This window comes from Lissotriton helveticus, chromosome 4_1 (genome assembly GCF_964261635.1).
Source record: "Lissotriton helveticus chromosome 4_1, aLisHel1.1, whole genome shotgun sequence".
Taxonomy (NCBI): domain Eukaryota; kingdom Metazoa; phylum Chordata; class Amphibia; order Caudata; family Salamandridae; genus Lissotriton; species Lissotriton helveticus.
This window is the reverse complement of record NC_136063.1, coordinates 67875781-68019959: the sequence shown is the minus strand read 5'-3', so window position 1 is coordinate 68019959 and position 144179 is coordinate 67875781. Positions and strand designations below refer to the sequence as shown.

General features: G+C 46.0%; 1 protein-coding gene across 1 annotated transcript; it reads right to left on the bottom strand.

Annotated features, from left to right (window-relative positions):
• Nucleotides 1–27939: 27939 nt before the first annotated feature.
• On the bottom strand, nucleotides 27940–92538 carry LOC144827870 (embryonic protein UVS.2-like). Its single transcript, XM_078686035.1, has 12 exons — nucleotides 92455–92538; nucleotides 70306–70330; nucleotides 60462–60527; nucleotides 57615–57755; nucleotides 57395–57512; nucleotides 45578–45753; nucleotides 42944–43025; nucleotides 40523–40650; nucleotides 35953–36068; nucleotides 34587–34812; nucleotides 33614–33732; nucleotides 27940–28245 (listed from the first exon to the last, which is right to left on the bottom strand). Exons 1-12 carry the CDS (start codon nucleotides 92521–92523, stop codon nucleotides 27940–27942), a joined length of 1572 nt encoding a protein of 523 aa, XP_078542161.1. The 5' UTR covers nucleotides 92524–92538.
• Between the last annotated feature and the right edge of the window lie 51641 nt (nucleotides 92539–144179).

Genomic DNA, 144179 nt, shown 5'->3' with positions numbered 1-144179 from the left:
ATTAATCCCCTGTCACGACAAAGATCCAGCAGGGTTCCATAGAGAATTAAAAGACATGCTCCGTATGGGAGAATACACTTACCCAGATATCATTAAAATGTTAAAGGTCCTGCTACCCGCAGGGGTGTATGAAAAGTTAAAGGAAAAAGAATGGGAGGTGGGAGAGAAAAAGATCGATTGGGCAGCTCTAGAAGCTGAAGACAAGGCACGAGTACCAGGTACCGGTCTTGGAGATAAATGTAAAGAATTACCAGAATTATTGATTCAAGTTTTACCCAGATTATTGACAACTAGGAAAGAAGACTGGGATGCAATCTCAGCCTGTAAACAGAAACAAGATGAGGATATTAGTGATTTTTATTCTAGATTTGAGAAATGTTTCAGTATTAACAGTGGTCTCAAGACAAGTAGTGAGTCATACCCTCATCTTTTCGTTACCAAATTAGTCGAGAATTCAAGTCCACAAATTAAAAACCGAGTTTTGAAAGTCGAAAGCACCTGGCAAGCAAATACTCCGTCCCAGATGCTCCAGATGCTCCAGTATCACCAGAATAGAATCAGGGAAGAGCAAGAACACGAGAGAAAACGTATGAAAGACACGAAAATGAAAGTGCTAGTTGCACAATCTGTTCCTCAAGACAGTCAGAAGAGGGGTCCGAATCAAGCCAGTCATCCTACAGCTCCCGTTAAAGGGAACTGCAATTATTGTAAACAGCCAGGTCATTTTATAAACGAGTGTGCAGTTCTGAAACACAACATAGCTACCGGTAAGACTAAAGAAAGACCACGTCCGCCGAGACAAGAACAAGTTTCACAGATTCCTCAGCCACAGAATGCACCACAGACAGTTACAGTACCGCAGCCCATTGCTGCAACACAGCACGTTACATCGCAGATGTACCAGTATGCACAGTCCGAGTATCCAGAGTACCAATCATATTCATGAAACAGCCTAGAGAGGGAGGTAGGCTTGCCTCTCATCGAGATACCTGTAGACCAAGAAGGTCCCTATGTTCATAGTCAAGTATTAGGGAAAGACAGAAAGTTTTTGATCGATACAGGGGCAAGTAGGACCACAATTAGTCACGCCGAAGTTCCAGGGGCTCCGCTCTCAGGCTCAAGAAATGTTTCCCTTGGATTTTCAGGAAAACCCATAGTTAATGAAATATCTAAGCCAGTTACTCTAGAAGTAGGTCCATTGTCCCGTACTACTGATCTGTTACTTACTAAGTCATGTCCAGAAAATCTATTAGGTATTAAGACACTGAAAGAATTAGGTGCAGTTATTTGCTGTTCCCCAGAGGGAATACGTCTGTTCCTACGTGACTTTAAGGGTCACTATGTATTACGAGATTTTGATTCAAGATTGTCTAATGTTCCGCAGCATTTATGGGCGCAAGGTCCAACTGATGTAGGTTACATGCAAATCACACCCTATCGTGTGACTCTCAAACCAGGTGTAGTGTTACCACGAATCAGGCAGTACAGATTGCCACCTGAGGCTGTAGCAGCCTTATCCAAAATTATTGACGAGCTCATGGCTCAAGGAGTAGTTGTAGAAACTGACTCCAACGTGTGTAATTCTCCGATCATTCCAGTCATGAAACGTACTGATCCAAATGCACCCCCAGTATATCGATTAGTGATTGATTTACGAGAGCTTAACAAATGTATTATTCCTCAGTACCCAGTTGTTCCAGACATTTCTTCCCTGTTAACAGCCATTGATTCCGAAGCCATGTTTTTCACTGTTATTGACCTCAAGAATGCATTTTTTAGTGTTCCAATTCATCCAGACAGCCAGTTTCTTTTCGGATTTTGTTTAAATGGAAGGAGCTATATGTTTACACGCGCTCCTCAAGGTTTCACAGAAAGCCCTAGTATTTACAGTCAAGCACTCAAGAGACAACTAGACAACATTCACATGCCAACTGACACTGCCCTGCTCCAGTATGTCGATGATCTACTGATCACAGCCCGTTCTGACCGTGCTTGCGAGCGAGCATCACTTACAGTTCTGTATTTTCTAGCCGAGATGGGGCACAAGGTGTCACCTTCGAAGCTTCAATTCTGTGTCCAGCAAGTGGTGTACTTAGGACACTTGCTGTCCAAGAGGGGTAGGCAGTTGACACCCGACCGTATCCAGTTAATAGCGAGTCTTCCCCAGCCAAGAACCCAGAAGGAGGTACGTGCCTTTATCGGCCTTACTTCTTATTGTAGACAATGGATTCCCCAGTATGCATTCCTAGCCAAGCCACTGATACAGTTAACGACACAGGAGGCAGCCGTATCGACTGTCCTCCCTTGGACATCTGACCATACACTTAGTTTCAACGAGTTAAAGAAAGCCCTATGTCAAGCTCCAGTTCTAGCTACACCGAACTACAGTAAGCCTTTTACACTTTTCGTTACTGAACGCGAAGGTACAGCATTATCTGTCCTCACACAAGATCAAGCAGGTCAATACAAGCCCTGTGCTTATTTTTCTAGCACATTAGATCCAGTCGCCCAAGCGTTGCCTGCGTGCCTCAAGTCAGTTGCAGCCACAGCACTAGCTATCAGACAAAGTGATTCTATAGTTTTAGGACATTCCTTGACAGTACAAGTTCCACATTCAGTAGAAGTTCTTTTAAACCGAACACAAACTCAGCACTTGACAATTGCACGTTTAACAGGTTATGAATTGACACTGTTCCAGCCGCACATAGAAATTAGACGCTGCAACGTCCTGAATCCTGCTACACTGTTACCATCAGTTAGTTCAAATCCAGACACACATGATTGTGTGGAAGTAGTTAACATTACGACAAAGCCAAGACAAGACCTGACAGACATTCCGTTACCAGATCCTGACCTGACACTTTATGTGGATGGTTCATGTATGAGAACTAGTACAGGAGAACTAGTCGCCGCGTATGCAGTGACTACTGACACTGAAGTTATTGAAACACACCGTATTGATACCCTGTCCGCTCAAGCAGCAGAGCTAGTCGCTCTGACACAAGCCTGTATACATGCCAAGAACCTGAAAGTTAATGTTTACACAGATTCACGTTACGCATTCGGAGTTGTACACGACTTCGGAGTGCTCTGGCAGGAGAGAGGTTTTATGACTTCTCATGGAACCAAGATTCAGCATGGTCTCCTTATTCAAGCCCTGTTAGATGCCATACATTTACCGACATCTATTGCTATCATGAAGTGCAAAGCACATACGAAAGTCACTGACATTATTTCCCAAGGTAATGATTTAGCAGACCGCACAGCCAAGCTTACAGCACAGACTCCAGACATTCCAGTTAATCTGACACATACTCCAGATCCGATTACATGCATGACAGTTAAGGACCCTACTCAAGATGTCATAGATATCCAGTCACATGCTACTCCTGATGAAATCAAGAAATGGTCTGTACAAGGAGGGGTCCAGACAGATCAAGGATGGTTAACGAAGGGTAGAGCCACATGGTTTCTCCCCGATTCTATGGTTCAAGTTATTATCAATACCGCACATAGTCCAGCACATTTAGGAGAAAAAGCTATGTTAGACAGTATCCAGAACATTTGGTTCAACAAGCATTTACGAGCTGCAGCCAAGCAGAAAGTCCGTACCTGTATGATATGTTGCCAGTTTAATCCAGGTAAAAGTGTCCCGGTGGAACAAGGTGGTTTCCAGCCCCCTGACCACCCTTTTGAGGTCCTCCAGATGGATTATATTCAGATGGAGCGATGTCGAGGTTTCAAGTATGTCCTTGTAGTTGTATGCGCTTTGTCCAGATGGACAGAAGCATATCCAGTCCCAGATTACACAGCCGCGACCACTGCCAAGCAGTTGGTTCGTGAATTCTTCCCTAGATGTGGACTCCCTAGAGTCGTATATTCTGATAACGGCCAGCCATTCTCATCTGAACTCATGAAACACGTTTCCCTTTTGTTAGGGTACCAGTGGAAGTTCCATTGTGTACGCCATCCAGAAGCAGCTGGACTAGTCGAAAGGCATAATCAGACTCTGAAAATCCGTATAGCAAAAGTCTGTAAAGACAAGGGTGTGGACTGGTTAGTAGCTTTGCCAGTCGCTCTGTTTTACATGCGTATGGTCGCACATTCCAGATCAGGTCTGTCCCCGTATGAGGTCGTTTTCGGCCGCCCCCCTAATATGTGGGGTACTCCTAGACCCCGAAGTATTACCGATGTTTCATGTAATATGCTGACAGATTACCTAGCTTCCTTGATGTCTGCCCTCAACTCATGTCGTTCACAGGTTGCCGCCGCATTTCCAGATAATACCGAGGTGGCACCGCACGAGATCGTTCCAGGCTCCCTAGTGATGATCAGAAATTTCGACAGATCAAGTCCGCTGGAACCACGTTGGAAGGAGCCACGTCAGGTCCTCTTGACCACCCGAACTGCCGTCAAGTTGGAAGGCAGGAAGGGGTGGGTCCACCTTTCTCATGTAAAACTTTTCAAAGGATCGAAACCAGTCTTCAAAAACATTTCCAAGAACATTTCCCAGGATTCGAAGGATTGCCAGAACATTGTTTTAAAGGATTGTCCCGCACAAGACATTATTACAACCCCTCCCTTGTTAGAGAAAACTCCGCAACAGGAGTATAAGTTAAAGCTCAGGTCTAATAAGTCAGCCAGTTTGATTGTATAAGTCCTCCCCTAGGTGAAACGGTTAGACTGTTTCTGACATGTATAAAATAGACCCCCATAGTGAGAGAGTCAGTCAAAGTTCAATCAAATGTATAGTTTTTCTGAGTTTCGTATTATTCATCAGCATAATGGCTTCCTGCACCAGCTATGCTTTCTATCTGTGTTTTTCAGTTCCTCATGTAAATATGTCTGCTCATGCTACAGTAGAGCACACGTTTAGTGATCTGCCTCCTCACGAATATGCATACCGCCTCGCTATGCGTAATAACACATTTATCCGTATGTTACATTATTCACACCAGACCAGCAATGCCACTAATTGTTGGGTGTGTGGTCGACTCCCCCCTTTCCAGACACCGAAGGGAGTTCTGCCACTCTTTCCTTATCCATTCTCACACAATGGTTCGTGTGGAGCATGGTCCACGTTAACGTCATCCTCAACAGATATGTCTTTTCTTAACAGTACATGTTTCCCAGACAAGCAAGGTTTCCCCCACAGAACAGGTTTAGATTTAGAAAATGAAGTATATAATTTAGGAAATTATTCGTCGAATTTCATGGTTCTGAATGTTCAGTCTGATACTACTCCAGACTCACCCGCTATTTCAGTACTACCAGTCAAAGGCGAATTATGTGTCCGTAGTTATGGTTCTGTACATATAGGTCATAGTGAATGTACTACTGTTATCCAGTATAGTGACAGTGGGAAATCTATTTTCAAAGCTTCACGTCATTCTTATTTTATTTGTGGTCAAACTGCATATGTCCGTCTGCCCCTCGATTGGGAGGGAACCTGTTACATTGCTTTCCTACTGCCACCTGTTTTTCTAGCCCCACCTGACTATCATAGGAATTCTTTCTTAGTACACACTAGACACAAGAGAAATCTCCCGATTGTCGATTATACTGAAACTGCCGCAGAGCAATTCATTGATATAGATAAAGGTGTTTTCCCTTATTTAGGTACAGTTGTAAATAGTAAGCTTATTCGTAGGTTAACAAGAACCCTTGAAGCAGTAGTAGATGAGACTGCCTCCGCTCTAGGTAACTTAACTGAAGAGCAATCCTTTATGAGAATTGTCGTTTTACAGAATCGTCTCGTCCTTGACGTCATACTGGCCGATAGGGGCGGGGCCTGTAGAATTCTCGGATCCAGTTGTTGTATTTTCATTCCTAATAACGCGCCGTCTGTTTATTCAGCTATAACCAGACTCCATAAAATTGCCCATCTGTTACACCAAGATCTAGGCACCTGGACATGGTCCGGTTGGTTCTGGAATATAATTTCCGCGTGGGGTTGGAAAGTCCTGTCCTTTTTAGGTATTGCAGTAGCGATCATATTTAGCTGCTGCCTCTGTATACAATGTGGCCCTGTGATTTGCAGCATGTGTGCTACCTCTTGTATTCCCAGTCCCAAGCCCCGTTCTAAATCTCGTTCCAAGACAATTCGAGACGAGCAAATGGTACTGTATGAAATGATAGACGGTATCATGAATATTGATGTTTCCTGATGGAAACGTAGTGACAAGGAGGGAATGTGGAAAAGTAAATTTTGCCATGTTCTGTGTCCCTACGCCTTATCCATCATATGTTATGTGTGCATGATCAATATGCATATGTTATTCCCCATTTCTGATTAAAGACGCAATTACAGTTGTGTCCACCTCTAGTATGTTAGTTTCCAGTCCTCGTAAATACTACGAATATCAGGCCTATGTAAGTAATGTTGCCACGTTTCTCAGTGTGCACGTTATTCAATTATAAAGTCTCCGTTTCCAGGCCTCAAAAGGGCCCGGACCACAGATTCAGCTCCTGTCTCCTGAAAGCCTCGCTAAGGAGCGATACAGCCCCCACCTGTATCCTCGACCCTTCACTTACTTCCTGCCTTGCAGTGCCCGGTGCACCCCGGCTCTGCCTCTGAGTCTGCCAAAAGTATGTTATAGTTCCTGCTATCAGTTCAGTCCTCCTCCTCTGCATTCCTAAGCTACTGAACTGCATCAATAGTTTCCGTCATTGTCTAGCCTTCTCGTCTCCATGTTAGAGAAATACTGTGTTTAATGGTCATTTAGTATTCTTCATCACGCACTACATGTAGAATAATGCATGGTCCAGTCTTAGAATCAAGTTAGCTTTTCCCCTCATGACTTCTAGTTTATATCAACATGTTCCCTAAACAGTAGATACCAGATAGGGTTTAGGTACATGTCGCTCCGACCCTCCAGACTCTAGTCTCTGCTCCTAGCACAGAGTTCGTAGCCCCCAGCTTCTCCTAGTAACACGTCATTGTCAGTTTTCGCGCACCATTAGGTTAGAGGTCCCGGCTCCTTAGGTAGCCCCCTCCAATGTTTCCGCCCATTCATGACATATTCTGTTACGTTTTGCATCACATGTCTAAGTAAACTCCTAGTTACACCTCTTATTTCTCTTATCTCTCGCGACTGCTACGCGTCACGCCTCCTACTCCACCTACTGTTACGCCTACTGCAATGTAATGCTATGTGTTTGCGCTATGTATATAAGTCAATGTTTTGTTATTAAATGTTAGCGCGCTCATCCCAGACCTAGCCCCAGCAGCTGCTGGGCCTCTTTTCCCCTGCTGGGCCCCAGTTGTCCTGCTGGGCCTTATTGTCCTATTCCCATGCAGGTTGTCCTGATCCTGTCCTTATGCTGTAATAAACCTGCAGAAACTCCTACTACCTCGAATCTTGACTCTTATTTATTGAGCTATCTGTTATGCTATAAGTCTAGTCAAAAATAGGGTATTATTTATTTATTTACCACAGAAGGAGTAGTGTTGTAATTAATCTCCCTAATGGTATGTTCCATCCACCCCTTCCCCTATGATCCCTGTTGGTTTGCCCCACCCTGAAGCTTGCCATGGTATGTTGAGGCACTCTCCAGTGAGGAGAGTGGATGGTTAATAAACAGACCTGCTTCCATCTTACTTGGTCTCTGGACATTTGTATTTCCAACAGTTACGCTGATGTGAAGTGAAATAAAGACATAAAATAAAGTGTTGACTCTTGCTGATCATGTAACAAAACCAGCTGTATATTGGAAGATTGGGCACTGCCCTTCTGACTGGGGTCTTCTATTTCTGGGAAAGAGAGGAGAGAGAAAGTGAGAGAGAGGGGAGAGAGAAAGTGAGAGAGAGAGAGGAGAGAGAAAGAGAGAGAGAATGTGTGTGCCTGTGTGTGTGTGTGTGCATGCATGTGTGTGTGTGTCTAGAGTTAGCACTTTTAAAATATTAGACTCTTTTTAGTGCTTAGAAACCAATAGTGCCACGTCTGGACATTTAGTCACCTCTGAACGGGACTATCACTTTTGTTTAGCGAAACAGACGAATTGAGTTGTTTTGTGCAAGTTACTAACCGATTTAGTCAAATATCTTGGAAATACGGCTTCTTGAAAAAAACCTTGTAAAGGTGGGGGTCAGTCGGCGCTGCAGCTGCCGGAGCACTGGTGACGTCAAAGGTGTCGCGCTGGGATTGGTCCACGTGACCAAGACAGGGCAAAGAGCTGATTGGTGCATCACGAAAAGCAGCAAAACTATTGGTTAAGCACTAAAGAGACGTATCTTCTTCTAATTGGTACGTTAGTGTAAACCGAGCTGTGATAGGTTGGTGTTACGGAACAGCAACAGGGAAGTGCGCAATCTTTTGAAAGACAGGGAATTTACAGAAAAATGGATTACTATTATGCAGAGGAAAGGAAGAAACCTTCATGGTTTAAGAAATTGAAAAGTGTGTTTGTAAAGGATAAGGCGATAGTCACAAGAGAGGGAAAATTACTTCCTCCGCCAAAAACGCCTGCTTCCCATATGTTGTCAAAATATGGTTACCATACGTGTGTTTGGTTAGAGAATTGGGTAAGATATACCAGAAACGATGGTGTACTAGCTTTTCCGGAAGGAGGATCTTTTGATGTGGCAGTTTTGAGAAATTTGAGAGAAAAGATGATGAATCTTGACCCAAGACCCAGACCGACTCAGTTTGAAGCTCTAGTTGAATGGGAGGATGAGATGCATGAATTGGAAAGCTAAAGGTTGAAAGGACATATCAGACCTAGAGGTAGATTTCGAAATCTATGGGGAGAGACACATGAGAGTAGAATGCGTAGATGGAGAAATGCTAATATGTGTGATGGCATGTTTCCGGTCAGATTAGTGGATGATTATGAAGGGCGGAAATGCACAGAGAAGAGAAAAAATGTAGAAGCAGGAAACCAAGGCTATGGTGAAAGTGAATCAGAGGATGCTGTACTAGAGGAAATATTAAATAGAAGACTACCACCGTATCAACCAGGTTCTTTATGGACTATAACTAATGCCCCACCCGTAGATGAAAGGATTAATGAAACCCGAAGACAATTTTCTAATTTTAAAGATGTACCTGAAAGAATGGAAGTGAGATATAAACCGAGTACTTCAATAACAGAACCAAGACTTACTGGTACCCCCAAGCAAAGTAATGAACGAGAAAATGTAAATAGGATAGAAAGACGAGTTGAAGAACAAGTCAGTACTGCTGAATATATATGATCTACAAATGCATTGACAGAACAGATACAGGAACTTACGAAAAATATGGAAGCAGTAACAGTTCCAGTAACGATTGGACCTGTAATTCCAGTGTTTGAGAATCAAAGAATAAAAGAGCCAAGTTTAACAATCACTTTGCAACAGAGTTTACAAAAAGTAAAAGAGAACATTCATCCTGATTTGTCAGAAATTAGACGAACCAATAATGTAAATCTGCCTGAATTGACTTTCAATCAGAGTTTACCCTATAAATATGCGACTGGAGTAGAATCTGACTCTGCTACACTTGAAAAGAGCCTAGAGAAAATAGATTTAACGCAGACACCTGTAGGACCATCAGAGCAGGAATTAAGTGATTGGATTAAAACTCTGAAATTAAAAGAGCATGAACCTAAAGTACTGGATGTAGCGAGATTAAAAGTGGATATGGAAGAATTAATTATTGGAACAATTGGAACAGATAGATTAAAAACGTACCAAGATGATGAACTTATGTTCATGTGTAAAAGCATAACATGGAAAGCGAAGTCAGTACATGTTCAGTTGGAAGATTTGGCAAATGAATTCGAAATAGAATTTGCAAAGAATAAAACATTGCAGAAATCCTATAGAGTGGACTTTTCAGAAAAAGACATTGAAATATGAATACTACAGGAAGGTTGACCCAAATAAAATAATTAATTGTGCTGTTACGCAGATGGGGGGATGTGAATAAATGGAGAGTGAAATTGGCAAAGAAGAAAGAAGAGACTAGTGATAAATCAACTTTAGCATTTCCAGCTGGGAAAAAGAGACAGTCGCAAATGAATTCCCTATGAGAGAAATACCAGGAGGAGGATATGTACATGTTCCATGGAGTAGACAGGATATATTATCATTTATGATTGATTTCCCCAGATTGAGAGAAAAGCCAGTAGAATGGTATCGACAGAAAGATTGGTTTGTGAAAGTTTCAAAAGTATTATGGGTTGATTTGGATGGATTATTTGACATAGTTGTGCCAGCAGATTTGTGGACTGAGTGTAAAATCACTGTGAATTGGCCAAAAGAGGAATATCCTCGAGACAAAGTAACAGGTGCTCCGTCATCTGAATTGATGAGAATATATGAACAAGTGATTGTATTCCTGAAGAATAAAATTCTACCAAAAGAGGCAGATTAGGTAAAAATAGACAGAACTACACAGGAATCTGTGCATTCATTTTATGAGAGATTGTTATTAGTATTTAAACAATACAGTGGGTATGGAGAGTTGAACGAAAAAGACATGAGTCATTTTATTTACCGATTTGTGTATGGATTGAGACCAGAAATTGGAGACATGATACGCCATAATATGATAGGTTGGCAATCAGGTACTATGGATGAAGTTTTGAGAAAATCAAAATACTGTAGTGAAGAGATTGATGCTAAACAAAAGAAGCTGAAAGAAAAAGCTATGGGGGCACAAGTGAAGGTAGCAGAACACCAAGTGGCACAAATGGAAAATAAAAATAGTAATGCAAATCAGGGAAAATCGAAAGGAAATTTCCCCAAAACAAAATTAGTAAGAAATATAGAAGAGCTCAAGAAAAAGTTCCCTTGTCATAATTGCGGCAGAATAGGGCATTGGAAGAAAGAGTGTAAGTATCCACCAAGAGATGATCCAGAAAATGCATCATTGAATTCACAGGTGCAGAATGAGGTAATTCAACAGCAACCGCAACAGCAGCAAATAGTTAATCAGCAAAGTCAGGTGCCACAACCGCCACTTCCACACAGTGTAAATCAACAGAGATACAGTGCAGAGACAGGATTCAGCGGAGTCGAGCAGGTAAACAGATCACCTAGAGTGAATGTGAGTCCTCAGTATTGGTTGCAAGAAGAAGGTGGGAGTGAGTCGGATGAAAGTTTCTGACAGTGCCTGAGAGAGGGAGAAGAGTGTGTACTTGGAGCCACTCTTGAGGTAGATCAGTCTGGTCCATTTGTAAGTGGAAAGGTGAATGATGTCGAAATAACTTTCCTGGTGGACACTGGTGCTACCCGTACTACTGTTAGATCAGTAGAAGTCCAAAATCTTCCTCTCTCAGGAAACTGCATCCAAGTTGTAGGTGTTGCCAATAGACATATTAAAACTTCCTTGACACAACCAGTTGAAGTATAAATTCAAAATTTCAAAGATATGCATCGATTTGTGGTGTGTGATAGTAGCCCCGTAAATTTGTTAGGATGAGATATTCTGTCTAAAATGAACTGTGCCATATACTGTTCACCAGATGGCATAGAATTGCAAACCCCAGATGAAGACAGTCTGTACAAAATGACTATGCTTATGATTGAGGCAGAACAAAACAAATTGTTTCCTGTGTTTGATCGAGAAAAGATACCGAATGAATTGAAAAGGGTAGTGACAGAAAAGGTGTGGGATTTCATAGGTGAATTAATGAAAGACGTAGATCCTGTAAAAGTCTCTATAAAAGAAGGTGCAAGTTACCCGAATATTCCTCAGTATAAAATGACTGCAGAAATAATTGAACGAATAACCCCAGTGATAAACAAAATGATTGAACAAGGCATACTGAGAGAGATAGAAAGTAGTCCTTGTAATTCACCGATAATGGGACTGAAACAGCCAAATGGAACCTTTAGAATAGTACAGGATTTGAGAAAGGTTAATAAAATAGTTGTCCCATGTTGTCCGATTGTACCAAATCCAGCAGTGATTTTATATCAAATTCCCCATGATGCAGAATGGTACACTGTGATCGATCTGTGTAATGCGTTCTTTAAAGTTCCATTGCACCCAGAAAGCCAGCCAATTTTTGAGTTCAGATTCGGAGACCGTATTTTGGCATGGTGCCGAATTCCTCAGGGGTATACTGAAAGTTCATCTATCTTTAATCAATTGCTAAAGAAATCATTAGAAAGTTTAAACATGCCTGGAGAGTCTGTATTGGTTCAATATATCGATGATCTCCTTGTGGCATCGAAGACAAAAGATGCATGTGTAACGGATACCATTGCATTGTTGAATCATTTGGCCGAAGAAGGACATGAAGTGTCTCCGTCAAAATTACAATTTTGTCAGAAGGAAGTGCAGTATCTAGGTCATAAAATTGCCAAAGGAATCAGACAAGTCACTACAGAAAGAATCAAAATGATACAGGGAATGCAGCCACTAAAAGACAAGTGAGAATGTTCTTGGGAATGGTGGTTTATTGTAGACAGTGGATTAGTGGATTTTCATTGATTTCAAAGCCACTGCAGAGATTAACCAGAGCAGATATCAGAGACCCTATAGTTCTGATTAAAACTGAAATGGAAGCATTTGAACAACTGAAAACGAGTTTATGTGAAGCACCAGGTTTATGGATGCCTGACTATGAAAAAGAATCCGAACTATATTGCAGTGAACGAGAAGGATGTGCACTGTCAGTACTGATTCAGAGACATGGGAAACTGAGAAAACCTATTGCGTATTTCTCAGCTGTTTTGGACACAGTTGCAAAAGCATTGCCAGGTTGTCTGAAAGCAGTAGCAGCCACAAGCGTCAGTCTATAACAGAGTGAAGGAATAGTGATGGATTTCCTGTAAGAGTGTATGTACCTCACTCTGTGGAGGTTCTCCTCACTAGAACAAAAACACAGTACTTGACTAACAACAGGATGACCAAGTATGAGAAGATAATTCTAGGAGCAGAAAATGTGACAATTTCTAGATGCGTAAATGTGAATCCTTCCACATTATTGCCTGATACCATGGAAACAGAAGTGAGAAATGAGGTTGATCACAAATGCTTAGATGTTCTTGAATACCTTACCAAACCAAGAGCAGACATCAGAGATGAGCCATTGCCTGAATCCGACTATTTGATGTTTGTAGATGGTTCGTGTCTGAGAACAGATGAGGGTGTTTTGAGCGCAGCATATGCCGTTTGTACGGTGGCAGATGTATTGGAAGCTTCTTGTTTGAAAGGAATTCGTTCTGCTCAAATAGCAGAGTGGATTGCCTTGATTCAAGCATCTGAGTTGGGAAAAGAAATAAAAGTAGCCATAGTGACTGACAGTCAGTATGGCTTTGGGGTTGCCATGACTACGGACAACTGTGGTCCCAAAGAGGTTATTGACTTCTGCAGGATCCCCCATACGTAATGCAGAGTTTGTGAGAATATTGCTTGATGCAATTCAACTACCAGACAAATTAGCTGTGGTAAAATGTGCAGCACACAAAAAGGGGGATAACTATATCACCCGAGGTAACAGGTATGTAGACTCAATTGCTAAATACTGTGCCAAAAATCTTGCATCCATTAATAAGGAAAGGGAGAAAGAGCATGTTTCAAGTCCTTTAATGCTAACAACGCTAGTTGAAACTTGCCAGGAAGTGAGACAAATGCAGGAAGAAGTTGATGAGGAAGAGAAAAATATTTGGTTAAAAGCCGGATGTAGACAAAGAGAGGAAGATGAAATCTGGGTTTATAAAGATGAAAGACCAGTAATGCCTGATAGCATGATCTCAAATATGGCCCGAATGTACCATGGTCAAGCTAATATTGGGAGGGATGCCATGCTTCGCCTATTTAGACAGACGTGGTACAATCCCAAGTTCAGGATGATAGCTGAGAGCTTGTGCCAGAGATGCCTAGTTTGCCAGCAGTTTAATCCAAACAGAAGAACTATTGTGAGTTTGGGAACCATAGGACGGGAGGGAGGTCCATTTACACGAATGCAATTGGATTTCATTGAGCTTCCGCCATGTGACAGACTCAGATATGTTTTGGTGATCATCTGTTTGTTCTCCCGATGGGTAGAGGCTTTCCCCACGAGGAGGAATGATGGGCTAACTGTTGCAAAATTACTTTTATGTGAGGTCATACCTAGGTTCGGTTTTCCAGTGACGATCGAAACTGATCGTGGTCCACATTTTCAAAATGAACTCATGCAAATGGTATGAGAAGCACTGGATATTGGTCAGAGACTGCATTGTGCTTACCGACCTGAGGCTTCAGGAGTGGTTGAGCAAGTAAATGGAACAATTAAGAACAGGATTGCAAAAATGTGCTTAGCAACAGGACTTAAGTGGCCTGATGCCTTGCCACTTGTTTTGATGACCTTAAGAAGTATACCTGACAGGAAAACTGGATTGAGTCCACATGAGATCCTAATGGGAAGGGTGATGAGACAAGCATATGTACCAGTCGATAAATTGTTGACAATTAACGATGACATCATACTGGATTATTGCAAAAACTGGTCTGACGTGGTAACTTATGTGTTCCATCAGGTGGGAACTGAATCAAACACCAAAGAGAAAAGTCCAGCACATGATCTAGTCCCTGGAGACTGGGTACGAATAAAGGTACACCGCAGAAGAAACTGTTTGGTGCCTCGTTGGCAGAGACCAAGACAAGTTGTTTTGGTTAGCACTACTGCAGTCAAGTGTGCTGGAGTAAAGAGATGGATACATGCAGGCCACACCATCCGTGTGCGTGAAGCTGAAAATCTAAACGAAGAAAGTGAAAGCACAACTGATTCAGATTCCGAAGGTGAACCAGAGAGAAGTCTAGATACTGAAGATCGACAGGAACGTCGATATCTAGAAGTATCAGATACTAGCTCTGCGTCTGAAGGAGAAGGAGAAAGTCTTGAAGTACCGAATTCTGAAGATAAATCTGAAGATCGAGAATTGGTAAAGACTGACACCAAAAAGGACAACGAGCAGAGTGAAGATAAAACTGGTGAGCAAGAAAACTCTGAAGAACAGTCAGAAAGCTCTGGAAGCAGGAACGAAGATCCTGAAACTGGAAAAGAGGAAAAAACTCACAATAAGGATGATATTCCAAGTACCAGCTATGGAGATGTTCCTAACAGAGTGAATGAGCTGTCAAAAGAGAAAACAAACTCTGAAAAAGAAAAAGAAGTTGTGAAGTTCATCATAAATGAAACTGTCGAAGACACTGAAAGTGAGACTGATGACAGTGCAGATGAAACTCCATGCAGGAAGAGTATAAAGCAAAAGGGCTTGGAGAGTGGAACATAACACCATGGAGCCTAAGACAAAAAGATTTTGTAAAGGAGATAATTGGCCTAGAGGAAATGATGGACTGAGATTCAAACTGGTTAACAAAGAAAGAAAACAAGAAGAGCAGGTTAATGAAATAACCAGTCAAAGAGAGGCATTGGGAAAGAAAATAGAAGTTGTCCAAAGGCCAAAAAGAGTGAGAAGACCAAATCTGAAGTACAAATCACCTGAGTGGACATATATCGTTTTACCACCAATTGAAGAGGTAAATAGTAGTCAAGAAAATTTCAGTTGCCCAAAGACAAATGGGAAAAGTGAGTAAAGAACTGAGCCACAAAGAAAAGTAGTAACTGATCAAAAGGACAAAGAAAGAAGGTAAAATCTGAGATTCAGGAGAAGAAAAAGTAAAGGGACATCGTAAGTGAAAAGAAAAACTTGTAAGTGACACAAGGTCGAAGAAAAACTTGTTAGAAAACTAAAATTTGTAAGTGACATTAGGTCGAAGAAAACTTGTTAGAAGGGAAAAAGCCTATAGGTGACATAAGGTCGAAGAAAAGCTGTTAGCAAAACTTGCTGTGTAAAAAAAAACATGCCTACTAATGATCATAAAACAAAATGTTCTATTTTTAGAAAATGGTGCAGGATGTGTTTAATATGTACTGGATTATTAATATTGATATAGATAATTTTAGCTATTATCATTCCTTTCCAAGATAACTTAGTGAAGTTGAAACATAATGTGAGTTCAAGTGAACAAGATGTTGAATCAAAGCCTAATAAGCAGCATGTATATAGGCCAGAAGTACATCAAGATAGCTCTATAAGTGCCTTTACTAAAAAATAAGTTTTCAAGATTTTTATCTGAGTATGTTAGAACAATGGATGCTAGTGACTGCTATGTGTGTGTAAAGTTACCTGCATCTGTTTCTGAGGGGGTGACCTATCATCACCTTCCGCTTACATATGGAGTCACGTGTAGTGAGATTGCAAGCTTGTTTTATCAAACAGGCAAGCTAGAGTACCATTATTCTAATTCAGACGAAGTGTTTGCAAAATTGAAAATCGATAATGCACTGAATAAGAAAAAGCCTGCCACAGTTATCGGAGAATACTTTTTAGAAATAGATGAGTTAAGTCATGATTATGCGTTTAAGAATAATTTAACATGTAAAATGAGAGTAGAAGAGAAAACATTTTTAGATATGGTTGAAGAAAGGCGAATTGCCTATAAGCGTAAAGAAAAAGTAAAGCATGAGAAATCAAAATATTGGACATGCAATGATGAAAATATTGATGAAAGAAATGTGAATGTAGCAATAAATTACTGGTTGATAGCTTTATTTTGATATGCAAATATATCTTAAAAGCATTACATACATGTATAAAACTACAAATCATCAATTTAAAAATGCATTCGAGAATTAAAACAAGTAAAAATGTCATTGATACATACAATAAATTAGTTAAGAATGAATTAAATTGAAATAGACAGTCTTTTATAGCGAATCAACCATGTCCTTTTTAGAAATTTTGAGACACCACAGACTATAGGGGGGGAAGTATCAGTTAATAAAATGCGTAACGCCACCATGTGCTGGCGTGTCCCTAATAGTCTGCAGAGAGGTTTAAGCCAACACCTCCTTGGTCGAGAATAATCGGGGCATTCAAAGAGGATATGTGCCACCGTCTCGGGTCTTGTGGAACAAAGGGCACAAAAAGGCGAAAACTGGACAGGCATTTTCCATCTTGAAAGAAGATTCCCTATCGGAAGAGTGCCTACTCTAAACTTAAAGTATAGAGCCCTGTCAGTTGGCATGGTAATCAAATCCAGATAGGGTTCGTAGGCCACCACATCCTTAATTCTTAGAAAAGCTGCGGTGGAATTGCAGTGACGGGAATTACCAATAAGCTGCGAGGAGACCCATTCCCAATACAATTTTTTCAGGATAGCCTTGGGTGGAGAAGATTTTGTAGCCCAAGAAGCCCCCAAACCCAGTTCCCCCAAGAGGTTTTTGATATCCCTTAACCACTTAATCTTATACCAGCCCCCCATTCCCATCACCTCAGACAGCCCATCGGCATATGATTTCAGTTCTGGGACCCTCCACAAACGGGCCCATAGAAGCAGTGGCCGGAGGTGAGCCTGATCCTTGATCGATTTACAGCCCACGTCCAAAAGCACCGGAACTGTGGGGGTGCTCAAGGGGAGAGCCAGTAGGTCTTTCAAAAATTTGTTCTCTGACTTGGATAGAGCCTCCAAGTTACAAAGACCCCATAGCTCCGCCCCGTATAACGCTGCAGTGACTCCTCTTGCTTTATAAATGTCAATTGCGGGTGCCACGGACTGTTTAGATGAGGCGCGATACTCCCTTAGCAGCGCGCCCCCCACCCTTTTATGGCTGAGAACCATCTTGTTAATGTGGGGTGTCCAGCTCATAGCATCGCTCATGCGTATTCCCAAATAGTCAAACTCAGAGACTTTCTTAAGGGAGACAGAGTTCAAAACTGGAGCACGTCCTAGTTTCCGTGGTGGATGCATGATCAGGCATTTTGTCTTGTCTACATTGATCACCAAACCCCTTGCCGAACAAAATTCCTGGAAACGGTTCAGAAGCTTCTGGAGACCCTGGGTAGTCTTGGCAATGAGGAGGGTGTCGTCTGCAAACAGTAGGGTAGGGATCCGTACGCCCCCCAGGGAGGGTGCATCTGCTGGTTCTTGTAGCAGGTGCTCTACCACACCATTTACGTACAAGGAAAATAGTGTAGGAGCCAACACACATCCCTGTTGGATGCCCCTACAAATCGGGATCCTGTCTGTCTTTTCCCCATTCTGGCCCCAGCGCACCTGGGCATAGTTATCTGTATGGAGTTTGATCAGGAGCGACAGAATGTAAGGGGGCAACCCAAGACCCTGCAGAACCCTCCAGATATCCTCCCTAGGAACCAGGTCAAAGGCAGTCTTCAAGTTAATGAAGGCCAAATAGAGACTGCCTTTGCCCAGCACCACCACCTTCCAGTGCAGTAGCATCAGTCTGAAGACCTGTTCGATGGTCCCTGTTCCTGAGCGGAATCCCGCCTGAAAATCCGACATGATATGGTTTTCATCCACCCAGTGTAGAATCCTCCCCAGGATCGCCTTCCCCGCCACCTTTTGTGTTGAGTCAATCAGGCTTATCGGCCTATAGTTCCCCGGATTGTGCCGACATCCCTTTTTAAATATGGGCACAACCTCTGCCCCTTTCCAAGATTCAGGAACAGGTCCCCCCTCCATGACAGCATTCAAAAGGGCAGTTACCAGATTGCCCCATTCAATCGGGTAGGCACGGAGTAGATCCCCTGGAAGCCCATCAGGACCAGCTGCCTTCAAGGGTACCAAGGACTTGATTACATTCACGACTTCCCGTGAAGTGAAGGGGTCAAGAACACTGTCCTCTGCCAAAGGGGTAGGGGAAAATGGCTCATTGAGGGACCCTTCTACCGGTGAGTATAGGGCCCTGAAGTGGTTAAACCAGGTCTGGGCCGGGATAGTGCAAGTCCTCAACGTATCATCAGGTCTGTTCCTGGATCCCACCAAATTCCAGAAGCCCCTAACATCCTTTCCTTTGCTAGCATCCAGAAGGTCCGCCCAGAACTTTTCCTCCCACTCCTTTTTCGCTATTTTTAGGGTTTGGGTATAGATCTTCCTAGCCGACCTGATCCTAGTTTGGGACTTTGATTTGACTGCTTCCACCAGTGCTTTCTTACTTGCCCCGCATTTATGGGTGTACTAGCCCTGTCTTTTCAATGGGCGGGCCCGTGTCTTAGCCCCATTGTGTCTAGTTGGAACATTGAACAAGTTGCTTATGGCCGTGGTCAAGTCACAAAAGATCCCAGACACCTCCTCAGGCCCTCCCTCAAGAGAGTCCAAGTTGCATTGGGCTGTGGCCAGAAGTAGTGTTACAGCTGCAACCTTCTCCACGGATAGGGTGAGCTTTACCCACTTCAGCCTCTTACCACAGTTCGAAACGTATGTTTCCCCAAGTTTAGCGATGGTACGGGCCTCAGGCCCTCTTTACCCTCTGACCACCAGGGAGTCAAAGCAAGAGAGAGCAGGTTGTGATCGCTCTCAACGGACGTGATAATTTCCATATCCCTCACTGAGCTCCACAAGTACACGTCAAGCAAGATGTAATCAATTCTTGACGTGTGGTTGGGCCTATTGTACGTATGGGCTCCTGCCTTGTCAGAGCTTGACCTCCCATTGAGGGCCCTCAGGTCGAATTCCATACTAAGGGTGTTAATCTGAAGTGCCACTTCAGTCCACCTCCTTTGGTCCTCCTCCTCCAAAACCATGGTGTCGTCCGAGCCCAAGGGCTCGAACGTACAATTTAAATCGCCCGCAACCAGGGTACATGATTTAAATGGAGATGACCTTAGCAAGCCCTCCAGGAGAGCAATAGTGGGCGACTGTCTACCTCTCTTTGTGCCCCGAGCATAGATGTTATAAATATTCAAGATGGCGCGTCCCCGGGCATCGTTTAAGGTGATGTTAAGGAGATCAGGGCAATTGGTCTGGTGCTCCTCTACTCCACAATTTAAAGAAGTTGCCACCCAGATGAGGAGGCCACCCGATTGGCGTCCCCTCCCCGATACCGGATAGACAGCAGAAATAGAGTAGGAAGAATATCCCACCTTATGGGTCGGCTCCCTGCTCGCATGTCTCCTGGAAAATACAAATGGAATACTCTTCCACATTAGCATTCCAGTCCGGCAGGGCCAGCTTCCTGTCCATTCCTGCCACGTTCCAACTGAAAATCTTAAGGACTGGATCCGTTACAGCTGGAACGCGGCTGGGCACGACATTGCGGTGGCCATTGGTCCCAACCCGAACGAGAGGTCCACTGCCCTCTCCATAGTTACCCTGCCCCCCACCAGGTTCCTGGATGACAGATGGGACTATATGGTTTATTGTTGGGGTGGATAAGGTATTACATATGCCCTCTATGATAGACCGGGGCAAGCAGGTATCACTTGTATGAATGGGACTGTGGACTAAAATATCATCCGTTTCACATGCCTGGGGTGGTCTAGTACGTGCAGTATTACAGTCCCCCTGGAGTCAATCGCAGTCATTTAGCCCTGACAGAATACCAAACCTATTTCCCAAACTAATCCCCCATTCGTTAGATTGGGCACCTACTCCCCACCTATTCATCGAGGTGTCCCACTTTGGCCCTAAAGTCTTGGGATACGTTACATTTTGCCGCTCACCATAAAAGAATTTTAAGGTGAGGGGAACAATAGTGCCACTCCTACGTTGGGGGGGGAGAATATTTAACAAAACATTGGGGAGAACGGCTGAATGGGAAAAGTTCACCACCACACAGTCCCCTTTAAACTTTTTCGGTCTGCTCCCTATCCAGGCTGTTCTTCTGACCGACGTAATCTCCCCTGCTAATTGCTGTTTCCCTCCATGAGCCATCTACATATTGCCTGACAGCCAGTGCAACGCCTTACTAGAGAGGGATGTAGGGGATTCTGGTTGCCCAGGTGCCAGCGGTGGAACGTTTGCCAATACCAGTACCAGAGGTGAAGCTTCTACCATGAATTGAGGAGAATCTGTTTCATGGCAAATACTGGTTGGGCGGTGGATGTTGGCAAAACTTCCTCTCTTACTATTGTGTGGATATCTACATTTGCTGGCACCTGACCAGGTGGAATAGTTGCCATCATACTTCTCTCTACCTCTACCACAGTCGGACCATTCTCTCCTGATGTACCTGTTAAATTTGAAACCAGGGTCACTATGTTGCCAACCTCCCCATTAACCTTGTTCTGGATCCCACCGAGTTTTTTCACCTCTGCAGTGAGCTTATTAATTTTGGCCACCATTGGTTTTATAATGGCTTTGATTTTACACTCCATCATATCTGATATTCTAAGAAATAGCTCAGCATCCATGATGTGCTTGGCGCTAGCCTCCCCAGCATCCATATTGTTGTCCTTAGTTTTCCGAGGAGGTGAAGCCCTTTTCTTCCTTAACCCTGAGCGTAGCCCACCACGCTTGGGTAGGGTCTTTTTACATTTTCTGTCTAGCCTAGTTTCCGCTCTACAGAGAAAAGATCATTTTCTTAGACCTGAACATGTATCTCTGAATCAGAATCAACATCACTTTCCAAGTTGACCTCAGGGTCAATTTCTAGATCGACCGCTGGGAGTGTGCTTTGATCGTACATCCCACTGGCATGGAGATCGGTCTCGGGGGCATCGCTACCTGCAGCCTGTAGGGATGTATCGGCCACAGTGAATAGCTGCTGGCATGGGCTTATGGGAGGGAATACTGGTGATTGGCTTAGTCCTAATGACTGACGCCTTTCACAGTTAATTTTAGACACTACTTGGACCATATAATTATCCATCGTATTTGACGCGATTGGAGCTAGTTTTTTAGGCATATTACACAGTTGCTAATTAGCACCCACAAGAATATAAGGGGTATTATGCCCTCAAACAAACAGTACTTAAATGGGAGAGGAAAGAGGCAAGCAAGTCAACAGTCCTTTTGTATAGAATAATAGGAGTAAGTAAAGTAGTCTTACAAACTGAGGATACTTCAGATGTGATAGTAGCAGAGTGGTCGGCCCAGTCCAGTCACGGCCAGTCTCGGACTGTCTAAGACTGTCTGCCCTTTGTCCGGGCTTCGTCCCGAGCCTCGTCCCGCACGCGTCCCGCATCGTGGAGAGCCCAGGCTGCTCTTGTAGACCTCAACAGTCAAGGGGGCGTGGCCGCTGTGGGAAGAGGCTACAACTGGTTCCAAAGCCTCGCAGTCCCACAGCGGTAGAGCAGCAAACAACGGCACTCCGGGAGAGCGAGTGCGGCGCTTGTGGCGTCCTTTCAAAGCCCCAGCAACAGCAAAGCCAACAGGACTCCTAGTCTCTTGCAAGTCCCAGCAACAAGGTCCACAGCAAATAAGTTAGTGAGTGGCAATAAATATAGACACTCCATTGTTAGGGAAATTTTGTATTAGGAGAGACAACACTGTGTATGACAATTATTTTGTGGGAGCAAGTCAATGTAAAGATACCTATAAGATTCTAGTCGGTTGGAGATTTAAAGGGGGAAATGATCCAGTTTTTCCAGGTGTTTACTTTATTTGTGGAAACAAAGCTTATTATAGATTACCAGACCACTGGTACGGGACATGTTATGTGGGTTTGATCTTTCCTAAACTTTTTCATGTAGATAGAGGTACTAATGGTATTCATGAAATAGGTAAACCTTTAAGTCGTAGAAAAATAGAGAGTGTCATAGAAATATTAGGTGATGTTTTTGGAGCACTGATACCAGCAGTGGGAATATCTTTCAATGCAAATCGAATTCGAAGATTGTCAACGATAGTAGATCGTTTGTCAACAGACACAGCAGGTGGATTCCTAATGGTAAACACAAAATGATTGCTATGAGAACTATGGCAATGCAAAATTGTGTTGCTCTTGACATTATATTAGCAAAAGAAGGAGGGGTTTGTGAAATTTTGAATGTACAGCATTGCTGCACCTACATTCCAGATATAAGTCAAAACATTGAAAAGTACATTACAAATATTCCGGAATTGCATAGAGAAATTGAACCACTGGAGGTTGATGGTATTCTTGAACGACTTGGTAGAAGTTTTACAGCAGTTAAACATTGGTTTCAAGAAATAGGTAGTTCAATTATAGGTAAAATACTAATTCCAGTAACAGTAATAGTATTAGTCATTTTAATGATAAGGTTATGTTGCATATACAGAAAAAGAAGGAATGTTAGAAAGTCATTAAAGAAAATGATCCAAGAGAGACGAGAAAGAGAAAGAGAAAAAGGTGATACAGAAATGAAAGAGTTTCGAGAAAAGATTTTTAAAGAGACCAGAGAAAAGGATACTAAAGTATAGACATACTAATCTGAAGAATTTGAAACATGTTCTGAATAACATTTTGCAAAGTTTTGGGAGATATTTGGTGATAAATCACCAAAGGGGGGAGTTGATGGTGCAAGGTGGAGAAGCAAAATTTTGTGTACCTCTTGCAAAGTCACACTTCCATAACCATAATTTGTACTAATGGAGTGATGTGTGTAACTAATCAACTTAGAATAAGAAATGCACCTACACGAATACACGTGGGAACTAATTTTGCTTATGTTGCAAACATAATTAACTAATTATGTGATTCTGTTGTATCGTAAATAATAAGCAGCTTTGGAAAAATGGAATGCGGCATAAATGTGCTTTTGTTTATGTACTTTAGTGGCAAATCGTGGGATTAGGTGAGTAAAATGCGCTTAAATGTTGCTCATTTCCTAGGTAACTACTAATAGGGAAAACCTTAGTAAGGGGAGGTAAACAGAAAGGTTAAATTTCTTAAACTAATGTTCGTTTGTGTTTGTTTCTATGATAGTTCCCATTTTTGACTCGTGAGGCCTAAAAGAAAATGGAGTCACTCGATTACTGTGGCCATAAAAGAAGTACGCATGCGCTAGCAAAGTCCGAGTCTGAATGCAAGCTGCTTGTGCCTGGAGTGACTACGGTTCAAGGACAGGGTGGCCTGGAAGTATAGATGTCTGCCAAAATTATGAGCACAATGGTTCAGAACGTATGAACATTTGCTAAAGTTGCGAGTGGAGAACAAGACTAGGCCGGACTTGAGCAAAACAAAGGACCCATTCAAAATTTGCGGACAGAAGAAAAAATAATGTTAGGATGACGAGATGATGCTCATCCACCCCAAAATTGTCCAATCAGACCTCGAATTTAGGCTGAAAGTTACACTTTTAGATAGATAGAGCTAGTGAAAAAGGTATCAAAAGTGCTGATTTTACTGAAGAAAAAACTTCTTTCCGATTTCCACCAGAGATGCTGCTGGAATGCTGATTTTCCTGAGATGTAAGACTTTGAATAATTTTTCTATTTCATTTGACAGGGAGATGCACTTTAGTTGAGGGTTTAGTTAGGGAAGTTAGGAGAATACATGATTATTTGGGAACTATCTGTCTTTTGCTAAAATACTAGCATTTCTGCAATCTCTGAATTTTCTGAAATAAATGAAATTAACAGTTTGAGATAAAATTCTTATTCTTTAAAATGTTGTTTCTGAATAAAGAAATGAATAAAGTGATTTAATTTTTAGACAACTAATTTTGCTTTTAATAAAAATTAGATAAATGGAGAATTAAGCTGGTCTTGAGTCTTCCTACACCTAATTTTTACTAGCAGATCTGTCGACCACATTGGCGGCATGTCTAAATAAATGTTTTGTTAATAAGAACCATGGTGAATTCATTTAAACTGCAGATGTAGATAGTATAAATATATGGTTATAGTTTAGACATCCCGCTATGACACAGCAGCTCTCCTCTGAATCTCACCGATCCATGAAGTAGTGGTGTAAGTATTATGTGAGTGACTCACAGTGTCATGGGCCCCACTGTTGAGTATATGTATGAATTTGTCTTTCAGGGAAAGGTGTCATGGTTTTAGAAATTATTTCTGGAGTAGCGCTGCATCAACAGTAATAGCCTCTCCTGATCAGGCCGGGGAGCTTCGGCGGAGTAGGAATCTCAGGTCAGGGGGTTGGAGGGGCGAGGATATTGCAGTCTTTGCGCCGGTATCTGCCCCGTGGTAATCACTGACAATCTTGGACGCAGTGTGTTGCGGAGAGGGGGGGGAGGGTAGCAACCCCAGCCACTCGGTCATTTGGGTCTCAGCTGGCAGAGGGCCCCCGGTACACCGGATCACCGTCGCCTCCACCAGGACTCCCCACCTCTCCTCCGGCGCACCAGTGTGCGAAGGTTTGCGGTATCGGCCGCCAGGCATGCCAGGCCCTTGCCGAGCTGTCTTTTGGCTACTTCCGGGGGCAGTTGTGTGTATATACACCCCCGAGAAAGGGGGCAGGGGGCACCCTCTGCACGCCCTGACCGGCAGCCGCTGTGTGTTTGAAGGGCTGCTCCAGGCCCTGAGTCGCGCCACCTGCCAGCCGCCTCTCTTCACTCAGATCTTGGCTGGGGACAGCACGCCAGGTCCCTGCTCCGCAAAGAGTAGAGGCCGCACCACGACGGGAGTCAGTACTCAGCCCCCGGGTGTCCCCGGGGGATCCTCGCTAATCCGATCTCTGATCCTGGGTTCAGGTGTCGGATTGTTGTGGCGGATTAATGCGGGTGAGGCTGTGAGTAAGGAGCTCATGGTCTAAGCGGCCATTTCCTTACGCCGCTTGGCCACGTCCCCTCAATTTGTGGTTTTAAATGCTTTACATACCTGTCTCTGAATTTAAGCCTAACTGCTCGCAGCCAAGCTATCAGGGGTTGAACATTGAAATAAAATTCTGACCTATTCTGAGCCCTAGACTGTGTTAGTGTCCTTATTACCAGTGGTAGATGCATGTTTACCACTGCTAATAACCCACTTTCCAACTGACACAGACACACACACACACATACATGTACACACACACACACACAAAAACACACACACACATATACACACACATAAACACACACATTCTGTCTCACTCTCTTTCTATCTCCTCGCTCTCTCTATCTCACTTTCTCTCTGCCCTGTCTCTCACTTTCTCTCTCTCTCCCTCCCAAAAATAGAAGACCCCAGTCAGAAGGGCAGGGCCCAATGTTCCAATATACAGTCGGTTCTATGTTACATGATCAGCAAAAGAGTCAACACTTTATTTTATGTCTTTATTTCACTTCACATCAGCACAACATTTCGTTCATTTCAGGTCATGACCTTCTGCGAAGCTGTGGCATGTCAGCTTCTCCTGGGTTAGGCGCTCACTGCAAGTAAATATGGAAAAACACATATAAGTTGCTGAAGTGCGTGAAGACTCTCCAATAAACTGAATAGCAAAACTCACTCAGGATTTCATGATCTCCAATGAATATGTGCAAAGCAAATTTACTGTGGCGATTATTTGCATATAAATTGACTATATAAAATATGAATGGATTGTACTGTTTTTTGGAATAATCGAGCCGAGCCCCATGATAGAGCTGGTCAGCAGCACTTTGGGGTCATTCAGACACCAGCAGTCATGCATGAAGGCTGCTGTGGCTGCAGCGGTACCATCTCCACCCATGCCCTGGCAGACAGACCGCCCACCCTAATTAGATGTAACAGTTGCAGCAGAATTCTTTTTTGCGGCTCACAAACAAGCCCTCAAATCAGGGATTTATTGCAAAAAAACAGACAAAACCAATGTCCCTGACATGCAGGGTGTTTCCTCAGCCCCTGGAGACCAGTTGTTTTTCCATACCCGGTTTCGCCCCCACGTCTCTCATGGCAGACACAGGCGGGGCAGATCTACTTTGGGTGCCCACCCTACATAGAGTGGGTTTAATGATGCATCAAAGGCAGAGGCCTGTGGCAGATGGCTTACTGCCAGTGTAGCTGCACCAGCAGCCAAGCAGAAGCTGCCCACCTCAATTAAGATGGGGGACAAAGGGTTTCCCAGAGCAGCACCCCACTAATTTACAACAGGACCCCCCTCGGTCAACAGTGGTATCCTTTGCCTTCCATATTACAATGGTGGGAGAGGAGGCTTTTTATGAACTGGCACCAGTGCCCGTCTTTACTGGGCATCGACAGGAGACGCGCCAGGCCCTGGAATTCCAATGAGCGTCAGGGCTGCCACTCCACAACTTCTAGATGACCCCCTTTGTCTTCCACTCATGTCACTACCACCAGAGTTAGATGGTGGGAGAGGAGGATATATATTAATATGTACTAGTGTTCTTCAACACACATCACTACTACCAGAGTTAGATGGGAGATGAGCCTAGTTATTAATTGGCACTAGTGCCCTTGACACATGTCACTACTACCAGAGCTAGATGTGGGAGACAAGGCTATTTATTGATTGGGACCAGTACCCTTCGACGCATGTCACTACTACCAGAGTTAGATGTGGGAGATGAGGCTATTGATTAATTGGCACTAGTGCCTTTTGTGATGGGCATCCTCGGGAGGTGTGAAAGGGTCCATCAGTGGCCACAGCTGTATCTGGAAGTGTATCTGAATCCCACACCCTGACTTCAGGAGTGAGTGGAAAACTATTTCAGAGCTCTCAGCAATTCATGAATGCTTTTTTATATAGTATACGTTATGCTAATCCATTCCTGCTGCTACCACACTGATCTCCATCCCTTACTCAGTGGTGCTCATTGGTCAGATCTCAGCAATCTTTGACATGCTGACCTTGAACGCTGAATATTTCAGGTCATTTTATACTTGCATTTATAGTTTCTCTGCCCCTGTTCCCCTATTTATTGAGTCTTGCTGTCTGATCTAAGTTCACAACCCTTCACTAGTTTACATCACATGTGACAGCCCAGGTAGGACTTCACAAAGTAAGGCCCCAGGAGTTGGAACTTTGTTTGGGTATTGGTGAACATGTGTGTGGTTCAGCCTTCCAATGCACTAGGGTCAAACCTTTATAAATCCCTGATTGATTGATTGATTGACCCTTCCATCCATTCCATGTACAGCTTGTGTAAATATCTTCAACTGACCCTTAAGGCAAGGAAGGCACCTTTTTGACCCCTGTGGTTAATGGGTGGACAACAGGGTCAACGTCTGCTCTTTGTACACACTTTATTCTTGGTAGAACATTGGGTATCTCTTCAGTGCAGGCTCAGCATCCAGAGGGTACAGGCTAACCCCATGCACAGTAAAGCAGAGCACCTGCCATGGTGCCACACAGACCTTCTGCCACTTCTTCTCAGATAAGAACCAACACCTCCCTGCTGTGCCTAGCCTCAGCGATGAAGAGCTGAAGGGTCACTTTACCGCAGATGAACTTACCGAAGGTGTAAGTGGCCTGGAATCCCTTCATGTTCAATGAGCCATCACTGTGGAACTGGAGCAGAAGGGAGCTCCCGGTGGAGGTCACTGTGGGGATTAACTTGGAACCGCAGTATTTGCCAATGAGCCGGGAAGTGGTCTTGGCACCATCGAAAATAGACAAGGAATCAGCGTCGCACGTAGGATTAGGTTCAAGGGCAATAGATGTGAATGTCAATGAAACCTGCAGGGTGTAAATAAGAAGTATGTGTTAGTTCTTAAAAAGTACCTCTTATCATGTAAGCAGGAGTCAGTGTGCCATAAGGATGAAAGTTACGTGACAGTCATTTCTTACTACTACTACGAGTAATAAAGTTAGACTTTTGTCTCAGTTTAACTTAAGTTTTGGTCTTAAGGCTAACTGAGACCAAAACTTAAGTCAAACTGCGACAAAAGTCTTACTGTACTACTTGTAAATGCCCTTTGTGAATACTAAAAGGCGCAAAGCTAGACTTTTGTCTCAGTTTACTTTTGGGAATCGGGCCCCTTGTGTTTTGTGGTATATCGGAATCCCCAGTTAGCGAAAGGTGCTTGATGCTGTTTGCAGTTGTGTGTCACCAAATCTAAATGTGGTCTCTGTATAGGTATTAGCAAAGAAGTAAGCACAAGATTTATGTGTATTAATAAACTGCCCTGACAAGTGGCCAAACAAGGACAGCAATTAGGCTATCTCTAAATTGCCCTCCCAGATATTTTTGAAATACAGAAGCATGTCATCGGCATATAGAGATACGGAATACACCACTCGATCGAAAGGGACCCCACTGTGGTCCGCCACCTGCAGGATGCGCTATGCGATTGGCTCGACCGCCAATATGAAGCAGAGAAGGGACTTATGGCAGCCCTGTTGAGATCAGCTAGCCACATGGTAGGGATCAGAGACAGAGGGACCAGTTCTGACTCTGGCCATAGATGATGAATATAGTAGTTTCACCCACCGGATATGAGCAGGGGTATCCCCTAGTGAATCAAAGCAGCAAGCATGGGACTCACATTCAAGGGTATCAAAATCTTGTTGGTTATCAAAGGAAAGGCATCCGGCATATGGGTGGTCTCAGGCTACATCCATTATTCCAAACAGGACCCTTATGTTCAAGGAGGTGTTGCATCAGGGAATTCAACCACATTGATCCATGTGGATCAAATGCAGGAGTAATGGGAGCAGTAGACTGGCCAGAATTGTACTGAGAATTTTATTTTCTGTATTCAGTACCAATGCCGGGGTTTAACAGGGATGTTCTGAGAGCTTCGCTAATGGGGGCGAGGAGCATGTAATATACATCTAGTGATGTATAATATAATTTCTCCAGTTGTGGCACCAATTTTGCAGCATAGGCGTAATAGAATTCCACTGAAATTCCATCAGATTCTTGTGTTTATTGTGGGCCAAATCTGATGGTGCCACGAATCTCCTTTGCCATGATAGGAGCAGCACTTTCCATTTTGGGTACCCTAGGCAGAGCTGCTCGGGGTTGAAACTCAGATAGTTCTATAGGGTCGGGAGGCTGCAGAGCCATGTTTAAAGTGGTGCAATAGTCTAAAAATGCTGTTGATCCCCACTTGTGTGACCACTGGTTCCTGCGTGAGTGTGTTGATTGATAAGATAGGCTTAAGAGACGGTTCCGCACAAACTAACTGAGCCAGGAGGGTGCCCGCCCTGAGTGTAGGCTCTCTGGCCAATCAAGGCAGCATGCACTACTCCCTTAAATGCTTCACATTCCACCAATGGTGAGGAAGCCGTATCAGCATTGTCGGAGAAATATGTATTAATGGTTGTGGCAAAAGTTTCTCTAAATCTGACATCTTCTAAGAGACGTGGCTGCAGGCACCAGCTTGGTCTGGGAGCAGGAATTCGTCTCCGTGTGGGTTGTGATCTGACATCCTCTTACCAAGATATGTAGCATGTGTAATGCAGGACCGAGGAATCTGTCAGAGTGAGAATGAAGGGCATGTGGTTAAGAGTAAAAGGATTACTCTTGCAATGTTACGGTTACGCCATACATCTGACACACCGCACTCATCCAGCCAGTGACGCAACTCCTTAGCCTGGCACACCAAACCCGTACCAGTGGGTGCAAATGATCCAATACTATGTCCAATACTGCATTGAAGTCTCCCCCCAGCACCTAGGGGTATTAAGACCAATACGGTTGACAGGTGAGCAATCTAGTTTTCATAATCTTGTTTTCTGGTTTTGCAAAAACCCGTGCTTACGATGGGTGTGCAGTCATAATATCGAGTCTTTTATTTCGACTGGACAGAATATCGAGTAAAAAATATAGAATGGACATAATATCGACTAGACATAATATAGACAACAAAAATATCGACTAAATTTTTTTTACATCGAATAGAATGGACATAATATCGAATCAAAAATATAGAATGGACATAATATCGACTAGACATAATATAGACAACAAAAATATCGTATTTAAGGTAAGTTAATAATATTTTTAATTTTTTGTGTAATATTATTCTGTAGCGGGTTGTGGGTTTATAGGGGAATAGGGTGGGAAGTAATATAATTATAATTAATTAAATATGTTAATTTATGTATTGATATTTCTTTAGAATTAATTGTTAAATAATTATTAATTGGTAATTAATTAAAATATAATTGGTAATTAATTATAATTGATTAATTGATAAATATGTTAATTTTATTAAATTATTTTCTGTAGCGGGTGGTGGATTTATAGGGGAATAGGGTGGGAAGTAATTTAATTATAATTAATTAAATATGTTAATTTATGTATTGATATTTCTTTAGAATTAATTGTTAAATAATTATTAATTGGTAATTAATTAAAATATAATTGGTAATTAATTATAATTGATTAATTGATAAATATATTAATGTTATTAAATTATTTTCTGTAGCGGGTGGTGGGTTTATAGGGGAATAGGGTGGGAAGTAATTTAAATTCAATTAATTAAATATGTAAATTAATAATAATTGTTAATTAATTATTATTTGGTAAATAATTACAATATAATTGGTAATTATAAATATTTAAAGAATAAATAAATAATAATTAGTAAATTAATTTCTGTAGTGGGTTGTGAGTTTATAGGGGGATAGGGTGGGGAGTAATTTAATAATAACTAATTAAATATGTTAATTAATTACATTTGTTAATTAATTAATAATTGACCATTAAATAAAATTTACTTCGTAAATAAAAGTAATTGGTTTTGGAAATTAAATTTAAGTTTTGGGTTTTTGGGTAAAGGGGTATTTTTAGGGTTCAGGGTCAGTTTTGGGTTTTTGGGTAAAGGGGTATTTTTAGGGTTCAGGGTCAGTTTTTAGTTTTTGGGTAAAGGGGTATTTTTAGGGTTCAGGGTCAGTTTTTAGTTTTTGGGTAAAGGGGTATTTTTAGGGTTCAGGGTCAGTTTTTAGTTAAATAATTATTAATTGGTAATTAATTAAAATATAATTGGTAATTAATTATAATTGATTAATTGATAAATATGTTAATTTTATTAAATTATTTTCTGTAGCGGGTGGTGGATTTATAGGGGAATAGGGTGGGAAGTAATTTAATTATAATTAATTAAATATGTTAATTTATGTATTGATATTTCTTTAGAATTAATTGTTAAATAATTATTAATTGGTAATTAATTAAAATATAATTGGTAATTAATTATAATTGATTAATTGATAAATATATTAATGTTATTAAATTATTTTCTGTAGCGGGTGGTGGGTTTATAGGGGAATAGGGTGGGAAGTAATTTAAATTCAATTAATTAAATATGTAAATTAATAATAATTGTTAATTAATTATTATTTGGTAAATAATTACAATATAATTGGTAATTATAAATATTTAAAGAATAAATAAATAATAATTAGTAAATTAATTTCTGTAGTGGGTTGTGAGTTTATAGGGGGATAGGGTGGGGAGTAATTTAATAATAACTAATTAAATATGTTAATTAATTACATTTGTTAATTAATTAATAATTGACCATTAAATAAAATTTACTTCGTAAATAAAAGTAATTGGTTTTGGAAATTAAATTTAAGTTTTGGGTTTTTGGGTAAAGGGGTATTTTTAGGGTTCAGGGTCAGTTTTGGGTTTTTGGGTAAAGGGGTATTTTTAGGGTTCAGGGTCAGTTTTTAGTTTTTGGGTAAAGGGGTATTTTTAGGGTTCAGGGTCAGTTTTTAGTTTTTGGGTAAAGGGGTATTTTTAGGGTTCAGGGTCAGTTTTTAGTTTTTGGGTAAAGGGGTATTTTTAGGGTTCAGGGTCAGTTTTCAGTTTTTGGGTAAAGGGGTATTTTTAGGGTTCAGGGTCAGTTTTCAGTTTTTGGGTAAAGGGGTATTTTTAGGGTTCAGGGTCAGTTTTTAGTTTTTGGGTAAAGGGGTATTTTTAGGGTTCAGGGTCAGTTTTTAGTTTTTGGGTAAAGGGGTATTTTTAGGGTTCAGGGTCAGTTTTTAGTTTTTGGGTAAAGGGGTATTTTTAGGGTTCAGGGTCAGTTTTTGGGTAAAGGGGTATTTTTAGGGTTCAGGGTCAGTTTTTAGTTTTTGGGTAAAGGGGTATTTTTAGGGTTCAGGGTCAGTTTTTAGTTTTTGGATAAAGGGGTATTTTTAGGGTTCAGGGTCAGTTTTTAGTTTTTGAGTAAAGGGGCATTTTTAGGGTTCAGGGTCAGTTTTGGGTTTTTGGGGTACAGGGGTACAGAGTAAAAATAAAGTAAATTAAATTTAAATTAAATTAATTTAATGAAATGAAATTAAATTAAATTATATTATATTATGTTTATTTAATAATATGTTTTAATATATATATATATATATGTATTATTTTTGGTGATATAATCTTTTAATTTATATTAATTATGTATTAATATTACATTTATTTAATAATTATTTCTAAGTTTATATTAAATATATTTATATATATTAATTTTAACTTACTTTTAAGACATTTAAAAAAATCGATATTTTGACAGTCTATATTTTTGTAAGTCGATATTTTGGAGTCGATATTTTAGTACTTACCTGTTTGAAGATAGGCAGTCGATATTTTGTCCCTCGATATTTTAACCTCGATATTTTGGTATCTCGATATTTTTGACGTCGATATTATGTCAGTGATCCCTTACGATGTACTTGTATGTTTTTTCATCCCACCCTTTACCTAATCTCCCCATAGCTGCACCATTTTCAAGTCTACTTGTCAGGTGCATTTTTTTTAATGTTTGTCCATTTACCTAATCTCCCCACTTTATAATACCACTAGTAACAGCACAATATATTTCCTTCTCGTACCTAAACAAGTCATAACACTTTAACAGACTTTCTGTAACTTATATTGTACAACGGCTCATCAAACTACAACTTAGAAGAAAAAAAGCTTATTATTAATCACATAGGCGAAACCTAATGCATTCACTAATGCTTGTTTAAAGCTTTTCTGAAAAGTCATGATGTCATACCGCCCTCTCTGGCGGAAACTCTAGAAGGTTCTTCATGCTTCCAGGGTCTGCTTGCCTTCTGATTTTTTCTCAGTACTAGAATGACATTGGGTAGCTCCTGCACTTACCTTGGATCCAGCTGGAGCCATGATGTAGAAGCCGCAGTCCATGTTGGAACTGTAAACGTTGGGGAAGTTAGGGGATGAGACAGTGCCGTCAGAGCTGGTGAATGTGCCACCACATTTTACTGTCAAACAGAAGAAAAAATCATCTTAGTGCTCTGCGCATAGAGTACTGATGATGAGTGTACAAAGTCCACATGCACAAAACACATCTCAGCTTCAGCCCTTCCACAACTGTGTGCCACACCAGAGCCAGGAGTAGGGTCCTGCCTGATGCCACCGGCACGCTGTTTGTGCCTCAGCTCACACTTTCGAGCAGCTGTGCGCTGTATAAATTAAATATAACATAACATAACATGACCCCAAAAATAGTGGTACATGGCAAGAAACTGGAGACATGGAATGGGGTTCCAGTCAGAAAGTACAAATTCACTGTCAGGATGGTAAATAACAGATCTCATGTCACGGCCAATAGAGGACCCCCACTTTCAGAGATTCTTGTCAGTACTCTCCCATGGCACTAATCATATGTGTTCCCATATATTTTGTGCACACTGTGATCTTTGACAACCCCCGATCAGTGGTGGCCAAGACTCCACAGGCAGAGAAATCAGAAACAAAACACTGCTAATCTATGTACCATCTCCAGCTCCTTTCCTCAGACTCAAGGGGATTTTGTCAGTGTACTGGACCCACGACATCTTGTGATTCACAGTGAGACCTCTATTGACTCTAAGAAACAAGCACTTCCTGCAGTGAGCCTTATGCCAACACACCCAGATATCCTGGGAGCACAGCTCACTGGCTCCCAACAAGAGGTATTTGCGTCCTCCCTTCCCCATTGCTGTAGAAGGTCTTTGCTTCCTTCCTCCCCTGTCTCTCAGTGGGCTGGCACCAAGGACTGCACCATTACTGTAGAAGGCCCTTGCTTCCTCCCTCCCTCCCCTGTCTGAGAGCAGCCTGACACCAAGGACCGTACCATTGCTGTAGGAGGCCTTGAACCCACTGGCAGTGATGGAACCATCTGTCACAAACTCCAGCAGCATCCTATTTCCAGAAGACATGAATGGCATGAGCTGCCCGGTCCCACACGCTTTGCTGAGTAAGACTGGGGCTGCCTTAGTGTTGCCATCGTAAATTGTGAGGTAGTCGGAGGCGCAGTTTGAGGAGGATTGGAGATCAAAGGCATCAAACTGCAGAAGAATCTGAGAAGAAAGAGCAGTAAATCAGACATACAAACTCCAGGGTGTCTAGAACTTTATATCCACCATTTGTTTAAAAAGGACAGATTTTCAGTTTTTCAAAGTTATCCGCAGACTAGACTCAGCTGTTGCTTTTGCATTGACTTGTACTGTTTCCAGCCTCCTTCACCACCATCCCTAAACTTCATATGTGTGTTCAAAGAGACATGACACCCTTATGCTGTCCCTGCACCTCCTGTCTTCTTTCATGGTGCCTCTACTTGGAACCAAACCTGTTCTGAAGCTTTGGTACCTCTTGTGAAGAAGTTACACAATGGGTTCTTGTATCCTGTGCTAAGCTGGGGTAAACCTTAATGCACATGGTGCAGTTGGCTCCTCATTGGGCTGATAAGGATGGCCCTCCACCTCTCTGGGGCACTGCCTCTGGATTACCAATAACCTGTGCCCTACCTTTGAGTGTGAGTGATGCCCACCAGCAGACCATATATTCTCAAGATAAATGTTATATTAAGTAGCGGAAGTCTATACTTACCTATACATATTGACCTAAACTATACTCTGATATTTTGGCTAAGATGTTTTTGTAGTACTGTATTCAAAACTCAAAATTCTTGTACCATACACTCAGGGGGTAACACCTATCGCTGTGCACCTCGGTATTCTGTCATGCTACACTGTCCATTAATAGGTTAATCCTTGTGTGCCCATATCCTTTGAGGTACTCCACTTGCATTCCCTCTCAACATTGCTTATTGCCCCCATGAGGCATTTCTTTGAAGTTGAAATTGAACATGGTTAAAGTCTGACTTATTTGCCCCTGGTAGACCCACTCTTTAAGCTTTATTCTGTCTACTCTGCGGTGTCAGCCCTACTGTAGATTTCAATAATATCTTCTGATTGGTTCTCAGAAGCTATGCAGCTATGGTGCTGACGTCATTGGAGAGATCATTCCAAGGACAGATCCTTCTCCTCCTCTCCGATGAACCACTCTAACCAGAGAGACCTAACACAGCAGCTACCTCGGCCACCAATCAGGCAGCCCCTAACCCAGAGCGCTACTCTAAGTCCCACCCCTAGGTGGCTCAGGACTCTGGCAGGAGGAAAGCGCGACGAGCCCCATCAGCTTGTCTGTGAAGGACGTACCTTATCGGAAGGCACTCGGATCAGGTAGACACAGTTGACATTGTTTGGGTACGAGGAAGGGTTATTGGAAGACGCCAGGGTGCCGGTCGGGTTAGATAAAATAGTGCTGCAAACACCTGAAACCAAATATAAAAAGGAAAATTCTTTAAATATTAATGTCTTGAAACTGCACAATGACACTAACAGGTAGAGTTTCCTCCCTTCAACGGCTCCTACTGAGAATGTCTCAGTTAGATTCACTAGTATTTAAGCTGGCATCTTTATATCTCCACCAGGTGGAAGCCCCTTGACCTAAACAATGATCTCTGTGGCTGGTGCAGGTCTCAGCAATGATATGGAAGCACAGACAAGAATATAAGAAGGTACCAAGAACTACACTGGGCTCACTGAACTTCAACACAAATTGCCCTGGTTCAGATAAAATGGCAATAAAGGTGGAATAGAGTTTTTGGGAGATGAAAATGAAACTCTGCAAAAGCAAAATATTTTGGACCACAAACAGAATATTTATGTCACTCCACTATCTCTTTACTGGCCTAAAGTGACTTCAGTGTTCAGGTGAAAGAAACCTACATGGTGTATAGCTATAAGGCCACATAACTCCTAATGCAAAGAATACATGGAACCCAATGGCAGGGATGATTTTCAAAGCTAGGAACCCAAAGGTCAAGCTCCATAAAGGTAACCAATAGGGGCATAGCAGAACTCTAACATTCAACCCATCTGAAACTCCAACATAGGAGGAATATGTTTCCATAAAGTAGTAGATTGTGCTTGGAACTCATCAGGTGATGCACACTGGGACCCAGTCAGAGGATAAACTATGGAATTCTACCAAGAATGGGATCCGACCAGTGAATAAATGCAAGGATCCCATCGGTGAATGGATGCTGGGGAGACATATTTAAAACGAAATGTCGGAGAGCGTAACTGCTCCATCTTCGCCAGCGCAGCACTCTGACATTTACAAAATGCAGGAATGCACTGTATTAACACCAATATGACGCTCCCGTGTTTCCCCCTGTGCTGGCGCTAAAATTAGCTGCCTAGCACCAACACAGGCACCTTTGCACCATAGTTCAAAGAGGCCTGGGGCCTGTGTTGCAGGGAATGATTGTTTATGTGCAGGAAGGAGTTCCTTCCTGCACATAAACAATCCATTATGGTGATTTGTTACTCCTATGTGTGCTGCTGAATGCATCATAAATAGAAGTAGCAAATCATCATCATTCAATGATTGTTTATGTCGAGAAAGGTGTCCCTTCCTGCACATAAACAATCCTTTATGGTGATTGTTACTTCTATGTGTGCTGCTGAATGCATCATACATAGAAGTAGCAAATCGTCTGCTGCAGAAAGCAAAAACATGGAGAAATAAAAGCATTGCTCCTTGTTTCTCCATTGTAACACCTGCTGTTGCATGATGTTAGTTTTGCCGCTGCCTCAGATTTACACCTCCTTGTGAATCTGGGCAGCATCAAAAAGCAGTGGGTGTTGTGGTGGAACGCCCACAGCAACACCCATAGCACGCTCCTTTCACACTAAATGATGTGTGTGAGGGGGGCTTTTTTACAAGGCGGGGTTAAGCCACAAAAAGGGGCTTAAGACGCTTTGTAAATATGGAGAAGGGCATATCGCCACCAGAACGTCGCTAAGAGTGGCGTTCTGGTGATGTTATCCCCATGTAAATATGCTCCTGGGATCGCTACATGATACGAATTTCAAGCTCTCATGAAAGGAAGAATGTTGATATTCCAACAAGGGGGTGAATGCAAGGAATTAATCTGTAGATGGATGCTCGGGTCCTATCAAAGGTCAATGATGGTGTCTCATCGGTGGATGTAATGAGATCCTATTAGGAAATATGTCCTGGTATTTTATGAGGAGATCAGTAAGGATCCTGTGAGTAGACCAAAGCTGATATTGTAGCCAGAAATACATAGTGGGATCCTATTTAGATATGAAGGCTGGGATCCAATTAATAGCAACTTCCAGAATCCACTGGATTTATGCAGAGAGATGAATGTTGGAATCTCAAGGGAGCACATGTTGGGATGCCATCATGAACTGAATACTGACATCGCACTAGGATAAATGCTGGAATCCGGTCAGGGTATAAATGGTGGAATCAAGTCAAGTGATAAATGGTGGAATCCAATTAGGGGATAATTGCTGGGATCCAGTCACGGGATAAATACTGGAATCTAATAAGTGGATAAATGCTGGAATCCAGTCAGTGGATAAATGCTGGAATCCACTTAGGGGGATAAATGCTGGAATCCAATCAGTGGATAAATGCTGGAATCCAGTCAGGGGATAAATGCTGGAATCCAATCAGCGGATAAATGCTGGAATCCAGTCAGGATAAATGTTGGAATCTAATCAGGGGATAAATTCTGGTATCGAATGAGGGGATACATTATGGAATCCAGTTATGGGATAAATGTTGGAATCGAATCAGGGGATAAATTCTGGTATCGAATCAGTGGATAAATGCTGGAATATAAGACGGGATAAATGCTGGAATCCATTCAGGGGATACATGCAAGAACTCACTGAGGCAATGCAATTCGGGATTCCAGGGGCCAATAATTGCCAGGCCAATAAGTTATAAATGCTGGGATCCTATTAGGGGACAAACACTGGGATCCCATTAGGAGATAAATGTTGGCATCATGTCATATGATGAATGCTGGGAACCACTCTGGGAAAAGATGCTGGGATCATACTGGGAGCAAGTGCTGAGATCCTATCAGAGGATAAATGCTGAAATCGCAACAGGATGAGACAAAGGCTGGAATTCAGCCAGGGGATAAATACTAGGATCTCATCAGGAGACCAATGCTGAGATTTCATCCTAACAGCAGGAAGAACAAAGAGCTGGTTTTAGTTCTCAGCAAGGCAATAAGACAGTTCTAGATGCCTGCCTTAGCTGATGACGGTGAAACATGTTTATCTTGGCTGATATTGTTAGATCTATTTACATGATCAGTGGGGAATAGTAGCTACTGCGTCGGATACAGCTCTAAAATGGTTCTGATAATTAATATCTAATAAAAAGAGGACAGACGAGTTCTTCAAGTCATCAGAGGGGAAGGTTGAATGTGGAGTACCCCAGTGTTCACCCTTTCCCCTCTCTCTTGTTTTTCAATCTGCTATTTTCTACCATTAGCTCCAGAGACCTCAAATAATGCTTATTTGCTGATGACATACAGATCTCCATGCACGTGTTGGTCCCGTAGGACATCGGGATGAATAAACGTGGGCCGAGTCAAATAGAGAAAATCTGAGATGCTCTGCATAAGCTCAAGACACAGACTTCTGAATAACCTCGCTTAGCCCCCGGAGTTATTTGAGACCCCAACCACCTTGACTAAGAAACTAGAAAGCTGAGGGTCATCTGGAATACCGAATTGAACTTTGAGGCTCACATCAGCTCTGTAGAGCGTTCAAGCTTATTCAGCATAAGACAACTGAAACAGACATTGCCCTACATTAAAAACAAAAATCACAAAATCCTATCTGGTTCACTGACTGATTCAAACCCCGATTATGCCAATTCCTTTCTGAGTTGGCTTCCTAAAATAAAACTGCTGAGATGCAACATGTACAAGAGATGGTGGCACAACTTGTTTTAAAACTATGGATTTATCGTCGCATATCAGCAGGCTCGATTTCAGTGGTACCCTTCCAAAAGCCCTATCAAAACGTCATTATCATATCAACAGGCTAGACTTCTGTGGTCCCCATCCAAGACCCCTATCCAAAGGTCATTTTCTTATCATCAGTCTAGACCTCAGTGGTACCCCTCGAAGAGCCCTATCCAAAAGTCATTATCTTATCAGCAGGCTAGACTTCGGTGGTATCCAACCAAAAGCCCGATCCAAAAGGTCATTATTATATAAAACAGGCTAGATTTCAGTGGTACCCATCCAAAACCCCTACCCAAAGGTCATTATCATATCAGCAGGCTAGACGTCAGTGGAACCCATCCAAAAGCCCTATCAAAAAGGTCATTATCAAATCAACAGGCTAGACTTTAGTGGTACCCATCCAAAAGCTCTATCCAAAAGTGCATCAAGGGAACAGCATCAGCTTGTTTGTGGGAGAAAATCATTAGAAACGTTCCCTCCTGTAACCCAAGGTCCTGTGGCTTATCTCTTCTCAATGCTGGAAGTACTAACATTCAGGGAAAGGGAAACTGCATATTCTCACTCATCGGCCCAAAGATTTCGAATGTACTGCCTGCACCTGGATATTAAGAATAGAAATACTCCGCTTACCATTAGGAAAGCCTCACAACATTCCACTTGTGTTCTCTTTTTGCAGCACTTACATGTATATGGCATTTTATACTAGTTAGTTAGGGGCACTTTAACCTAAACACAATAATTAAGTTCAGAGGGTGCACTCCACAAATTAACTAACAACATTAAAATGTCCCATGAAGGATGATATTGGTGGAAGTTGAGCTGGAATCATTACAAAAGATAATATTACTGCCTACGAGGAAAAGATGCTGTGACTTATATGACATTTCAGTATCTATCTGCAGGCATGCACTCCTTACCACACTGGTACAGGGTGTTGATTTTGGAAACATCCAGGTTGCTAAGCCCATATCTCTGTCCGATGACTGTGTTAGGATTTGGCTTGGGGACGATGGTCGGCTGTCCAGCTCTGGTAGTGAAAGCATACCTGGGGAAAGGAAGACCTCACAGGTAAAGCCCACAGTGTATGCACCATTATAACGCATTATTCACCCATAGAACTATACAGCGAGTCCTGGTGAGTCTACAGCGGGAACAGGTGAGGGTCAAATATTTGGTGTTGCTTAAAATGATTCATATCTAAACTCAATCTCAATGTTGTTCTAGAACTAGCCTCCAGCAGATCCTGCCCAGCTCAGTCTAAAATTTCTCAGTTTCTTTTTTTCGTGAGCCTCAAATCCATGTAGGCAACACACTCTCCCAGTACCGCCCTCACTCACACTTAGCATCTCAGATCCTAAAAAGACTGATTTGAAAAATGTCTCCAGTGTAGCCTCATGACATTTCCTCTTGTGACAGAGGCTGGCTTTAGTACTGAGATACCATCCTCATGAGATTAATCAACAATGGATCTTCCACTCTAAACCAAGTTGTTCACCAATTCAGACAACGTTCACCTTCCCATCCTCACATGTGGACTTTCAACTCTATGGGAACAAGTTCACTGACACAGTCATGACACAACTTCACTTTCTTACCTTCATCATCTATGGCAGTTCCACACTATGGTGCCCATATACACCAACTCAGCCATCATTCCGTACCCGCTTCACATACAGAGCACCGATCATAGCCAATGATGTTCACCGACACAGCCATCATTCCGTACCACGCTTCACATATAGAGCGTTAATCCTAATCAAGGCTGTTCACCAACACAGCCAAGATGGCACTACTCTTCCTCATCTAGTTAACAAAAGGAGGAGTATCGCCTTTGGTGAGTGAGGGGTTTCTAACAAAAGGAAACGTTTCTCCTTTTCTCAAACACATATCCCATTAAGAATCCATGATTCTCAAAGGCGATACTCCTCCTTTTGTTAACTAGATACCTTACCCAGGAGAATAGGAGTATTCTCCGTTCACACTCTGTGAACCCAATCCCTCACTCTCCTTTTTGTTACTACACTACTCTTCCTCATCCATGGATATTCTACTCTGTGCGAACATGTTCACTGAAACAGCCATGACACAACTTCACTCTCTTACCTTCATCATCTATGGCAGTTCCACACTGTGGCGACCATATACACCAACCTAGCCATCATCCTGTACCCCACTTCACATACAGAGCGTCAATCCTAACTAATAATGTTCACCGACACAGCCATCATCTTGTACCATGCTTCTCATACAGAGCATCAATCATAGCCAATGATATTCACCGACACAGACATCATTCTCTACTCAGCTTCACATACAGAGCGTCAATCCTAACTAATCATGTTCACCGACACAGCCATCATCCTGTACCATGCTTCACATACAGAGCATCGATCATAGCCAATGATGTTCACCGACACAGCCATCATTCTGTACCCCGCTTCACATACAGAGCATCTATCCTTACTAATCATGTTCACCAACACAGCCATCATTCTGTACCCCGCTTCACATACAGAGCATCTATCCTTACTAATCATGTTCACCAACACAGCCATCATTCCGTACCCGCTTCACATACAGAGCATCGATCCTAACCAATCATGTTCACTGACACAGCTATGAATCAACTTCACTTTCTTACCCTCATCATCACCATCATCATTTACGGCAGTTCCCTAATCAAAGGTGAAATAAACACCACCCTCTACTTTCCATTCCCAGCAATCTCAGCGCTAATTAAAAAGATCACATCAGAATGTGATCAGAATCACTCGGTGTGAATTAGGGTTCGATGCACGGAGGATTATAGGAGTGGCGGAGGACATTACCAATGCCATCCCGACAGTACTCCATCACCAACTATAGCCATGACCTCAGCCCAGCAGCCATCTCTACATAATTAAAGAAACCATCATTACTGCAGTTACTAAAGGTTTTCACCCAGGTTCTGGGGGTCCGTATTGTTTTCTTCCTGTCCCTCAATGTTGGGCTTTTCCAGATGATGATGGACAGGAGGAAAAACTAACATTACACCATCCACCCTAAATAAGGCAGGCAGTGTAATGCCATTCCTCAGATTGCTGCTACTCCATTGGGCTACCAGAGGAAGTATTTAATCAACAGAGCCAATAGGAGGTCTGTCAACAAGATACTTACGGTCTTCCCATATTGAAATAAAGCGGGTAGCCCTAGGGTTTGACGGAGAGGGTAATCCGTCACGTTTGCAAAGGAGTACCCTGTCTGCCAAAATCTAAATCAGGGTCACTGTCTAGATATAAAAGCCTTTCATCAGAGTTGTAAAGAGAAAATCTCTTCTTAGCTGAGCATCGGAGACTTACATCCCATAGTGCATCACGGAGGCGTAGTCGTACTCCAGGCCAAGGTTGTTGGTGTTCTCTCTGTTAAAGTTGCCGATGCTGTCTGTTGAGATGAGCAGACGGTAAAGATGAGTTAGTGAGGACTGAGTCTGATATGGCACATTCCAATACAGAGAAGGTCCCAGCTCACGAGGGGGCAGTGCTCCAATGTGTCATTGCAGGGGTTAGGAGTAGTCTAAAGGCAAAGCTGTCGAATTTGGAACATGGGGGAGGATCAAATCTGGACCCTGGCATAAGATCGAAAAGCATGTGATTTGAGGTTAATCACTTCAATATGTGATATGGAATTGTAAAATTCTACATTTAAATCCTATTTAATGAAGAGCACCAATGAATTGTAGCTGCATTTTATAGCGCTTACTATTCTTGACGAGGCCGGCAGCACATTATGCCGGGGAGCATACTGCTCCAGGCACCCAAGACCTAATGTTTAATCCAATGGTTGTTGGTTATTGGGATACACCTTATGCTCTCAAGAAAACCATTCCAAACATTTACTCCAGTTTCTTTGAGGAAGAGACAATTATCTGGGGTTAGTGGTTATCATTTGGGAGGTGGAAGGAGTATGTGAGTTCATGGAGATGATTTGTGGGATTAATGCCTGAGCGAGGAGATTAGGTGGTATTAGTTTGCAGGTATGACTTTACAAACAGAGGTGATTTAGGTCAACATTTGGAAGAAAATGAGGACATTAAAAGAAATGCAATAGTAAAGATTAAGGCAAACATGCTTATGACATAAAGTAGGCTGTGCTCAGAGAGAGAAGACATGCAGAATATGAACAATAGGGAGATAGTCATTCAAATGATAGGGAGAGGGGAGTTTTTCATGCAGTTTTGGGAATGCAGAGGAGGCTTTTTGAGAAGCCATGCAATCGGAGGATGAAAAACTGTAGAAAGAAACACCATTATTTGTATGTGAGATAGTGGAGTAAGAAAGAGTGGTGCTCAAGGCGCTGTACATCACAACCAGCCCTGGGCCCACTTAACAAAGCATGCTTTGTGTTGGGTTTATGTTACTTTTCTAATTCAAACCCAAATTAAGGTGTTCAGGTGGAATTTACAATATAATGCAAATCGCGATTTGCATTATATTGTATTACTTTATGTCAAGGGGGCGTTCTATGGGTGGTGCACAGGTGTTACTACGCCTTCACCCATGGGTTTTGATATAAATCCATATCTACAAAACACTTTAAACAGAGATTTGGGTCAAAACCCTCTGCCACCTCAAGGCAAGTGCAACAGAATTAAATATTTTTATTTCTCCTTGTTTTTCCCCCTCTGCATGTTGCTGCATTGTACAGCACACGTACAACGTGGGAAAAGTCTTAAGACATAGGGCCCCATTAGGATGGCGGGCGGACTTTGCCCGCCCGCCATCCTCACGGTACTAGGGACCGGCCGCCATGAGGGCGGGGGTCCCGTTGGCAGCATTAGGATGCGCCCGCCACAGTGGCGGGCGCATCCTGTATTCCCATCATTGTGGCGGGCGGTGCACTCTGCACCGCCCGCCACAATCTGAAAAATGCTTTTTTGCATTTGCATATGCAAAGCGGCAGGCACCGCGCGGTGCCTGTCGCTTTGCATATGCAAATGTGGCGGGGTACCATAGGTACCCCCCATGTGCCCCCCGACACTGGTGGCAACCTGGGGGCCCTGCAGGGGGCCCCCGCACCAATCTCCGCCTGACTTTCCGTGGCGGCATTGCCGCCGCGGTAAGGCCTCTACATATTGCCATTGTAATATGGCTGGCGGTGTCCATTGGACACCGCGACCATATTAATCTATTACCGCCGCGGTCGCAGGGCGACCGCGGCGGTAAAGCGCCGGACGGTCTTTCCGTCCGCCATTGTCCCCTCCGCCATCCTAATCAGGCGGAGGGGAAAACGAGAGTGGTTGTCGGGCGGATTGCCTCCGCCAGGGTGGCGGTGGCCACCGCCACCCAGGCGGAGGCAATCCGCCCGATATCGTAATGGAGTTTTTGTATTGAAAAGTACCCTTTTCAGCAAAAAGACTGTGCTTCAGACAACGCATACATTCTGGCACTATGGCGCAAGGGTCCCTGTGTTGGTGCATGTCTGTCTAAAGTCTTCCACCAGCGCTGGGAGTCAGCAGCGTAGCGCCACATCAAAGTATTTAATTCACATGATGCAGCGCAGCAACTTAAGCTGAACACTTCTATGTAAATCCGTACCCCGTGTCTCCGAAGCGGGCACTGCTGTTAGCATTCACTGATCCTCGTATTCGATTTCAGGAAAATGCATTTTAACCACAGGTCATAATTTATCCTGTGCCAGACAATTTTTATGTGGGCAAAGAATAAACAGATTAAAATGAAGCATTGCTCTAGTTAATGCCCTGAGCAGTGGTGACGTTTGTGAAAAGGACACCAGACTGTGACAGTAACAAATATTGATCACCGTAACCAAGGGTCAGATTGGTTGAACGGGTGTGTTGGCGGGTATCTGTGATCAAACCTAAGCTGAACCAATCAGGTGTTCAAATCAGTGCCAAGGTGTGCCCATCAGGAATCTGAGTTGTACTCGGTTTTCCCTCTCAGTGGTAAGAAGTGGAGCCCGGGGGTGACACTGACCGGGCGAGATGTTCTCCGTCATGATGGTCACATAGTTGTCGCGGTCGCTGCGGTTCTGCTCATGGTAGAAGCCCAGTGCATGGGTCAGCTCATGCTGGATGGTTCCTTTCGACATACATCCCCCGGTAAGAGATACCTCCTGATCTCCACCTGTCTTCCCGATGTATGACCAGCACCTACGGGAGAATATGGACCAGGGAGACCCATTGATTACTGCAATGGCACCTTTAGAGAAAGAATATTACAATCTTACTACATACAAGGCATCTGCCTGTGTGTCTCCTCTCTGACTTGGCTATCTGCAAGGGATGAGGGGTTCTAGGAAAAGACAATGTGCAGTCTAGGTTGTGGTGAAAGATCTTGCATCAAAAGGAAAGATGTGTCAGCCTGCACCAGTCTGATGCATTTCTGGCCTACCCTGTGATATTTTCTCCCAGTAGACTCCACATCAGTCTGCACTGTAGCCCCTTGGAATCGGTCTTCAGACTCAATCTCAAAACCTTTCTTTTTGATAACCTCTCTCATGGTTGTGTAATCTTACAGTTCTCCCATCACGTTCATGACCTTTCCGCTAGCGCTTTGGACACCTCCCTGGAGGTAGCTGTGCGCTCTATAAATGCCATGAATTGAATTAAATTTGTGACTATTGTCTGCCTGGGGGGGACAGACCTACCAGCTGCCCATGGGTAATTCAGCTCAGTCCCCCATAACTGGAATCCATACTCTAACGCAGTCTATATATAAATTTCTTTATTCGGTTTTTCACAGAGGAACACCATAAAATCAACATTTAAAGCACAGTTAGATGTTTAAACAGATGAACAATTTAAGAAAAAACAGTAAAATTTATACATAGACAAGTTTATATGTTTTAAAACAGAGTCTCAAGTTATTTCATTTGATCAGCTAGATCTAAATCCAGAGTACTTTTTACAGATTTTTCCTGTGCTTCAAAACACATTTTAGGAAATTAAGGACAAAATAACAGACATGTTCAGATTCCAGCATTTAGAGACGTAGCATTGCAGGACGACACTGTCTAAGTCCCCAACTCCTTAGTAATGGTAATAGCCAAATTTTCCTATGTGGATGATGGAATTTACAAAACATGATTGTGTGTAAGTTAGACTGTTTAGATTCCTCATCACAGTGACAAGGAGGGAGGATTAAGTCCCAACTATTACTCACAGGAAATGCTACCAATCTATAGAAAATATCCAATATGAATCTTGTCATTAACATTCTCTCGTGTGTACTAATCTGTAGTGTTAGGTACGGCTGGATAGAATGTGTAGCCTGAGTTAGGTTTGCATGAAGGACCGAGGGTTTTGACGACTCAGAGGTCAATCTCAGTGTCTCTAAATGTCTGAGGGCCAGTTGTTTTAGGACTCCCTTGGGAAGGTCAATAATGGCTTCAGGTTGGAAGTAATATTTCTCAAGACCAAGGTCTTGGAGAAAGTTTCTGATATAGCAAAGCCACTTTACTTTTGAGGATTGGTCAAGAGCCATTGTGTCTGCCACGATCGTCTGAGTCAGCGCGTTTTTGACCGAGGTCCAAACGCGCCGCCATAGCATCAATGGTTGGATCTTGAGCAAATCCTCTAGGTAAGGGATTCCAAGTTCCAAATGAGAGGCGTAGATTGAGGTGCATCTCGGAGTAGCTAAAAGGAATCTGAGGAAGGTGTTTTCAGCTACCCGAAGGGCACTAACATCTACGTGTCCCCAAACGCCCGCTCCATACAAAGCAATGGCCTGACACTTAGCACTGTAGATTTTTAGTAGCTCCACTGGTGCCCTCCTCCCCAGTCTCTGGGAGAAGCTCAACAGGGCCGCTATAGATCTTCTAAACAAGTGGCATCTTGCCTCTACTGCTGGCCTCCAAGACAGTCTATCGTCTATCATGATTCCTAAATATGGATACTGGGCGGTTACCTCGAGTTTTTGATTGTCGAGATAAATGTCCTTTACTCGTTTTTTCCTACTGCCTGCTGTCATAACGAACGTTTTTTTCATGTTTACGTGTAGGTCCAAACCGCCCATGAAGACCGTATATCTGTTCAGGGATTTCTGTAATTCTCGTGGAGTGCGCTCGAGGATGACGGCATCGTCTGCATAGAGCAGAGCGGGAATCAGGCGCTGTTTTACTCGTGGGAGGTCCTGGCCCCCCCTCAACATCTCTAGCTCCAAGCCGTTGGTGTACAGTGAGAAGAGAAAGGGGGCCAGGACACACCCCTGCCTGACACCACGCTCTACTCCAAAAGGAGCCGCCAACTCTCCATTCATGCCAAAGCGCACCCTTGCCGATGCTTTAGAATAGAGCTCCCTCAAAAAGTCTAGAAGAGGGAGATCCACTCCCATTTGCCTTAAGACCGTCCAGAGTTTTGCGTGTGAAACGCAATCAAACGCAGCGGACAGGTCTACGTAGACCATATAAACCATGTCCTTCTTTGCCTGGGTGTATTTGCCCAATATCAGGCTAAGATTGAGGGCCTGCTCTACCGTTCCGAACCCCTCTCGAAATCCGAACTGGAGGTCGGAAATAATGCCTCCCTCCTCCGCCCATTGCTGGAGCCGCTCAAGTATTACTCTGCCAACAACCTTGCCCAGAGAGTCCAACAATGAGATGGGGCGGTAGCATTTCACATCCTTGGTCCCCTTTTTTGAAAATGGGGACCATGATGGACTTGGTCCAGGATTTTAACAGTCCCACATTTGCAGCTGCTGTACATACTCTAGTGAGGATGGGGGCCCAGAGATCCAAGTTATGTTTAAAGAGATCCACTGGGACCCCATCTGGGCCTGGAGCTTTCCCATTTTTGCTTGATTCCAGTGCCACTAATAGATCGGGAATATCAAAGTGCAGCTGTATTGGATATTCGACTATTGGGTGTATGTTTTCTATCCCACCTACTGTTGAGGAGTTTTTAAAAATATTAGAGAAGTGGGACACCCATGTGTCTTCGTCTATAGCCACTTCTATCTTAGGACTGTTATTAACTGTCAGGTAGGGTGATCTGACAGTCTAGGGAATGAACAAAGCATACAGGCCTCACTGTTTTTAGATACGGCGCTCATATGCAAGTCTTCCCAAAGTTTCTGTTTTAATTCATGGATTCTTAATTTACGTTCCCTTCCCTAGTGCCGCCTAAGGAGTTGAATCTGCCCCACGTCTCTGGGTGTGCTATGCAGGGCCAGCTTCAGGTTGGTTAGGGCCACGGTGCAACTATGATTAAACCACCCTTTATTATTTGGGTTCTCAGTCCTCCGCTTTGCAGTGAGAAGACCCTTAATTTTCTCTAATATTTGCATGAAATTGTTTAGGACTACTTCATCAGTTTCCGTTAGATCCAAACATTTAATTATATTAGGATATGCCACATTTACCAGTTTTTTTGTAATTTTGTTTGGATTAATTTTTCCCCATTTTAGCGTATAGCCATTTTGTTTGCCTAGGTAAAATTTGTTCTGGGCAAGAGTTTTTGCTATAACTGTATTTCGAGGATTGGAATCAGTCAAGTGAAGATCCATCCTCACAGCGGAATGATCACTAAGTGAGTTAACCATAACCTGAAAGGCTCTAGCTATATGTAGCAGTCCAGGTGACAGAAGGATGTAATCAACTGTCGTTTGGTGTCCCCTACCCACGTAAGTCGGTTGGAGGGAGTTTAGGCCTGAACTTAGGCTATTGGCTATTACAAGATCCAAGTCAGATAGCAAGTTGTTCATAGCAGTCCCCACTTTAGTATGAGCAAAATGCACTAGTGGAGCATCGAGCTCATCCACTATTCCACAGCAGTTTGTTTTAGTCTGTGGGCATGGGTGGAGATTAAAGTCCCCTCCCCATAAAAGATGAATAGCCCCTTGTCCAGCCTTCGACCGGTAAGGCTGGGTTAATCTCTCCTGAACATTATGTAGAAGAATCGGGAATTGGTCATCCTCTAAGTTGTTATAGATATTAATCAAGAGGATGAACTCCTTCTTCGTAAAGGAAAGAGAGAGTATTTGAAAATTAGGGTCGGAGTGGACTATGGACACTTTTAGGTGGTTCATTGTGTTTGCAATATACGTTATTAGCCCTCCTTTAGGTCTACCTATTGTACTATGGAGGGCTGGGGTAAAGTATGTTTTATAGCCCAAGAGGTGAAGCTCTGTCGTAGACCATGTCTCTTGGAGGCAAATTATTTTACATGGCTCCAGGAAATGCAAGGCAGTCCCGTACTCGATCTTGGGACGTAAACCCGCCACATTCCAAAAGAGGATGGGTATGGGCTGTGGCTCTACTTTTGACACTACAGCTTCGTTAATTGGAGAAAATTTTTTTATTTTAGGAATTAGCTGGGATGAGTTAGAATTAATAGATTTGGTGACCGTTGATGGCCAGTCGACCATTTCAAGGCCACTAAATCTATTCCTCGTCGGGATACTAAACCAAGGGTCCCAGCGGGCGGTTCTCTATGAGCCGTTCTCAGCGTATGTGGACCCCATTCTTCCCATCCTCCTCCCTCATAACGCGAACCCACTGTGCGCCAGGAACTATCATAGTCACGATGACTGGGGCCCCCAAATTGCCTTGTATTGGCGTATTCATAATGACGAGGGGGTGGTGCAACCCAAGGGGGGTCATAGTTAAAGAAAGGACCGTTAGATTGTCTTGAGGGGTAGAAAAAAGAAAGTGGTTTGGTACCTATACCTCCATTTACACTCGTATGGTCCCAAGAGCAGATATAATCTACTACTCGGGGGTCTTCGAATGTAATCACAATGCAATCTCCCGGGATCGTTTTTCTGCCATTTCCCACCCATGGGGTCCTACATACTGCCAAAATCCTACCCTGCCAGGATGGCGGAATGGGACGATTGGAATTTAGCCAGTGTTGGGCCTTATTTTTCAGAGACCACAAAGGTTCAGCATTGTGGTCCACTAGCTCAGGCACACCAGTCATTACCACTACGTAAGGGGATGCATCTGGTGGCATGTCAACAGGAAGTCTAACTTCGGTGGGTCCCCTGAAGCCATCACTGTTGAATACTGGGGCCGGGGATTTAGAGGATAAAGTTTGAGTCACCAGAGTTTTAGAAGCCAGTTTTTTTGGTACCACTGTCTTAGATGCGGGTGTTGTTGTTGACAGGGCATTTCCCTGTGACAGAGTACTGGCAACATTGGTGGATGGGTTCACTGTGCTCTTGTTATTCGTTGATTTGGCTGTTGCAACTAGGGGTAAGGGTGCATTCTTTTGAGTATTTGCAGGTTTAGGGAGGGTATGTACAGGCTTAGGGAAAGTTTGCTTATTCTGTTTGTTTCCCCCTATTTTTTGAGCCCCTGACACTTTGTTAAATTGTGGAAGATTGGCAAACTTGGATAGCTGAATCTCCAGTTGCGCTAACTTTGCTTCTACTGGTTGAAGAAAGGATTTTAATAGATCAGCGATCTTGTTTAGCAGCTTGGAGTTATTGCTATCAGATGATTCCTTACTGCTGGATAGAAGAATGGGCGATTACAGATTGATAGGGGCAGGAATGTCGTGTGCGGGATGATGGACTATTGCGGAAACTACCAGCTGTTCTGCTCTAGGGGGTGAATTCTGTGGGAAACTGGAGATATTCCCGGTCTCATTGAGGATGGGATTTTTCGGATCGTTCTTTCTTTTCCTTATAGCACCCTCCCTCCTCCCTCTTGCTTGCCTTCTTTCATCTGATGTAATTTGGGGAGAGGGTTGAGGTATTAGCTCAGGTGTTTTTTCTAAATCTGAGCTTATCTGGGAATCAGCGAGCTGGGAGGCCGACAGGTCCACATTGTTTGGTAGGCTACGCCTGCCCTCGCAAAGAGCCCTATGCCCTACATTGTTATCAGTGGCGGGGGTTCTAGATTCGGCCAAATTACCTATGGAAGATCTCTTAGCAAACGCCAAGTCCAAGGAAACCCTTTCCTCCATCAAAAAAATACTTTGATCGATAAATTAGTTTGCCTTGGTAATAAAATCATCCATGGGGCCTAACAGTTTACCCACGCTCCCAGGGGCCTTGGTTTTATTTCCTCTGGTTAGCACCATTTTTCCTATTATACAAAGACAGGGGAAAAGGTTCTGACATAGGTATAAGAACTGCAAAACAGAATGTCACAAGGACCACGAGCGCAAAGTCAATGAAAAGACAGTACATACGTTTCAAAATGGATAGCAGGAGGTGGAATTTAAAGGGGTGGCCCAGTCCAGTCTCTCACGTCCTCGAACGGCCTCAAACGGCCCGCCCTTTGCCCGGGCTTCGATCCGCGCTTTGCCCCGCGCGCGTCCCGCGTGCGCGTCAGACGCTATCTGAATATAACGGGAGGCGGGCGGGAAGAGGACCAGCTGCGGCGAGTCAACAGGCGCAGCGCCCGCTGGTCCTCACAGTCCCGCAGGGGTGGAAAGCGTCTCCAGGCGGCACCTCTCGCTGTCAGTGAGTCCCCGGTGATGTTGGCCTCGAGCGGCTCCCGCGCAGCGGGGGCCGCGAGGAGTGGGTTTGAAGGTGGGATTAAAAGCAGAAACAGAACACTTGGCCAGAAAGCAGGCAGGAAACCACGTCGTCCCTCTGTCAGCGACGAGTACTGAACGCCCGACCCGCAGTTCTTTAGTCCAGGCGGGAGGGGGGCGGGAAGAGGACCAGCTGCGGCGAGTCAACAGGCGCAGCGCCCGCTGGTCCTTGCAGTCCTGCAGGGGCGGAAAGCGTCTCCAGGCGGCACCTCTCGCTGTCAGTGAGTCCCTGGTGATGTTGGCCTCGAGTGGCGCCCGCGCAGCGGGGTCCGCGAGGAGTGGGTTTGAAGGTGGGATTAAAAGCAGAAACAGAACACTTGGCCAGAAAGCAGGCAGGAAACCACGTCGTCCCTCTGTCAGCGACGAGCACTGAACGCCCGACCCGCAGTTCTTTAGTCCAGGCGGGAGGGGGGCGGGAAGAGGACCAGCTGCGGCGAGTCAACAGGCGCAGCGCCCGCTGGTCCTCGCAGTCCCACAGGGGCGGAAAGCGTCTCCAGGCGGCACCTCTCGCTGTCAGTGAGTCCCCGGTGATGTTGGCCTGGAGCGGCTCCCGGGCAGCGGGGGCCGCGAGGAGTGGGTTTGAAGGTGGGATTAAAAGCAGAAACAGAACACTTGGCCAGAAAGCAGGCAGGAAACCACGTCGTCCCTCTGTCAGCGACGAGTCAGTGTTCTGGTTGCGTGTGGCATGATGCATGTGTGTTGCGCAGCTGTGAAAGCATATATTTTGAGAGTGCATTGAAAGTGGTGACCTAAAATCATGAGTCCCTTCAGGATGAGTTTATATTTTGTGTACTTGTTTCTGCCTCTGGAATCTTTGCATTTAGACTTCATGGATCTATGGGTTGGACTAGAACATAAAGCACATCTCTTTTTTACTAGGCCCAACATTTTTGTCCAGCAAAAGGCTCTGAGACCCCCTAATGCCTTGTGTTGTGATAGGCACACCATCCGGCCATCAGAACCTCTAGGGAATGAACAAAGCACACAAGATCCAGACCTCAGAACCTTTAGGGACTGAACAAAGCATTCAGGATCCAGCCATAAGAATCTCTAGGAAATGAACAAAGCGCAGAGGATTCAGCCATCAGAACCTCTAGGGAATGAACTAAGCATACAGGATCCAGCCATAAGAATCTCTAGGAAATGAACAAAGCGCAGAGGATTCAGCCATCAGAACCTCTAGGGAATGAACTAAGCATACAGGATACAGCCATCACAACCTCTGGGGAAACGAACAAAACATACAGAATATAGCCTTCAGAACCTCTAAGGAATGAACAACGCATACAGGATTCAGCCATCAGAACCTCTAGTGAGTGAACAAAACATACAGGATCCAACCATCATAACTTCTAGGGAATGGAAAAAACCATTCAGGATCCAGACATCAGAACATCTACGGAATTAATAAAGCATACAGTATCCAGTCATCACAACACTAGGGAATGAACAAACCATACAGGGTTCAGCCATCAGAACTTCTAGGGAATGAACAAAGCATACAGGATCTAGCCATCAGAACTTCTAGGGAATGAACAAAGCATACAGGATCTAGCTATCAGAACCTCTATCAAATGCATAAAGCATACAGGATCCATCCATCAGAACCCCTAGGGAATGAACAAAGCATTCAGGATCCAGCTATTAGAACCTCTAGGGAATGAACAAAACACACAGGATCCTGCCATCAGAACCTCTAGGTAATGGACAAAGTATACAGGATACAGCCATCAAAACCTCTAGGAAATGAACAAATCATTCAGGTTTCATCCATCAGAACCTCTAGGGAATGAACAAAGCACACAGGATCGAGCCATTGAAATCTCTAGGAAATTAACAAAACGTACAGGATCCAGCCATCAGATCCTCTAAGCTATTTATAGTCCAGTGGTGCACAGCATTGAGAGCAGTAGATGGGAATACATGGACCTGCAGATCTATCACACAGAGTCCACTGACCCTTACAATATATTGTCACTAAGAGGTCAAAACCCATTTGGTATTATTTCTCAGAGAGGTGAAACTCCATGAAAGGCCCACCACTAAATCCACATCACAGTGAAAGCCTGTCACTGAGAGTCCGTGGCCCATGGAAAATCTTTCACTGAGAGTCCGCTGCCCGTGGAAAGTCTTTCACTCAGAGTGTACTGCTCCTGGAAAGCCTTTAACTGAGAGTTCACTGCCCATGAAAAGTCTTTCACTGAGAGTCTTCTGCCCATGGAAAGTCTTTCACTGAGAGTCCACTGCCCATGGAAAGTCTTTCCCTGAGAGTCTTCTGCTCATGGAAAGTCTTTCACTGAGAGTGCCCTGCCCTTTGATGGTCTATCACTGAGAGTCTTCTGCTCATGGAAAGTCTTTCACTGAGAGTCTTCTGCTCATGGAAAGTCTTTCACTGAGAGTCCACTGCCCATGGAAAGCCTTTCACTGGGAGTCCACTGCCCATGGAAAGTCTTTCACTGAGAGTCCACTGCCCATGGAAAGTCTTTCACTGAGAGTCCACTGCCCATGGAAAGTCTTTCACTGAGAGTCTTCTGCTCATGGAAAGTCTTTCACTGAGAGTGCCCTGCCCATTGAAGGTCTATCACTGAGAGTCTTCTGCTCATGGAAAGTCTTTCACTGAGAGTCTTCTGCCCATGGAAAGTCTTTCACTGAGAGTCCACTGCCCATGGAAAGTCTTTCACTAAGAGTCCTCTGCCCATAGAAAGTCTTTCACTTAGAGTCTTCTGCCCGTGGAAAACATTTCACTGAGAGTCTTCTGCTCATGGAAATTCTTTCACTGAGAGTCCTCTGCCCATGGAAAGTCTTTCACTGAGAGTCCATGGCCATGAAAAGTATTTCACTTAGAGTGCCCTGCCCATGGAAAGTCTTTCACTGAGAGTCCACTGCCCTTGGAAAGTCTTTCACTGAGAGTCCACTGCCCATGGAAAGTCTTTCACTGAGAGTCTTCTGCTCATGGAAAGTCTTTCACTGAGAGTGCCCTGCCCATTGAAGGTCTATCACTGAGAGTCTTCTGCTCATGGAAAGTCTTTCACTGAGAGTCTTCTGCCCATGGAAAGTCTTTCACTGAGAGTCTTCTGCTCATGGAAAGTCTTTCACTGAGAGTGCCCTGCCCAATGAAGGTCTATCACTGAGAGTCTACTGCTCATGGAAAGTCTTTCACTGAGAGTCTTCTGCTCATGGAAAGTCTTTCACTGAGAGTATTCTGCTCATGGAAAGTCTTTCACTGAGAGTCCACTGCCCATGGAAAGCCTTTCACTGAGAGTCCACTGCCCATGGAAAGCCTTTCACTGAGTGCCCACTGCCCATGGAAAGTCTTTCACTGAGAGTCTTCTGCCCATGGAAAGTCTATCACTGAGAGTCCACGGCCATGAAAAGTATTTCACTTAGAGTGCCCTGCCCATGGAAAGTCTTTCACTGAGAGTCTTCTGCTCATGGAAAGTCTTTCACTGAGAGTCCTCTGCCCATGGAAAGTCTTTCACTGAGAGTCCACTGCCCATGGAAAGTCTTTCACTAAGAGTCCTCTGCCCATAGAAAGTCTTTCACTTAGAGTCTTCTGCCCATGGAAAACATTTCACTGAGAGTCTTCTGCTCATGGAAATTCTTTCACTGAGAGTCCTCTGCCCATGGAAAGTCTTTCACTGAGAGTCCATGGCCATGAAAAGTATTTCACTTAGAGTGCCCTGCCCATGGAAAGTCTTTCACTGAGAGTCCACTGCCCTTGGAAAGTCTTTCACTAAGAGTCCTCCGCCCATCGAAAGTCTTTCACTTAGAGTCTTCTGCCCGTGGAAAACATTTCACTGAGAGTCTTCTGCTCATGGAAAGTCTTTCACTGAGAGTCCTCTGCCCATGGAAAGTCTTTCACTGAGAGTCCACTGCCCATGGAAAGTCTTTCACTAAGAGTCCTCTGCCCATCGAAAGTCTTTCACTTAGAGTCTTCTGCCCGTGGAAAACATTTCACTGAGAGTCCACTGCCCATGGAAAGCCTTTCACTGAGTGCCCACTGCCCATGGACAGTCTTTCACTGAGAGTCTTCTGCCCATGGAAAGTCTATCACTGAGAGTCCACGGCCATGAAAAGTATTTCACTTAGAGTGCCCTGCCCATGGAAAGTCTTTCACTGAGAGTCTTCTGCTCATGGAAAGTCTTTCACTGAGAGTCCTCTGCCCATGGAAAGTCTTTCACTGAGAGTCCACTGCCCATGGAAAGTCTTTCACTAAGAGTCCTCTGCCCATCGAAAGTCTTTCACTTAGAGTCTTCTGCCCGTGGAAAACATTTCACTGAGAGTCCATTGCCCATGGAAAGCCTTTAACTGAGTGCCCACTGTCCATGAAAAGTCTTTCACCTAAATTCTACTGCCAATAGAGGGGCGTCTCCAACTGATAGTTTCCAGCCCTTGAGGGTCATATCTCTGTAGAAGATCCATCACTGAATCTCCACGGACCATGGGCAGTCCTTTGATGAGCGCTCACACCCCATGGAGGACCATCTCTCACTGCGAACCCACAGCCCATGTACGGTCTATCATTTAAAATCCACCTCACATGTGGGGTCTTTCACAGTAAGTTCGCAACCCAAAGAGGGTCATCATGGACAGTCCTGGACCCATGGAAGGCCTCACTTAGAGAACACAACCCCTGGGGTACCTCAGTGAGAGCCCACAGGACATGGATGGTCATTCCCGGGGCAACAAAAACCATGGAGAGTCTCTAGGTGGTAGTCAGCAGTTCAGTGATGCTCAATAATTGAGGTCTCGCAGCCAACGTAAGGTCATAGCTCATTTAGGGTTTTGTACCACGTTATCAAGTTGTTTTTTAGATTGACCTAAAAAGATAAAGAGTATAGACAAATGATTCTAAACTAAACATCTACGGTCAGTCCTTGGTGTGTCCCATGCTCTTACCCATCCACAGGCAGGGTCTGGAGGTAATGAGTCTATCTGATGGAGCCCTCTCTGGTGTGATGGTGAGCGTAGGGTCAGTCCTTGGTGTGTCCTGTGCTCTTACCATCCACAGGCAGGGTCTGGAGGTAATGAGTCTATCTGATGGAGCCCTCTCTGGTGTGATGGTGAGCGTAGGGTCAGTCCTTGGTGTGTCCTGTGCTCTTACCATCCACAGGCAGGGTCTGGAGGTAATGAGTCTATCTGATGGAGCCCTCTCTGGTGTGATGGTGAGCGTAGGGTCAGTCCTTAGGGTGTCATGTGCTCTTACCATCCACAGGCAGGGTCTGGAGGTAATGAGTCTATCTGATGGAGCCCTCTCTGGTGTGATGGTTAATTTAGGGTCAGTCCTTAGGCCGTCCTGTGCTCTTACCCACTATCAGGAATGATCTGCAGGTAATCTGGTTCCGCCGTGTGGGTCACAAAGCGGATGCAGGTCACTGTTGCAAACTCACTCATTGCATCTGTAATGGTAGCCACATCTTCAGCACCTGAGGGATAGCAGAGGAAAGAAGAGGATGACATAAGGGGGAGCAAGCTGGAAAGGTTTCAGTTCAAGTCAAAGCTGGTCCTTGATATAAAAGTGAACTCACTGTAAGTGGGACTGAGGGTGTAGGGCACAGGGACAGTCCCATCACTGGATTTAGGCCAGAAGCAGCTGTTGTCTGGACATACGAGGGCACTGCGGCCTGGGCGGATGGCAATGTCACCTTCGTGGATCAGCTGTGAGCTGCCTACAACAGTAAAACACAGAGAGAGTAGTCAGTGTCTGTCATGAACAGGAAGGAACAAGAGCACACGGAAGAGAAGGAAGCTGATTGTAAACCTAAAGGGCAATCTGAAGAAAGAAAATGCAAGAACCACTCGTGGCGGAGGTAGAGACGGCCATTTTGGGTTAAAAACCTCAAACCATGGCCTAAGCACCTAGGGCCTGATTCACAGAACTAACTTAAGACAAAATCCTAAACTTACTACCATTTTGGTATTCACAGAAGGCACTTACTAATTTTGATATTCACAGAAGGCACTTACTCATTTTGGTTTTCACAGAGGCACTTACTCATTGATGAGTAAGTGCCTTCTGTGAATACCAAAATGAGTAAATGGTAGTAAGTTTAGGGTTATGTCTTCAGTTAGTTCTGTGAATCAGGCCCCTACTTAGGAAAACGAATTACCCTAAGGACTAAAAAGACCTCAGCACACAGGCATTCACAGTGAGTGATTGCAGCTGTTAATATTTACTGGGAATGGTTTCCTGTCTTTACATTCCTATAGTGTTGTCTTCTTGTCATTGCAGGAGTGATTTATGGCACCACTTAAAGCATTTTACTGACTTGCCATAATAAAGTACAAATACCTCTAATCTGACCTACATGATTCTATACAATGAGTAAATCACAAAATATTGCACAAGGGATGCTAAATATAGGAAAAGATTTTTATTTTATTTAGACATATTATTTATTACTTTTCCATTTTTCTTTTTTCTTTTGTCATATTTTATACATATTCATATTTTTGTATAAACAGATTTGATCAACATTTCATGAAGAACCCCATGTCCTAACTATATATACACATCTCTCTCATTCCATCATGCAAACATCTACATTCACTACCTAGACTCATAACGAAACTAAGACTGTCAAGTGCAACATAAATTCAACAAAGAAACAACAAATAAAGAGAACTACTGAGGGTCCCCTACAAATTTATACAGCGTCAACTATTACAATTTCTTATCACTTATTGTTTGTACATTTTCCAATCACTATATTTGTTTCTTTTTTCTTTACATTTTTTTGTAGCTTTCTGTGTAGGGGTCTAAGATGCGTAGGGCCTACGTACGTTTCGGTGATTAAGAAAATTTGATTCACCTTCCTCAGGGCCAACAAAAGATTAGACAACAAAACAAATGTGTTCACTCTGATTTAAAACCAGGGGGTTCTTTGGTATCTTTAATAGACTACTGGGATGGATTTCTCTACAGTCTTTTTATGCGATTCACAGCTATGATATTCTAACACTTTAACTTTCGACCAGTTTTCAATGATATTAGAATGAATGATTCTTCTATTTTCTTTCTCTGCCGAGTCTGATTCGGAGCAGCCCATACGTCTACGGGGAATCGTCTGGCTAGTTTTGACCACCACAGTGGTGAAAACTGGTCGAATCGGTCCAGCCGTATATCGCAAAGAAAGCAAGATTGTTTTTTCTGGACTCACCCATTCGGAGCAACTAGGAAACTTGAAGTACTGAAAAATTTTAAAGAATTCCCACTAGAGTTCAATTCCTCCATTTATGGAAGACCTCGCCTTATTTTAAAGTGTTAGAATATCATAGCTGTGAATCGCATAAAAAGACTGTCGAGAAATCCATCCCAGTAGTCTATTAAAGATACCAAAGAACCCCCTGGTTTTAAATCAGAGTGAACACATTTGTTTTGTTGTCTAATCTTTTGTTGGCCCTGAGGAAGGTGAATCATATTTTCTTAATCACCGAAACGAACGTAGGCCGTACGCATCTGAGACCCCTACACAGAAAGCTACAAAAAAATGTAAAGAAAAAATAAAAAAATATAGTGATTGGAAAATGTACAAACAATAAGTGATAAGAAATTGTAATAGTTGACGCTGTATAAATTTGTAGGGGACCCTCAGTAGTTCTCTTTGTTTGTTGTTTCTTTGTTGAATTTATGTTGCACTTGACAGTCTTAGTTTTGTTATGAGTCTAGATAGTGAATGTAGATGTTTGCATGATGGAATGAGAGAGATGTGTATATATAGTTAGGACATGGGGTTCTTCATGAAATGTTGATCAAATCTGTTTATACAAAAATTTGAATATGTATAAAATATGACAAAATAAAAATGAAAAATGGAAAAGTAAAAAATAATATGTCTAAATAAAATAAAAATATTTTCCTATATTTAGCATCCCTTGTGCAATATTTTGTGATTTACTCATTGTATAGAATCATGTAGGTCAGATTAGAGGTATTTGTACTTTATTGTTGGTTCTTTCTCCCTCCTCTAGACCTCAAACTATATCTGGGAGTACTCTTTAGCATTATTTTGTTTACTGATTTGCCATAATAACATTGAGAATATTAAGACAGAAAAATCAGATTAACAGCTGAGATAGGTAACTGCCTTCTAAGCGCTTTATGTCTTCTGTCAGCAAACACGAGCTGTGACGTCACACATGTTGTCAGGCGCAGCCCTTTCACCCTGTCCCTACCGTGTAATTCTTCGTCCACACATTTGTATTATGTCTTTACATCTAAATGCGGCCTCAGGGTCACGTGTGATAAAGTCTAGCACCCAGAAGCCCGAGGTTTTCTCTTACTTTGGTTCTCTATTGTGATGATCTTGAAACGTCTGGGCTCAGGGTCACGTGTGATAAAGTCTAGCGCCCAGAAGCCCGAGGTTGTCTCATACCTTGGTTCTCATTGGTGATGATCTCGAAGACATCTGGTATCAGGGGCTCCTCTGAATGCCGGGTGTCTGAAAGAGAAGGCACATTTACAGCTTCACATCAGCGGCGGCTCGTGCACAGGAATAGATGGATTCATAAAGCAGTTACAGAAGGTGAAATATTCGCTGGGTCTAATGTGCATCAGTGTCAATGCACAAACTGTCTATTTCTGCCAACTCGCAAAAGTGTTCATGCCCAGACTGGGTGGAGGTTTGAGAAATGCGCAGAGTCATGTAGGCACTGGGACATATGCTACAAACTGGAAAAAATGTGCAGGCCCACTTTCTTATGGGCCGTATGCTCTCACAATGTGTGACTTCTGACCTCCTGGTTAGGGAAACTGCTCTTCCCTCGTGCAGCGCTGTTGTTGAGGCACGGCCCTCAGCACCTTTCTGGTTCCTGTGTTTGAGGCCCTCCTCCACTCGCAGGCTCCTGCCTGCGCCTCATCGCTGGTGGTCCACTGGAAGAGCCTGCTCTTCTGCTGGTCTGCTCTGTTCAGCCTTTTCTGTCTTTTTCTGTTTTCTGGTCATCCTGTCTTTTTCTGTTTTTGTTTTTTCTATCACTGCCTGTTTTGCAGATTTCTCCCTTGCCTCTGTTTTTTCATTGCCTTTTGCCTTTTTCCTGCCGCTGCTGCCCCCGAGGCCCCACCCCCGCGCTTGTACCTACTCCCGCCTTCCAGCTTCTGTCCCTCCCTCGACCCCTACTTAATGGTGGCTGCTGCGCGGCCACGTCACTGGCACGCCAAAGGCAAGCTTGTCTGTGCCCATCCGTGACCTGACCACGCCAGGGACCCTGGTCCTCCGACTCCCCACTGCTACGACTCCAGCACTCTCCACGCACTCAACCCTGGATGCAACAACTGCCAGCTCTCGATGCTGAGCAGGTCCCAAGGTCCGTTCACCTGCCAACACTGCTGCTACACCTTCATCTACCTTCATCCACTTCCAGATGCAGACAGCTGCCGCAAACCCACCGGACACCAATGTACACATACCCCGGAACTGCATCCTGCACAGGCACGCTCCCTGCAAAGACATGCAGTAGAAGTTTAGGACCTCCTAAACACCCTCTCGCCCGACGTTGCCTTCCTCACAGAGACCTGGACTGACGCCAGCTCTGCTACTGACATCGCAACTGCCATAGCAGACAGGTACAAGATCCTGTGGAAAGACCACTCCAACCGCCCTGGAGGAGGCCCCGCCATCGTTCACAAAAGCTCCCTCCGAGTGACAACCTCCATCTTGAACAACGCATCGCCCCCCATGGAACACATCCGTTTCCAGATCCAGCCCAACCCCAGAATGACTCTCCGCGGGACACTCGCCTACAGACCACCCGGACCCCGCTCCCTGTTCACCAACACCATCACAGACTACATTGCGTTCCACTCACTTGTCTTCACAGACTAGGTACTGCTCGGAGACTTGAATTTCCACCTAGACAACCCCAGTGACTCCAATTCCACCACCCTCCTAGGGAACCCTGCCAACATTGGACTGAAGCAACTCATCCCCTCCCCCACCCACACGGTGGGACACACCCATGACCCCATATTAGCTGGAGGAAACAACATTCCCTTCAGTCACACCACAGCACCTCTCTAGACGGACCACCACTGCGTCCACTTCTTCTTAAAACCCAACGCACACAAGCCTATGCCATGCCTCCCAGGCAGAATCTGGAGCAAGATCGCCAAAGAGCACCTCACCTCTGCCCTCAACCGCACTCAATTCAATTCATGAAGCTTTATTCGGTTCATACAAAACGACCATAAAAGCAGAAGCATATAAAATACAGATATTACGAATTTCACACACTGTTTTTAAAATAGCATACTTGTACGTGCCTTAATAGACCGATTTAAAAAGATAGCGGTATAAAAACAAATATCAGCAGACTCCATATTAAATAACAAACTCATTGCCTGATTAGCTGTACATACACCATATTTAACAAACATGGGTTTCAGATCGAAAATTCTTGTAAAGTTTACAGATCAGTAGAAAGTGCAGAGTGCTTTGTTTAGTGACGGCATCACACAAACACGGCCCAATTGGATGTTTCTTAAGATTTGGCAGGGCCACTAAGTGATGTGCTACACCAAACCTCAGCCTGGTAAGCACAAACTTATGAGATGGCCTAGTCACCATGGCTAGATAACATGGGAAACCTTCATACGTATTGTATTTACTGTAAAACATGACAGTGGACTGAGATCCATGAGCAGAAACCTGTTTCCCTGCTTTTTGGGCCAGCAATGTAGTTTTCAGCTCAGTTTTGGAGATCTTAGATGCGGCACTAGGGTCAGTCAATACATTTATATTAAATATTTCTAAATAACAGTCAGCAACATATTTTAACCACAGTATATTGCGAGATTTATCAAGTAATAGACAGTCCTCAACTTTTCGTCCTGAAGCCAGATCGAACACCATAACATAAGAGGCCTCATAGATAATAGATCATCTCAAAAAGGGATGTCCAGTTCCCGATAGATCAACTCAGTCGAGGCGGATGTAGGTAAACATAAGAGTTTTTAAAAAAAGGAGTTCTCCTGTGATTGCAAATTATGGTAACATGCATGACCCCAAACCCCCGCTCTGTACATTGCAACAGTGACACATCTTGCTTGATAGATATTAAGCATATCCCTTGTCCGTCTGTCGCCAACTTTTGCCGTAAATCTAAAAACACCATATGCGTTTTTCGCCATTTTGTTGCTAATATTATTAAATTCATTAGTCCACATTCTGTCTTTCGAGAAGGTTAAACCAAGATAGCAAAATGTATCCACTTCTTGCACCTTTTCACCCTCAATAAAAAAGGCTTAGTGGTTTTACTTCTAGCCCCACAAGTCATTGTATGCATTTTCCCCTTGTTGATAGACAGTTTTCCATCCTTAATAAAGGCAGAAAATCTATCTATCAGAAGCTGTAGTCCAAGGGGTGTTCTTGAAAGCAGGACAGCGTCATCAGCGTATAATAACACTGGTACAGAAACGCTTTTGTTTTTAGGGGCATCAGCATTAACATCTTTTAAAATGGAGTCTATTTCGTTAATAAACAGTATAAAAAGAAGGGGGGCTAATACGCAGCCCTACCTAATCCCACGTTTAACCCTGAATTTCGGGGTACATTCCCCTTTAGTGCCATAGCGCACACATGTTTCTAGTTTTTCGTATAATCTAGCAAGAAAGAAGATTATACCCTCTGGTGCACCAAGATGTAACAAGGTTGGCCACAATAAGGAGTGGTCAACCATATCAAAAGCACTGCTTAAATCTGCAAAGCAGAGGTATAATGAACCCTGTTTGGCTTCAGTGTATTTACCTATCAGTAGATCAAGATTTATACACTGGTCAAGTGTACCCCGTCCCTTCCTAAACCCGAACTGACTATCGGCCAGGACGCCCTCTAGCTCAACCCACTCTTCTAGTCTAACCAGCATAACCCTACTCATGATCTTAACTGAGGAGTCCAGAAGAGAGATGGGGCGATAGTTTTTTACATCAGATCTACTGCCCTTTTTGTATATCGGGATTATGATGGATTCCTCCCAGGTTTTTGGTGCCACTGTACATACTGCTGCGTTAAAAACAATGGCCAAATGATGGCTCCACAACTCTGGAGCTGCTTTATAAACGTCTATAGGGACCCCATCAGGTCCCTGAGCTTTGCCCCCCCTTACTAGCACCAATGCCAAGCTCGACCTCTTTAACGGTTATATCCAATGGGATGGTGGGCCATCTACCCAGGTTGTTGTCAGCACAGTTAGAAGAGCCAAAAATTTGAGAAAAATGCAAGACCCAGTCATCACTAGGAACGTTAGATGTTAGCTAAGGTATATTTTCCTCCTTAAGAAATGCAGAGTTGACTGTTGCCCAAAACAGTGTGCTATTAGATAGCTCTGCCGCTTAATTAAGTGAGTCCCAAGCCTGCTGCTGAAGCTCACCCTTCCTCCTCTTCAGTGCTTGTTTGTACTCTAGTCTTAATTTAACTATTGAGCCAGGGTCCCTTGGCTTTATTGCAAGAGCATGCTTTAACATGGTTAATAAACTGGTACATGTATGGTCAAACCATCCCGGTCCTTTGCTACATTGAGCTTTTTTAGGTCTAGTGAACCTGGCGTCGATGGATTTGTTGATACCATCAAAAGCAATTAAAACCCGTTCATGATCTGTGTCATTATCAAGAATAAGGGTAATGTCCATCAAACTTTCTTTGACGATAGAACCTAACTGTTCGTTAGCCTTCTCCCCTACCCATCTTATTCTAACTCCGTTAGGTCGGTGTGGCTCTATGTTAGCAATAGTGGTACCTTCCACAACAGTACTACTCCCCCACAGGGTACATTCCAAAATTATTCGATTATGGTCACTTAAAGAAGTGACCTCAATCCTGGGGGGGCACAGTATGGGGAGATATTGGTTGAAATAATTACATAATCGATAACTGAACTGCTCTGCTTGTTCTTAAAAGTAGGGATAGTCTGACCCAGATCATCTTTAACAAAATCTAGGATTTCCAGATCATAGCAGCCCATGAACTTATGTAAGAATTCGCCATAACTGTTGTGTCTGAAATGCAAGTCGTCCAAACCGACGTTATTAATAACCCCACAGACCTTTTGGGTTGACAGTTCACACACCGGTAGGTTAAAATCACCCACCCAGATGAAATCAAATGAAGCATTTAATTCTGTGCAAAAATTATCAATTACACTAGCCAGATTATTGACTACTGTCGTCCTGGAATTATCAAACACATTATTGTAGTAGTTAACCAGTAATATATTACGCCCTAGGTCCGCAGTGAGCCAAAGGATCTGCACGTGCGCACCCACGCTCAAATACCTTTTTACTACAATTTTTCGCTTGATAGAGACCAAGATCAAAAGGCCACCTTTGGCTCTCCCTGAAGTTAAATCTTGTGCCACCAAACTATAAGAACCAAACCCCTCATAATTTACTTCTTCCCTACACCACGTTTCCTGGAAGCAAAGAATATCATGACTATTAATAAAGTTTTTCCAGCCCAAAACATTCCCCTTGGACTTTAGTCCAGCGATATTCCAGCTAACAATTGTAATACTATTAGAATGCATTGTATTTAAAGCAGCTGATGAAGCAGAGGCATGTGTACCACCCCCCGTCCTAAGGTCACCATTTGGTTTGTCCCCACGGTCATTTTGCACTATTAGATCACCCGTCAAAAGTTGGTCTGTGACTGTATGCAGGACGTATGGTTCGATTGCCCGACTATTTGTAATCGCCCTTACAGGTAACCCGCTACCCTGATTATGTCAATCGTTAGAATACCTGTTTGACACTGTTACTTCAGGAACAGGGCGATGAATAGGTATAAAAGGTCTACTTCTACTGGTGTCGTGGGGCGCTTTCATAAGATGAGTGTAGAAGTAGCCAAGTAGGCGCACACATATGCTATTCACTTCATATACTAGGGAGGCTGCTCTTAACAAGGCTGTTGCAACGTGTTGGGGATGTTTAAAATTAACGATAACACAATCACCCCTACAGGTCTTTCTAGAGGGGCCGATCCAATTAACCCTTCTGCTAGATAATATTTGATCAGAGTAGGTGATTGGAAAACCACATTGCTTATTCAGCCATGAAACTGTTTTGTTTTTAAGTGATTCGTGGGATTCCTCGTGGGGCTGAAGGGGATGATGATCGGTAGGCGGGACATTGGTTAGAACAACCACATAGGGTGCACAATCAGGGGGGAGGTTAATAAAGCGGCTTTTCTTTACTTCTCTAAATCCTAATGAGCTCTCTGGTGGGGCTATAGCCTGCTTGTTCTGGCAAGTAATTGGTATTGGGTCGGGCATAGGAGTTTCGATTACACTAATTCTCTCACTAGATGTATTTGATAAACATTTGCTAGTTCCCCGACCCTCTTCATCGGGGCCCTTGGCAGCAGCCTTAGATCTTTCATCCAAGGCCAGATGTGTTTCCATAAGACTTCCTAGTCTTTTGACTTCTAAGGGGTATGCACCTGTTACAACGCATTCGTTACTCCGCACTACCATTACAACGCGACTTTTATAACGCATACCATTACAACGCATTGCGCTGGGGGGCGCTATAGGATAGGGAATGGTATAATTTACTATCCAACACCTTCCCTAGGGTCCACGGGGACTGGAGTTAGAATAGTAAATTATACTTACCACTATCCAGCACCCCAAAGCGCTATGCGTTGTAATGGTATGCGTTGTAATGGTCGCGTTGTAATGGTAGGTAGTTGTAACGGTATGCGGAGTAACGTCATACATCCCTTCTAAGGAGATAGTATCCAGTTTAAACACTAGGGGTTTAATGATCTCTTCCATCTTGGCTTCTATCTTGGCCTCAATGACGCTGACTAGAAGATTGAGTTGCTCAGTATTTAGGTTAACTGCGCCTTTTCTTTCCAATTGCTCGGATTCACCCAGGGAGCTTTTTTGGGGTGTTTCTACTCTTTTTTTACTACGATTTCCCCCACGTTTGATTTGTAGTTTCCTACATGCCCTCACCACTCAAGGGACCGGCGGGCACTGCTCCAATATCTCATTAGATGTATCAGGGGTGTCCTGGTCAAGCTCAGAGTGGACCTGTGCTACAGTCGTTACAGCTACCCGATTGCCTAGTTCAAAACTGTCGTCTATAGTGAATGCGGCCAATGGGGAGTGAGTGACTAGGGGTATGGCAGGAGGGCTCCCCCGTCCTAGCGAAGCTATCCGGTCATTATTGATTTTGTTGACCATTTTCACTAGGTAATTATCTAGGGTAGCTAACACTGGTGCGGTTTTATCAGGTTTATGTTTAGACATGGTCAGAACTAGCACAATTCGGTTAGAATTTAAAAGAACAAAGACTATCATGAATTACAAGTCACACTAGTCCTGAAATTAGCTCACGGACATATGATCTAAAATAAATATATGGTAACTAGAACAGAACACTGTCCATAGTCAATAAAATTAATAGTCTCACTTGAGGGAATTTGCAACCTCAGCTGCAGGATCAAAGTCCGTGGCCCAGCCCACCCTTGTACTGCCCCGGACTGCCACAGACTGTCCCGCCCTTGTCCCGGGCTTCTCCTGCGATGCTCCCGCGTGCGAATCGCGATGCGAGAGGCGTTCCGGCTTCTTCTAGCGCCTCCGGGCGCGCTGCTGGCGTGAGTAATGTGCACCACCGCCCCAAGGCCTGCCGGGAGTTGTAGTTCGATGTCCGGACTACAGCCGTTCCCCTCACGGCGTTTGCAGCGTTGTGTAGAGCCGTTGCCCTCACGGCTTGCAGGTAAGTTCAAAATGACGTCCCGCACTCCTCCCCTACCACTACAGACGCCAACACTGCAGCCAACGACCTCCACCAATGGATCGCTGACTGCGCCAACATGCTCGCCTCCCTCCAGAACTCCGACAGACGGCACAACACGAAAGCCACTAGGTTCACCACAGACCTCTGAGAATTCAAGCACTCATGCTGATGACTGGAGAAAGCATTGAGAAACAGCAAAACCCCAGAAGCATGCACTGCCTACAGGGAAACCACCACGGCACACCACGAGCTCAACCGATCTATGAAGAGAAACTTCATTCAGGACAGAATCCTCTCCAAATCCCACAACTCCAACTAACTCTTCACCATCATACAAGAATTCACCAGACTCCCCAGCGAAACCACCGATGTCCCTCCCCCCAGGACCTCTTCAACAAACTCAGCTCTTTCTTCCACCAAAGGTCAGGACGCTTTAATACAACTTCAACAACCAAGACCAAGTCACCGACCCATGACCATCCACCAGCTATGCCACCTAGCAGACCCTCCTCACCTGGACCCCTGTCATCACTGAAGACACCGCAAAGACTATGAAGAGCATCCACTCCGGATCACTCACTGACCCCTACCCTGACAATCAACTGCACCCTTGAAACAGTCATGTTCCCCGATGCCTGGAAAAGTGGCAAAGTCAAAACCCTCCTCAAGAAGTCCTCCGCAGACCTGACGGACCTCAAGAACTACAGGCCCTCTTAGCTGCCAAAGTCATAGAGAAAATCATCAACAACCAGCAAATAACATCCTTGACTCATCCCAATCTCGATTCAGCAGCAACCACAACACCGAGACTGCTCTCCTAGCCGCCACTGACAACATCCACACCCTCCTTGGTCAAGGCCACTCTGCAGCCCTCATTCTACTAGACCTCTCAGCAGCCTTCAACACCATCTTCCACCTCAGACAAGTCCCCAGACTCCATGACGTTGGCACACAGGGTACTGCCTTAGACTGGATTTTCTCTTTCCTCTCTGGCAGAACGCAAAGAATAAGTCTCCCGCCCTTCCTCTCCAAACCCACAAAGATCAGATGCGGAGTACCCCAAGGATCCTCCATCAGCCCCATGCTCTTCAACATCTACATGACCCCCCTTGCAAGCATCGTCCGAAAACACGGATTCAGCATTGTATCCTACACCGACATTACGCAGCTCATCCTCTTCCTCACAAAAGAACCCAGCATCACCAGGCACAGTTTCCGTGAAGGACTGAAGGACTTTGCATCCTGGACAAGCAGCAGCTGTCTGAAGCTCAACTCGGAGAAAACAGAAGTTCTTATCCTCGGATCCGCCACTGCAGTAGGGGACGACACCTGTGGCTCCCTGCCCTCAGAAACCCCCCCACTCCCTCGGATAACGCCCGTAACCTCGGCATCATACTCAACTCCTCATTCACCATGAACCGACAGATCAAAGCTGTGTCCTCCACATGCTTCAACACCCTCGAGACCTTCAAATGGACCCCCCCCCACTCCAGGAAGACCGTCACCCACTCACTCATCACCAGCAGGCAGGACAGTGGAAACGCCTTGTACGCCGGAATCAACAAATCACTCCTTTGCAAACTCCAGACCGTCCAGAACACCGCAGCCAGACTCGCCCTCAGCATCCCACGACACAACCACATCACCCAGCACCTTTGCGTCCTCCACTGGCTCCCCGTCGAAAAGAGAGTTACCTTCTAGCTGCTCACACACGCCTACAAAGCCCTCCACAACACTGGACCCCAAAACCTCAACAGAAGAATCTCCTTCCACGGCCCTAAGAGAAACCTCTGCTCCACCAACTTAGCCCTTGCTGACATCCACTGAGCTAGATCGGGGGAAGATCCTTCCCCTACATCACAGCCAAGACCTGGAACGAACTCCCCTTCAGCATCAGACGAAGACCTACACTGCAAGCCTTTAGAAAAGACCTAAAGACTTGGCTCTTCGGATGACCTCAGAGCTGGCTATACTCCCCCACCCCTACCAGCGCCTTGAGACCTTCACGGGTGAGTAGTGCGCTCTATAAATCTCTGATTGATTGATTGATCGACATTCTAAATCCTTTCCCAAACACCGGGTCCAAATACACAATGCAGCGGTTTGATCTATAAAGCGCTCCATTTCTGTCTGCGGCCAATGGTGCTTAGGGGTTTGCCTCTCTGTGGACGTTTTTCTCATTCTCACTTCCCGGTCTTGGCAACTTCATTTTGTGCATGTAGTCAGGGGTGTGACTGCTCCTCCTTTCACCCACACAGCTTGTGACTCTTAGCAGCACTATGTCCATGCACGAGCCGCACATAGACACGATGCCCATCATTCCGGCCGCACATCTTACTCTCTATCCCTTTGTAACCACACAAAATCCGATTTAAAGGGATTAAGTAGATAGTATTTAACGCAGCCACCACCCGCGCCCACTGTGCTTCGTTACGTACAGGTGCTATGCTCAAGTTCAAAGGTATCCAGACTAAAAATGTACTTACGATTTTTCTCCAGTTCATAGAAAATCTGCAAAAGAGAAAAATTACATTTTAATCACTCAATGCAAATATGAAGATTTCAGAACTTTAGGAAACCCTGAAGCCATGTTTTAAAAGATGACACAAGATGTACTTTGCGTTGTATGTCAAGATATCGAAACGACAATCCTCGACCTGCATCGGTTTGAGCTGCAGGACATCCCCTTGCACTGTATCATCAAGGAAGAGTATATTGAGGAGAGGGGATTTACTGTTCCGATGCCTCCTTGTTGACTGTCCTTGTCAATACTGTGCAGCTGATATCTTGCTGTCAATATTGTTGCGGGTCGATATTGAAGATCCCATATGGTGGTTAAGCACTGTGCATTGTTTGACCCCTTGTTTCAAGTACTCAGGGCTGCACAGATGCCAAGGGTGAAGTATGTGGTTCATGTACCTATTTGGATACTGACAACTGCTGAAGGAACGTTTCGGTAAAAGTGTCACAAGAACAAATGGCCTTCAGCAGCACAGATGGGTCAGAAGATGTACAGAAATCTCGTATAATGTAATAGAAGAGTCTGTGGAGTTGTCCGTGGGGTTTCTCAATAAGGATCATCTGATGGCCGCACTAATCCTGATTTGGGTGCAAACTCCTCTTTTTGCCCAAATCAGAATTCAAACGTGCTGGCTAATTCCATACCCACATGTTTTTGGCAAGCAAGATTTCTTCCTGGTAAGAAGTGTAAGAAATCGTGCATGCACACTGCACAAAATCCATGGTTGAGTTTCCAAAAATATTTACATCTTCTAGCACGTGCCATTTAGGCTCCACCCCATATTCTGAGACCCCAAATGCAGAAAACCGAGCCCTTTGTGCAATGGCCTAGGGCACAAGTCGGGGGTACCCGTGGGTGGACGTCGTCCACCTATTATTTTCAAAGGGTGAACGCCGTCCTCCATGCCAAGAGGTTGGGCTCCACTGAATAATGTACCTAACTCGTCCCGGTGTCATTTTTAAACACCAGGACACATTCAGCAGCGCCGGCACGTTGTCTGCTTTCCATAAGCAACAATGTGCAGGTAGGCACGGGGCGTTCTCATTTCAGACTCCAGCTGGGCCCATAACAAAGGAATGTGAGGGGTCATCAGGCTTCTTTTGTTCAGTCTCCTGGCTGGGAGCAGGCAGGAGCCTCACACCTAGAAGCAAATTCAGCAGAGGGGAAACAAAGGCTCACACCTTGTGAGCACGTCACACACAGTTAAGGGTGGTGGATTTATACTCTGTTCAGGCTCCGTATACGAGATATGCGTGCACTGTCATAATGTCAGATGTGTTGATCTTTCCCAGTATTTACACAAAATAAATAGCATTTATACAGCGCTTACTACCCCTGAGGAGGCGCTGAAATAATTTAAGTGCCACCATTTTTTCTTGATAGTGCTACTCATTCCAATGCAGGGTGTCGGAGCGCTTTTCATCACACGTAAATATTACATATACAATAAATCATCTGCATTTGTAAATCATTGTGCAGGGTGTGTTACATAAAACAGTGGGGCATTACAAGGTGTAGAAGTCACATATCATTTCCATAGCTCACTGTGCTATATTAAAAGCTTTACAAGTAACTGCAAGTAACATAAGGATCTCCGTCTTCAAAGCCGTAACCTACTTATCTAACTACATCAAATAAAATCTGTCATTTGCATGTTGCATGATGTGCTTTGCACTAACCTTCTATGCTACTTTGAGTCAAAACTGAGGCTAAACAAAACACAGATCTTTCCAGCAAGTGCATAAACCTCCAGAGTTATCTTACACTTATTATTCTCTGGGATTCACCAGGAACACACAGATTTCTGCAGCAGGTGCATTAACCTCCAGATTAATTTACAATTAATTTCACTCAGTTTCACTGGGAACACACATATCCCTGCAGCAGGTGCATCAAATCCATTAGATATTTTAAAACACAGTCTTTGAAACAAATAAACCAGAACAGGTTTACTGTCAGCTTTATTCTTGTTGCCACTTTCTTTGTGGCAGAGTTTAAATAAAACTAAATGTATAAATTGAGGCCCAGTTTTTGCGTCAGGGTTAAGTCACTTTTCTGGCACAACCCTGATGCAAAATCCGTTTTGGGATTTACAGTACCACACGTTGCCCTGCATTACCTTGCGTCAGGTAGGCATTATATGGTTGGTGCTAGGGAGTCCCTGTGCATCCATGGATGTATTTTGTTGCAAAACCATATTGACAAAGACTGTATATATTGCTTTGCACCAAACTGGTGAGTCTCTTGAGGCTGGCGTAGCAAGAGGAAATATATCCATGTGTCCTCTTTATTTCCTCTCTGCATGTATGCTACATTCTGCAGCACATATATAATAAGCAAATAGCCTCATAGGATAGTTTGTGCGCTGCTTTGCGAAAAATTACGCAAACCTTTTCTTAGGGTCCTATTGCTGAATGCCAAGGTTGCAGTAACCTTTTCTTTTTCTTTCACTAACCTAAAATTGCTTATTCTTGCAGGTTCTTTTTTCAGCCACTTTTATGCATTCATCATTGTTTTCATATCTCTCTCCTATCTTCCCTTTCTGTCTTTCTCTGTTGCCTTGGGTCATGGTCTGTTGGTGAAAAATGAGCCCCAATCTCCTAAAATGAGTGCAGGTGGGTAAGGCTGAGTAAGAATACTTTGCATAGGAGAGCGGTCTCAACTCTGGAGAGCGCAGGCAGCTAAAGCAGTCGCATCTACATGGAAATGTGCTGCATACGGAATATTTTGCCTGGTTGAGTAGGCCTTGCAGTAGAGTTAGTTTGTTCCTTCCTTGGGTAAAGGTAGCTTTATGCTGCTAAAGGGCAACAGTGTTTTATGTGTGCCCCTGAAAATGTCCTGGGAGGTTCACTACAATCACCCCTCCCACAGTCTTACTTCTAATAGGATTTGTAAAGTAATCCCAGGTAGAAATCATACTTTCAAAGTCACTTCAAGTTTGATTGACACTTACCACCTGTGGAGGTAGGGGGACCTCTAATCACAGCTCGATCCCTTATGGTGACCCCGGTCTACCGGACCCATACCTCACATGTGCTCAGGGAAGACCCTCTTACGCCTGTGATGCGCCTCTAAGATTACTCTCGGAGTCTAGGCACTTGGCTCAGGGGCGTAGTTTACAATGGTGCTGCGGCATTAGGGCCCACAGGGGAGAGAGTCCCACTTTACTCCTACTGTGGCGGCTTGTATGCCTGTCTTATACTACAGGACATCTGCCCAGGAGGGCCCATTTCTCATGCTTGCATTAGGGCCTGTGGCACTCTTGATACACTGCTGACATTGCAGTACCCGTCTCATGGCCTCAAAGCGCTGTAAAAGGTGTACCTTAAAACGTTGGTGGTGGTGACCTGTCACCCCAGCTGTGCGTTTACAAGAAGCTCCCTCAGCTGTGCAAGGAGCTGCGTCTGCCATGCTGTCTCCACTTGTGCAGGAGATGTGGAGGCCTCACATATGTCATTACACGTACTCAGGGCTGTGTGATATTGTCACTGACATACTCCCCTACTCAAGAGTGCACTCTATGGGCCCAATTCACAGAACTAACTTAAGACAAAATCCTAAATTTACTACCATTTTGGTATTCACAGAAGGCACTTACTCATTTCGATATTCACAGAAGTTAGGAGTCCTAACTTTAGGACTCCTAAATGCCTTCTGTGAATACCGAAAGTCTTAAAGTTAGGATTTTTCTCAATTTAGGAGTCCTAAAGTTAGGAGTTCTAACTTTACTACTTCTAAACTGAGAAAAATCCTAACTGTAAGACTTTTGGTATTCACAGAAGGCATTTAGGAGTCCTAAAGTTAGGAGTCCTAACTTTACTGCTCCTAAACTGAGAAAAATCCTAACTTTAAGACTTTCGGTATCCACAGAAGGCATTTAGGAGTCCTAAAGATAGGAGTCCTAACTTTACTTCTCCTAAACTGAGAAAAATCCTAACTTTAAGACTTTCAGTATTCACAGAAGGCATTTAGGAGTCCTAAAGTTAGGACTCCTAACTTCTCTGAATACCGAAATGAGTAAGTGCCTTCTGTGAATACCAAAGTGGTAGTAAGTTTAGGATTTTGTCTTAAGTTAGTTCTGTCAATCGGGCCCTATCAAACACAACTGAGAGTCATTACATGTACTCAGGGCTGTGTGACACTGTCACTCACATACTCCCCTGCTCAAGAGTGCACTCTATGAAACACACCTGAGAGTCATTACATGTACTCATGGCTGTGTGATACTGTCACTGACATACTCCCATGCGCAAGAGTGCTCAAGAGTGCACTCTATGAAACATACCTGAGAGTCGTTACAAGTACTCAGGGCTGTGAGATACTGTCACTGACATACTCCCCTGCTCAAGAGTGCACTCTATGAAACACACCTGAGAGTCATTACATGTACTCAGGGCTGTGTGATACTGTCACTGACATACTCTCATGCGCAAGAGTACACTCTATGAAACACACCTGAGAGTCATTACATGTACTCAGGGCTGTGAGATACTGTCACTGACATACTCCCCTGTGCAAGAGTGCACTCTATGAAACACGCCTGAGAGTCATTACATGTACACGGGGCTGTGTGATACTGTCACTGACATACTCCCATGCGCAAGAGTACACTCTATGAAACACACCTGAGAGTCATTACATGTACTCAGGGCTGTGAAATACTGTCACTGACATACTCCCCTGTGCAAGAGTGCACTCTATGAAACACACCTGAGAGGCGTTACATGTACACGGGGCTGTCACTCATATACTCTGATGTACAGGTGCACTGCAGACCTATTCATTATGGTTACTGGGCTTCTTGGCTTCACAGATGCCCTCACAGTCACGTGATGTACATCTAAGAGGCTTTATGTATACACAGGTGCATATAATACTACTACGGCAGCTATCACCTGCACAGGGGTACATACAGTGATGCACACCTGAGAGTCTGCACCTGCAGAGAACCATATACAGCACTGTTACTGCGACTCTCACCTGCACAGGTGTATTTACAGTGACGCACACCTTAGAGTTTAGGCCAGTGGTTCCCAAACTTTTTTGACCCGTGGCTCATTTGACCTAATTGGCAGTTGGCCGTGGCTCCCCGCCATTTTTTTACCGGCGCACACTTTGGGAACCACTGGTCTACATTAAGAATCAAGCCTAGACGTGATGAAGGATTCAGAGTAGCCATCACCATTTAAAACTTTATTTGCAATCACAAAGATCTTATAAAGTATATCGCAATGCATACAACACCATCATAGAGTAGCTATGGGGCTGGCAGGTAGCTGTGCGCCAACCAGGGCAGACGGGTCTGATTTAGGGAATTAATGAATTGTGAGAGTATAATACACTACATCAGCGCACCCTCGGTGCCCGCTGTGAGTTATGTGACTGTGTGTGCCTCAGCTGAGGCTTGCCCAATGAATGCCCAGTGCCTGTCAGTGTTCGCGAGTCAGCTGACTTTATTAATTTAGTATTACCTTTTCTATTTAACTGTGCAGGTCTGCAAATGTGCACAGGACTATAATAAAATACTTCCTCAAAAAGACTTGTTTAATATCATGATTGCACATTTGTATAACAGTACGATCTTACAAGGGCATTAGTTTAGTGCACCTCAATTTCTGGTTCTTCGAAGCAGTTTAAAGATCATCTTGTAGTTTCATTTTGCTCAGACGGCTGTAATTTTTTATATTTATATGTTTGCCTAGTTTTCTTCATTGCTTGATTTTGATTGGGTGAAAGTGTCTCTCATAGTCGTTCAAATGTCACTCATAATTACAATGAAATCATGAAAATGTCACACATAACCTGAAACCTTGGCATCTATGTAAAATGCACACCTGACATTAGCTGTAATCACAGAGCCCCCGCCCTGGCCGGCCTTATCTGCACAGACAACGGGGGTCCAGTAATTAGCAGCTCGTTACTGAGGCAGCAGGAGCAGGCAAGGCGCTGGGGCTGATGAGCACAGCCCTGGAGCCATTCAGATGAAGAGGGCGAGGGCTGGGATCAATTGACCTGGCAGCACAAAGGAGGGGGAGGACTTGTAGCTGCAGTTTTCACGACCCACATCCTGCACGGCGTCGCGGCGCCCCTGGCTTCTCATCACGGCGCACCAGGGCGCCGCGGCGCACACTTTGGGAACCACGGGTTTAGGCTAACACAGAACCATATACAGCCCTGTTACTGCAGAATTCGCCTGTGCCTGCACTCAGCTATATATACCATCGTTAAAGGGGGTCTCACCTGTGCCTGCACACAGCTCTATATACCATTGTTAAAGGGGTCTCACCTGTGTCTGCACTCAGCTCTATATACAATTGTTAAAGGGGTCTCACCAGTGTCTGCACTCAGCTCTATATACCATTATTAAAGGGGTCTCACCTGTGCCTGCACTCAGCTATATATACCATCGTTAAAGGGGGTCTCACCTGTGTCTGCACTCAGCTCTATATACCATTATTAAAGGGGTCTCACCTGTGCCTGCACACAGCTCTATATACCATGGTTAAAGGGGGTCTCACCTGTGCCTGCACACAGCTCTATATACCATCGTTAAAGGGGGTCTCACCTGTGTCTGCACTCAGCTCTATATACAATTGTTAAAGGGGTCTCACCAGTGTCTGCACTCAGCTCTATATACCATTATTAAAGGGGTCTCACCTGTGCCTGCACTCAGCTATATATACCATCGTTAAAGGGGGTCTCACCTGTGTCTGCACTCAGCTCTATATACCATTATTAAAGGGGTCTCACCTGTGCCTGCACACAGCTCTATATACCATGGTTAAAGGGGGTCTCACCTGTGCCTGCACACAGCTCTATATACCATTGTTAAAGGGGGTCTCACCTGTGCCTGCACTCAGCTCTATATAACATTGTTAAAGGGGTCTCACCTGTGCCTGCATGCAGCTCTATATACCATTGTTAAAGGGGGTCTCACCTGTGCCTGCACACAGCTCTATATACAATTGTTAAAGGGGGTCTCACCTGTGCCTGCACACAGCTCTATATTCCATTGTTAAAGGGTTAAAGGGGGTCTCACCTGTTCCTGCACTCAGCTCTATATACCATTGTTAAAGGGGGTCCCACCTGTGCCTGCACTCAGCTATATATACCATCGTTAAAGGGTGTCTCACCTGTGTCTGCACTCAGCTCTATATACCATTATTAAAGGGGTCTCACCTGTGCCTGCACTCAGCTATATATACCATCGTTAAAGGGGGTCTCACCTGTGTCTGCACTCAGCTCTATATACCATTATTAAAGGGGTCTCACCTGTGCCTGCACACAGCTCTATATACCATGGTTAAAGGGGGTCTCACCTGTGCCTGCACACAGCTCTATATACCATCGTTAAAGGGGGTCTCACCTGTGTCTGCACTCAGCTCTATATACAATTGTTAAAGGGGTCTCACCAGTGTCTGCACTCAGCTCTATATACCATTATTAAAGGGGTCTCACCTGTGCCTGCACTCAGCTATATATACCATCGTTAAAGGGGGTCTCACCTGTGTCTGCACTCAGCTCTATATACCATTATTAAAGGGGTCTCACCTGTGCCTGCACACAGCTCTATATACCATGGTTAAAGGGGGTCTCACCTGTGCCTGCACACAGCTCTATATACCATTGTTAAAGGGGGTCTCACCTGTGCCTGCACTCAGCTCTATATAACATTGTTAAAGGGGTCTCACCTGTGCCTGCATGCAGCTCTATATACCATTGTTAAAGGGGGTCTCACCTGTGCCTGCACACAGCTCTATATACAATTGTTAAAGGGGGTCTCACCTGTGCCTGCACACAGCTCTATATTCCATTGTTAAAGGGTTAAAGGGGGTCTCACCTGTTCCTGCACTCAGCTCTATATACCATTGTTAAAGGGGGTCCCACCTGTGCCTGACACAGCTCTATATACCATGGTTAAGGGGTCTCGCCTGTGCCTGCTCTATATACCATTGTTGAAGGGGTCTCACCTGTGCCTGCACACAGCTCTATATACCATTGTTAAAGGGTGGCTCACCTGTGCCTGCACACAGCTCTAAACACCATTGTTAAAGGGGGGCTCACCTGTGCCTGCGCACAGCTCTTAATACCATTGTTAAAGGGGGTCTCACCTGTGTCTGCACACAGCTCTAAACACCATTGTTAAAGGGGGTCTCACCTGTGCCTGCGCACAGCTCTTAACACCATTGTTAAAGGGGTCTCACCTGTGCCTGCGCACACAGCTCTAAACACCATTGTTAAAGGGGGTCTCACCTGTGTCTGCACACAGCTCTATATACCATTGTTAAAGGGGTCTCACTTGTGCCTGCACACAGCTCTATTTACCATTGTTAAAGGGGGTCTCACCTGTGCCTGCACACAGATCTATATACCATTGTTAAAGGGGGTCTCACTTGAGCCTGCACACAGCTCTATTTACCATTGTTAAAGGGGGTCTCACCTGTGTCTGCACTCAGCTCCATATACCATTGTTAAAGGGGTCTCACCTGTGTCTGCACACAGCTCTATATACCATTGTTAAAAGGGGTCTCACCTGTGCCTGCACTCAGCTCTATATACCATTGTTAAAGGGGGTCTCACCTGTGCCTGCACTCAGCTCTATATACCATCGTTAAAGGGGTCTCGCCTGTGCCTGCACACAGCTCTATATACCATTGTTAAAGGGGCCTCACTTGTGCCTGCACTCAGCTCTATATACCATTGTTAAAGGGGTCTCACTTGTGCCTGCACACAGCTCTATTTACCATTGTTAAAGGGGGTCTCACCTGTGTCTGCACTCAGCTCCATATACCATTGTTAAAGGGGTCTCACCTGTGTCTGCACACAGCTCTATATACCATTGTTAAAAGGGGTCTCACCTGTGCCTGCACTCAGCTCTATATACCATTGTTAAAGGGGGTCTCACCTGTGCCTGCACTCAGCTCTATATACCATCGTTAAAGGGGTCTCGCTTGTGCCTGCACACAGCTCTATATACCATTGTTAAAGGGGCCTCACTTGTGCCTGCACTCAGCTCTATATACCATCGTTAAAGGGGTCTCACCTGTGCCCTTCACACAGCTCTATATACCATTGTGAAAGGGGGTCCCACCTGTGCCTGCACTCAGCTCCATATACCATTGTTAAAGGGGTCTCACCTGTGCCTGCACTCAGCTCTATATACCATCGCTAAAGGGGTCTCACCTGTGCCTGCACACAGCTCTATATACCATTGTTAAAGGGGTCTCACCTGTGCCTGCACTCAGCTCCATATACCATTGTTAAAGGGGTCTCACCTGTGCCTGCACTCAGCTCTATATACCATCGCTAAAGGGGGTCTCACCTGTGCCTGCACACAGCTCTATATACCATTGTTAAAGGGGTCTCACCTGTGTCTGCACAGCTCTATATACCATTGTTAAAGGGGTCTCACCTGTGCCCTTCACACAGCTCTATATACCATTGTGAAAGGGGGTCCCACCTGTGCCTGCACACAGCTCTATATACCATTGGTAAAGGGGTCTCACCTGTGTCTGCACAGCTCTATATACCATTGTTAAAGGGGTCTCACCTGTGCCCTTCACACAGCTCTATATACCATTGTGAAAGGGGGTCCCACCTGTGCCTGCACACAGCTCTATATACCACTGTTAAAGGGGCCTCACTTGTGCCTGCACTCAGCTCTATATACCATCGTTAAAGGGGTCTCACCTGTGCCCTTCACACAGCTCTATATACCATTGTGAAAGGGGGTCCCACCTGTGCCTGCACTCAGCTCCATATACCATTGTTAAAGGGGTCTCACCTGTGCCTGCACTCAGCTCTATATACCATCGCTAAAGGGGGTCTCACCTGTGCCTGCACACAGCTCTATATACCATTGTTAAAGGGGTCTCACCTGTGCCTGCACTCAGCTCCATATACCATTGTTAAAGGGGTCTCACCTGTGCCTGCACTCAGCTCTATATACCATCGCTAAAGGGGGTCTCACCTGTGCCTGCACACAGCTCTATATACCATTGTTAAGGGGGTCTCACCTGTGTCTGCACAGCTCTATATACCATTGTTAAAGGGGTCTCACCTGTGCCCTTCACACAGCTCTATATACCATTGTGAAAGGGGGTCCCACCTGTGCCTGCACTCAGCTCCATATACCATTGTTAAAGGGGTCTCACCTGTGCCTGCACTCAGCTCTATATACCATCGCTAAAGGGGGTCTCACCTGTGCCTGCACACAGCTCTATATACCATTGTTAAAGGTGTCTCCCCTGTGCCTGCACTCAGCTCCATATACCATTGTTAAAGGGGTCTCACCTGTGCCTGCACTCAGCTCCATATACCATTGTTAAAGGGGTCTCACCTGTGTCTGCACACAGCTCTATATACCATCGTTAAAAGGGTCTCACCTGTGCCTGCCCTCAGCTCTATATACCATCGCTAAAGGGGGTCTCACCTGTGTCAGCACTCAGCTCTATATACCATTGTTAAAGGGGGTCTCACCTGTGCCTGCACTCAGCTCTATACACCATCGTTAAAGGGGGTCTCACCTGTGTCAGCACTCAGCTCTATATACCATCGTTAAAGGGGTCTCACCTGTGCCCTTCACACAGCTCTATATACCATTGTTAAAGGGGGTCCCACCTGTGCCTGCTCTCAGCTCCATATACCATTGTTAAAGGGGTCTCACCTGTGCCTGCACTCAGCTCTATATACCATCGGTAAAGGGGGTCTCACCTGTGCCCGCTCTCAGCGCTATATACCATTGTTAAAGGGGGCTCACCTGTGCCTGCACATGGCTCTATATACCATCGTTAAAGGGAGTCTCACCTGTGCCTGCACACAGCTCTATATACCATCGTTAAAGGGGTCTCACCTGTGCCTGCACTCAGCTCTATATACCATTGTTAAAGGGGGTGTCACCTGTGCCTGCACTCAGCTCTATATACCATTGTTAAAGGGGGTCTCACATGCGCCTGCACACAGCTCTATATACCATTGTTAAAGGGGGTCTCACCTGTACCTGCACTCAGCTCTATATACCATTGTTAAAGGGGGTCTCACCTGTGTCTGCACTCAGCTCTATATACCATCGTTAAAGGGGGTCTCACCTGTGCCTGCACTCAGCTCTATATACCATTGTTAAAGGGGGTCTCACCTGTGCCTGCACACAGCTCTATATACCATTGTTAAAGGGGTCTCACCTGTGTCTGCACTCAGCTCTATATACCATTGTTAAAGGGGGTCTCACCTGTGCCTGAACTCAGCTCTATATACCATTGTTAAAGGAGTCTCATCTGTGCCTGCACTCAGCTCTATATACCATTGTTAAAGGGGGTCTCACCTGCACCTGCACACAGCTCTATAAACCATTGTTAAAGGGGTCTCACCTGTGTCTGCACTCAGCTCTATATACCATTGTTAAAGGGGTCTCACCTGTGCCTGCACTCAGCTATATATACCATCGTTAAAGGGGGTCTCACCTGTGTCTGCACTCAGCTCTATATACCATTATTAAAGGGGTCTCACCTGTGCCTGCACACAGCTCTATATACCATGGTTAAAGGGGGTCTCACCTGTGCCTGCACACAGCTCTATATACCATCGTTAAAGGGGGTCTCACCTGTGTCTGCACTCAGCTCTATATACAATTGTTAAAGGGGTCTCACCAGTGTCTGCACTCAGCTCTATATACCATTATTAAAGGGGTCTCACCTGTGCCTGCACTCAGCTATATATACCATCGTTAAAGGGGGTCTCACCTGTGTCTGCACTCAGCTCTATATACCATTATTAAAGGGGTCTCACCTGTGCCTGCACACAGCTCTATATACCATGGTTAAAGGGGGTCTCACCTGTGCCTGCACACAGCTCTATATACCATTGTTAAAGGGGGTCTCACCTGTGCCTGCACTCAGCTATATATAACATTGTTAAAGGGGTCTCACCTGTGCCTGCATGCAGCTCTATATACCATTGTTAAAGGGGGTCTCACCTGTGCCTGCACACAGCTCTATATACAATTGTTAAAGGGGGTCTCACCTGTGCCTGCACACAGCTCTATATTCCATTGTTAAAGGGTTAAAGGGGGTCTCACCTGTTCCTGCACTCAGCTCTATATACCATTGTTAAAGGGGGTCCCACCTGTGCCTGACACAGCTCTATATACCATGGTTAAGGGGTCTCGCCTGTGCCTGCTCTATATACCATTGTTGAAGGGGTCTCACCTGTGCCTGCACACAGCTCTATATACCATTGTTAAAGGGTGGCTCACCTGTGCCTGCACACAGCTCTAAACACCATTGTTAAAGGGGGGCTCACCTGTGCCTGCGCACAGCTCTTAATACCATTGTTAAAGGGGGTCTCACCTGTGTCTGCACACAGCTCTAAACACCATTGTTAAAGGGGGTCTCACCTGTGCCTGCGCACAGCTCTTAACACCATTGTTAAAGGGGTCTCACCTGTGCCTGCGCACACAGCTCTAAACACCATTGTTAAAGGGGGTCTCACCTGTGTCTGCACACAGCTCTATATACCATTGTTAAAGGGGTCTCACTTGTGCCTGCACACAGCTCTATTTACCATTGTTAAAGGGGGTCTCACCTGTGCCTGCACACAGATCTATATACCATTGTTAAAGGGGGTCTCACTTGTGCCTGCACACAGCTCTATTTACCATTGTTAAAGGGGGTCTCACCTGTGTCTGCACTCAGCTCCATATACCATTGTTAAAGGGGTCTCACCTGTGTCTGCACACAGCTCTATATACCATTGTTAAAAGGGGTCTCACCTGTGCCTGCACTCAGCTCTATATACCATTGTTAAAGGGGGTCTCACCTGTGCCTGCACTCAGCTCTATATACCATCGTTAAAGGGGTCTCGCCTGTGCCTGCACACAGCTCTATATACCATTGTTAAAGGGGCCTCACTTGTGCCTGCACTCAGCTCTATATACCATTGTTAAAGGGGTCTCACTTGTGCCTGCACACAGCTCTATTTACCATTGTTAAAGGGGGTCTCACCTGTGTCTGCACTCAGCTCCATATACCATTGTTAAAGGGGTCTCACCTGTGTCTGCACACAGCTCTATATACCATTGTTAAAAGGGGTCTCACCTGTGCCTGCACTCAGCTCTATATACCATTGTTAAAGGGGGTCTCACCTGTGCCTGCACTCAGCTCTATATACCATCGTTAAAGGGGTCTCGCCTGTGCCTGCACACAGCTCTATATACCATTGTTAAAGGGGCCTCACTTGTGCCTGCACTCAGCTCTATATACCATCGTTAAAGGGGTCTCACCTGTGCCCTTCACACAGCTCTATATACCATTGTGAAAGGGGGTCCCACCTGTGCCTGCACTCAGCTCCATATACCATTGTTAAAGGGGTCTCACCTGTGCCTGCACTCAGCTCTATATACCATCGCTAAAGGGGTCTCACCTGTGCCTGCACACAGCTCTATATACCATTGTTAAAGGGGTCTCACCTGTGCCTGCACTCAGCTCCATATACCATTGTTAAAGGGGTCTCACCTGTGCCTGCACTCAGCTCTATATACCATCGCTAAAGGGGGTCTCACCTGTGCCTGCACACAGCTCTATATACCATTGTTAAAGGGGTCTCACCTGTGTCTGCACAGCTCTATATACCATTGTTAAAGGGGTCTCACCTGTGCCCTTCACACAGCTCTATATACCATTGTGAAAGGGGGTCCCACCTGTGCCTGCACACAGCTCTATATACCATTGGTAAAGGGGTCTCACCTGTGTCTGCACAGCTCTATATACCATTGTTAAAGGGGTCTCACCTGTGCCCTTCACACAGCTCTATATACCATTGTGAAAGGGGGTCCCACCTGTGCCTGCACACAGCTCTATATACCATTGTTAAAGGGGCCTCACTTGTGCCTGCACTCAGCTCTATATACCATCGTTAAAGGGGTCTCACCTGTGCCCTTCACACAGCTCTATATACCATTGTGAAAGGGGGTCCCACCTGTGCCTGCACTCAGCTCCATATACCATTGTTAAAGGGGTCTCACCTGTGCCTGCACTCAGCTCTATATACCATCGCTAAAGGGGGTCTCACCTGTGCCTGCACACAGCTCTATATACCATTGTTAAAGGGGTCTCACCTGTGCCTGCACTCAGCTCCATATACCATTGTTAAAGGGGTCTCACCTGTGCCTGCACTCAGCTCTATATACCATCGCTAAAGGGGGTCTCACCTGTGCCTGCACACAGCTCTATATACCATTGTTAAGGGGGTCTCACCTGTGTCTGCACAGCTCTATATACCATTGTTAAAGGGGTCTCACCTGTGCCCTTCACACAGCTCTATCTACCATTGTGAAAGGGGGTCCCACCTGTGCCTGCACTCAGCTCCATATACCATTGTTAAAGGGGTCTCACCTGTGCCTGCACTCAGCTCTATATACCATCGCTAAAGGGGGTCTCACCTGTGCCTGCACACAGCTCTATATACCATTGTTAAAGGTGTCTCCCCTGTGCCTGCACTCAGCTCCATATACCATTGTTAAAGGGGTCTCACCTGTGCCTGCACTCAGCTCCATATACCATTGTTAAAGGGGTCTCACCTGTGTCTGCACACAGCTCTATATACCATCGTTAAAAGGGTCTCACCTGTGCCTGCCCTCAGCTCTATATACCATCGCTAAAGGGGGTCTCACCTGTGTCAGCACTCAGCTCTATATACCATTGTTAAAGGGGGTCTCACCGGTGCCTGCACTCAGCTCTATACACCATCGTTAAAGGGGGTCTCACCTGTGTCAGCACTCAGCTCTATATACCATCGTTAAAGGGGTCTCACCTGTGCCCTTCACACAGCTCTATATACCATTGTTAAAGGGGGTCCCACCTGTGCCTGCTCTCAGCTCCATATACCATTGTTAAAGGGGTCTCACCTGTGCCTGCACTCAGCTCTATATACCATCGGTAAAGGGGGTCTCACCTGTGCCCGCTCTCAGCGCTATATACCATTGTTAAAGGGGGCTCACCTGTGCCTGCACATGGCTCTATATACCATCGTTAAAGGGAGTTTCACCTGTGCCTGCACACAGCTCTATATACCATCGTTAAAGGGGTCTCACCTGTGCCTGCACTCAGCTCTATATACCATTGTTAAAGGGGGTGTCACCTGTGCCTGCACTCAGCTCTATATACCATTGTTAAAGGGGGTCTCACATGCGCCTGCACACAGCTCTATATACCATTGTTAAAGGGGGTCTCACCTGTACCTGCACTCAGCTCTATATACCATTGTTAAAGGGGGTCTCACCTGTGTCTGCACTCAGCTCTATATACCATCGTTAAAGGGGGTCTCACCTGTGCCTGCACTCAGCTCTATATACCATTGTTAAAGGGGGTCTCACCTGTGCCTGCACACAGCTCTATATACCATTGTTAAAGGGGTCTCACCTGTGTCTGCACTCAGCTCTATATACCATTGTTAAAGGGGGTCTCACCTGTGCCTGAACTCAGCTCTATATACCATTGTTAAAGGAGTCTCATCTGTGCCTGCACTCAGCTCTATATACCATTGTTAAAGGGGGTCTCACCTGCACCTGCACACAGCTCTATAAACCATTGTTAAAGGGGTCTCACCTGTGTCTGCACTCAGCTCTATATACCATTGTTAAAGGGGTCTCACCTGTGTCTGCACTCAGCTCTATATACCATTGTTAAAGAGGGTCTCACCTGTGTCCGCTCTCAGCTCTATATACCATTGTTAAGGGGGTCTCACCTGTGCCTGCACACAGCTCTATATACCATTGTTAAAGGGGTCTCACCTGTGCCTGCACACAGCTCTATATACCATCGTAAAAGGGGGTCTCACCTGTGCCCGCTCTCAGCTCTATATCCCATCGTTAAAGGGGGTCTCACCTGTGCCTGCACACAGCTCTATATACCATCGTTAAAGGGGTCTCACCTGTGCCTGCACACAGCTCTATATACCATTGTTAAAGGGGTCTCACCTGTGCCTGCACACAGCTCTATATACCATTGTTAAAGGGGGCCTCACCTGTGCCTGCACTCAGCTCTATATACCATTGTTAAAGGGGGTCTCACCTGTGCCTGCACTCAGCTCTATATACCATTGTTAAAGGGGGTCTCACCTGTGCCTGCACTCAGCTCCATATACCATTGTTAAAGGGGGTCTCACCTGTGTCTGCACTCAGCTCTATATACCATCGTTAAAGGGGGTCTCACCTGTACCTTCACACAGCTCTATATACCATTGTTAAAGGGGATCTCACCTGTACCTGCACACAGCTCTATATACCATTGTTAAAGGGGTCTCACCTGTGTCTGCACACAGCTCTACATACCATCGTTAAAGGGGTCTCACCTGTGTCTGCACACAGCTCTATATACCATCGTTAAAGGGGGCCTCACCTGTGCCTGAACTCAGCTCTATATACCATTGTTAAATGGGTCTCTCCTGTGCCTGTTCACAGCTCTATATACCATGGTTAAAGGGGGTCTCACTTGTGCCTGCACACAGCTCTATATACCATTGTTAACGGGGGTTTCACCTGCGCCTACACACAGCTCTATATACCATCGTTAAAGGGGTCTCACCTGTGCCTGCACACAGCTCTATATACCATTGTTAACGGGGGTTTCACCTGCGCCTACACACAGCTCTATATACCATCGTTAAAGGGGTCTCACCTGTGCCTGCACACAGCTCTATATACCATTGTTAAAGGGGTCTCACCTGTGTCTGCACTCAGCTCTATATACCATTGTGAAAGGGGGTCCCACCTGTGCCTGCACTCAGCTCCATATACCATTGTTAAAGGGGTCTCACCTGTGCCTGCACTCAGCTCTATATACCATCGCTAAAGGGGGTCTCACCTGTGCCTGCACACAGCTCTATATACCATTGTTAAAGGGGTCTCACCTGTGCCTGCACTCAGCTCCATATACCATTGTTAAAGGGGTCTCACCTGTGCCTGCACTCATCTCTATATACCATCGCTAAAGGGGCTCTCACCTGTGCCTGCACACAGCTCTATATACCATTGTTAAAGGGGTCTCACCTGGGCCTGCACAGCTCTATATACCATTGTTAAAGGGGTCTCACCTGTGCCCTTCACAAAGCTCTATATACCATTGTGAAAGGGGGTCCCACCTGTGCCTGCACTCAGCTCCATATACCATTGTTAAAGGGGTCTCACCTGTGCCTGCACTCAGCTCTATATACCATCGCTAAAGGGGGGTCTCACCTGTGCCTGCACACAGCTCTATATACCATTGTTAAAGGGGTCTCCCCTGTGCCTGCACTCAGCTCCATATACCATTGTTAAAGGGGTCTCACCTGTGCCTGCACTCAGCTCCATATACCATTGTTAAAGGGGTCTCACCTGTGTCTGCACACAGCTCTATATACCATCGTTAAAAGGGTCTCACCTGTGCCTGCCCTCAGCTCTATATACCATCGCTAAAGGGGGTCTCACCTGTGTCAGCACTCAGCTCTATATACCATTGTTAAAGGGGGTCTCACCTGTGCCTGCACTCAGCTCTATATACCATCGTTAAAGGGGGTCTCACCTGTGTCAGCACTCAGCTCTATATACCATCGTTAAAGGGGTCTCACCTGTGCCCTTCACACAGCTCTACATACCATTGTTAAAGGGGGTCCCACCTGTGCCTGCTCTCAGCTCCATATACCATTGTTAAAGGGGTCTCACCTGTGCCTGCACTCAGCTCTATATACCATCGGTAAAGGGGGTCTCACCTGTGCCCGCTCTCAGCGCTATATACCATTGTTAAAGGGGGCTCACCTGTGCCTGCACATGGCTCTATATACCATCGTTAAAGGGAGTCTCACCTGTGCCTGCACACAGCTCTATATACCATCGTTAAAGGGGTCTCACCTGTGCCTGCACTCAGCTCTATATACCATTGTTAAAGGGGGTGTCACCTGTGCCTGCACTCAGCTCTATATACCATTGTTAAAGGGGGTCTCACATGCGCCTGCACACAGCTCTATATACCATTGTTAAAGGGGGTCTCACCTGTGCCTGCACTCAGCTCTATATACCATTGTTAAAGGGGGTCTCACCTGTGTCTGCACTCAGCTCTATATACCATCGTTAAAGGGGGTCTCACCTGTGCCTGCACTCAGCTCTATATACCATTGTTAAAGGGGGTCTCACCTGTGCCTGCACACAGCTCTATATACCATTGTTAAAGGGGTCTCACCTGTGTCTGCACTCAGCTCTATATACCATTGTTAAAGGGGGTCTCACCTGTGCCTGAACTCAGCTCTATATACCATTGTTAAAGGAATCTCATCTGTGCCTGCACTCAGCTCTATATACCATTGTTAAAGGGGGTCTCACCTGCACCTGCACACAGCTCTATAAACCATTGTTAAAGGGGTCTCACCTGTGTCTGCACTCAGCTCTATATACCATTGTTAAAGGGGTCTCACCTGTGTCTGCACTCAGCTCTATATACCATTGTTAAAGGGGGTCTCACCTGTGCCTGCACTCAGCTCTATATACCATTGTTAAAGGGGGTCTCACCTGTGCCTGCACACAGCTCTATATACCATCGTTAAAGGGGGTCTCACTTTTGCCTGCACACAGCTCTATATACCATCGTTGAAGGGGTCTCACCTGTGCCTGCACACAGCTCTATATACCATCGTTAAAGGGGGACTCACCTGTGCCTGCACACAGCTCTATATACCATCGTTAAAGGGGTCTCACCTGTGCCTGCACACAGCTCTATATACCATTGTTAAAGGTGTCTCACCTGTGCCTGCACACAGCTCTATATACCATTGTTAAAGAGGGTCTCACCTGTGCCTGCACACAGCTCTATATATCATTGTTAAGGGGGTCTCACCTGTGCCTGCACACAGCTCTATATACCATTGTTAAAGGGGTCTCACCTGTGTCTGCACACAACTCTATATACCATCGTTAAAGGGGGTCTCACCTGTGCCCGCTCTCAGCTTAATATACCATTGTTAAGGGGGTCTCACCTGTGCCTGCACACAGCTCTATATACCATTGTTAAAGGGGTCTCATCTGTGCCTGCACACAGCTCTATATACCATCGTAAAAGGGGGTCTCACCTGTGCCTGCTCTCAGCTCTATATCCCATCGTTAAAGGGGGTCTCACCTGTGCCTGCACACAGCTCTATATACCATCGTTAAAGGGGGTCTCACCTGTGCCCGCACACAGCTCTATATACCATCGTTAAAGGGGTCTCACCTGTGCCTGCACACAGCTCTATATACCATTGTTAAAGGGGTCTCACCTGTGCCTGCACACAGTTCTATATACCATCATTAAAGGGGTCTCACCTGTGCCTGCACACAGCTCTATATACCATTGTTAAAGGGGGCCTCACCTGTGCCTGCACTCAGCTCTATATACCATTGTTAAAGGGGGTCTCACCTGTGCCTGCACTCAGCTCCATATACCATTGTTAAAGGGGGTCTCACCTGTGTCTGCACTCAGCTCTATATACCATCGTTAAAGGGGGTCTCACCTGTACCTTCACACAGCTCTATATACCATTGTTAAAGGGGATCTCACCTGTACCTGCACACAGCTCTATATACCATTGTTAAAGGGGTCTCACCTGTGTCTGCACACAGCTCTATATACCATCGTTAAAGGGGTCTCACCTGTGTCTGCACACAGCTCTATATACCATCGTTAAAGGGGGCCTCACCTGTGCCTGAACTCAGCTCTATATACCATTATTAAATGGGTCTCTCCTGTGCCTGTTCACAGCTCTATATACCATGGTTAAAGGGGGTCTCACCTGTGCCTGCACACAGCTCTATATACCATTGTTAACGGGGGTTTCACCTGCGCCTACACACAGCTCTATATACCATTGGTAAAGGGGTCTCACCTGTGCCTGCACACAGCTCTATATACCATCGTTAAAGGGGTCTCACCTGTGCCTGCACACAGCTCTATATACCATTGTTAAAGGGGTCTCACCTGTGCCTGCACACAGCTCTATATACCATTGTTAAAGGGGGTCTCACCTGCACCTGCACACAGCTCTATATACCATTGTTAAAGGGGTGTCACCTGTGCCTGCACACAGCTCTATATACCATCGTTAAAGGGGTCTCCCCTGTGCCTGCACACAGCTCTATATACCATTGTTAAAGGGGGTCTCACCTGTGCCTGCACACAGCTCTATATACCATTGTAAAAGGGGGTCTCACCTGTGCCTGCACACAGCTCTATATACCATTGTTAAAGGGGTCTCACCTGTGCCTGCACACAGCTCTATACAATCGTTAAAGGGGGTCTCACCTGTGCCCGCTCTCAGCTCTATATACCATCGTTAAAGGGGGTCTCACCTGTGCCTGCACACAGCTCTATATACCATTGTTAAAGGGGTCTCACCTGTGCCTGCACACAGCTCTATATACCATCGTTAAAGGGGGTCTCACCTGTGCCCGCTCTCAGCTCTATATACCATCGTTAAAGGGGGTCTCACCTGTGCCTGCACACAGCTCTATATACCATCGTTAAAGGGGGTCTCACCTGTGCCCGCACACAGCTCTATATACCATCGTTAAAGGGGTCTCACCTGTGCCTGCACACAGCTCTATATACCATTGTTAAAGGGGTCTCACCTGTGCCTGCACACAGTTCTATATACCATCATTAAAGGGGTCTCACCTGTGCCTGCACTCAGATCTATATACCATTGTTAAAGGGGGTCTCACCTGTGCCTGCACTCAGCTCTATCTACCATTGTTAAAGGAGGTCTCACCTGTGCCTGCACACAGCTCTATATACCATTGTTAAAGGGGTCTCACCTGTGCCTGCACACAGCTCTATATACCATTGTTAAAGGGGTCTCACCTGTGCCTGCACTCAGCTCCATATACCATTGTTAAAGGGGGTCTCACCTGTGCATGCACACAGCTCTATATACCATTGTTAAAGGGGTCTCACCTGTGCCTGCACTCAGCTCCATATACCATTGTTAAAGGGGGTCTCACCTGTGCCTGCACTCAGCTCCATATACCATTGTTAAAGGGGGTCTCACCTGTGTCTGCACTCAGCTCTATATACCATCGTTAAAGGGGGTCTCACCTGTACCTTCACACAGCTCTATATACCATTGTTAAAGGGGTCTCACCTGTACCTGCACACAGCTCTATATGCCATTGTTAAAGGGGGTCTCACCTGTACCTGCACACAGCTCTATATACCATTGTTAAAGGGGGCCTCACCTGTGCCTGCACACAGCTCTATATACCATCGTTAAAGGGGGTCTCACCTGTACCTTTACACAGCTCTATATACCATTGTTAAAGGGGGTCTCACCTGTACCTGCACACAGCTCTATATACCATTGTTAAAGGGGGTCTCACCTGTGCCTGCACACAGCTCTATATACCATCGTTAAAGGGGGACTCACCTATACCTTCACACAGCTCTATATACCATTGTTAAAGGGGGTCTCACCTGTACCTGCACACAGCTCTATATACCATCGTTAAAGGGGGCCTCACCTGTGCCTGCACTCAGCTCTATATACCGTCGTTAAAGGGGTCTCACCTGTGTCTGCACTCAGCTCTATATACCATTGTAAAGGGGTCTCACCTGTGCCTGCACTCAGCTCTCTATACCCTTGTTAAAGGGGGCCTCACCTGTGCCTGCACTCAGCTCTATATACCATTGTTAAAGGGGCCTCACCTGTGCCTGCACTCAGCTCTATATACCATTGTTAAAGGGGGTCTCACCTGTGCCTGCACTCAGCTCTATATACCATTGTTAAAGGGGGTCTCACCTGTGCCTGCACTCAGCTCTATATACCATTGTTAAAGGGGCCTCACCTGTGCCTGCACTCAGCTCTATATACCATTGTTAAAGGGGGTCTCACCTGTGCCTGCACACAGCTCTATATACCATCGTTAAAGGGGCCTCACCTGTGTCTGCACTCAGCTCTATATACCATTGTTAAAGGGGTCTCACCTATGCCTGCACACAGCTCTATATACCATTGTTAAAGGGGGTCTCACCTGTGCCTGCACACAGCTCTATATGCCATTGTTAAAGGGGTCTGACCTGTGCCTGCACTCTGCTCTTTATACCATCGTTAAAGAGGGTCTCACCTGTACAGGTAAGCTCCAGCAGGTGCCCACCAGGCACACTGCCACCAGGGTCCATGCTCTGCTGTCCATTCTCTGGTTCTGGAACAGAGCTCAGGTCACCACCAGACAATGTTTCTTCCTTCAGAGAGATGCTTCGTTGACCGTAGACCCATTCCTTTATATAGCCAGAAGAGGCTGAGCATCCTCCAATCAGCCTTCAGCCCCAAGGATGACGTCTCTTTCTGCACAGATCACAAGGTGTGTCTGTCCTGGAGAGACTGCCCTGGGATCGCCTCTGAGGTGCCAGAGCTAAGATAATAATAAGCAGCTTTTAAGTGTGGTAAATTGGGTTTGTGACAGACCCTGCGCCGTGGTATATTCGTGTTGTCTGTATTCTTTCTGTAAGAGGGTGGAGTTGGGATTGGACACAGGCGCACCTTCAGGGTTTGGCTCCTCAAACAACAGCAAAAGTCCTCGAGGCACCGAAAGACCCGGAGTGGAGAAGATCACAGGAGACACAAAAAGTGCATCTGATGAGCTGGGCTTGGGTCTGGAGAGCAGATTTAATGTTTCAAGCAAAGTTAGTTAGCTTCATAGATGGATCAGAGGTAAACAGCTGTAGATGAAAGGCAGGGCCGGAGGATGAAAGGATGAGTGTAAGAACGAAAGGCAGATGAGTAGGATGAAAGGCAGAGGAGTAGGAAGAAAGGAAGAGTGGGACAATGAAAGGTAGGGTGGGAGGATGAAAGGATGAGTATAAGAACAAAAGGAAGAGGAGCAGGATGAAAGGCAGAGGAGCAGGAAGAAAAGGAAAGTGGGAAGATGGAAGGAATTTTGGAAGGATGAAAGGAAGGGTGAAAGAATGAACAGCATGGTGGGACGATGGAAGGTAGGGTGGGAGGATGAAAGGATGATGTAACGGGGTGGTCTCGCCGACCCCCCCCCCCCCGAGTGTGCGGGGAACCATGACTTCACATTATCAAAATCCCCCTCTTTTCGTTCTCAGCAGACAGACTATTGTAATATTAAATGAGACGCTTCACATGAGCAACGGTTGTAGGTACCTTTATTATCCCGGAGCGCCGGGAGCAACTGCTTCAGGGGCAGTGGTCGGCGCCAATGACCAAAGATAGCCGCCTTCCGCTTCCCGACTGCTACTTCCTGTCGGGGGACAGAAAGACTAGACCGCCACTACATATCTCCCCCCTTTATGCATTTACCCAAACATGTAATCAAGTTCTTACTTCCAGTTCATGTCATAGTCCTTAAACTTCTCTGGTACCTTCACTCTCCTCCCCACACGGGTCTGAACTACCTCACTGCTTCCTTCTCCTTCCGATGCCTTGTTCTCTGTTCGTTCTTCTAAATCACATCCTTCACTGTCCATCACTTCCTCTTCATTTCCTTCAGGGCGTCTATTTCTCTCTATGTCCCTTTTTCTCCTTCCTCCTTCTGCCTCTGCCACGTGCTGCTCTCCTTCGTCTACATTCTCTCCATACCTTCCTCTACATTCGCTTTCATCTTCTACATACTCTGCCCCTTCCATCGTCTCTTCTTCCCACTTCAAGATTTTACTGCACTTCGCCATTCTGTCCAGTGACCATATCTTGCCGTCACTAAGCAATGCCGAACGGGTGTAGGGCTCTACCACCTTCAGGGGAGGTGAAAACTTGCTCTCTCCCTTTCTCTTCATGATGGCCAGTTTTACCCTAACCCACTCGCCTTTCTCCAAATTTGTGTTCTGAGTGTTCCTTCTTTTGTTGTAGTGAGCAGTGTATACCTCCTGTGCCCTTTCCAGATTTCTTCTGACCACCGCTGGTGACCACTTACTCTGCACAACTAGTTTCCTCCATGCAGTGTTATCTTTCGTGAAGGCCTCCCTTCCTCTCAGAACCTTGAACGGGCTGTATCCTGTGCTCCCAGGTGTGATGCGGTAAGCCCAAATCATCTTCTCTAACTCTTTCTCCCAGTCCAAACCATCATCTATGGCCGCTTGAATGGTCCCCATGATCACACGATTGAAACGCTCCACTTGACCATTTCCAGCTGGGTGATAAATTGGTGTGTGTTTCACTTCAATTCCATTTCTGTTGGTGAAGGCCGTCCACTTCGCTGAAGTGAATTGGGGTCCGTTGTCGCACGTAATAATCCTTGGGATTCCTTCCCTGACAAACGTGGCTCGTAAAAAACGTACCACAGCTTCCGTGTCAGCATGTTCCATAATCTCTATTTCCGGCCATTTAGAGTATTTGTCAATGATTACCACTGCGTATTTCTGAGTCCCTGCTTTGTCGAGGACAGGCCCCATTATGTCCACTGATATCATTTCCCATGGCCCATCCGGGACCGGAAATTTTCCCAAGGGCGGCCTCAGCATGCTCTGTGACTTGTCCGCCTTTGCACATGACTCGCACTTACGCACATGACGTTCCACTTGCGCATCGATGGCCGGCCACCAGTACGCTTGTCTGGCAAGGGCTTTCGTTTTCGTTATTCCTTGGTGCCCTTCATGTAGTAATGACATCAGATGATCTAGAATGTTCTGTGGTGGGACCACCTTGTCACCTCTGAGTAAGAATACCGGGTTCTCCGCCAGAGACAGCTCGTCTCTGATCTCCCAGTACCTCCTTAGTTCTTCCTTCAAGTGTCTTTTTTCCGGCCATCCATGGACGACATACCCTTTCACTGCCTCCAGATCCGTGTCCTCCTCGTATGCTTTTTCCCATTCCTGAGCACTTATCACTCCTTCTGTGTCTTGGATGGTGGCCACTACATATCCTTCCCAGTCCTGTTTCTCTCCGCCGCTCGCTTCATCCATGGCCGCTGCTCTACTTAGAAAGTCAGCAACTTTGTTCTGCGGGCCCGGAATGTGCTCTACTTCATAGACGAAGTCCAACAATCTGAGAGTCATCTTGGCAATCCTGGGGGTAGCGTGATCGTGTCCGCTGGATGTCAGTACACGGACCAGTGGTTTGTGGTCTGTTTTCACTAGGAACTTGGCTCCCCACAAGTATTGCCTGAATTTTTCCATCGCCCAGACAACTGCCAGCATTTCTTTCTCCACAACACTAAACTTCTCTTCGTTAGATGCTAGCGAGCGAGAGGCGAAACTGACCGTCGACAGTTCTCCAGACGCTGACTTCTGCATCAGAACTGCTCCAAGGCCACGGTCACTGGCGTCAGTAGTGAGGATGGACTCCGCACTCGGGTCAAATCCCTTGAGGGGAATGGCGGTGCTCATCTCCTGCTTGAGTGCGTCAAACTCCATTTGCTCTTCTTTTCCCCACTGGAACCTGTTCTTTTCCTTGAGTAGTTGACGGATAAAGTGCGTTTTCGTGGCGAAATGGGGAATGAATTTGCTGTAATACTCAGCCATTCCCAGGAACGACCGAACATCTTCTTTCTTCCCTGGAGTGGGTGCCTCCAGAATGGCTTTCATGTTTGTCTTCTTAGGAGTGATTCCTTGTCCACTCACCTCGTGACCTAGGTACGTGACTGATTGTACTCCTAAATTGCATTTGGACCACACCGCCGTAAGCCCGTTGTCTTGCAGCCTTTGAAGCACTTTATGGAGTTTCTCATTGTGGTCTTGCCTCGACTTCCCCATCACCAATATGTCGTCTTGAAAGAATAGGACATCCTTTAAGTCTCTTAGAAGTCTGTGCATAATTTTCTGGAAGACTGCCGCGGCTGAGGCTAGGCCGAAAGGCATCCTCACAAATTCGTAGCAACCGAAGGGGGTGATAAAAGATGTGAGATAGCTGCACGACGGATGTAGTTTCACTTGATGATAGGCGGATGACAAATCTACCGTGGAGAACCACTTGACATCCTTTGTCTTCGCCAACATTTCATTGATTCGTGGCAGGGGGAATTTGTCTATGACGATGTTTTTGTTCAATTCTCTGAGGTCCACGCAGAGCCGGACTTTGCCGTTCGGTTTTTGGGCTACCACCAGGGGTGAGAGCCATTCCGCACTCTCAATCGCCCTGATCACTCCTTCTCTTTCCAGTCTGTCCAGTTCCGTTTGCACTGCCTCTCTACTGCGGAACGGGATATTCCTCACTCTGTGCATGACGGGCACTGCACCCTCCTTTAGCTTGATGAGATGAGTGTATTTGCCCAGTTCGCCGATCTGGCCATTGAACACCTTGGGGTATGCCTTCTGCCACGACGTCACATCTTCCTTGTTTTCCATGTCCATGAGTAAGATTTTCTCGATTCCTCCCGGGTTGAGTTGGATTCCCAATGCACCCTGGTCCTTCCAGCTCAGTACCGAAGGGCCTTTCTCCGCGACATACAGTTTGCAACTTGCGTGGCGGCCCCTGAATTCGAACAGGAGTGGACAGTACCCCAACATGGGAATCTTTTGGCCGGTGTACGTGACTGGTCTCACATCCATTGGTAGAAGGGTCTCTTTGATCCTTGGGGCGAATTTGTCTTCCCAAACTCTCCTTTGAACGATGGATATGGGCGCCCCACTGTCTGCAATCATCTCCAGCGGTATTCCCCCGATGTGCATGTCTAGTCTGGGTTTATCCGAGTTCGAACCATCCATTTCCAGTACTTGGACATCTATGTACAGGAACTCCTCCTCTTCTACTGTGTCTTCTTGGTCGCTTGCATCTTCCCGTTGACCTTGGTCCACTAACCGTACCATTGCGTTCTTGGGTTTTCTTCGACACACCTTTTCGTAGTGTCCGAAAATGTTGCAGTAAGAGCATTTGGCCCTGAACGCAGGGCACGCCTTGTCATTTCCCAGATGGGCATTGCTTCCACACCTGTAACAGTGGGGTCTACCTCCTTTGTTGGGTCTGCTGTCCGTTTGATGTTTGGAGAAGCTGTCCGATCTTCCACTTCCCTGATTCCTCCGCGTGTCGCTCTGCCTCGAACGGTCATTTCTAGTAGGCATCGTTATCTTGCATACCGCTAGTGACTCTATGGCTTCTTTCTTCGCTGCTTGGGCACACCTCCTTGACAATTCTGCTTTCTTGACCATCGCCCAGATTTCTTTGAGTGGAGCATCTCCATTCACCCACAATTTTTCCTGTATGTGAGAACTGGAAGTGTGCATGATAATCTGGTCCCTGATTAGTTCATCATGCAGCGTCCCAAACTTACACGTGAGAGCCAATTTCCGCAACGCTACGACGTATTCATCCACCGTCTCGCCACTTTTCTGCTTCCTCTGAAAGAAGTTGAATCTGTCAATCGCGACGCACACCACCGGTCTGTAGTGGGCATCAAGGTCCGCGATGGCGTGATCAAATACTTCTGTGTCCGTGGCGACTCTCTCACCTTTGACTATGGTGTCGTACACTCTGATCCCTTCTGGACCTAAGTTGTGTAGTAGGATCTTCTTCTTCCTTTTACTCGTGAACGGGGTATCACCTTCTTCTTCCAGTGCCTCCAGGTAGTTAAGGAAGTACCGCTTCCAATCTTCCCATTTCCTCTCCGGTTCGCCGCTCTTTGTCAGGAATGGTACTAGCTGGGTGAGGGACGTAGTCTGGTTCGCCATTCTGGGTTCTCCTCTCCTGTCCGTCGCAGTCTTGACCGTCCGGCTGGGTGGACTACCCGGCGTGTGCTGCTTTGCCGTGTCCTCTTCACTACCCTCACCGTCACTCTCCCCCTCCTTGATGTTCCTCGTGGTTTCCGACTGTCCTTGGGTTTCCACCTCCCTGACGTGGTGGGAAGTGCCAGGCGCCTCAGGTGCTCCCTGCTGTTCTGCCAGGGTGCCTGAAAGTACTCACAGCGCAGGAGGTGGCTCAACGATGATGTCCTCTACTTTGTGTGCTTATAATGCCCCAGTTGGGCACTGAGACTCTTGATGCCTGTAAGCCCCGTTTTCATGATCACAGATGGCAGCACTGGTGGCCAAGGCCTTCCTCCCCGCACTGGACGCAGGTCGCTGTGCAGTGATTCGCACTGGGGTTTGCTTCGCCGATTTTCGCGCCTTAAACCTGGTCGCCCGACGGCTCCTCTGCCGCGCTCCGGGAAACTCCGCCTCCGCACACGCACAATGCGTGAGGACTGCTGCCGAGCGATTTCCGCTGGGGTTATACTCCGACACTCGTCGCCATTGTAATATTAAATGAGACGCTTCACCTGAGCAACGGTTGTAGGTACCTTTATTATCCCGGAGCGCCGGGAGCAACTGCTTCAGGGGCAGTGGTCGGCGCCAATGACCAAAGATGGCCGCCTTCCGCTTCCCGACTGCTACTTCCTGTCGGGGGACAGAAAGACTAGACCGCCACTACAACTATCAAGAAACCGAATACGGTGTCGTCCCTCACATGGACGAGGAGTACATATGGCCCTTTAATGAAAGAGCAGAGGACGAGTGGGCGGGCCTACAGGACAGCGTGCTGACGTCAAATACGGCAGACCCGGAAGAGAAGGTGTGTATGTACACCCGGAGGGAGAAGAGCGAGGAGAGGCGTACGGAGGAAGAGAGCGAACGAAGAACCACGGAAGCAGAGTCCCGAAGGTCGGAACAAGCAGGAGAGATCCCACAGACGGTGGAAAAGCCAGGAGGCCAACTTTATCGCGATCCGCCCAGCCACTCACCCGGGGGAGGTGTGTGGCTTCTCCAGGTGCGTGAGAAACTCAGGGGCTGGGTGGGACGGAGAGGCGGTGCCAGGTTTTCGTAATTGGTATCCCTAGTCCCGGTTCCCCTATTCCCGCGCACTACCTATCGCCGTAGTCTGCACTTGTACATAGGTTCAAGTCACGGGTGGTTGTGACCTCTCACTCCTTTTCCCCTGAACACTGTAAGACGTGAGACCGTGTTCTCACCAGTTCTTCTTTTCTTTTTCCTTACCTTGGGTCCCGAGTCTTGAGAGTAAAGACGGACGAGGAGGACCGAAAACCCCGAAGGAGCCCGGAAGGCTATCGGAGGACAGAACCAGACAAACGACGGCATCAGAGATCCTCTAGGAGTCGATCCCCACGGAGGCCCCACCCTGTCCGGAGAACTTGTTCTGATTTCCTTTTTGCTGCAATAAAACCCACTATAACGAAAACCCGTTTGTTGCCCTTCACTCAGAGGCCACCCCAGCCCGAACCCGCTACAGATGAGTATAACAACGAAAGGCAGAGGAGTAGGATTAAAGGCAGAGGAGCAGGATGAAAGGCAGAGTAGAAGGAAGAAAGGAAATATGGGAAGATGAAAGGAAGGGTGGAAGGATGAAAGGAAGGGTGAAAGAATGAACAGCATGGTGGGACGATGGAAGGTAGGGTGGGAGGATGAAAGGATGAGTATAACAACGAAAGGCAGAGGAGTAGGATTAAAGGCAGAGGAGCAGGATGAAAGGCAGAGTAGAGGGAGAAAGGAAATATGGGAAGATGAAAGGAAGGGTGGAAGGATGAAAGGATGAGTATAAGAACGAAAGGCAGAAGAGTAGGATGAAAGGCAGATGAGTAGGATGAAAGGCAGAGGAGCAGGATGAAAGGCAGAGTAGAGGGAGAAAGGAAATATGGGAAGATGAAAGGAAGGGTGGAAGGATGAAAGGATGAGTATAAGAACGAAAGGCAGAAGAGTAGGATGAAAGGCAGAGTAGGAAGAAAGGCAGAGTGGGACTATGAAAGGCATGGTGGGCGGATGAAAGCAAGGGTGGAAGAATGAAAGACCGGATTGGAGGGTGAACACATACGTGGATGAAAAGCTTTGTGGAGGCTGAACTAAAGGAAGGGTGGGGTGAGGGAAAGCATGGTAGAAGGCTACTTGCATTATAAAAAGGTGCAAGGCCAGGCGGGTGGAATGAAGGGTAAAAGAGTAAAATGATGGAAGGAAGGGTGTAAAGATGGCACCTGGTACTGTCGATCTTACTCCCTCATGACAGGAATAAGGTGCCCCATCCTGAATGACATCCCCCACTCTCAGACACAGTGCATTAGAGCCCGCCCACTGCCTGCCAGCTTTTCACCATGAAGCTCCGACTTTTAACCACCAATCATTTGTTTTCTTTCTTAGAGCATGGTGTCTTCCGTTTTTTAGGGGTCGGTGTAATTCGGTAAAGCCTAATTTCTCGTAATTACTGCAGAACCCTCTGTCCCCTGGTTCACCTCTGATCCCAAAAGTTTTTGTAAGCTGGAGCGTGCTTGGCGAAAAGCCTACAACTCAGAGGCGAAGTGCGCCTACAGAACAGCTTTAAACAAATGTCATGGGTTAAAAGGCACTTCCATTAGAGACTATTCAGCCAATCAAATAACGTCCCCGGACAGCTCAGTGAAAGAAGTCTTCAAGATTGTTCAAGGCTTCATTAAACCGTTGGCCTTGGATAGCAATATCGTTCCCACGGTTACTCTTTGTGAGAACGTATCTACTTTTTTTTCAGGAGAAAGTTCAAGGTATTTATTCTACTTTTTCCTCAGCTGGGTCTCCAACTACGCCCATGTCGACTCTGGACAAGCCCAGAATCTGGTCCGAGTTGAGTGCGTTGAGCCCCGAAGCCTCAAAGTTGGAACCAAGCTATTGTAAATCAGGTTCATCAGGTGATCCTTGCCCCGCCAGGTATTTTAAACTGATGGCCGAGTCGCTCAATCAGCAACTCAATCCCATTTGTGACTCCTTGAGGACGGCCATCTACCCTTCCGCCTGGAAAGCGGCCTATGTCTTGCCAATCCTGAAAAAAGCAGTCGCCGATCCAGCAGAGCTCAAGAATTTTAGGCCGATCTCTCTCCAGCCTGTTCCGGCCAAAATCCTTGAGAAGGAGGCCCAGAAGCAATGATCTGTCTTCCTTGAGTCCAACAACTGTCTTCACGACTCTCAATCCGGATTTAGATCTGGCTATAGCACTGAGACAGCCCTTTTGGAAGCAGACTAATCCATACGTGAAGCCTTAGACTAGTGCAGCTCCGCAATGCTTCTACTATTGGATTTATCTGCAGTGTTTGATACGGTGTTGCACCATATCCTACTGGACAGACTTGGGCTCCTGGGAGTGTCGGGTACCGCGCTGGCCTGGTTCCGCTAGTTCCTAGAGGGCCGGTCGCAGCAAGTACTGCTTCCTCCCCACATCTCCAGTCCTCACCCAAACCCCTTCTGTGTGGGGTTCCTCAGGGCTCCGCTCTGAGCCCCACGTTGTTTAATGTTTATCTGACCCCGCTTGCTACTTTAGGCGAGCTATGGGGAGTGAAAAATGATCTCCTATGCTGATGACACTCAGCTAGTGTTCTCTTTTAAAGAGTACTCAGAGGTAGCATTTAACAACTTAAGAACAGTCTGACTAACATCTCGGCGTGGATGACGGATTGTTGCTTGAAATTAAATGCCTACAAAACGGAGGTATTATTTTTTATTCAACCCTCTCCTCCGACCTCCAATCTATGGTGACCTCCGGAGTTAAACCCCCCTCCTGCCTCCTGTCCCAGTGGATTCTGCCAGGAATCTAGGGTTTAAATTTGATACCCTCCTCTCTTGTAAAGCCCAGATTGGCCAGGTCTCCTCGGCCTGCTTTTGGAAATTAAAAACCTTGCAGAGATTCCTGCATCTCCTTCCTATGGACTGCAGGAACACTGTGGTCCACGCATTGGTTACATCAAAGCTGCATTACGCTAATAGCCTGTATCTTCCAGCCTACCCGACCCACACGCTCCAGGTTATCCAGAATGCTAAGGCCAGACTCATTAGAAATGTTCTGCTGCGTCATCACATCGCTCCCCATTTGCGGAGCCTGCACTGCCTGGCAGTCAAAAGGAGGATAACGTTTAAGGTGTTGTCCATTGCCTCCAGAGCATCCAGGGATAAGGGCCCTGTGTACTTGAGGGAAAGACTCCAGAAGTATTAGCAGTCCGGGCCCTTAGATCCAATTTCCAGCAACTTCTTAGGATTCTCCGTTTTGCCAAAGCCAGGATCGGGGGTCGAGCCATCTCAGTGAGAGCTGCATCCCTGTGGAACTCCATGCCTGAACAGCTTCACAAGGCTGAAACAGAACAGCGTTTCCAGAGATCCCTGAAGACTTGGCTACTTGCTCGCTTGCAGCCTTCTTTCTCTCTCCAGCTCTTCCTGTCTACTAGATCCGTTGTTAGCACCCGGACACCTCCGTTGGAGGTAGCCATGCGCTCTATAAATGGCCCATTCATTCATTCACTCAAAATGATTCGTAATTATGCGTACGTACATGGCAAGCGTAATCCAGCATATAGCACTATGTGTCCAAAATGGGCCTGAGAATGCACTTTATGCAGATAGCACTAAGTGCTCCAGGACACGAACAGCTGTAGCCACAGCTGCGCGCTCTGAGGGGCATATTTATAATAGCACCACTTCTTCTGACGATCCAGCAGCGCAACCCTCTCAACCATATCTATGAGGCCACGCAAAGCCACTTTGAGAGCTTTGCATGGCCTCATAGACATGTAGTAGGACAAAGCAGCGCAAGTCGCTGCGTTGCCTTACTCTGCACCTGGGACGCGTTCCATGGGCTTTGCAGTGGGTTTTTCCGTTCAACACCCATGGATTTTGACAGTGCCCCAGATTTACTTGATTGTGTAAACCTGGGGCAGGGCTAAAACCTTATACCTCCCCAGAGCAGGTGTAATGAGGAGAAATATTATTTATCTTCTCGTTTTTCTCTTCTTCAGTGTGTGCTGCCTTCTGCAGCACACATGAAAAGAGGAAGACGCCTCGCTGGATTGTGTTTGTGCAGGAAGGTACCAAAACAATCCTGCATGCAAAGCAGACACGCTTGGACCATGGTGCAATGGTGCCAGCGTTGGCGCTACGCAGCAAATTGTGCACCAGTGCAGAGGAACCCTAGGAATGCAGAGTATTTCATAAATACTGTGCATTCATGTCCTTTAACATTAGGGTAGGTCAGCGCAGCAAGAAGGCTTACGGCACTGCCCTACATCAATTCCCCCTGAATGAGGCCATTAGTTTGTTCTTCCTATTCTCCTCCGGTAGGATTTGCCCCAAATTACTCTTAATTACTCAAGCAGGAGTAATGGCATAAATTCAGTAATTTCGCATTACATGAGTAACGGTTAAATACTGAAATTACTCCGGTGTAGTTAAAGTTTTGCCCAGACCTAGTTATTTTCTTAGTGTGTGATGTATTTGGGTTTTTTCATGGATAATGAAAGCTTCAGTTTTCATGCTGTTCTTTGTTTTCTTGCATAGTGCATGAAGTCTTTTGTATTCTTTCATAGTGTATGCTGTTCTTCGTTTTCTTGCATAGTGCATGATGTCTTGTTTTCTTTCGTAGTGCATGCTGTTCTTTGTTTTATTCCAAAGTGTATGATGTCTTCTGTTTTCTTTTGTAGTGTATGCTGTTTTTTGTTTTATTCCATAGTGTATGATGTCTTCTGTTTTCTTTCGTAGTGTATGCTGTGCTTTGTAGTCACCCCTAGTGTATGATGTCTTCTGTTTTCTTTCACAATGCATGGTGTTATTTGTTTTATTCCATAGTGTATAATGACTTCTGTTTTCTTTCGTAGTGTATGCTGTGCTTTATTTCCTCCAATAATGTATGATATCTTCTGTTTTCTTTCGCAGGGCATGGTGTGCTTTGTTTTCTCCCATAGTGTATTATGTCTTCTGTTTTCTTTCACAGTGTATGGTGTTCTTTGTTTTCTCCCATATTGTATGATGTCTTTTGTTTTCTTTCGTAGTGCAAGCTGTGGTTTGCTTTCTCCCATAGTATATGATGTCTTCTCTTTTCTTTCATAGTGCATTTTGTGCTTTGTTTTCTCCCATAGTGTATATTGTCCTCTGTTTTTTTCCACAGTGTATGGTGTGCTTTGTTTTCTCCCATATTGTATGTAGTCTTCTGTTTTCTTTTGTAGTGTATGCTGTACTTTGTTTTATTCCATAGTGTATGATGTATTCTGTATTCTTTCATAGTGCATGGTGTGCCTTGTTTTCTCTCATATTGTACGAGGTCTTCTGTTTTCTTTCATAGTGTATGCTGTGCTTTGTTTTATTCCATAGTATATGATGTCTTCTGTTTTCTTTTGTAGTGTATGCTGTGCTTTGTTTTCTCCCCTAGTTTATGATGTCTTCTCTTTTCATTCGCAGTGTATGGTGTTCTTTGTTTTCTCCCATATTGTATGATGTCTTCTGTTTTCTTTCATAGTGTATGCTGTGCTTTGTTTTCTCCTATAGTGTATGATGTCTTCTGTTATCTTGCGCAGTGCACGATGTGCTCTGTTTTCTCATATAGTATAAGATGTCTTCTGTTTTCTTTCGCAGTGCATAGTGTGCTTTGTTTTCTCCCATAGTGTATGATCTCTTCCTGTGCTTTGTTTTCTCCCATAGATTATTATGTCCTCTGTTTTCTTTCGAAGTGCATGGTGTTCTTTGTTTTCTCTCATATTGTATGATGTCTTCTGTTTTCTTTCGCAGAGCATGGTGTTCTTTGTTTTCTCCTATAATGTATGATGTCTTCTGTTTTCTTTCGTAGTGTATGCTGTGCTTTGTTTTATTCTATAGTGTATGATGTCTTCTGTTTTCTTTCGCAGTGCATAGTGTGCTTTGTTTTCTCCCATAGTGTATGATCTCTTCCTGTGCTTTGTTTTCTCCCATAGATTATTATGTCCTCTGTTTTCTTTTGAAGTGCATGGTGTTCTTTGTTTTCTCTCATATTGTATGATGTCTTCTGTTTTCTTTCGCAGAGCATGGTGTTCTTTGTTTTCTCCTATAATGTATGATGTCTTCTGTTTTCTTTCGTAGTGTATGCTGTGCTTTGTTTTATTCTATAGTGTATGATGCCTTCTCTTTTCCTTCCCAGTGCATGGTGTACTTTGTTTTCTCCCATGGTGTATGATGTTTTCTGTTTTTTTCTTTCGCAGTGCATTGTGTGCTTTGTTTTCTCCCATAGTGTATGATATCCTTTGTTTTCTTTTGCAGTATATGATGTTCTTTGTTTTCTCCCATAGTGTCCGATGTCGTTTCATTTTCTTTCATAGTGTAGGCTGTGCTTTGTTTTATTCCGTGGTGTATGATGTCTTCTGTTTTCTGTCGTAGTGCATACTGTGCTTTGCTTTCTCCCATAGTGTATGATGTCTTCTGTTTTCTTTTGCAATGTATAGTGTTCCATTGTTTTCTCCCATATTGTATGAAGTTTTCTATTTTCATTCGTAGGGTATGATGTTCTTTGTTTTCTCCCATATTGTATGAAGTGTTCATTGTCTTTCCTAGTTCTTGGCGTGCTTTGCTTTCTCCCATAGTGTATGATGTCTTCTGTTTTTTTCGTAGTGCATGATGTCTTGTTTTCTTTCATGGTGCATGGAGTCTCTTTGCAGGTTCCTTTTGTAGATGCCTTGATTCCTGACCTTTCTCGCTTTCTTTACAAACATATTGTGCTGGTTTGTGCCTGTTTTATTCCTCAACCTTTTGCTACTTAAAGAGTCGTATACGCCTCTGCCAATGCACCTGAACACTGACATGCACAACCTCCAGCTGTTCTAGTACCGGACACGCACAGTTCTCTGTCAGTACAATCCAGCACTGACATACACAACCTTCAGCTGTTCCAGTACTGGACACGCACATAGCTCTGCCAATATACCTGAACACTGACATGCACAACCTACAGCGGTTCCAGTACCGGACACACGCACTTAGCTCTGATAATGCACCACACCACTGACAGACACAACCTTCTGTTGTTTCAGTACTGGACACACACATAGCTCTGCCAATACACCTAAACACTGACATACACAACCTCCAGCGATTCCAGTAACGACATACACATAGCTCTGCTAATGCACCTCAACACTGACAGACACAGCCCCCAGCTGTTCCTGTGCTAGACATGCACATAGGATTCTGCTAATGCAACTCAACACTGACGTGCACAACCTCTAACTGTTCCAGTACTGGACCCACCCCTAGCTCTGTCAATGCACCTCAACCCTGATATACACCACTTCCGACTGTTCCATTACTGGACATACACATAGCTCTGCAAATGCACCTCCACACTGACATACACAGCCCCCAGCTGTTCCAGTTGACAAATGTCCAACTTTAGACCAGGGACTCTATTATGTATAGGGAGCACTTTCCTTGTTTGCACCCAGCGCACCTGTTTTAATATGCACCGGGTGCAAACTGGGAAAGTGCACCCTATTACACTGAATGTGCTGCCCCCAGGGCAGACGCAAACTCGTGCTGCACTGGGGCAGTACATTCAAGTGAAATACAAAGCAGTTTTCAAGCAACCCATCAGTGTTTCACTGTGCAGGCAGCAACCCGCTTGCAATTTTAAAACGGATGAGAGTGACTGCACCCGGGTGCAAGGGGATATCTGGGGGGTCCATAGGACCCCCTTTTCCCCCTCCAGAGGGCTGCAATCAGGAGGCACACTGACAGTGTGCCACCTTTTGGGTGGCACCCTGTCAGGTGATTTAGGGGTTCTGCCATCACCGGCCAACAAGGCCCGGAATTTAGGGATAACAAACTCACTTTTAATGATCAAGTCAATGGAATGACATCCTCCTCATCTCATACTTTAAGGACCATTAAAAAGATTCTACCTTTTATCCCTTCAGATCTTCAAAACACGGTAGTCAGTTCACCAGTACTTACTAAGATAGACTTTAATGGACTGTGTCTAAATTTACATTAGCATTTACTGAGCAGGCTGCAAACTCGTCAGAACGATGCAGCACGATTATTGTTGAAGATCCCAAAATATCATTCAGTGTCAAAATCGATCAGGAACTGACGCTGGCTGCGAGTAAGAGAGAGAATTACTTTCAAGGCTTTATGTACCATCTATAGCATTACACAACCAAGGCTCAGTGTTTCTCAAAAATAGTTTCATCTGGGGGGCGTGGCTTGCAGCCGGCGAAAATGGCCGCTTGTTGAGGGAGCTCCGGAGTAGAAGTGACCTTCCCGAAAAATCCGACCACTTATCCTGACAAATAACGGGAGGCTGGAGCGCCCGTGCATTCCCGTGATCGAGCGGCATTGAATGGCACAATTCCGGCGAAAATCCGCCGCTGTAGTCCGGAGTAAACCGAGGCCGTGGAAAGGGGGCCTACTTCCGCGACAGGAGCCGGGGCCTCGAGTGATCTGCCAGCCCAGAGACTCCCCCGGAGGAGGTGCTGCAGAGGCGTCGTTGGAACTCAGAAGGAAGGTCGGCGTCTACAGTTTGGCGAGTCTGTTCCCCGCACCCCTAGCAAGCGGCACGACACGGAGGTGGGAGCGCACAAAAAGAGCCTGTAGCGCGGGACAGGGGAAACGGGCGGAGCAACGATCCGCTGGCCGGAGCAGACGCCGGAGGACTTCAGGCCCGTCCAGGTACTGACGTGCTCAAATGCTGGGATCCACAGCGGGCCAGCTCCGACTGCTACCGTGAAATCCTGCGACTGCCGGCAGACGGCCTAGGCCGGAGATTGCAACCGGGGCCTCGAGTGATTGCACAATGCAGACGGGCTCCGCGATCGGCGGGGCAACTGAGGCGCACTCCGCATTAGGGGCCAGTGTGACCCCACCACTCCGGAAACCTCACGACAAATTACGGTGGGGGCACTACTGAAAGGCCGGATTAATTGATATGAGGAACCCAGCATAATAAATAATCGAGACTGGACCAGGGGGGGCGAAACAAATCACGTACTTCTCGCACGGAGATACAAAGGACGCCAAAGAGACTCTGGGGGTGCCCCTGTGCAAAGAGAACTCTCATACAACAACTACTGAGGGCATAAGCGTTTGACTACCGAAGGGGACTTGGCAAAAGGTAGGGAAAGAGCGCAGTTTTAAAAACGGACAGACCCCTGCCTATTGTACCTGCCCCACTGCACCCCACGTATTATCCAGTGACGCAATAACTTTGCCCCATCGAACAGCACTAATCCCCTGGGAAGAAAGCATTTATCCGCACTGTAAATCAGGCGCAATCGAGCACAGGTGCATACCCACGCTTCCCCTCCCCCTACAGGTCGAAACTCTATCAGTAATTCAGGACTGTGGCACAGGAAGACGAGCAAGGGAAAATACATTGTAGAGATCTCAAGACCCGCTGGCCAACAGTTGTGGATAGTGACGCAGCCCCTGCAACTGAGCTGCTGTGCCACAATGTCTAGTAGAGGTCCCAGACACCTTACGACGCAGGCCAAACTAGATAAATATGCCTATAAGAAAGACTTTCTCCCATTGCAGGAGGGGAGGACCTCATCGAGCGGAGTGCACACCCAAAAAAGTGACATTGGAGGACATAATGGCGGCGCTGGCTGCCGTGCAGACTACAGTGGGCTCAATTTCAATGGATGTATCGTTGCTCCGTGCTGATTTCCAGAAAATTACCACCAGAGTAGCGGAGATGGAGCTTACCACAAAATCACTAGTAGGCGACACAGGGCACTAAAAAAAACGGTCTCACGACTCGAGACTGAAAACAGAATGCAGGCCGAGAAATTGGATGAACAAGAAGGGCGCTCTCGCCAAAATAATGTGCGAATTTTAGGTATTCCGGAGAGTGAAGGCTCCCAGGCTATGGACCTATTTGTTGAAGAACTGATAAAAACTAGACTGCAGCCCAAGGGGCTTTCCACCTTCTTCTCCATAGAACGAGCTCATAGGGTGCCCGGCGGAAAAGCTAAGCCAGGGGCGCCCCCTAGAATGGTGCTCGCGCGTCTCTTCAATTTCAGAGACAGAGACGTCATTCTCCAGTGGAGTGGTGTGGAGTGGAAAAACGATGGATTTGGGCCCAGATCTTTGGACTGGGGTGAATGTGTGACATTGATCCACATTCTGTCCATCATTGTTGTGTTTGCAGTTACCGCTCTAAGTGTACTGGGGATGCTCAGACGTGAGTCCCAGTTACTCCACACCACTGGAATCAAGCTAGCCGGGCTGATGAGAGGTGTTACCTCGAAACCGGGCCGGTCCTCGGATGCTTGTTTCCGTTCTGGGAAGGACATGGCTTTTGTAGTTCGGACTGGACTGTTCCCATGGGGCACAGGGTCAGCGCTGATTTGCATATCGCCATTGTCTAACCCAGGGTGGTGTGGAGTGGAAAAACGATGGATTTGGGCCCAGATCTTTGGACTGGGGTGAATGTGTGACATTGATCCACATTCTGTCCATCATTGTTGTGTTTGCAGTTACCGCTCTAAGTGTACTGGGGATGCTCAGACGTGAGTCCCAGTTACTCCACACCACTGGAATCAAGCTAGCCGGGCTGATGAGAGGTGTTACCTCGAAACCGGGCCGGTCCTCGGATGCTTGTTTCCGTTCTGGGAAGGACATGGCTTTTGTAGTTCGGACTGGACTGTTCCCATGGGGCACAGGGTCAGCGCTGATTTGCATATCGCCATTGTCTAACCCAGGGTGGTGTGGAGTGGAAAAACGATGGATTTGGGCCCAGATCTTTGGACTGGGGTGAATGTGTGACATTGATCCACATTCTGTCCATCATTGTTGTGTTTGCAGTTACCGCTCTAAGTGTACTGGGGATGCTCAGACGTGAGTCCCAGTTACTCCACACCACTGGAATCAAGCTAGCCGGGCTGATGAGAGGTGTTACCTCGAAACCGGGCCGGTCCTCGGATGCTTGTTTCCGTTCTGGGAAGGACATGGCTTTTGTAGTTCGGACTGGACTGTTCCCATGGGGCACAGGGTCAGCGCTGATTTGCATATCGCCATTGTCTAACCCAGGGTGGTGTGGAGTGGAAAAACGATGGATTTGGGCCCAGATCTTTGGACTGGGGTGAATGTGTGACATTGATCCACATTCTGTCCATCATTGTTGTGTTTGCAGTTACCGCTCTAAGTGTACTGGGGATGCTCAGACGTGAGTCCCAGTTACTCCACACCACTGGAATCAAGCTAGCCGGGCTGATGAGAGGTGTTACCTCGAAACCGGGCCGGTCCTCGGATGCTTGTTTCCGTTCTGGGAAGGACATGGCTTTTGTAGTTCGGACTGGACTGTTCCCATGGGGCACAGGGTCAGCGCTGATTTGCATATCGCCATTGTCTAACCCAGGGTGGTGTGGAGTGGAAAAACGATGGATTTGGGCCCAGATCTTTGGACTGGGGTGAATGTGTGACATTGATCCACATTCTGTCCATCATTGTTGTGTTTGCAGTTACCGCTCTAAGTGTACTGGGGATGCTCAGACGTGAGTCCCAGTTACTCCACACCACTGGAATCAAGCTAGCCGGGCTGATGAGAGGTGTTACCTCGAAACCGGGCCGGTCCTCGGATGCTTGTTTCCGTTCTGGGAAGGACATGGCTTTTGTAGTTCGGACTGGACTGTTCCCATGGGGCACAGGGTCAGCGCTGATTTGCATATCGCCATTGTCTAACCCAGGGTGGTGTGGAGTGGAAAAACGATGGATTTGGGCCCAGATCTTTGGACTGGGGTGAATGTGTGACATTGATCCACATTCTGTCCATCATTGTTGTGTTTGCAGTTACCGCTCTAAGTGTACTGGGGATGCTCAGACGTGAGTCCCAGTTACTCCACACCACTGGAATCAAGCTAGCCGGGCTGATGAGAGGTGTTACCTCGAAACCGGGCCGGTCCTCGGATGCTTGTTTCCGTTCTGGGAAGGACATGGCTTTTGTAGTTCGGACTGGACTGTTCCCATGGGGCACAGGGTCAGCGCTGATTTGCATATCGCCATTGTCTAACCCAGGGTGGTGTGGAGTGGAAAAACGATGGATTTGGGCCCAGATCTTTGGACTGGGGTGAATGTGTGACATTGATCCACATTCTGTCCATCATTGTTGTGTTTGCAGTTACCGCTCTAAGTGTACTGGGGATGCTCAGACGTGAGTCCCAGTTACTCCACACCACTGGAATCAAGCTAGCCGGGCTGATGAGAGGTGTTACCTCGAAACCGGGCCGGTCCTCGGATGCTTGTTTCCGTTCTGGGAAGGACATGGCTTTTGTAGTTCGGACTGGACTGTTCCCATGGGGCACAGGGTCAGCGCTGATTTGCATATCGCCATTGTCTAACCCAGGGTGGTGTGGAGTGGAAAAACGATGGATTTGGGCCCAGATCTTTGGACTGGGGTGAATGTGTGACATTGATCCACATTCTGTCCATCATTGTTGTGTTTGCAGTCATTCTCCAGGCAGCACGAGTCTCCCCGCAAATCCGCCTACAGAACTCTACAATCTCATTCTTTCCTGATTATATGGCAGCGGTGTCAAAACGGCGTCACAGTTTTCTGGAGGTCAAAAAAGCCTTTCGGTCACGGGAAATACCCTACTCTATGCTGTTCCCGGCAAGGCTTAGAGTAGCCGCAGAGGGGAAGACTTGGTTCTTCGAGACTCCTGAGGAGGCGTATGACTGGCTTGAAGGTTGGAGGACGAAAGATAGATCCCGTCGTGGTGGGAGAGACCGCAGTCACCGCACAGACGAAGCAGAGATGGGAAGCCCCGAACTCTTCACTCCAAATGATGACAACTCGCAAAGCGCAGGACGGGGAGACTCTGGACTGAAATGAATCAGGCTGAAACGGGAAAGACTTAGACTCAGTCAACTGCGGATGCAAAATGCAGTTTCTTATACGCCGGCTCTGGACATGGGGCAGAAACGGGCCCAGCCGGAATAGAGGGGTCACGCTCACCCCGGACTTCGTAACCCCTACACGCAAGTACACTGTTGGGGTTTGGGATAGAGCACTCTGCTGAGTTGGGGTGGCAGGCAGTTCTGAGTCCGTCGGGCAGGGAGGCAGGGAGGAGGGAGGCGTTGAGGGGTGGGAGAGTTCGATGTTTTAGGTTTTTCGTTGTAATTCTTCATAGACAAGACTACAAGGCATGGTGTTTATTGAATAGTACCTCCACACAGGGCACAATAAGGTTACACTACTCATCTACCACTCCACTTCGACTGAATGATCGGCACACCCAGCATTAATACACAAACAACGTGTTTGGTGGCCCCTGTGGCCCCACTCACAGGGGTCACTTGGAACGTCCACGGGTTAGGGGATAAAATTAAATGAGGGTTAGTTCTTCGAGCCCTAAAGCGTCAAGCCCCTACCCTGGTACTCCTACAAGAGACTCACCTCACGGGAGCGATATGTAAATCAATGGATCGATGGGGGTTTAAAATGGTGGTACACGCAGAATTCTCAGCGGGGTCTAGGGGGACAGGTATTTTAATGAGAAATAACTCTCCATTTATAGTCAAGCAAACGAAGCATGATGACTAGGGTAGATTTTCAGCAGTACATGGTCAGTGGGAGGGCAGACTGGTAACCGTAGTGTCAGTGTATGTCCCCGCAGCTTTGCAAAAGGTGGCACTTCCGGCCCTCAGCGATTTCCTATTGTCGCTGCCAAGTGGAGACTTACTTGTGGGTGGATATTTTAACGCCACGATGGACATTAATGTGGACAGGCACCCAGCGCGGGCGACAATGAATGGAGTCTCCCGCTTGCGGAGCTTTGTGGAGGCAATGGGACTAGCGGACGTCTGGAGGCATAAACATCCATTAGATAGACAATACACCTTTCACTCAGCTGTTCACAATAGTCTATCCAGATTAGACTATTTCTTGGCACAAGATTCCACCCTTTCCAGTGTAGAAAACATCACTATTGGCCCGAGAGAAATCTCAGATCATTCCCCAGTGACTCTGACACTTTCCTCCTCCCACACCTCTCACAAGCGACTATACCCAATATATCTAGGCTATTTACAAATACCACTAATACGGAAGGAACTCCATAACACTACAAAGCATTTCTTCACTGAAAACGAAGCCTCAGTAAGCTCGCCAACTGTACTGTGGGAGGCCTACAAGACTGTTCTCAGAGGTCAGGCCATTTCCTCCATAACAGAACACAAGCGCGCAAAACACAGAGAGCTCGCGACCCTTGAACGGGAGCTCCAAGCAGCTGACACTGCCCACTCGACCAACCCCACGCCGGACTCGGCTCAAGCTCTTTTGCTAAATCAGCAACAACACAAGGAACACCTCAGACTAGAAACAGTGACAGCTCTCACAGCGACAATGCATAGAATTTATGATGTCGGCGATAAAGCTGGTTGGCGTGGCTAGACAGGAGGGAACGGGGTAATCATACTATAGCACAGATTCGAACGGCAGAGGGACGTTACACCTCAGACTCTGGGAAAATTGTGAAGGAGCTAGCTACACATTTCAGTAGGGTGTACGCATCCTCAACGTCAACCACGGAAGTTGTAGCCGCAAATTTTCTGCGGGAGGTAGAAATGCCCAGACTCGACCCCGAGGCCACTGAGGAGCTAGAAGCCGAGCTCACTGCTGAGGAAATCGGAGAAGCAATCAAATCTCTTCAATCCGGCAAAGCATTGGGCCCAAACGGTATACCAATGGAGCTTTATAAACTCCTAACACCCGCCCTCAGCCCGCACCTACTGGCAATGTACAATGACAGCTTGGAGCAGGGTACGCTGCCACTAGATCAACAGACGGCCACCATCGTGGCTATCCAAAAACCAGGAAAGCCCCCAGTGGAATGCCTCTCATATCGCCCTACATCACTGATTAATGCAGAGTCCAAAATACTGGCTAAGTTAATTGCAAATAGGCTACAAACACACATCCCCAACATAATTCACCCGGACCAGTCGGGCTTTATGCCAAACAGAAACACTGCACTTAATCTCAGACGTTTACATAGTGTGCTGGCGAGGGAACATAGTCTGACAGAGACAGCAGCGGTCCTCTCTCTAGACGCCAAGATGGCCTTCAATATGGTGGAATGGTCTTATCTTTTTACAGTTCTTCCGCATTTAGGGTTTGGCCCTAAATTTTGCGCGTGGATCCGGCTCCTATATGCAGACCCAGTGGCTCGCGTAGCAGTGAACGTGTGACTATCAGACGTCATCACATTGACGAGAGGGACACGACAGGGATGCCCATTGTCACCACTTCTTTTTGCACTGGTTTTAGAGCCCTTGGCAGCGCAGATCCGTAGCACCCCTCTTATACGTAGTATTACTTGGGCGGAGGGATGGGAAGACTGTATATCCCTACATGCAGATGACATCTTAGTCTACATCACAGATCCCGAAAACTCTCTGCCGATAATATTCGAAATATGCTACGCATTCGGGCAAATCTCGGTTTACACCATAAACTGGGATAAGTCGGTGTTATTCCCGTTAAAGGGCCTGACACTGCGACTCCCCCCTGGTTGTCCGCTGGCAATTTCCCAAGAAACGTTTAAATACCTGGACATACACATAACAAGGGACCCAGTAGCCTTCTTCGCCAAGAATTTGGTTCCCCAGCTGGAATGACTGCGGAGAGATGTCACACATTGGGAATCACTGCCCCTTACATTATTAGGTAAAGCTGCCTTATTTAAAATGATGGCCCTGCCCAGATTCCTGTACACGCCGGAAAATACACCGTACTAGGTACCCATAAAGTACTTTAGACAAATAACAACACAAGTGTCCACACTCCTGTGGGGCAACAAACCAGCCCGAGTTGCACAGGTTAAGCTATGCCGCAGCTGGTATGATGGCTGCATAGCACTCCCTAACATACGCCTTTATTACTGGGCTGCACACCTCAAAGTAATAAATCAGTGGATACACGCCCCTCGGACAGACCCAGCATACATGGCTGATTGGGCTCAATTAGGCACAGTCAACATGTTAGCGGCCCTTTATAACAGGCGGCGTGCGTTGGCACTAGCGGGCCCGACTAAACACACTGTCATGTTGTGGTATGCAGCACTGGCACATCTAGGGTGGAAAGGGGTTATAACCAGACTTACACCCCTGTGGGATACGAAACAGTTGGGGACCCTCAGAAACAGCAAGGGATTCGAACACTGGGATAGCATAGGTATCTCCACAGTTGGGGACAAAGGGACGGTCGTCCCAGTCGACCAGCTTAGACAGCAATATGAACTTGCACCAACGGAGACATACCGTTATATACAAATTAGACACGCACTCCTAACAGCTCTTCCACAGACCGAGAATTTGCCGGAGGCGTCCCCATTAGAAGATAGGCTCCTTACAGACTGTATGCCTAAACGAGCCACTTCCTTCACCTACCGCAAACTAATAAACAATATGTCGGACCCCACAGTAACACTAAAAGAGAAATGGTCGACCAACATTGATGCTATGGATGAGGCAGAATGGCAGATGGCACTCGCCTAGGGAGGTGGGAATCTCAGCCAGGCTCCGACTGGTACAATTTAAAATTCTACATAGAGCCTATCTCACGAGATCCACACTTCATAGAATAGGTAGGGCGGAACATCCATATTGCCTACGAGGCTGTGGAAATGAGGGTACTTTTTTTCACACAATTTGGGACTGTCCTCGATTAGCTGAATACTGGCGCCAGATACTACGCACAATATCTCAAGCACTGAATGTTTCCCTGCTGCCTGAGCCGCGAAGATGCCTCCTCAATATCTGGGAACCGAACGACTTATCTCGCTAGGGGCAAACCTGGGTGACTGTGGGCCTCATGGTGGCCAAAATGAATGTGGCACAAAAGTGGGGGGCGGTAGAGTTACCATCCTTGGGTGTTTGGTTTAGAGACATGGATACGACAATGATTACAGAAAGAGCTGTATATATAAATAGGAAATGCCCTCGCAAATAGACCAAAATCTGGACTAACTGGAATACGTACAGAGGAGATATTTGTGACCCAGTTGCCGAATCGGACGATGATAGCTCGGACAATGACTCTGAAGGGGATTGAGAGATCTGGAGGGAGGGGGGGTGGTGCATACTAATGATAATGATTATAGAAAAAGGAGTTCAGAGAAAAATGACTCAACTGTACAAATATTGTTGGATAATTGTAACCTTGAACTTTACCTATGCCAACTGTCTTTCTGTAATGTATACTAAAACCAATAAAAATGTTTTTAAAAAAAAAAATTGTTTCATCTGGTGCGTCCCAGGTAGAACACTATCAGGTTTAAAAGATCTTCCTGGGGTGGAAGAAGTTTTTTAATTGGAGCAGCAAAGTCTTGGAACTCTCTTCCCCTGCACATTAGAGCCATGCGCAATCTATTGATGTTAAGGAAGGCTTTGAAAACCTGGTTGTTCAAAGCAGAATGAGTCTCATTTCCCCTTCTCGGTTCTTCTTGATAGTGTCAAAGCCAGCGCCAAGAAGCATTTGGACAATCAAGCACTCTTATAAATTCCACTAACATAATTTATTGACTGAAGGATTGATCAGGAGTCTATCCACCTGTTTGCCCCCCATATTTCAGATAATAAAGTAGTCAGTTATTATTATGTCGCTGGAGGGGTATATTGGATCAGCTCTTCCAGGATTCCAACCGATTCTCGTATCTTGCCATGCTTCGGTCTATCTTTGCAGTTGAAGTACTCATTTACCTCCCACACATAACACCCCAACTCAGGAAACTCCCCTGTCTCCCCATACAGAAGAGATGCCAATTCAAGCTGCTGACCCACGCACACAAGGCTCTACATAACCAATGGCCCGTCTACATTAACCACCGCCTGAACTTCCACCAACCATCGGGAAGACTACGCTCCTCCTCACTTTCACTAGCGCATACTCCCCGCATCCACCGAAGCAGAAGTGGAGGACGCTCCTTCTCCATCATTGCAGTAAAGACCTGGAACAGCCTCCCCACGCACCTCCGGATCATCACCTCACTTCTGAAATTCCAAATGGCCCTCAAGACCTGACTGTTCGCATAAGTCTCCGGGGCCTGCAAGAGCCCGGTTACCCTATCAGATGATTATCCGCACTTTATAAATCCTGATTGATTGATTTATTAACAGTGTCGGTTTTGTGTGCTCCTTCAGCTTCAGACCCAGCAGTAGTATAGCCTGTGCCAAGCATGTAGTTAGGTTAATTTTTACTGCAGTTGCTGCCAGTGTGAAATGAACATAGATGCATAGACCTTCAGATGGTCCACCGAATAAGTTAGTCTTTTTGGCAGGATGCTGGAATTCTGCAAAGCCCGGGATTAGTAGTGGTGATACCGTCCAGGTTTCTTGTAGACATAGCAGGTCACCACTTTCCAATAATATTCAGTGGTTCACTATTGCTTACACTAGACTTTGGTTGGATACATTGCAAGATATAATTGATAGGGGCTTTCCCGCTGCTTTATTGCGAGTTGTCATCCAGTGGTTCTATAGAAGTTAGGGATAGGTTGGGTGCTTCCCTGCCAGGTTGGTAGCTAGCCAGCGCCAGTCACTTGTGCAGTGTGGATCTTGCAACTCAGCTATGATTCTTTGTGCGGCCACAGGCCTCTTTAGGGAGAAATCACACCGTATTCTCAAGTTAGGGAAGGCGTTTGTCCGAAGGGGCTGAGGGGATACCTCTTAATGTATACCTTCCTTGATGTTGTGCCATCTTTAAGCTGGAACTTTCCATCAGCATATGCGGGTACCTTTCTTGTTCTGGAGCCTGTACACAGATCCTCCCAGTTGGCAAATTTCTGATAGTATTTTTTGGGCGGGAGCGCTATTCTTCCAGGTGGCTATTGTTGATTCTTTCAATGTGTTGCTAATCAGGGATCTGAATTGTACCTGTGTCAGATCATCTGAAGTATAGTGAGCCAACTCAGGGATATGTTGCAGAACTTGCAAGATGTGTTAGCCTGTTTGCAATGTCTATACTTCCTCTTGAGATGTACTCTGGAATGAAAATCCTGGTGTTGTTGTGGGATCTCTGGTAAGGGCTTATGCTGTATTCGTGGGCGAGACTGTTCTGGATAGGGTAAGGATTAATCTTTTGGCGTGCATTAGGGGGGTATGTTCCCTCATGATGTAACATCCGTTGTAGCCCTTGTACTTGCCTGTTTAGCTTCCAGAGGGTGTAGTGCTGCAAGTTGTCCGGGCAGACTTAATGATGGAGCATTGGCGCCTGCAGCCATATTTTCTTGGGAAGTTGGCGCTACAGGAAGCTTGTTCTCTGATGGTGAGTGAGCTTGGCCCGTCACTTCCGCTGTGTATTGTAGGGAGGATGGGGCTACAGGAAGCCTGTTCTCTGGTGGATGATCTTGCGCTTTGATTGTGTGTGAATGAGATTCATGCTTCCACGATGGCACGTGAGTTATTGACTGGCAATTTATTCAGAAAGATTAGGAAGAGCTTCTGCACTGTTTATGTACCCAATGAGAAGTGGTTTCGGGCCCGCCTTAGTTGCTTCCTGAGCCTGGTCCGTGGAGGCTGCGTAAGTGTTGGGACCTATTGGAAGGAAGGCGGCGGTGTGGGTTTTTGTATGTTTTTTAATGCTTCTTCAGGCACTTCTTTGCTCTTCTAGACAATGGTTTGTCGTTAATTTGAGTTTCCACTGGACTGCCCATGTGTACTGTAGCCCCTGGATTCAATTGGGTGGGGGGATACGTGTTGTTTTTGAGTTTGGTTGTATTTCCTGAGTGAGACCAGTTGTAAAGAAGTGCAGGGGAGTATCAGTTTTGCCGTAGTTAGCGGGTTCGAGTGTCCCATTTGGGATGACTTGCGGAGTGTTCTTGCATCCCCCATGTATTGGCGGTTGACTTGGCCTAGGTGAGTTTGGAGGTATCTGCCTGAGTTTGAACTTAGTGACTAATGACGCAAATACTTCCGGGAGTGTACTGAGTTTCTCCACGATTGGGAGGCATGAACAGTTATCGCCTTGTGAGCCACGTTCAGCATCTAGTTTTGCATCTAGTTTGTCAATTTTTTCTGCCATCTCTGGTATTACTGAGGCAATGGTGTGCATGGCATCCACCTGCAGCGCCAGCTTCTGTGACTGCCACGTAAGAGTGTTGATAGCGGCGACCAATGTTGTATTTATTGATATTAGAAGCAAGTGTTGTCGGGGTCGGCTAGATGGAGACCAATTCAATACTGTTAGTTGTTTGCTCTGTGTCTCTCTCCGCTCTGTTGACATCGGCCACTGGCATGTGTGATTTTGCTTACTTGTAGTTAGTAGGATAGGAAGTCTTTCCTTGGGTGAGTCGCAGAACTCTTCTGTGTAGCTTGAGTGAAAGTCCCCAAATCCCCCTGCCATTGCTTCTTCTGATGCTTCATGAAGGAGCTGTACCCCTAGTACGCTTACAGCCTTGCATTGCTCTGGTTTGAAAGTAGGGATGCGACGATGTAATAAAGGAGGCGTGTGTGCATTCAACAGATCACCACAGAAACAACTGCCATGTTGCAGTGTGTGCTCTCAGAGATCTCCATTAATGGCATTAATAGCAGGCATTGAAGTGAGTGCCAAGGATATCGCAATTATCTTGTTTAGTTCTTTGTCCAGTTCTTTATCCATGGGAAGCATCCTGGGCAATGAACCTGGCATGGTGCTTTGGCTAAAAATGGCCCCTGCCACTCGGGCAGTTCCGTGGTGTGGGGATTTTGTACCAGGGATTGTTCCGGGGGATGTTCCAGAGATTGTGCTAAAGCCAGCCAGCTCGTCCGGTGTGGGTGGTATTTGGTGTTGTTTCCCTGAGGTTCTCGCAGTGCGTTCCCTGTTTAAGGCAGATGTTCTTGTGAAGTATCTGCTTATGGGGGTTGGATCTGGAGCTAGGGCAATCCCAGGGTCATTTGATTTTTGAGTAACATTGGGGGAACTTCTTTACCGGCCCTGGGGATCTCGTTACCTGTTTGCTGCATCTTCAGGTCTCCAGTCACCACTGCTTGCCCCCGCCGCTGCCGACCAACCGCTGCCGCCGAGAGGGGCAGGGCAGCAAAAACCACAACTCCCAGCGTCCCCTGCTTCGCGGGGACACCATCTGACAGCTGGGGCTTCCACCCGGAGGCGTACTTTAGTCAGCCCTTCCTCCGGTGGAGCGGGGAACTTCTTTACCGGCCCTGGGGATCCCGTTACCTGTTTGCTGCATCTTCAGGTCTCCAGTTACCACTGCTTGCCCCCGCCGCCGCCGACCAACCGCGGCCGCCGAGAGGGGCAGGGCAGCAAAAACCACAACTCCCAGCGTCCCCTGCTTCGCGGGGACGCCGTCTGACAGCTGGGGCTTCTGCCCGGAGGCGTACTTTAGTCAGCCCTTCCTCCGGTGGAGCGGGGAACTTCTTTACCGGCCCTGGGGATCCCGTTACCTGTTTGCTGCATCTTCAGGTCTCCAGTCACCACTGCTTTCCCCCACCGCTGCCGACCAACCGCGGCCGCCGAGAGGGGCAGGGCAGCAAAAACCACAACTCCCAGCGTCCCCTGCTTCGCTGGGACACTGTCTGACAGCTGGGGCTTCCGCCCAGAGGCGCACTTTAGTCAGCCCTTCCTCCGGTGGAGCGGGGAACTTCTTTACCGGCCCTGGGGATCCCGTTACCTGTTTGCTGCATCTTCAGGTCTCCAGTCACCACTGCTTGCCCCCGCCGCCGCCGACCAACCGCGGCCACCGAGAGGGGCAGGGCAGCAAAAAGCACAACTCCCAGCCTCCCCTGCTTCGCGGGGACGCCGTCTGACAGCTGGGGCTTCCACCCGGAGGCGTACTTTAGTCAGCCCTTCCTCCCGCGTCGCGGGATGCGCGCGGGCATTGCCAGGCTGAGCCCGGGCAGAGGGCGGGCCATCTGAGGCCCTCAGAGGCCGGAGGAGGACGGGACGGGCCACCCCCCTTGACTTTATCACATCGCTGAGGTAACGACTTTTCGACCCCTCCCGACACACTGGCAAGGGATTTCCCTACTGGATACTAGTCAAAAATTCCCAAATATCCCCAGATTGTCTTGTGGTAAATAAATAAATTATTACCGGATCTATTTTTGACTATAATCAATAAACAGGTAGCTCAATAAATAAGAGTCAGGATTCGAGGTAGTTGGAGTTTACAGGCTTTAATCAGGCATAAAGGACAGGAACAGGACAGCCTGTACGGGAATAGAATGGCAGGGCCCGACAGCTGTCGGGCAGGATCTGGGAATTGGCTAGCAAACTTTAATATCGGTGCACAATATGTATAGTTAAAACAATTACATTACATTCAATACAGTAGGCGTAGCAGTAGGCGGGGTTTGTAACAGTCGCGAAAGATAAGGGCAAAACTGATGCAACAAGAAGGCGTGTACAGGGCGTATACATAGACATGTGATGTAAACGTAATAGAATATGTCATAAACGGGGCGGAAACATGGAGGGGGCTACCTGAGCAGCTGGGACCTCTAACCTAGTGGTGCGCGCAAACGGGCAATGACGTGTTACCAGGGAGAACTGGGGCTATGACTTCTGCGCTAGAAGAGGAGACTAAAGTCTGGAGTGTCAGAGCGACATGTACCCAGGCATATCTAGTATCTGGTGTTTAGAGTACATGTTGATAGAATACAAGAGTTATCAGAGTAAAGGCTAACAGACACTAAGACTGGTGCATACATTATTCTACTTGTATTGCGTGTGTGAGGAATATTCCATGAATATTAATACAGTATTTCTCTTACATGGAGACATAAAGGCTAGACCATGACGGAAACTATTGATGCGATTCAGTAGCTTAGGAATGCAGAGAAGGAGGGCTGGACTGATAACTAGAAACATAACATACTCTTGGCAGACTGGGAGGCAGAGCCAGGCCGAGCCGGGCACTGCGAGGCATGAAAGTAAGCTAAGGGTCAGGGATACAGGTGGGGGCTGTATCGCTCCTCGGAGAGGGTTCAGGAAACAGGAGCTGAATCTGAGTCCGGGCCCTTTTGAGGCCTAGAAACGGGGATAATTCAATGAATTAACGTGCACACTGTGAAATGTGGCAACGTAGCTTTACATAGGCCTAATATTCGTTGTATTCACGAGGACTGGAAACTGACATACTAGAGATGGACACAACTGTAATTGCGTCTTTAATCGATCAGAGGGGAATACATGTATATCGATCATGCACATATAACAAAATATGGGGAACACGTAGGCACATACAACATGGCAAAATTTACTTTTCCACATTCCCTCCTTGTGCCCTACGTTTCCATCAGGAAACATCTATATTCATGATACCATCTATCATTTCATATAGCATCATTTGCTCGTCTCGAATTGTCTTGGAACGGGATTTAGGACTAGGAATACAAGAGGTAGCACACATGCCGCAAATCGCAGGGCCACATTGTATACAGAGGCAGCAACTGAATATGATCATTACTGCAATACCTAGGAATGACAATACTTTCCATCCCCAGGCAGATATAATACTCCAGAGCCAACCGGACCATGTCCAGGTGCCTGGATTCTGGTGTAACTGATGGGCAATTTTATGAAGTCTGGTTATAGCTGAATAAACAGACGGCGCGTTATTAGGAATGAAAATGCAGCAACTAGATCCGATGACTCTACATGCTCCTCCTCTATCGGCCAGTATGACGTCAAGAACGAGACGATTTTGGAGCACGACAAATCTCATAGCAGATTGCTCTTCAGTTAAGTTACCTAGAGCAGAAGTAGTCTCATTCACTACTGCTTCAAGGGTTCTGGTTAACCTACGGATTAACTTACTATTCTGGATAGGTCCTATAAAGAAAAAGAAACCTTTGTTGAAGTCTTGATACTGTTCTAGAGTAGTTTCAGTTTGATCGACAATTGGGGACTCGATCTCCCTTCTAGGTCTGACGTGTACTAGATGTGTGTTTCTGTGATAATCAGATGGGGCTAGAAAAACTGGTGGCAGTAGGAAGGCAATGTAACAGGTTCCATCCCAATCGAGGGGCAGACGAACATATGCGGTCTGACCACAAACAAAATAAGAATGACGTGAGGCTTTGAAAATAGATTTCCCACTGTCACTATACTCGACCACAGTAGTACAATCACTATGTCCTACATGTGCGGAACCATTCTTCCTGACACATAATTCGCCTTTGACTGGTAGTACTGAAATAGCAGGCAAATCTGGAGTAGTATCAGACTGAACATTCAAGACCATAAAATTCGAAGAATAATTACCTAAATCATATACTTCATTTTCTAGATCTAACCCTGTTCTATGGGGGAGACCTTGCTTGTCTGGAAAACATGTTCTATTCAAAAGGGACATATCATTTGAGGATGACGTTAACGTGGACCATGCTCCACATGAACCATTATGTGAAAACGGATAAGGAAAGAGTGGCAGAACTCCCTTCGGTGTCTGGAAAGGGGGGAGTCGACCACACACCCAACAATTAGTAGCATTGCTGGTCTGGTGTGAATAGTGTAACATTCTTATAAATGTGTTATTGCGCATAGCAAGACGATAGGATAACTCGTGAGGAGGCAGATCACTAAATGTGTGTTCTACTGTAGCATTAGAAAACTTGTTTACATGAGAAATTGGAAAACATAAATGTAATGCATAACTTGTGCAGGTAACCATCAAACTTAGAAACAATAAGAAACTTAGAAAAACGATACATCTTATAGAGTTTTGACTAACTCTCTCACTATGGGGGTCTATCTCATACATGTCAGATACCTGTCTAACCGTTTCACCCGAGAGGGACTTAGACAATTAAACTGGCTGACTTATTTTACTAGACCGGAGCTTTAACTTATACTCCTGTTGCGGAGTTTTCTCTAACAGAGTAACTTTCAGTTCAGGATTCAGATTAGAGTCTGGTTTCAGGCAGTCTTTAGAAATGGAACAGTCCTTAAAAAATGTTTTTTCTCGGTCTCCATGGAACTTCTTTATATGGGACAGATGGACCCACCCCTTGCGGCCTTCCGACTTCACGGCCGTGCGGGTGGTCAGGAGGACAAGTCGCGGCTCTTTCCAACGAGGCTCCAGCGGACTTGAACGATCAAAGTTCCTTACAAGGACAAGGTCGCCTGGAATGACCTCATGCGGTTTCACTTCGGTATTGTCTGGAAATGCAGCGGCAACCTGGGAACGACAAGAGTGTAGGGCAGACATCAAGGAAGCTAGGTAATCTGTCAACATATTACTGGAAACATCTGTAATACTGCGGGGTCTAGGTGTACCCCACATGTTTGGGGGGCGGCCAAATACGACCTCATAAGGGGACAGACCTGATCTGGAATGTGCAACCATCCTCATGAAGAATAAAGCAACTGGCAGGGCAACTAGCCAGTCTACACCTTTCTCTTTACATGTCTTGGCAATACGGATTTTCAGGGTCTGATTATGTCTCTCTACGAGACCGGCTGCTTCAGGATGGCGCACACAATGGAACTTCCACTGGTACCCTAACAGAAGGGAAACATGTTTCATTAACTCAGATGAGAATGGCTGGCCGTTATCAGAATACACGACCCTAGGGAGTCCATAACGGGGAAAGAATTCACGAACCAACTGTCTGGCAGTGGTCGCTGCTGTGTAATCTGGAACTGGATATGCTTCTGTCCACCTGGACAAAGCGCATACAACTACGAGAACATACTTGAAACCTCGACATCGCTCCATCTGAATATAATCCATCTGGAGGACTTCAAAAGGGTGGTCAGGAGGTTGGAATCCACCTTGTTCCACCGGGACACTTTTACCTGGATTGAATTGACAACATATCATACAAGTACGGACTTTCTGCTTGGCTGCAGCTCGTAAGTGCTTGTTGAACCAAAGGTTCTGTATACTGTCTAACATGGCTTTTTCTCCTAGATGTGCTGGACTATGTGCGGTATTGATAATGACTTGAACCATAGAGTCGGGGAGAAACCATGTGGCTTTTCCCTTCGTCAACCATCCCTGATCTGTCTGGACCCCTCCTTGTTCGGACCATTTCTTGATTTCTTCAGGAGTAGCATGTAACTGTATGTCTATGACATCTTGTGTAGGGTTCTTAACTGTCATACAAGTAGTCTGTTCTGGAATGGATGTCTGTGTCTTATTAACTGGAATGTCTGGGGTCTGAGCTGTAAGCTTGGCTGTTCGATCTGCTAGATCGTTACCTTGGGAAATGATGTCAGTAACTTTCGTATGTGCCTTGCACTTCATAATAGCAATAGCTGTCGGTAAATGTATTGCATCTAACAGAGCTTGAATGAGGAGACCATGCTGAATCTTGGTTCCATGAGAAGTCATGAAACCTCTCTCCTGCCAGAGTACTCCGAAGTCGTGTACAACTCCGAATGCGTAACGTGAATCTGTGTATATGTTTACTTTCAGGTTCTTGGCATGTATGCAGGCTTGGGTCAGAGCAACTAGCTCTGCTGCTTGAGCAGACAAGGTGTCAATACGGTGTGTTTCAATAACTTCAGTTTCAGTAGTCACTGCATACGCGGCTACTAGTTCTCCTGTACTAGTTCTCATACATGAACCATCCACATAAAGTGTCAGGTCGGGATCAGGTAATGCAATGTCTGTCAGGTCTTGTCTTGGCTTAGTCATAGTGTTAACAACTTCCACACAGTCATGTGTGGTAGGATTTGAAGTAACTGACGGTAACAGTGTAGCAGGATTTAGAACGTTGCAGCGTCTGATTTCTATGTGTGGCTGGAACAGTGTCAGTTCATAACCTGTTAAACGTGCAATGGTCAAGTGTTGAGTCTGTGTTCGGTTTAAAAGAACTTCCACGGAGTGTGGAACTTGTACTGTCAGGGAGTGTCCTAATACTATGGAATCACTTTGTCTGATTGCTAGAGCTGTGGCTGCAACTGACTTGAGGCACGCAGGCAAAGCCTGGGCTACTGGATCTAATGTGCTCGAAAAATAAGCACAGGGCTTGTACTGTCCTGCTTGATCTTGTGTGAGAACAGATAATGCAGTACCATCACGTTCTGTGACAAAAAGTGTAAAAGGCTTACTATAGTTCGGTGTTGCTAGAACAGGTGCTTGGCATAAAGCTTTCTTTAATTCATTAAAAACAAGTGTATGTTCAGATGTCCAAGGGAGGACAGTCGATACGGCTGCCTCCTGTGTCGTTAACTGTATCAGTGGCTTGGCTAGAAATGGATACTGAGGAATCCATTGTCTGCAATAAGAGGTGAGGCCAATAAAAGCACGTACCTCCTTCTGTGTCTTGGGCTGTGGAAGACTCGCTATCAACTGGATACGGTCTGGTGTCAACTGCCTACCCCACTTGGACAGTAAGTGGCCTAAGTAGATCACTTGCTGGACACAGAACTGGAGCTTCGAAGGGGACACCTTGTGCCCCATCTCGGCTAGGAAATACAGAACTGTAAGTGACGCTTGTTCGCAGTCACGTTCAGAACGGGCTGTGATCAGTAGATCATCGACATACTGGAGCAGGGCAGTGTCAGTAGGCATGTGAATATTGTCTAATTGTCTTGTAAGTGCCTGACTGTAAATACTAGGACTTTCTGTGAAACCTTGAGGAGCTCGTGTGAATTTATAGCTCCTTCCATTTAAACAAAAACCGAAAAGGTACTGGCTGTCTGGATGAATCGGAACACTGAAAAATGCATTCTTGAGGTCGATAACAGTGAAAAATGTAGCTTCAGAATCAATAGCTGTCAATAGGGATGAAATATCTGGGACTACTGGATACTGGGGTATGATACATTTGTTAAGTTCTCGAAGGTCAATCACTAATCGATATACTGGAGGTGCATTTGGATCGGTACGTTTCATGACTGGAATGATAGGAGAATTACATATATTGGAGTCAGTTTCTACAACCACTCTGTGAGCAATGAGCTCGTCAATAATTTTGGATAAGGCTGCTACAGCCTCAGGTGGCAATCTGTACTGTCTGATTCGTGGCAAGACTATACCTTGCTTGAGGGTCACACGATGAGGTGTGATGTGCATAAAACCTACATCAGTTGGACCTTGCGCCCATAAATGCTGCGAAACATTTAGTAACCTTGGATCAAAATCACGTAATACATAGTGACCTTTAAAGTCACGCAAAAACAATCGTATTCCTTCTGGAGAACAGCAAATTACTGCACCTAATTCTTTCAATGTTTTAATGCCTAACAAATTTTCTGGACATGACTTCGTAAGTAACAAATCAGTAGTTCGGGACAATGGACCAACTTCTAGAGAAACTGGCTTTGAAATCTCGTTAACAATAGGCTTTCCTGAAAATCCAAGGGAAACATTTTTAGAGCCTGAGAGCGGAGCCCCTGGAACCTCGTCATGACTGATAGTAGTCCTACGTGCCCCTGTATCAATCAAAAACTTTCTGTCTTTCCCTAATACTTGACTGTGTACATAGGGACCCTCTTGATCTACAGGTATCTCGATGAGAGGCAAGCCTACCTCCCTCTCTAGGCTGTTTCATGAATACTGTTGATACTCTGGATACTCTGTCTGGGCATACTGGTACATCTGCTGTGTAACATGCTGTGTTGCAGCGATAGGCTGCGGTGCTGGAACTGTCTGTTGTGCATTCTGTGGTGACTGAGAAGTCTGTGAAACTTGTTCTTGTCTAGGCGGACGTGGTCTTTCTTTAGTTTTACCAGTTGCTATGTTGTGTTTCAGAACTGCACACTCGTTTATAAAGTGACCTGGCTGTTTACAATAATTGCATGTCCCTTTAACGGGAGCTGCAGGATGACTGGCTTGATTCGGACCCCTCTTCTGACTGTCTTGTGGAACAGATTGTGCAACTAATACTTTCATTTTCGTGTCTTTCATACGTCTCCTTTCGTGTTCTTGCTCTTCCCTGATTCTGTTCTGGTGATACTGGAGCATTTGGAGCATTTGTGACGGGGTACTAGCTTGCCAACTATTTTCGACTTTCAAAACTCGATTTTTAACTTGTGGACTTGAATTCTCGACTAGTTTAGAAACAAAAAGATGAGGGTATGACTCGCTACTTGTCTTCAAACCACTGTTGATAATAAAACATTTCTCAAATCTAGAATAAAAATCACTAGTGTCTTCATCCTGTTTCTGTTTGCATGCTGAGATTGCATCCCAATCTTCCTTTTTCGTGGCTAGTAACCTTGGCAAAACTTGTATCAATAACTCGGGCAATTCTTTACACTTGTCCCCAAGACCGGTACCTGGTACTCGTATATTATCTTCAGCTTCTAGAGCTGTCCAATCAATCTTTTTCTCTCCCACCTCCCATTCTTTTTCCTTGAGTTTTTCATATACCCCTGTGGGCAACAGGACCTTTAGCATTTTAATAATATCTGGATACGTGTATTCTCCCATACGGAGCATGTCTTTTAATTCTCGATGGAACCCTGCTGGATCTTTGTCGTGACAGGGAATCAATTTCTTCATCTCTAAGAGTTCCATCTTTGTGACAGGGGTGTAAACAAATACTCGTTGCATTTCACCACCCGCTGTCCTAACTGGGTGTACTTCTCGTAACGGATGCTGTCTATCTATGTAAAATGGTTTACTTTCTGGAGGTGAGACGTGAACAAAATGCGGATTCAGGAACGTTCTATATTTGTGGCGCTGTTCTAGAATGACACTGATTAAATCGGTACCTAAACCTTTCCATTTATACTGGAGTAACTCGTTCAGAACATCATGTAACGGACCTGGATCAGAATGTTGACCCTCATACAGTGTAATGAGGTGCTGGATCATATACATACCCACCAGTCGCTGCTCGGCTGGGGGCAGTTTCAGAAACATTTGTGCCACTATTTCGTCTGGAAAAGTGGTAGAATCAGTAACCCATCGGACTGCTGATCGGGCTAGTTCTTGTTCATGCATGGAACTAAGTTCACTATAACCGATTCGTGATTTCAGAATGTGATCGGTAGCTTGAAATACTTGCTCAAGAGAACCTTGTTCTGGTGCTGGAGGAGGAAAAACTTTCTTGTGTTCTGGACGTGAATGTCGGTCAGGAAGTCTAGATTTACCTACATACGCTATTCTGGCGGTATTCTCGTCTTCTACCTCTTCAGTATCAGTGTTGTCTTCTTTCTCGGACACCTATTGCTGCTTTACGTTTCTCATGTAACCTTATTATTTCCTTACGAATTTTCATGTACATACTCTCTATACTACTGAGTGTCTTGTGTCTACCCTCGGCTATATGATCACTCCACTTCATCAGAACTCTCATTTCCATCGGATCTTTAGTCGGATAATCTTGTTCCCTTATTAAACAATTGATTAGAAACTTTAATAGCATGAGCTGAATCTCAGCTTTCCTTTGAGACATGATTTCGCCAATACTTTCTGGGTCATCCCCTGTACGGATGAAACGGTATATTCTGTCTAGATCTTCTTTCATATTCGGTAGGGTGTCCAAATACTCGGTCACCCGTCTTACACGCAATGAATATATAACCATATTATCATCGCCTGGGACTGGATCATAACGGCATTCGGTAAGAGCTCGCTTGATATCTGCAACGGACTGATGTTTGGGCGTACGCTGTAACGCACGTTCATGTAACTCGACTAACGTTACACGTTTGTGTGGCGGCGGGGTACCAGGAGGAGCTCCCCCCGCGGCTCCTAAACTAGAATCGTCGACTGATACTCTTCGTGCTGGCAGAGTGACTGATGTAGCGGGAACTTGTACTATAGGCTGGACCGGGGGTACCGTAACAGGTGCTGTAACAGGTGCCCCGGTGGCTGGAGGAACAGGAATTACATTATTTACGGGAGCTGGCGGAACAGGATTGGCATATTCTGGGACTGTGTCGTCCAAATAGGACGAGAGAAAAATATCAGCTGCGGTCGGTTTGTGACGTAGCTTAATCGGAACTAATGGCGGCGGAAAATTACATGGTGCTTCCGGGGTTGTTTTTGGCAAGCCCTCGGCAAGGAGAGGATACATACCCTTAATGAGGGCATTTCTCTGTCTGCCTGACTGTTCGGCTTTAACTCGTTCACCTATTTCGATTAATTCCCTTTCTTGGGCTCTTTCTGTGGATTCTCTACTTAATTCTGACTTTCTGATTTCTTTTTCAGTTCTTTTATGAGATTCTTTGCGCCATAACTCGATGGCGTCTTTCTGGGACTGTCTGGCTTTCTTTTTCCATAATACTTCTTCTACTCGCATGATGCACTCGGCATCCCACGTACCTGATACGGGCCATCTATACTTTTCTTCTAATTCCTTGGTGTACTCCACCCATAAGTCTAGATATAATATGGCACTTATGCCATGCTTATGATACATAAAATGACCTGGACTGTCCCTAGGCGGGACAGGAACTGCTTCCTCGAGCAGACCTTTTCTAGTTCTTAACTGACGTAACTTCGTGAACAGAGGCATAACTAAGACTGGAATCTGGACACAATACAATACACGATAAACACAATAATAACTTTAAGAAAACAAATCACTCATACCACGACATTGAAAACACATGAAATAACATTTAAAATAACAGTTCGGACAGAATATTACCTGAAATACTGAAAACTGAATACATGAATTTCTCGAGAACAGAACTTACTAGAACAGAAACTTTGCTAGAATGACTAGATGCACTGCTAAAACAGTACGAAACTTACCGGTCCCATAAAGAGACACGTCAGGACCCGCGCCCACCTAGGTGAACACTTCGTGTTGGATCTGTGTACCCAAACCCACGGACCAGAGACAAATTAATTGACCCTGTCTAGATACTACCCCAGCAACGGTACTCACCGGGCAGCAAGAACGGAAGGCCTCGGACTGGACTGGACTGCTACGACGACGGACGGACGAACTTCGGACTTCAGTTACAGGTGGGCCTCCGGATACCTCGGACCTTGGACTCTCGGCTTGGGCTCTGGTCGGGACTCGCCGCGTTCCTCCACCGCCTCGTCTGGACGCTGGACCGCAACCTCCGTCTCCTCCGTGGGCCTGAGGGATACTTGAAGCAGAAATATCTGCACGTGCACGGTATGGTTCCGTCACGGCTGCAGAGGATCAGGGGGCCTGCGTGGCTTCTCCGGCGCGTGGGGAAAGGGCAAGTCCCTATTCGGGCGCCATTATGTGGTAAATAAATAAATTATTACCGGATCTATTTTTGACTATAATCAATAAACAGGTAGCTCAATAAATAAGAGTCAGGATTCGAGGTAGTTGGAGTTTACAGGCTTTAATCAGGCATAAAGGACAGGAACAGGACAGCCTGTACGGGAATAGAATGGCAGGGCCCGACAGCTGTCGGGCAGGATCTGGGAATTGGCTAGCAAACTTTAATATCGGTGCACAATATTTATAGTTAAAACAATTACATTACATTCAATACAGTAGGCGTAGCAGTAGGCGGGGTTTGTAACAGTCGCGAAAGATAAGGGCAAAACTGATGCAACAAGAAGGCGTGTACAGGGCGTATACATAGACATGTGATGTAAACGTAATAGAATATGTCATAAACGGGGCGGAAACATGGAGGGGGCTACCTGAGCAGCTGGGACCTCTAACCTAGTGGTGCGCGCAAACGGGCAATGACGTGTTACCAGGGAGAACTGGGGCTATGACTTCTGCGCTAGAAGAGGAGACTAAAGTCTGGAGTGTCAGAGCGACATGTACCCAGGCATATCTAGTATCTGGTGTTTAGAGTACATGTTGATAGAATACAAGAGTTATCAGAGTAAAGGCTAACAGACACTAAGACTGGTGCATACATTATTCTACTTGTATTGCGTGTGTGAGGAATATTCCATGAATATTAATACAGTATTTCTCTTACATGGAGACATAAAGGCTAGACCATGACGGAAACTATTGATGCGATTCAGTAGCTTAGGAATGCAGAGAAGGAGGGCTGGACTGATAACTAGAAACATAACATACTCTTGGCAGACTGGGAGGCAGAGCCAGGCCGAGCCGGGCACTGCGAGGCATGAAAGTAAGCTAAGGGTCAGGGATACAGGTGGGGGCTGTATCGCTCCTCGGAGAGGGTTCAGGAAACAGGAGCTGAATCTGAGTCCGGGCCCTTTTGAGGCCTAGAAACGGGGATAATTCAATGAATTAACGTGCACACTGTGAAATGTGGCAACGTAGCTTTACATAGGCCTAATATTCGTTGTATTCACGAGGACTGGAAACTGAAATACTAGAGATGGACACAACTGTAATTGCGTCTTTAATCGATCAGAGGGGAATACATGTATATCGATCATGCACATATAACAAAATATGGGGAACACGTAGGCACATACAACATGGCAAAATTTACTTTTCCACAGTCTTGTGGCCTTGCTATACTCTAATATTAGCACACTCCATCATGACTCGCAAAGGGGCTACCAAGAAACCTACCAGCCAGAGAGGCTCACGTCCTGGGTCACAAGATCGTGGTAGGTCTTCTCCGCCCATCGCTAATACGAATGAATCCTGTAATATCACAGATAGCATATCCACCAACCAATCTCCCGATCTAACGAATGGTATAGCGCAAAACCTCTCGCTGTTGGACGAGTTAAACTCCCTTTGCAAAACTAGGTATGCCACTGTGGAAGTTAGAAATGAAATCAAAAGTCCCCTACTGTTAAAATCTAGATTGCGACGTAAACATTATCGGCGCCATCTTGTCCCTTTTAGGCTCATATGTGCGCGTAAGTAGCAGCCATTTTGAACGCCATGGCCTCTCTGCCCACTGCCGATAGCCAGCGCGTCTCTCTCTCTCTCCCTCTCTGACCCCGCAAGCATCCCCCGCGCACTGACAGCCCACGTTCTCACATGCTTGGGCCATAAACCACCCCTTCAGCGCGGCCCTGCCTCAGAGCCACATCCCGTACCCGGCTAACACCTCCCTCCGTCCCTTTGATGATCACACATCCTTTGATGAACCCCCTTCCTCTGTGCCCGATTGTCCGGCCCGATCCCAGGCCATCACCTAGCCCTGCAGATACAGTTTATTGCCCCTTACAGTAGGAAGCTGTCCCTCTTCAAAGAATCTATGACTGATAAAAGCCCCCACCCCATGAGATCCGATCAGCCGCACACATTCCGGGAACCGGCGGGATATCCAGCTGCGCGATAGTCATCACCTACTGAGATCGGGGTGGGGACTTTTACTGTAAGTATGTGTGGGAACGGGTTTGAAGCGGAGATTCCGAGGATGCCTTTCCGTACTTCAAAGTATTGACAAGAACATGTTTCATACAATAAAGCCATAAACCTGTGTATAAGAGGCCAGGCCTCAGAGATGCGGTTAGAGCACCTCGAGAAGATACCCTGTTGTCTGATTTGACGTGTTCTGCTCCGTCGGAATAAACTCCTGTTTCCTGCCTTCTGTCTCCAGCGCCTGCCTCTTTGTTTGGTAATATTTAATGGTATGAGAGGCGGCTAACGCCGGGCAAACACTGAAGGTTCTTGGTCGACATCGGCCCTACCTTTTAACAATTGGCGTCCCAAACGTGGGGCCCATCAGCGACGCGTGGATCCAGTGGGAGAGGTCCCAACGACAGAGTGAACGACTGCAACGATCGGGAAGAGCTCCTGCCCAATAGACCCTCGTCTGGCAGCCGATCATCCGAACTTCACTGGTACCGAGCAGACCTCTCTCGAGTGATCTACGGACCTGACTGGGAACCATCAGGAGTGCCACAGCAATTACGGAGAATAGAGGACGATCGGGCGCTGGAAGCGGAAGACGAGAAACCGTCCATGCGGTCCGGGTAAGGTTGTGTAACACGACGAATTGCGAATTGATTGTTTGATTGTTTGAAAATACTAGTATTACTCATTTGATTGTTTCTGAGAGATTCTCTATTTGCAAACAAGCACAGAGTCGCCATACTCTGTTTAGTCTTTGCAGATAGTGAAGGATAGGTAACGCAGGCTTTTGCCCCCCGTTGTAATCCGTCGTGCCTACTTCCCTCTCCATTTGATTGATTGTTATCCAAGCATTTACTGTTTTGGAATTGGTTCTCTTTGGATCATTCTCTATTCACAAATAAGCACAGAGTCGCAATACTCTGTTTAGTCTTTGCGGATAGTGAAGGATAGGTAGTGCAGACTTTTGCCCCCTTTGTAACCCGTCATGCCTATTTTTGCCCCGTTTGTTGGTAGTTGGTTCAGCCCGGACCGCTTATTAGAGGTGAACCATCCGGCTCCACTGGAGGGCACCCCTAATAAGGACATGTTTACTAAATATGGACTAGTCACCGTGGCTTATAGTAAGCTGTGGCATAAATACACGAGAAAGGATCGGGAAAGTCAGTGGCCACTGATAGGATCCTTTGATAACGACAAAATAAACGCGCTGGAAACAGCCCTTTATAACAATAAGACAACACCCACTATGCTCGATAGCTTCGGCATGTGGCGCAAAGAAACAGAACAGCGGAAGAAGAGAAATGAGGTCAGGTTAGAAAAGGAATTACGCAAAGCAGCTCACCTGGCCGCTAACAAATTAAAGGAAGAAATAAAAGAAAGAGAGGAAACCAAGCTAAAACAAGATTCCGAATCATCAGGCCAGTGCCCTGTCAGGACACCCTCTACACTTTACCCCGAGCTACCTTCGAAACAGCGAACAAACGATGATTTACTATTAGGTCCCCCGATCATCTACATGCCCCCTCCATATGCCCCTTCCCAACCCTTAGCGCAGCACCCTCAACCCCCACCGACAGGCGAGAGTAGTGCCGGAGCCTCGGTCCTCATGGCCTCTGCGCCGATCGAACCCCTCGTACCCAGCGCAGCACGAGCAGCGACTTCAGATGATCCCGAAGCTGGGAGGAAAGACCCTGCGAGATCGAATAGATTAAGTAAGGATGAACGAGCTGGGATCGATAAGATTGTAAAGACACTGGTGGTGCGAAAGAAAAGTGAGGATTATATAACGGATATGTACAATACATATGCCAATAGCCACAGGCGACACTTTGTCGTACGCCTTTGTTACCATACCCTTAATGCCTATAAAGACCCCTACCAAGGAAAAGGCCCTGAAAATCTAACGACTCTGTATAGAAAAGTTGATGTCGGAGATGGGGACGAGTGTGATGTGACGAACCTCTTCACGCGTACGCTTGAAGTTTTCCGCCACCTCACGGAACAGAAACCAGAGACTAACACCACGACTCCTGCAGCAACTGAAGCCGGAGTAGAAAAAATTGACACGATGATGCCCATAAAGGAGGCCGCTCCCTATTGGGTTCCCCCACGAGGACAGGGAACACACGACGATATTAACCACCAAGATGCGAGAGGGAGGGTAGTTTACAACTGGGTTTACCAACCATGGGATCGGCAAGACATCCTGACTTTCCGAAAATCCTTGCCTGATCTGCGAAAGAACCCCACAGCCTTCTATACAGAATTAGCCACCGCTCTGGGTTCAACGATTATGACCCTAGCGGATATCGATTTGTTTTTTGGGCTATGTCTGCCAGCTAATGTGTGGAAGCAAATCCGGAAAGTCGACCACCTTGAGCTGTTCGGACATACCTGGATACAACTCGGTAATGTTGACAAACAACGGGAACCGGGACAGAAACCTTTGAAGGCCATTCTAGACTTACCAGATAAGATTGTGCAGAAATTAAAAACCCTAGTTCCAGAAAGGAAGGTGGACTGGTTGATAGTAACGGCCTGTCGCCAGGAAGACGTATCAGAATACTTCTCCCGGTTTGAAACGGTGTTCTCCGATTACAGCGGCCAGGACATGACCACTGCGACCGGACATCACTTGTTTGTCCAGAACTATGTGAAAGGCCTGACACCAGAAGTCTCGCAGAAACTACAGACTAGCAAGAGTAGTTGGGCGGCCTCCAAGCCCGCAGCTATCCTTCAGATGGCTCAATACTATGAGCGACAAAAGAACGAGAACAATCAAGCGACTGAGAAGAAGAAAAAGGACTTGAAAGAGAGTGTGATGATTGCTCAGTTGCAAGGGGTGACTATAGGAAGGGAACAGTATAGAGGAAACTACCAGTCGAATGCTCCTAGAAATCCACCCCCTAGAGACCGCACACCCGCACCCGGCGCTCCACGAACAGACCTCGATGAGGACCAGTGTGCGTTTTGCAAAAGATTTGGCCACTGGAAGTCTCAATGTCCAGTTCTGCAAGAAGCACTCAGAAATAAAGACACGAGAGACGTAGCGGGCGGGCCGAGAAATAGAGGACAGGGACGAGGGCACACAAACGACACCAACAATGACAGACCTGGTAGACCGAACACGTTTGACCGTCCCCGACAGAATCAGTGCCAACAGTCTGACTGCGACAATGCCCACGACTTTGCATAGGACTGCCAAGGGCAAGGAAGGGATCCAGTCGAGCTCTATGTTGACCAGCAAGGCCCTTATGTCACCGCTAAGGTCCTAGGTACGAAGTCTCCATTTCTGGTAGATACTGGTGCAACACGTAGTGCGTTGTCTAAACGATTGATTCCCAGGGCACCCTTGTCTGGCTCACATGTGACATCAATAGGTTTTGATGGAACGCCCTCCACTAATCCCTTGTCCACACCGATCTCTTTTAACTTGGACAATAACACCACTGACACGACGTTGTTGCTCTCCTCCAACACCCCCGACGCCATTATGGGACTTGACTTATTGAAACATTTTCGAGCTACCATTAGGTGTTCACAAGACGGAGTTCGAGTCATTCTGTACGACAACCCAACACTGCTCAGATCTTGTCGCACACAACGCATGTTTTCTATCACTGACGCTGACTTGTCCTTACTCGACACCCTACCTCTGTACCTATGGGCAAAGACTGACTCGGACGTAGGACGCATGATGATAGACCCTGTACACATAACTGTTCGACAGGACGCAGTACTCCCCAAACTCCCACAGTATCGGATATCGCCCGAAGGCGAAAAGGCATTGGTAAAAATCATCCAGTCCCTGGTAGATGCAGGAGTGGTAGAAGAAGTAGTTAGCAATGTTTGCAACAGCCCTATCCTACCCATTGTGAAGAAGCAGGGTGAGGGAGATGAAAAAGCGTACCGCTTCATCATCGACCTACGAGAAGTCAACAAAGTGGTTGTACCCCAGTACCCTGTAGTCTCAGACATCACCACCATTCTGACCCTGATTCCTTCCACTGCCACCACCTTCACGGTAATCGACCTCAAGAACGCATTCTTCTCCATCCCCATTCACTCGGACAGCAACTACCTTTTCGGCTTCACTTTAAAATCCCGCTCATATAGATTTTGCAGAGCACCCCAGGGCTACACTGAAAGTCCAAGCATCTACAGCCAGGCCCTCAAGAGACAGCTGGATGCAGTCCAATTGCCGGATGGAGTGGTGTTGATACAGTACGTCGATGATATCCTTTTGGCGGCCGACACCACTCCGCTTGCAGTCACAGCCAAAATCCAACTCCTGCACTTCCTCGCGGAAAATGGCCACAATGTCTCCAAGAAGAAGTTGCAATTCTGCCAACCTCAAGTCACTTACCTAGGCCACCTCTTGTCCAAAGACGGGAGAAAGCTCACACCCGATCGAATACAGTCTATTCTAGAGACCCCTATCCCTAAAACCCCGAAGCAAGTCCGCTCTTTGGTAGGCCTCACCTCCTTCTGCCGACAATGGTTGCCAAATTTCAGCCTCATTGTGAAACCACTACTTTCCCTACTGGCTAAAGCTGTCCCCTTCCCGCTCCCTTGGACCCCTGAATGTCAATCCTCCTTCAAGGAACTACGAGACGCCCTTTGTTCAGCACCCGTCCTAGGAACCCCTGATTATACAAAGCCCTTCTCTCTCTACACTCACGAAAGGGAGGGATGCGCTTTGTCTGTCCTGACTCAGTCCATTGGCCCCAAACAACGACCATGTGCCTATTTCTCTGCCACTCTTGACCCCGTAGCAAGAGCTTTGCCTACCTACCTTCGAGCAGTAGCCGCTGCTGCTGTCTCTGTCCGACAAAGTGAGGGAATCGTACTCTCGAATTCCCTCACGGTACTAGTGCCTCATGCTGTTGACACCCTCCTGAACCAGACCAAGACACAACACCTGACCAGCGCACGACTGACTGGATACGAACTGACACTGCTCGCACCTCACATCACGTTGAAACGATGCACCACACTGAACCCAGCCACCTTACTGCCTCTGCCTGAAAACGATCCCGATGTGCCCCCAATACATGACTGTGTGACCCTCACGGACGAACAGACTAGGAGTAGAGTTGACCCCCGAGACACTGCCTTCCCAAACCCTGACGGAGAGCTATGGGTAGACGGCTCTTGCATTAAACTCCCCGACGGCACCACCTCAGCTGCCTATGCAGTTACCACAGCCCGAACTGTAGTTGAAACCTCCCGCATCACGCAACGATCCGCCCAGGCGGCAGAACTGATTGCCCTCACACGAGCATGTATCCTAGCAAAGGGGACGACAGCAAACATTTACACGTACAGCCAGTATGCCTTTGGGGTAGTTCATCATTTTGGGCTCTTATGGAAGGAGAGGGGATTTCTGACATCTCATGGCACACCCATCCTGCACGGAGATCTAGTCTCCGCTCTGACTGAAGCGGTTCTCCTTCCCAAACGACTTGCCGTAATCAAATGCCAAGCACACAAAAAGGTGACAGACATCATTGGACAGGGAAATGCACTGGCCGACATCACTGCCCGAACCACAGCTGAGAACAGGACGACGACTCGCATGTACGTGACTAGGTCACAAGCAGAAAAATGGACGGACGCTAGGGAAACTATTAGGGGCATCCAAATGGCCAGCTCACCACAAGAATTGACTGAATGGGCACGGGTGGGATTAAAGGACGATGAAGGCTGCTGGTGGACAAAAGACACGAACAAATGGTTGCTACCCAACTCGTACCTGATCCCCATACTGACGATGGCCCATTCCCCTGCACACATAGGATCTGCCCCTGTGACCGAACTTGTCTCCCGAGTTTGGCATAACGATAGAATTACAGACTCAGCCAAACGATTAGTCCAGCAATGTCTAGTCTGCCTGCAACACAACCCTGGGAAAGGAACTGTCGTACCCCGGGGAGGGTTTGGGGTCCCCAACCATCCATTTGAAGTCCTACAGATGGACTATATCCAGTTAGAGAGATGTCAAGGACTGAAGTATGTACTTGTTGTTGTGTGCGCTTTTAGCAAATGGGTGGAAGCCTACCTGACGCGTGAAAACACTGCTATTGCCACTGCAAAAGTACTACTGAAAGAGTTCTTCCCTCGCTACGGCCTTTGCCGTATTTTATGGAGTGACAATGGCCCCCATTTTGTAGCCGAGGTTATCAAGCTCATCCTGAAAGGACTGGGGGTACGACAGAAATTCCACGCAGTTTTTCACCCCCAATCTGCTGGGCTGGTCGAGCGGCACAATGCCACATTGAAACTAAAACTGGCGAAAATAGTGGCTACCACAGGACTAAAATGGCCAGACGCTCTTCCCCTAGCATTGCTGTCAATGCGTTCCACCCCCACCAAACACCACTTGACCCCTTACGAGATCGTTTTCGGCCGGCCCATGAGTATCTGGTCCGCACCCAAACCGACATCTATTCACGACGTCCCGGACGTCCTAATGTCTGACTATCTGTATAACCTAACTAAAACACTGTCTGTTATTCATCATCAGGTGCTGCAGGCCATCCCCGATGCTTCCAGGGGCCCCGGACATACCATCCAGCCTGGAGATTTCGTCCTGATTCGGAACTTCCAGCGGGAGAAGAGTCTGGAACCCCGCTGGACGGGCCCCTGGCAAGTCTTGATCACCACCCGAACAGCTCTTCGAGTGGAGGGGAAGCGAAATTGGCTGCATGCACATCACTGCAAGAAAATCTCTCCGACCCTGACATCGACCGAAGACGTGACCATCCAAGAAGAGCTCCTGCACAAAGACCGACCATCCCTGAGCTGCTACCCTGAAACAGAGACACTCGAATTGGCGAAATTCCCTGATCCCACTGTGCCATCCAGAGAAGGGTATAACCTGCGACGAAAGGAGGGAACTTCGGTTAAGTAGACCACTGACTAAGTTATCATTCTAAGAGCGGCGGCCTAACACTACAAAGGCTGCCAGGAGAGAAACCAAACGAAGTCTGTGGTTCTGCCCACTACCGAGCACCTTGAAGATGATGGAAGCGCCCGATACGAAGATGAGTGAAGCAACCGGACATCCAAAGACCCACTACAGAAACCCGAAAACTGACAGGTTGCACAGCTCAAAGACTATTGCTCTTCTTATCACTCTTCTCTTTTGCCTCCTCCTCATGACTACCTTCTGGATCGTGGAAGAGAATGCACCGGCTCATAAGACATTTCTAACGACTGCACAGCCTACCACCATGAAAGAACACTACCTGGTCTCTCTTTCACCTCAAATCCAAGAAAGGCGTAAGGAGTTCTGGAACAACTCCTTCGTACAGTTGCTGCACCAACACAACCTTGCTGCCAATGCCACGAATTGCTGGATCTGTGGGTTGATACCACATGCCACCGGACATTCCATCCCCTTCATCCCTTCACCTTTCTCTGTTCATGGCTCCTGCCTTGCTTGGCTGATCCTCTTGCAAGAGAGCTACAGAGACAATGCCACTTCCAGCGAAACTATGTCACACTTTTATCATGGAGTCTGGCTGAACAAAACCGGGAGAACTGCTGCTCCTTTTTGCCCTCTATCCTCCAATGCCTCTGTTCACATGGACATCCCCGCCAAAGAAATGGTGGAGATGCAAATATTCAACAATCCAGCCAGACCCACCTTCTCCTACCTCCGGAAACGAACAGCTGCCACCCTGACTATGGCCCTATCTGTCGTCAATGTCTCGGGCCTCGTATGCATCACAGGCCATGGGACACAAATGGTGGGCCACAGCACTTGCCGCATCACCAGAACTTTGTACTCAACCGACCCACCCTCTTTTGTCACCTCTCCAAACATGTACTTCGTCTGTGGTACAAAAGCCTACACCTGGCTCCCAAAGGGCTGGGGAGGTACCTGCTACATAGCCTTCATCCTTCCTCCAACCTATGTGGCTCCGGCAAACCATCACCGACAGAGACGAGCAAAGGACATCGAGCAGGCCGACTCCACTGGAGCACAATTCTTGGATGCAATGAAAGGACTTGTTCCACTTTGGGGTCCGATGGCGAACCGTCGTGCCATTCGACATTTATCCCAGGCAGTCGAGACAACAATGAACATTACAGCTGGTATCCTCACAAACAATACAGCCGAGCTTCAGGCGGTCCATCTGGTGGCTCTTCAAAACCGCCTTGTTCTAGATGTGGTTCTGGCGGACCGTGGAGGAGCATGTCGTATCATCGGGTCCAGCTGTTGTACCTACATACCAGACAATTCACCCTCCGTCTACAAGGCCATTGAACACCTCCACAGACTCTCCTCGGAAGTTCATCAGGAACAAGAAGGATGGTCGCTTGGGAGTTGGTTCTGGAGTGCTGTAAAGGACTGGGGATGGAGGTTGCTCATGATTGTACTGATACCAATCGTCGTAATATGCGGACTCTGCCTGGGTATTCAATGCTTGCCACCTCTGTGTTCACTATTTGCTAACTGTGTTTGCCCTAAGACTCCGAACTTTGAAGCTGAACGCATGAAAGCTTTGTATGATGTAGAAATCCGTAATATGATGGGGATAGAAATAGATTGACAAGCTGGCTAGATATGTTGAAAAGGGAGGACTGTTAAAATCTAGATTGCGACGTAAACATTATCGGCGCCATCTTGTCCCTTTTAGGCTCATATGTGCGCGTAAGTAGCAGCCATTTTGAATGCCATGGCCTCTCTGCCCACTGCCGATAGCCAGCGCGTCTCTCTCTCTCTCCCTCTCTGACCCCGCAAGCATCCCCCGCGCGCTGACAGCCCACGTTCTCTCGTCACGGGCCATAAACCACCCCTTCAGCGCGGCCCTGCCTCGGAGCCACATCCCGTACCCGGCTAACACCTCCCTCCGTCCCTTTGATGATCACACATCCTTTGATGAACCCCCTTCCTCTGTGCCCGATTGTCCGGCCCGATCCCAGGCCATCACCTAGCCCTGCGGATACAGTTTATTGCCCCTTACAGTAGGAAGCTGTCCCTCTTCAAAGAATCTATGACTGATAAAAGCCCCCACCCCATGAGATCCGATCAGCCGCACACATTCCGGGAACCGGCGGGATATCCAGCTGCGCGATAGTCATCACCTACTGAGATCGGGGTGGGGACTTTTACTGTAAATATGTGTGGGAACGGGTTTGAAGCGGAGATTCAGAGGATGCCTTTCCGTACTTCAAAGTATTGACAAGAACATGTTTCATACAATAAAGCCATAAACCTGTGTATAAGAGGCCAGGCCTCAGAGATGCGGTTAGAGCACCTCGAGAAGATACCCTGTTGTCTGATTTGACGTGTTCTGCTCCGTCGGAATAAACTCCTGTTTCCTGCCTTCTGTCTCCAGCGCCTGCCTCTTTGTTTGGTAATATTGAATGGTATGAGAGGCGGCTAACGCCGGGCAAACACTGAAGGTTCTTGGTCGACATCGGCCCTACCTTTTAACACTACCTCGCCCCGCCAAAAGAACCAGTATATCAACTCCAATCGTCAGCCCACTGAAACACCCCCCATTACCCAAAAACGCAAACACGCAAAACATAGTACTGCCCCAGCTCTTATCCAGTAAAAGGAAGTGGGATGGGGTCAATCCCATAGGGAATAAACCCAAATTACAAAAACTGTGCTCTAGCCCCCCATTGACTGTAACTAATCCCCCCCTAAATTCGGAAGTAAAATTAGATCAACTGGTAACTTCCTTCAATTTGATTTTTTTGCCTCAGATCGAACAAATGGTTAGATCACTCATTTGTCCACTGATTGGCAAAATTACTACTCTAGAGGATAGACTGCTGGGAATAGAGAAAAGTATTACGGCCAACTTACCTCCCACTGAAAAATCTGTAACACCAAACTGTTCCAACCCACCTGGTACAAACAGTAATAATCAAACTCATCCTCTAGTCTCTAACTTACCATCCCCTACTGCCCCTAAAGTCCACTCCAAACCTGGTCCTTCACAATATACTGCTACAAGAGTAGAGCCTTATAATACCACTCACATACAGTTACCTCCGGAGGCTGCACCCTTCGTGTGTGTTCTTGCGGGAGTCCCACCACTCAAACATGGAAAAACCGAATGGGAACAATACCTACTAAATAAAGTCACGTATTGGCTAACTAAAAATAGGCCCCTGCCCCTAGATCTTGATGGTACAATCATGTCTGTTAGAAGGGTGGGCTGGTTAGGTCCCCTACAAAAAGACATTGATGGTGACCTAGTTCTAATAAAATTTAGAAGTAGTGTAATCGTTCCCTACCTGCAAACTTTGCATCCCCGAGAAGGTGACGGCCCTATATCCATCTGGGACCTACACGACTTTTATCCAAGCTTGGCACATATCCCTCGACTAAGACCAAAGGCAGAGTCAACATACCCGAGGGGTAGAAGCAGCTGGGCATTGAGTGGCTGTGGCTTTTCTGCCTTCAATCACCCAGTAACAATGCACATTGGCCATAAGTATGGAAAACCATGAATTCTCATATGGAACCAAGGAACTTACTCCTGTAGCTTGGACCAATGTTTTTATCTTTTAGATATCTTGTGCTTTTGTATGTAAGTTTTTTTGTTTATGACTGTTTTTAATTGTACGCTTTCATGATTTTAAACAAAAATCGAATAAAGCTAAGAATTGATTGATTGATTGAGTAACATTGGAAGATCTACTTGCGACTGAGTTCTATCACAAATACCTGTGTTGTACGGTTCCTACTTTCTCACAAAGACTGTGCATTTAGACAACATAAACTTCAAAACTATGTGGGAGTGAGTCCACTCATACCATCGGAATATGTTGACTTAATTCCTGGCTATCTCACAGTGTGCCATCTGGGCTCCTAAATTAACATGGTGGTGTACGCAACCTCAGAACACAATAAACCAAATTCCCCCAAGGAAAAACGTAGAAACAGATTCTATCCTTTCTTTAGTAACTCAGACTTGCCCAAAGGGAGACACGAGAAGTAGGCAAATTGGCATTTCAAACATTCATTGACGCAATTGTACTCTTGTGTAAAACACATGCACTGCAATGATTAATAGAATGAAGCAAACAATGTAAGTAACATTACAAG

Coding starts and splice junctions, on each gene's coding strand:
- LOC144827870 (XM_078686035.1), bottom strand. CDS start 92,523: ATGGACAGCAGAGCATGGACCCTGGTGGCAGTGTGCCTGGTGGGCACC. Junction 57,513..57,614: donor CACCCTCAGTCCCACTTACA/GTGAGTTCACTT, acceptor GCTATCCCTCAG/GTGCTGAAGATGTGGCTACC. Junction 40,651..42,943: donor TCCGTGATGCACTATGGGAT/GTAAGTCTCCGA, acceptor TCCTTTCCCCAG/GTATGCTTTCACTACCAGAG.